At 31.2% G+C, this 144179-nt stretch overlaps 8 protein-coding genes across 12 annotated transcripts; 6 read left to right on the forward strand and 2 right to left on the reverse strand.

Annotated features, from left to right (window-relative positions):
- Nucleotides 1-3668: 3668 nt before the first annotated feature.
- On the reverse strand, nt 3669-10885 carry LOC126744069 (cuticle protein 19-like). Its single transcript, XM_050451417.1, has 4 exons — nt 10719-10885; nt 10474-10590; nt 4772-4959; nt 3669-4720 (listed from the first exon to the last, which is right to left on the reverse strand). The coding sequence occupies exons 1-4, from the start codon at nt 10746-10748 to the stop codon at nt 4639-4641; spliced, it is 417 nt and encodes a 138-aa protein (XP_050307374.1). The 5' UTR covers nt 10749-10885; the 3' UTR covers nt 3669-4638.
- Nucleotides 10886-11215: 330 nt separating this feature from the next.
- On the forward strand, nt 11216-12109 carry LOC126744147 (cuticle protein 18.6-like). The gene is made up of 3 exons (XM_050451504.1): nt 11216-11309; nt 11506-11661; nt 11897-12109. Exons 1-3 carry the CDS (start codon nt 11280-11282, stop codon nt 12107-12109), a joined length of 399 nt encoding a protein of 132 aa, XP_050307461.1. The 5' UTR covers nt 11216-11279.
- Nucleotides 12110-12831: 722 nt separating this feature from the next.
- On the forward strand, nt 12832-54690 carry LOC126744269 (bifunctional heparan sulfate N-deacetylase/N-sulfotransferase). Of its 3 annotated transcripts, none has more exons than XR_007663096.1 (14): nt 12832-13038; nt 13262-13706; nt 18746-18940; nt 19001-19419; nt 25243-25504; nt 29273-29499; nt 29618-29762; nt 29833-29995; nt 35239-35421; nt 35497-35717; nt 41923-42201; nt 47001-47177; nt 48634-51847; nt 52783-54690. XR_007663096.1 is itself a non-coding variant. In XM_050451642.1 (14 exons), the coding sequence occupies exons 3-14, from the start codon at nt 13492-13494 to the stop codon at nt 48869-48871; spliced, it is 2724 nt and encodes a 907-aa protein (XP_050307599.1). In that variant the 5' UTR covers nt 12845-12923; nt 12979-13038; nt 13262-13491; the 3' UTR covers nt 48872-54690. The 3 variants fall into 3 exon arrangements, 2 of the variants coding, with proteins under 2 accessions (XP_050307598.1, XP_050307599.1); XM_050451642.1 differs by having other exon boundaries at nt 12845-12923; nt 12979-13038; nt 48634-54690; XM_050451641.1 differs by having other exon boundaries at nt 48634-54690.
- LOC126744155 (putative nuclease HARBI1) lies at nt 52877-53620 on the forward strand. Its single transcript, XM_050451515.1, has one exon. It carries the CDS (start codon nt 52877-52879, stop codon nt 53618-53620), a length of 744 nt encoding a protein of 247 aa, XP_050307472.1.
- Nucleotides 54691-55285: 595 nt separating the features above from the next.
- LOC126744271 (uncharacterized) lies at nt 55286-64745 on the reverse strand. 2 transcript variants are annotated; one of them, XM_050451645.1, is made up of 8 exons: nt 64578-64745; nt 64176-64226; nt 62836-62931; nt 62603-62781; nt 56233-56457; nt 55991-56173; nt 55622-55933; nt 55286-55562 (listed from the first exon to the last, which is right to left on the reverse strand). In XM_050451645.1, the coding sequence occupies exons 1-8, from the start codon at nt 64612-64614 to the stop codon at nt 55386-55388; spliced, it is 1260 nt and encodes a 419-aa protein (XP_050307602.1). In that variant the 5' UTR covers nt 64615-64745; the 3' UTR covers nt 55286-55385. The 2 variants fall into 2 exon arrangements, with proteins under 2 accessions (XP_050307602.1, XP_050307603.1); XM_050451646.1 differs by having other exon boundaries at nt 55418-55562; nt 55626-55933.
- A 582-nt stretch (nt 64746-65327) lies between these two features.
- On the forward strand, nt 65328-93055 carry LOC126744270 (palmitoyltransferase app). 2 transcript variants are annotated; one of them, XM_050451644.1, is made up of 11 exons: nt 65328-65629; nt 65760-65950; nt 66009-66169; nt 66229-66413; nt 66505-66616; nt 72583-72746; nt 72806-72927; nt 72979-73075; nt 78051-78159; nt 84459-84855; nt 88295-93055. In XM_050451644.1, the coding sequence occupies exons 2-11, from the start codon at nt 65790-65792 to the stop codon at nt 88407-88409; spliced, it is 1623 nt and encodes a 540-aa protein (XP_050307601.1). In that variant the 5' UTR covers nt 65328-65629; nt 65760-65789; the 3' UTR covers nt 88410-93055. The 2 variants fall into 2 exon arrangements, with proteins under 2 accessions (XP_050307601.1, XP_050307600.1); XM_050451643.1 differs by having other exon boundaries at nt 65782-65950.
- A 40297-nt stretch (nt 93056-133352) lies between these two features.
- On the forward strand, nt 133353-133818 carry LOC126743913 (uncharacterized). Its single transcript, XM_050451189.1, has one exon. It carries the CDS (start codon nt 133428-133430, stop codon nt 133755-133757), a length of 330 nt encoding a protein of 109 aa, XP_050307146.1. The 5' UTR covers nt 133353-133427; the 3' UTR covers nt 133758-133818.
- Nucleotides 133819-141936: 8118 nt separating this feature from the next.
- Nucleotides 141937-142653, forward strand: LOC126744156 (uncharacterized). Its single transcript, XM_050451516.1, has one exon. It carries the CDS (start codon nt 141937-141939, stop codon nt 142651-142653), a length of 717 nt encoding a protein of 238 aa, XP_050307473.1.
- Nucleotides 142654-144179: the final 1526 nt, after the last annotated feature.

The following is a 144179-nucleotide window of genomic DNA, read 5'->3' on the forward strand; positions in this document are numbered from 1 at the left end:
AGCAATTTTTCAATTTTTTTGATCCCTTGAAGTACAAAAACATCTGGTACAATTTGTGTTAGCTTACTTTGCCATTCGGCTAACGAATTCAGCACTTGCTCACACTTACGAAAAAAGCTCGATTTTTTAAAAATGAAGGCTCAACAAGCTTTAAAATGTAAACAACAATATTGAAACATATCTTTTGGAATATCATGCGTTTTAATTGAGGAGAATATGCCAATTCTTCCTTGATGAGAAAGTATGGGTTCAGACCTTTAATTATGATTATAAAATATATTAGTGGAAATAGGTCGCATCTTTTTTAGTGCAATAAAATATCGCAAATACATTTTCTGAAGCGAATTGTCTAAACTTAAATTTACATACACTCAAATATATTTTGAAGGTCAAAGAAATGATTTGTCATTTTGTTCTCTTAATTGAAAAAAAGATCCCTTTTTCGATCCTCCTCTAACGATCATCGACATCATTTAAATATCTCTTTTCTTACAATTGTAGGCTACCACATGCCCTCTTGCTCCTACTCAGCAAGAATCAAACCCTAAACATTTATAAGCTGAAAATAATGGAGTGTGGTGCAGCAATTGTGCCAGAAAATCTTCTCACGTTACACCAACAAACCAACAACTGTACCCATTTAAAAACTTTATCAAATTTTGATTTTAAGATGACGTTCTTTGGATGCCCTTTGAAAGTGCTTTGGAGCCATTACCCTCCCTTTATTTACCCTCCGAATAACCCTTACGGCTGGAAGGGTATTTTTATTGATTTCTTAGAACCCTTGCCTGGTATCAGTGGTAGATATTTGACCTTTAGCACGGACGATTCCGATTATTTTGATGAAATCGCCACAGGGTTCACGTTTGATGCAGTAATGCAAGACATGCAAAATGAATCTCAGCTGTTCGTAGGACCAACCGAAATAAGAACTCACGCGATTTTTCACTTAAGCCCCGTTATAATTGACGATGATTTCTTGCTGATTGCCCCCAGACCCTTAAGGGATTATTTGGGGGATTTGTTATCGATTAAACATTTGCACTATTTGATTGGTGGCTTGGTCATATTTGGAGTGTTTGGAGTTTTACTTGCGGGGTTGTATAATGTGGGAAGTTTTAGTAAGAGTGAAGAAAAAGAGATTGCTGAGATATGGTTTATGATGTTTGGATATCTTTTGGGTAGTAGCGGGTTCGGGCGTGTTAGGCCCAAAGGGCTCTTAAGGATTTGTTTAGGTGAGATTGTTTCGGTATGTCCTGTAGTCTCTGAGAGAATAATTAATGGTGATGTTTTAGGTATGTTGCTCTTCACATGTTTAGTCCTGAACATTTACTTTCAAGGCATGTTGCTGCGCACCTTCTCAGGTTCGCTTTACGGAGCTCCTTACTCCACTATTGAATCGCTGATCGAGTCGAAACTTCCAGTTAAAATGCCTGCGCTTGCAGGCAATTATTTGCAGGCAATGTCGGAAAGTCAGGAGGATATGAGTCAGTTGTTGGAAAATTTCGAGCCGATTGACGACAGTTTGAGTTTGCTTACTAACATCGATAAGCTGATCGAGGATAGGAACTTTGCCACTTGTGCTGTTAAAGGTATCTATTTCCTTCTTGCCTGATAGTTGACGATATAAAATACTGGTGAGTGTTTTGTTTGTTTTAGCAATTCTACTAATGAAACCAAACTACGAAAAGCTCTTTGGCACTTTCACTTACTTCAAAATCAATCTGGCTCTGGCTATGAAGAAAAACGACTACTCGGCACCGCCCCTGTACAAATGGATCAGTCGAATGCTGGAAAGTGGAATTTTTGAAAAATACGAAAAAATCCACTTTGCCCAACTCGCTTGGAAGTTTAGCCTCGACGCACCTGAGAATAATTATGTTTTAACGTTGAGGAAACTGAAGCCTGTTTTGAATGCCTATTTTGCGAGTTGTTTGGGATGTTTTGGGGTTTTTTTATTGGAGATTTTGTATTTTAATTTGTGTAGGGTCGTTTATCGCGAAAAACTTTTATCAAAAATAAGAACACAAAAATTCGAATAAAAAATATATTAATTTAGTACAGTTGCAGTATAATTGAAAACTAATATTTTAATGAATAGTGGAAAAAATTGAATTGAATTTGGTTGAATCACTGGTACAATTAGGCTAACGGAACTTATATCTTAAATAGATGATTAATGAGTTGATTAATGATTAATGAGTTAAATAGGCGATAATGAACTTAATGATTTTTCATTAGACACCTTAGACATTAATAAATATTTATATTCTACGTAAAATTTCAAAAAATTTGATTTTACATGCTATACTTTTATCGAAATATAAACGATTGACTTTTAAAGATGCACCTTGCAAAAACTACTTGACGAAAGTCATACCATATGGATGTAAATTATTAGTAAAATGTCAAATCTGATTTTGAATATAAAAAAAATTATTAATTTTTAACTCCATTTATCCCGTTAAGTTTTTAATTAAGTTTACAAGATGTTCTTATCCTCTAATGGATGTCCAGTATTGGTCCAAACTAAGTCAAAATGTCCATGGTTTAGTAATGGATATCCTATGGATAATAATTTTGAGTAGTTTATTGAATTTCAGATAATATTTTCATAACTTTAAGGCGACTGAAAGATATTAAAAAATTATGCTAAAATTAAACAAAAAATAATTAATAAAAATTCAAGAAATATTATTTGTAAAATATTATTTTTCTCTTTTGTCCAAAATTAAACACGTCGTATATGATCACGTTTTAAAGTTTTGCAAAAACTTTGTCATCAAATACATACGAGTTGGAATAAATAAAACATGTTTGATCGAATGTTCACTTTTTTTTAATTTTTTACCCTTGAAAGTAACCATATGAGTTTACGTCTTTTAATGTAATTTTAGGCAGTTGAATTTAAGTTTATTCCAGATACCGAAAATTATTATTCCAGGCATTTGATGGAGTTTTTTGTATCTTCCAGACAGTGAAAATCATTTTTTAAAAGTTAATCCAAAAGTCAGACATCAAAAATAATTTACAAAAAAATTGACCTAATATGTTTAGAATAAAATAAAAAGTATCTTTCATCTAGATTTTTTAACAAATTTGAAATTTTATTTCAGGCGTTTGGAATATTTTTTCCAGTTCTTTAAACATCTTTTAATTCTTTCAGTCATTTAAAGTCATTTAAAATGCCTGGAAGGTATCAAAATTGGCTCCAGAAAATTATTAAAAAAACTTAAAAAGTCAAAAACCTGAAATAAAATAAAACCAATTATAATCTTCAGCAAGGAAATATAATTAATACAAAACAAATTTTTACAGAAAGGTTTTAATTTGTGTAGTATTGTTTATCATAGAAAAATGTTATCGGCTTTAAAGGTAAACTAAAAGAATAACACAAAAATGTAGGTAAAAAAATTATTAATTTAGTACACTTATAAAACAATTAAAAACTAATATTTTAACCTTTTGTGGAAAAAATTAAAATAAATTTTGATTAGGCGAATGGCACTTAGGCTTACCTTAAATAGATGAAACTTTCTTATTTTACAAGGAACATACTATGTATTAATATATATTTAGATTCTACATAAAATTTCAATAAATTTGATGTCATACTTTAACCAAACAGTTTTTCAAATATGGACAATTAAACGATTGACTTTTGAAGATGCACATAATATAGGCAGTGCTTCTTGACGAAAATCAGAGAATAGATGTAAATAATTACTAAAAATGTCAAATTTAATTTTAAAATTAATATACAACTCTCCGTTTATCTCGGTAATTTTTTGTCTAAAGTGCAACGTATCATCAACTTATTTGAAAATTGGCACAGGATTTAAATATATGATTATCTACAGCGTATTTTAGTGAAATGAACTAAAATTTTCCTAATTATTCAATGGAGTTTTAATATTTATTCAATTAGTTTTGAACCTGATTGTCAGTGAGTTTAACTGTAAAATTAATTAATTAATTTTACAAGGAATTTCATACACTGATTTTAGAAATTATGGATGAGTCTTTACTCATCTTCGTTATTTTTATTATGACATCCCTGTATATTAATATGTCTGACTCTACATAAACTCTCATCAGATTCAAATACTATATTGAAACCTCAAGATATAAACAAAGTGTAAATCAAGAATTCTTCTAAAAATGGTGGTCCAGTGTAAAAAATATTTGAAAATGTGCCATTGGATGGAGCTCGAAAAGTTTAAGTAGAAAAGTGACATAATGGTTTCTTTGCTGGTTAACTAGCTTTAGCTTGAAACCAAATTTTTGACCTCATATATCTCAAAAACTACTTATTTGAATTATATCATAGGACTCATCAAAATTCTATAAATTTCCTATAGAATCCTAATATGCAACAACATCTATTGATAATAGCAAAGTTGCAATTTATTTCCTGTATAACCAGAAGCGCATCTAACCTATAGACGTACGCGATGAAATGTTTTATCTGTAATTTTGTATGGAAGTACATCCTGGATACATAAAGACTTAATACATTTTCTAAAAAATAAATAAATAATTACACCATGTAAGCGTTTTCCTTTTAACTGCAATAAGGAAGAACAGTAAGGTAATTTGTATGCGAAAATTATACGTCGTCGATACGAAATTCATTGATTATCGTCGACGATAAGCCGATGATTGTCGGGACTCTTCCGGAATTTTTAATTTTGTGGGTGGATGAACTGCTTCACCAGATCTAGAAATCAAATTAATGAAAAATTATATTATTCTATAGATAAACCATTACTTGGTAACAATAGCATTAAATCCGGATACTCCGTCATCATGGTACTGAACTGTTCGTATGGTACCATCTGGTTCTACCATCGAATACTCGCCTCTAACCGTGTCTCCGTCTCTCATTTCGGATTGTTCCTTAATATCTCCGGAATCGGGGTCTTTTACTCCATATTCAAAATGGTACCTTGGGTAATTCTTAAAAAAAAAATACCGATTTATCATAAAACTATCACCAGGTTATTTACGGTAAGTTATAATGTAATTTTTGAGCAAAATACAGATTTTTTAAATCTCAGATGATTTAGCTGCAAATATAATTTATGTTTCAAAATTGTATTTATTTTTTCAATTTTCTTGTAACAATAAATTAAAAATAACTCCAGAATTTTTAAAAGTAATGTTCTTTAAATATGTCTTAAATATTTATATATATGTATCCAGAAAAGGAAATTTAAGATTCTGTCCAGGCAAATGAAATTTTTCTTCCAGGCACTGCTTTTCCTCTTGTTATTTAGAGATTTAGAGTTAAAAGTCTGAAATAAAATGGAAAATTACCTAAAATGTGAAAAATCATTTCCAATGCCTGAAAGTCGGAAGAAATCAACCTCGAATACCTGGAAAATTAAAAATCCAAATGCATAAAAATTATGGAAAAATTATATTTAAATTCCCCGGAAGACTTATGCAAATGACCAAAAAACATGAAAAATTGTTACAAATGCCTTGAATAAAATTAAAAATACTACATATATATGTCTGGAACTCATAGGGAACTATTTTCAAATCCCAGAAAATCATAAATAATAAGGTTAAAATCCCGAAATAAATTAAAAATCCCTAAAAAATCACATGAAAAGCCTGGAATAAAATAAAAAATCACGTCGAATTAATTGAAAAAATTAGGAAGTTAAATTCTAGATATGAGATAAAAAAAATTTATCGAAAGGAATTATTATTGAACATCCTTTTGAATATATTGCGAAACACCCGAAAAACTAAAGAATATACTCGTGAAATATCCAGTCCTTGAAATAGAAATCATTTGTTTTTCCAGACAGTAGAAGAAAAATTACAGAATTCGTTTTTATGTGTTGTCATGAAAGATTTGCATCAATTCTTTTAAAGAAGTTTGTTATTTTCTTCATTATACTTTTCACACTTGCTAAGGGTCCTAAGGAGTATCTAAACTCAATCTAAGAACAATCGTAGTTTTCACCCAGGCAACTGCAATTTGTCTTCAAGGCACTGCTTCCTCTCTTGTTATTCCTAGAATCCTGTTTATGCCTGGGATAAAATGCAAAATCACGTCAAATGCCTGGAAAATTAGCTGTACGTCTTACGTGGCCAAAGTTCTGGTGATTATCCAGACTCGAAAGAAAATTTTAGTTTTCGTCCAGTCAACTGGAGTTATTTATAGAATATTTATAAATTATTGATATATTTTAATACTATTTGAGAGACTATGCAAATATTCTATGAATTTTTAAAATAAGTATTACTGTTTCGATATGTATTAAATATTATATACATATTTAAATACGAATAGTTGGATCGAATTATTAATTACTGTTAAACAATAAATAGCTACAAATACTTTAACACTACGTAATTTTATAGTTATTTTTCAGTTCTTTTAAAATATTTTTTAATAGTTCTTTAATATAACACTTTATTTTATAACAATAGGTAAAACAATTTTTTGCCATTAAGTTTTCTAAGAGTTGTCCTATACTATTTTACTCGCAACTTGCTATATTACGAACATTGCATTTACAGGATATTTTCCAACAAAATAGACATTTTTAAATTTTAGGTAATCTAGTTGCAAATATAATTTCTGTTTCAAAATTGTTTTTTTTTTATTTTCTTTGAATTCAAAATAACCTCAGAATATTTAAAAGCAAAGTTCTTTAAATATCTCCCAAATTATTTATTATATATCCAAATTAAATATTTACTAAATCTGACAAAAAGCGAGATATATTATTTGTCAAACATTCGATTTTTAATATTTATTTAATATTTTGATGCTACTAGGGCTATTGTCTGTCATCATTCTTATTTTAATATTAAACAATTAGAGTTTTGAGGAATTATGTTAATATAGTAAGTGTAAATTGAAATTTTATGACTGTTAATATATCAAGTGTAAATTAAAATTTTATGACTGTCATGATGTCAATGCGATTGTGTCTAAATTGATAACAGTCTGTATTATATTACTGGAATTTATACACCTATTGCCCGTTACAAAACCTTAAATTTCCTACATGGATGTTGCATGATTTGAAGGATATGAAGGAAGAAGCACAAAAAACTTTAAGCGATTATCATCTTACATTCTATTTTCTGATTTAAAAAGGCATAGTAGAAAGATGACATATTTGTCACATAGATATTTTCGCATAGATTTATTTTGGAGGTAGGTCAATTCAAAACGGGGTAGTGCTGGATATCCTCATACTATTATTTATACCTATATTGAGTAAAGTGATCCAATGGGTATTCTGAACTTTTTTAACCAATAAAATAATAAAAACCCACATAATAGGGGAGACCGAGGATACATGGGACGAATTTAATTAAATGATCTCTAACTTTTTTTCGAAGAAATCTCTATCCATAAGGTTTTATTAATGTAATAAACAAACTTTTGTCATAATATATTACTACATAGCATTATCCAAATAAATTTAAAAATATTTTTAAACCGTGATCAAAAATTTTTTCATTTGTCCAATGTATCCCCTGCTCTGGGGTAATAATGGACATGATATGGGGATATTTTGGACATTCATTTACTAATAAAGACAAAAAGTCTTAGAGTAAATGTTTATTTAGGAAGCAACAAATTTTCAACTTTTATTTAAGTTAAACTAAATTCTGTCAAATCTGCGTTGAAATAAATCGAATCTTTGAAACGAGGACGCCTGTCTTCAATACGTTTTGGAAGCACAGCTATTACTTCTCCAAATGTTACAAAAGAAGATTCTTCTTCTGTAATTTTGAAGCGATTTGATGGAATCATTCTTTTAAAAAATCGAACCTGAAATCCGTTGAAAAGTTTTCGTTCTACCCGAGCAACATAATTTCTTCCAGAAAATGGTGTTTTTCCCGGAACTTTGACAACAATGAAACCGCCTTTTTCTACGTCGTGGGTATCCTGAACTGTCTCTTCTTCTTCCTCTCACTATGAGGAGGAATCTTTTGTTAGTTCTTCATTTATCTCTTCATCACTAGAGTCACTTTCTACTAGAACTTTTCTCTTAATCTCCTTAACCTTTTTTGGAGGAGGCTTCTTTCTTGCCAATAATTCTTCTTTTTCTGGAGTGTCAGTAACTATCATACATTTTCCTTGTTTTCTTCCTTTTCTCATAGGTTTTCGGGGTTCCGCCTTTTGATAAAGACTTATTTTGTCTGGTGTAATAAAGTTAGATATATTTAAAGGACTTTTAGCAGTCCCAGTAACGCTAGTGCTAGGAATTGAGGTTTCATCGGCAGCGCGATTTCCGTCAGTGGCTGGAATTAGGTTTTCATCTAGGTTTCCTGTTTCGGCGAAAATACAGCTTCCACCAGATTGATTGGTAATGACATCTGGAGCAGGTCGATCTGAAACTGACGAACACAAAAACTCGTGTTCTTAAAGTATGTCCCGATCAAAAGGAAAAATTCCACTTTTACGAAAGCCAGACTTTATATTTTCTGGTGTAGCAGCACGATCCCAGGCCTTTGAGCATAGCTCCGCAAGTAAGTAAATAGAAAGAGTTTCATTTGGATGAGTCATCATCCAAGAATTGGCAGCTTCGGAAAAATATCTCTTGAAAGGTCCAAAAACAGATTGGTCAAGAGGTTGTAATTTATTTGATGTATGCGGAGGTAAGGTCAAAACTTCAATACCATTTTCTTTGCAAAATGTTATGCCATCATCACTTAAATGGGATTCATGGTTATCCAATATCTGTAACACGGGGTTATTTTTACTACATCTGATATTTCGTTGGAAAAACTGAAGAACTTTAATAAAATTATCTGTTGTCATCCAGCCAGATTTATTCACAAGACCCATAGATCCTTGCATAGCTCCAGACATCATGCGGTGCTCGTCACAACGTATTCTGGGAAAAATCCATACTGGTGGTAATGCATTTCCATTTGCACAAATTATTCCAACTTGGGTTACTAGCTCACCGCGTTCTCTAGATGTTACTTGTCCTATTTGCTTTTCTCCCTTTTTTCCTACAATTTTTTCAACAGGCGGTACTGTAGTAACCCCTGTTTCGTCTAAATTAAAAATTTGGCTTGCCTCATAGTTATGCCGGCTGTAAACAGTTTTGAGCTTGCCAAAGAATTCCCCAACAACTGTTTTGTTAAACGCCGTCATACGAGCAAGAGATGTTGCTTCCGGTTTTCGAATTGAGAGTTCTGGATTTCTCCTCAAAAAACCGGCCAACCACTCCTCGCCAGCCATTGCTTGTGTTGCCCAAGAATCCGGGATTAAAAGCTTATTTCGAGACGCAAACTGAAATGCTAGTTGTCTAGTTTTTTTTGGAGTTAATCCATAGAACATAGATGAACATTTGAGTAAATATTCAGCTAATGCTTGTTCCATTTCTGGAGAAAAAATTTGACGATGTTTAAAATTTGGTTTTAAAGATATATTTTCTATCCCCTGTTCTCTAGCCCTTTTCACATAAATAGCTAAACGAGACTTAGTACCATTATACCTCTCCAAAACTTTTCGCAAGCTACCAATATTATTTAAGACATCCTCTACAGTTCTTCTTAGATCTCCTTCAGGGAATTCCCTGTCGGTTTTCTTTTTATACTCTCTCACCATCTGAAATAAAAAAAATAAATAAAAAAATAAAAACATTCTGGGGATACAATGCACAATAGGGGATACAATGGACGGATGTCCATGGTATCATTGTCATTGATCATATCATTGTCCATTGACCCTATAGTAAAATTATTCTTTTTCCTAGAAAACTAAACAAGCAATTTCAATTATTTGTTTCTTATAACCATATGCTATAATGCACATCACCACTAAAATAATTAGATATTAAAAAGTGTTGCATAGAAAATAATAAATGGTTACATTACTTACCGTAAAAGTTACAAACAGACTGGTTGAAACAGGAAAATATCGATAAAAATAACCACACTCAATGCTCGCTACCATATGAGGGCGCTTCAAATACATATTAAGCGGGAGTTTTAAACATATCCATTGTATCCTCGGTCTCCCCTACTTGTGAAAAGTCTTAGTAGTCCAAGTATCTGTTACTGATGTCTTTAAAACGTTAACTGAGTTAAAGCCTGACCCAGATTCCATTCTTGTAGTTTTTTTTGACTTTTCCATCTCTATTTACTAAATTATAGATTTTAAATAATAAGGATGAGATGGTCATTTCGTACTTTTTGCTGAGCACAGTAAAATTGAAAAATTAGACTCAAAAAGTGAAAATTGTCTTGGCTCTATGGGATCTAAGAGAACAAAAGTGAGTATCTTTAATTAATTAGATCTCGAGAGCGGTTGTATTAAAATATATTTCTTAGATTTTCACGTAGATTCGAAAAATGCATTAAAAATATCGAAATTCACCCGCTCAAAAAAAAATTTAGACGGAAAGTTACCACCATAAAAAGTAATAAGAAATTAGACCTATATATAGATGAAAAATAATAAATATTTAATATGCTTACTGTAGGTTCATTATTATGCTGTTGATCCTGCGGTAAGTCATTTTTGTAATACTGCTGAATTCCGAAATCTAAGGCCTGGCAATATTCTAGGTGGAATACCATTGGTAGAAACATCAGCTGGAAAATAATTATTTTTTTTGTGAATGATCAAAGTGCACCCCAAAGTCAACTATTCTATTAAAGTAAATCATGCGGCCCATCATATTTGTTGTAAATGTTAGGTACAATTTAATAAAGACTCTTACCTTATATATATTTAACACCGACACGGCCATAATTACCGCAACTTTAAGACGCGATTAAGAGAACTTAAGTGACAAGTGAAATTCTCATCTCTTTTATAAGGAATCAAGAGATTTCCCACTATGTATAACCATTGAAAAAAGAAATTTTACGATTATTTTTGGCCATAAACAAACAAGAGTTTTCTTATTTTCTTAAAGGAGCGGTATAAGGATCGTCTATATTTAAAAACTATAAAATATAGTGTGATTTATTATGTTAATCTGACATCGAAATAGCTGAACCGAAAAATCAAATTTCCACACGCTTTTCTTGCACAAAAAAAAAATAAAACCAAAACCAACACCCACGTAGTAGTCCGTGGAACCACAAATTGGAATCTTAGATAATTGAGTGTCAGCTATAAAATCATCATCTGCAAACGACTGATGAATGTTGCTCAACAATCGATATAACCGCAATAAAATTGTGTTTTATGCAACGATTTTGTACCTATAAAGTTACAAACCGGGAGACGACCCGAGGCAGTTCTAGTTAGTACAGTGTTAGCGTTTGCTTAAAAAATGTTTTTTAAATTCGATGTACTATGTTTGGTAAGTTTTTTTAACACTCCCTCTTTGACTTTTGACCCACGAATGTTTTTTCAATATAACCTAGCTTTTGTTATTAAAATAGAAGCCATTTTGTTTTTCAAAATGTTGGCAATTGGAACGTAAAAAGTTTACTTGTCAGAAGTTAGTGATGGTAGGGTGGTTATTTTATGTCCTCAGGCTATATAACTTATTTTAGTGCTTTTTGACATTTTTTGGAGCGGTAGACCTCTTTAATAATGGAGATGACATAAAAAGTGTGTCATTCTTTCGATTTACTGGACCAGTAAGCGGTAGAGCCGAACAAATTAACGTTTATAACCCCCAGTCTGGCACATCTAAAGTCGATTATATTGTAAGTATTTTTATAAAATCGGCACGTTATATTCCTTTCTCGTTTTTCGAATTCTATACTCGAAAAGAATTTTGAAGACGGCGCCATTTTGTTTTCAATAACATTATATTTTTTCCAAGATGGCGCCTATCCGGCAAATTTAAATGAGTTAAAATAAGCTAAAATGGATAGAGGGGAAAGGGTTGATTATTATACGACTTCACCATATTATTCCCATATAAATTAACATTTATAGGCAAAACCGGACTATTCTTATCACTATGGGGTTCAAGACTCGAAAACTGGAAATTTCCAAGGACACCAGGAGAACCGAAATGGCGATTCTGTTAATGGAGAGTATCGAGTGATGGAAGCCAACGGTTTGGTCAGGATAGTTCGATATACTGCTGATCCGGAGTATGGGTTTAAGGCTTTTATCGAATATGTCAAGTTAAAAAATGCCGAATAGAAAAAATAAAAATAATATATAAATTTTGTTTCTTTTTTCACCTAATATTAGTTTTTTGGATTTTTGGTAAATGTGACAAAACTGTTCAATGTTAAATCTTTTGCTAAAATTTAATGCTATTAACTGGCTGGATTTTTTAAAAATAAAATCACTTTAATTAATAAATAAAAAATCAATAAATTATCAAATCATAATAAATGAAAATGAAAATTAAAACTCTCATTCCCTGAGTTCCAACCCTGTGTTTTCATGATGTTTTATTTCGACACGGGGAGAAGTACCCGAGAAATTAAAATTCATAAATTATGCATTTTTTAATTAATTAATTAATTGCACAAATTTGGCGTGTCGCAGGCGCGTCGCGTGCGCGTTTCATTCAATCTATACCCGCCTTAAGGTGCTGCCATAAGCAATTCTTACAGGGTTGTCAGGTCAGCAACATTTTCTGATATTAATCAACGATATTTAAATTTTTATCGTTTTATTTCGTGCCTTAGTGATTTACATTCTATTACTCTCTATATGATAGTTTTTCCTAAAAAAAGTAAATATGAAAAAATAAAGAATTTCTGTTCCAAAAAACTTATAAAACTTTATCTCTAGACTGAAATAAATACAATTTAAGTACGATTATTAATGAAAGTTCTTCTAGATTTCTAATCGATCTGGCAACTGCGCCACTGGGGTGTCAGACTGTCAGTTGCCACTCGCTCTGTCAATGTCATTCTAACGTTTGGATTTGTTTTGAGTTCTGCCCTATTTTCTTAAAGAAGTCCAAAATTCTCAATGAAAATTGCATAAATCACCTCCAAATGTAACGCTAATTTAAATAAAAAACCTTCTAAGTGAGTAATCTGTGATTTTCCTAGGGTGACTGAGCAAAAACTCCCCGAATTTGAAGGTTACATTTAGGGATCCCATGAATTAAGGTATGCCAAAAATAAATAAACAAATTTATCCTGCATATCACGTATTGTTTACGTTAGATTTATTAAATCTCCGTCGTGAATATCAGATAGTTAACGTATCATGAATATATTTATAAGATTTTATATTCATTTAACACTTCTTGCCTGTCTTTAACCCTAAACACTGCAAACACTCTAGAGAAACAAATTATAGCCAATTTTCTTATTACGACCGCCTTTTTAGCTAATATACTAGTAAAGCTCTAATCCAAGGCATGTCTTTAACATGTCCCCATGCAAGACAACCTCAGAATGACCTCGACAAGGGTGCCCCACAAAAAAATGCCCAAAGAAACTAACTTCGACATTTGGAAACACAGTAAATGGAGAACAGTGGATAGACCTAGATAGTTTCACTTGAAAGAACATTCCATGTGCCATAGTTTTAAGCCATAGTAATTATAGTTTGCCATAATGGCCGAGGATGACAGGCCCCTGCTCGGCAGCAGCTCCTCAGCACATTTTAACTCGGTGTCAATTAGGCAAAGGGTAAAGCGAGGAGTGAAGAAAAGTTCTGTATATATTTTTGGCCCTTCAACATTGAAGAAGTGTGTTGTTGCCGTTGTATTGTTTACTGTGGTGCTTATAATTATTTATTCAAGGCAGACAAGATCTCCATATCTTTCTAGGTAAGTGTTTTCAAGTACTTAGACCATATTTTCATATGGTAATTGAGCTATTAAATTAATTTATTTTTGCCAGATTTTTTACAGACTTGATAGTGTAAATAAAGCAGGGTTTCAGATAAAGTTGTTGCAATGTAGGTCACAACAAATATTATCTCAGTATATCAGTGCTGTAATGGGTACATAATTGAATAAATTCTAGATGTTTATTTAGATTTATTCAAACATATGCTAAAATGGGGATATTTTGCTTGATATTTAATAAGTGTGTTGGTTATTACTCACATATTTTTTTCACTAATGGAATGTTTTTATTTAGTAGTTAATAAATAGTGAAAGGATTTCAATGATGAATTTTTGTCCATTAATTTTTTCATTCAATTCAGCAATCAGTGTTCCAAGTTAAAACCATATACTGCTTTTGATTCCTGAGAAACAAATATTTCAATGTCAAGGAATTATTATGTTTTTTATGTTATTTAAAAATCAACATTTATTTATTAAACTTTAGCTGATACCCATCATATGTGGTCATCTAAAATTAACCTATTTTAAGGGGAAGAAAGAAATTCAAGAAATAATTTTTTTTTGTTGCTTAAATATAATAATGAAAATAAATGGAAGAATACTAAGAAGTCCAGAGACCAGTACAGGTATATTTTCTTTATAAAATACTTACTAAATCTAGAAAGAAATTTAAGTGCCTTAATAGAATGGTAAAATAAAAATGAAATCTAGCCTTAAGTCTACTTACGATTATTGATTTTTAAAAATTATATAATCGTGTTAAGACAGTTATTTATTTATATTAAGCAATCAACAGGCTTTCTCCCAATAACAGATTACAATTACTAATAAATGTACATAATAACAAAAATGAATGAATAAGGCACAGAGCAAATAAGCTGTATAAAATTATGTATTTAATAAAATATACTAAATTTGCTGACACTTACAAAATATAGAACAAAAATTTAAAATATTATTAGTAATTACAACTTACTTAAGGCTTTAGAGCTACATTTTTTAAAACCCATTTCAAATAAATCTATTTCTGTTAACTTAAACAATCAACGAACACATTTTACCTGATTACCAAGATAGGGATAATCTATTTGGTGCCAAATTAATTTATACAAAAAACAACCTTTGCCATTTTTCTTCTATTTTCATTTAAGTTAAACTCAATAAAAATAATGTATGGGATATCAGAATAGTATACAGTATGTTTTTTTTGTAATAAAGGTACCTCAAAAACTTTTTTTGTATTTTTTCAATGCTAGTTTTATACATTGCATAAAAGGGACTCCATATAATAGAACAATATTCTAAATTACCTCTGATATATGCATTATAAAAAATTGTTAAAGTTTTTTCATTTTGAAAACCATGACAGTTTTAAACCACAAACCTCAGCATACAAATTTCTACATACACAATTATTAAAACCGCCAATACATTTTACCAATCATAATTCATATTATACATTAGATCCATATGCACACAAACTTGTGTCATTGGTTACTTACACTTTTGAATAATTTACTAGAAGTATCTTAAAAGGACTTTTAGAAGTACTAATGCATTTAATTCCACTATAATAAAAACGTCAACTGTGCTCTTAATCAAGATCAACTTTCTTAAATATTTTTTAAATTTATTGACTTAATTCTTCATAAATTTGATCACTCGGATGTCCTTGGTTGTGTAAAAATAATGTTTAAGAATAATTTTTTTGTGGTTATAAATAAGCTCTCCATAGCAATTAAGTCCATATTGAGCCAATGTCTGAAAAAAGTAAATTAGGTGAGGTATACCTAAATTTTTTTTTATTTTTATATATACAGTATTGTGCAAAAAGATAGCATCATTGAACTTTCCTGTTATATATCTTATAGTATCTATTTTATAAGTAAGGTTTATATATTATTTACAAGAATAGTTAGAGCCTGTTTATATTTCCATATTATCATATTTTTTGTATCATAATAAATAAAACACCAAATTGTTTTATGCAAATTTATTATAAATATAGCAACAAAAAATAGTTTTGATTCTAAAAAAAATATAACCCAACTAAATTAAAATCAATTCAATATTCCGTGCAGTACCCCTTTTCCTTTATAACATCTGCACATCGTCTTGGCATGGACTCAATTAATTTCATAATATAGTCATTGTTCACTTCTTTCCAAGCCTTTTCCACTATTTCAAAGAGAATATTTGTATTAGAGCATGTTAGGTGCCTGATTTTGGTGTGAATGTAATGCCATAAATTCTCTATAGGGTTTAGGTCTGGCGATTGAGATGTCCAGACCATTACATTTATTTTTTCATCAGATAGCCACCTCTTAACAAGTTGAGAAGCATGTTTTGGATCGTTGTCATGCTAAAATATGGCTGTTACTGGCATGGCTTCATCCATATATGGCACTAAATGTGTTTGCAGAATGTCTTTGTGCATGAAACAATCCATTTTGCCCACTATCCTTACTATGGCTATCACTCCATCAGTCCTGAATAAATTATATTTAGATTCATCACTAAATACGACTTTCTTGTGGACATGAGATTGGGCAAAGTGAAAACGAGCCTTGACGTTCTTCTTTGAGAGTAACGGTTTTTTGGCGGGGCGACGAGCAGGTAAGTTGGCATCAAGTAATCTTCTCCTTACGGTACTGGAACTGAGGTTTACTCCTCCACCCTCTTTTAATTTTGGCAAAATTTGGGAAGAAGACAAAAAAGGATTTTCTTTGGAAATTCGTAGCAGCTGCCTATCCATCCTCAAATTTGTTTTTCTGGGTCTACCATGGGCGCCAGTGCAGTTGTTCCAGTAAGGCGAAATTTTTTGCAAACTCTGGATACGATTGACCTGTGAAGCCGTAACACTCTGCCTAACACCATTTTCGTAATGCTCCACAATAATTTTTCTTACATCACCAGAGACGGTTTTTGAGCGACCCATTTTAAGTTAATTCTGAGATTCAAAAATAACAACTTTACAGCAGGTAAATCGATATTTAACTGATAAAATAAATGCGAAACAGGAATGTTGCTATATTTATGCACATTGTCTAAATAAACAAACATGAAGTTCCTTACTCTGCATTGGCATTCTTATGATATCTCGGTATATTTATAAATAATACAGAGGCGTGTAATTAAAAGTAAAGAAATAATATGGAATAAATTAAGGAGCAAATAATATTTTTGAAAACATCGCTTGTTGCTATATTTATGCACAATACTGTATATATATAAATATATATAAAACTTCTCAATTTTTTTACTACATTGTCATATCTCATTCTAAATTTCTGTCAATTACTAATCTCAAATGTCTTATGCTGTCCATCGATTCCAAAGCATTATCTGTTGTATACTTTGGTGATTCAAAAAGTATAGAATTATAAGTAAATTGCGGAATGATTGTGAAAGAACTTGTGCTGAACATTGATGAGCGTTTTTCTTGAAAGTCACTTTTTTAAATGTCTGGTCATATCTTCCACAATTTTTCACTGATTTGCATAATTTCATAAAATGGTCCTTTAAAAGCCATTGTAGGATTTTTTGAAAATATAAATGAAGCATTTTTTTTTAAAGTCTACAATTCAAAAGAAAATCAATGTTTCATCAAACAAATGTAGTGCCTTCATTTCTGCATTTATTCACATACAAAAAAAATTCAATTTCTTTTTTTTAATTTAATTATTTACCATACAAGGTCCAAACAGTGGTTCTCTCAAGTAATACAATAAAATAAAAGTAATACTTAAAAGTTGACCTAAAGTTAAAGTTTCACACTTAAAATACACAAAATGCAATATAATAAAATAACCCTAATTATACTAAAATTTATAAGATACCTTTTAGGTCCATTTTATATCTAAATAATACACTACTACATGTAAATAAATCTAAATTATCAGGAATATAAGTATTAAGTAAAGACATAGTTCTCTTTTCAACAGCATGTTTCCCTATACTTCTCCTACCTGCATTTATATAACACCTCCTGGTTTGTCTGTTGGTATCCATAGGGGCATGAAAGTTTAGTAAACCTCACAGCTAAACCTCATAGAAATGTGATCACACTGCAGCAGTATTTCAAGTGACTCCTAACCAAGGAAAAATATAAATTTTCAATTCATGTATCACCAATAAAATACCAGAATACAATTTCTTTTACGGTCTAAAAGATGGCATAACCCCCATGAAAATTACAGGAAACAGTTTAAAATTCCAAATATAATCAACAAAAATACATATACAATTTGGTCATTTACATATTTATGTAGGTTTTTTCTTTATCGCTAGAGATCTAGCTAAAAGTCTGGATGGCAGAGCAACAAAAGAAAGAGTTTAATAAATAAGTGAATCAAGTAGAGTTAATAACATGAATAATAAAGTGTGATGATAAAAGTTGTTTTACATCAAACCCGCTTAATTAACTTCACACTACACGACAGCGTCTTATTATATTTACGTCTATCGATTTATTTTAAAAATCCGTCTTAGTTACGTCTTTAAAATACTCAAAATTATAAAACCGGGAGCCGTCTTCTCCCGTTATAATTATAAAGCTCTTGCACCAAAACCGTCTTTTTTGGTGATCCCGCGACTTTACGTCTTAAACCGGCAGATTAGATCGACTTTTACTCTTCAAAGACTTCGACTGACTGCCTGTTTTTCATGTCCTCATTTTTTAATACGTATTAAGTACCGAGTCAGCTTTTTTATTATTCCCCTTTAATCGCCGTCGTACCGTTAACAGAAATCAAACGGGTTTTTGAGTCAGCAGTTTCCACAGATTCGGTTTGATAGTATCAATTTTCTGAGAACCTTAAATATTGTTTTAACGAGCGCAAATTATATATCACATCATCATTTTGAAAGAAAAAATACTTTTAGAATATAAAAATAAAGAAAAGCTTACACTAACTGATTATGTTATTTTAATTATAAAAAAATACTATCCTACATTTCATTTTATAGGAACAACCTGTATTTCAATTTTAAACCCCTTTTTTATGCATTTTTAGGTTTATAAAGACAAATACTCGTCCAGAACCTAATATAAGATGTGGAGTAATGAACGGCCCTCGAATTTTACAAAATCACGATCATCAGACTGACGCCCGACTTAGGAGTTACCCAAAAGTGTTGATATTTGTAGAAACTATATACTCGAAATTGGGAAGGGATATTGCTGAACTACTTGTCCATACTAGAATTAAGTATGAACATCTATGGCATATTAAACTTATCAAAACCTAATTATTTCATTTATTTCAAAGATATAAAGTGGAAGTGACAGGAAAAAGCTTGCCAGTCCTAACCAACCTAGACAAAGGCCGCTATGGCGTTATTGTCTTTGAAAATTACAATAAATACTTGCAGATGGACAACTGGAACCGGGAACTTTTAGACAAATATTGCCGGGAATATTCGGTGGGGATTATCGGGTTTATACCATCCGAGGAAGATACTTATGTGGGGTCCCAGCTGAAAGGGTTTCCCTTGTTTATTCATACAAACCTGAAGCTGAGGGACGCAGCACTCAATCCGGCTTCGCAAGTCTTAAGGCTGACACGAGCTGGGGAAACTGTGTGGGGTGAGCTGCCTGGGAACGATTGGACCGTTTTTCAAGCCAACCATTCTACTTATGAACCGCTGGAGTGGGCTCATAGAAATGACTTTTTTCAGTATAATGATAGTAAGTGTTGAACTTAAATAAATTTAAATTCAGTCAGTTAAACATAGCTAATCATGTACCCAAGAAACAAAACAGAGATAGGTAATGTTGATGGTTTGGTGCAAAAAGGTCATATCAACCAAAACATGATTTTACAGGATTTAGTAAAAAATTTTTAAAAATTGCCTTAAAACTCTTACATATCGTTTATGATCAAAAACAAATTTTACTAGGTATATGTTTTAGATAGTACTATTTATCTGACGAATTTTGTCAAAACAAGACCTAAAATTGTGAATTTTTGAATTGTGAAGCTTATTCAAAAAAATCGAAACACTAACATTGTTTTCTGAGTGAAACTAAGTTGTAACAGCAACTACAAAAATACTCATTGCTTGCAAACTAATCTCATCTTTGCCTTCTGTATTGATGTTTCCACTTTCATCTTTAATGACAGGAAGGGTTTTATGGAAATCTCTGTTATATCTAATTTTATAATAATCCCTCTAAAATTCTCTGTAAGCTTTTGGAGGTTGTAAAATAATGCCGCTTCTTATTAAATTATGCGTGTTTGTCGCAATAATTTTGTAGTTTTTACAGGATTTTAACGTCACTTTTAATATCTCCCCAATCCTAATTGTGGCGTAATTATTGAAGTCTTGTTTTTCATTTTATTCTAAGTCCAGGCATTTGAAGCAATTTTTGGATGTCTTCAAGGATTCAAATTCAATTCAATGAAATCAATTGAATGGAATTTCTTATTATTCTAAATGTATTGAAATGTATTCCAGAACTTTGTGATTCTTCTCATATTTTCAAGTATAATTGAATTTGAAATAAATTTATGACTTTCAGGATTTCCACGTCGCATTCATTTTTTGTATTTTCCTGGTATTTCAAAGATATTTTGATCATTTTAAATAATTTTTTCTTTTAATCTCATTTATTACAATATCTTTCACAAATCTGCCTCATTTTACATTTTTTAGACGTTTGGAGGCATCGTTGATGCCTTCCTGGAGTTTTAAATGATTTATTTTGTGTTTTCCAGAAATTTAAAATAAATTTGGTATTTATGGATTTTAACCTCGCATTTAGTGTTTTCCTGACTTTTAAATTTTTTCGTGGAAAATATGATATGAGTTTTGAAACATTTTCTTCTACATTTTTAGAATATCTAAAACTTTCTAAATCGTTTGGTACCACTGGAGAAGTGGTACGTCTTATAGTTTCTAAGCAATGAGTTTTCAAAGTCTCTTATTAAATTATTCATATTTGTCCTACAGTCCGAAAATGGTTAACTTTGAAATTTTCTCCTGGGAAAAGTGAATATTTTCAAACACTTTCTTCAACGTTTTTGGAATATCTGGAAGTTTCTAAAACGTTTGGTACCACTGGAAAAGTCGTACGTTTTATAGTTTCTAAGCTATGAATTTTCAAAATTTTCTATTCAATTATGCATGTTTGTCTTACAGTCAGAAAATTGTCAACTTTTTTTTTTTTCCTGAAAGAAATATTAACTTTAAAATATTTTCTACAACGTTTTTGGAATATTTGGAACCTCCTGAATCGTTTGGTACTACTGGAAAAGTCGTAGGTCTAATAGTTTCGAAGCTATGAGTTTTCAAAGCTTCCTGTTAAATTATACATATTTGTCTTAGAGTTTGAAAATTGTCAATTTTTTCATAAAAAAACAAATAATTGTCAACGTTTTTGGAACCTTTGGAACCTTCTGAGCCGTTTGATACCACTGAAAAAGTCGTACGTTTTATAGTTTCCAAGTTACGGCCTTTTAAAGTTCTTTAATTAAATTATTCATATTTGTCGTACAGCCTGAAAAAGGTCAACTTCGAAATTTTCTCCTGGGAAAATGATAATTTTCAAACATTTTCTCCAATATTTTTAGAATATCTGGAACTTTCTAAATCGTTTGGTATCACTGGAGAAGTGGTACGTCTTATAGTTTATAAGCAATGAGTTTTCAAAGTTTCTTATTAGATTATGCATATTTGTCTTACAGTCCGAAACTTGTCAATTTTATACATTTTTTCCTAAAAAAAACTAAGATTTATTTAACATTTTCGTCAACGTTTTTGGAATCGTTTGGTACCTCTGGAAAACTTAGCCTTATGTCTTATAATTTCCAAGCTATTTCAAAGTTTTTTATTAATTTATGCATATTTATCGTACGATGAACGTCTCCCTCCCCATAAGTTGCTGTGGATTTCCTTATAATAATCCCAATATTCGTATACATATACATTCGTAACATTTTTCAATTTAAAATCGTTGAATTAAACTTTATGAACATTATGCAATCAAAGCCATTTTTTAATGTAATTTTAAGTATATTAATCATTAATTATTTCATGTATTTTTTAATTTTTTCTCGGCATTTGAAATCATATTTTTATTTTATTCCAAGCCTTCGAAGCTATATTTTAATTTTGTTTAAATTACTCTAAGCGTTTCAGGACATTTTTTGGTTTAATTCCAGATATTCGATCTTAATTGATTTTATTTTTCCAGACAGTTGAAGCCATTTTATGACTGTCAAAAATTACTTTAATTCTTCAGCTGTATTTCAGGCCGTTGACTGTTGACTTTATTTATCATTTCAAACATTTAAAGCCTTATCTTTATATTACTTTAAGTAGTTGATGTAATTTTTCATTTCAAGCATTTAAGGCTACATTTCATGTGATTTTTTTCAATTTATTCAAAGTATTTGAAGCCTTAGAATTCTATTCCAACAATTTCACGTAATTTTTTTTTAATTCCAGGCATTTGAGGCCCATTTTCATTTTATTCCAAGCAATTAAAGTCGTTTTTTATTTTTGTCTCAATTAATGTGATTTTTTATTTTAATTTTGTCTTAAAAATTTGAAGCCGTTCGTTAAATTTTATTCCGAGAAAAAAAAATTCATTTTCAATACCATTCAATATTCGCAATATCTTATTTCAGGCATTTGAAGCCATATTTCAATGATCCAAATATTTTAAGCTATTTTTGTTCTCTTTTAGATATAATTTGATATAATTCATGAAAATTAATTTGAATTGTTTCCAATCGTGCTTCGAAAGGGAATATTGCAATCTACTATAGTCCATTTCTTAATCCGTAGGAGCACACGAAAGGGTCGATAGCCATAAAACGGTCGTAAACCATTGGCGTCCCACTTTTCAAGTACATTAAGACCTGAATGTTTTCATTTCTTGGGTTTATTTAATTTTGCAAGAAATAGGCCAATTTTAGCTATAAATTCTTTGAATTACTTAAGTACCTAATGAACAAGTTCTTTTTCACCCTTATAAGTAGATATTGTCTAGGTAGGTAAATATGGAGGTATAAGTATTATAGGTACCTAAATTGTGCTTCTTCTTAAATGCAAACAGGTATATATAATGTAGATATATCCTAAAAACTTAATTTATTTTTCCGTATTGTTGTAAGAATGTCAAAGTTTAGCCCCGTAGTGTGTAAAGGTGTTTTAGATTTTAAAGCAAGGACTATAGTACTAAACGTACATGATGCACTTGTGCATCAAATGCCTCTAAGTACTGTTAGAAATCTAGTTTCTACATGTGCCAATATGACAGGCATAAGTAAAGCAACAATTTACAGACTTCTTAGTGACAGAAAAAGTGAAAACCGTGAGATCTTGCCTAAGAAGAGTGTAAAGAAAACTACTGGTAGGAAGCCGATAGCAGTTGATGAGACAGCAAAGCATATCATCAGGAGGACAGTACATTCATTTTATTTTAAGAATGAAATCTCAACTATCGACAAAATTTTGACACTTATAAAAGAAGACGAAAATGAACCAGAAATGGGAAGACAAAAATCATGAAAAATTTTACACGAATTACATTTTTCTTGGCAAAAGCAAAATAGAAAATCTATTTTAATAGATAAAGAAGAAATAGTCTGTTGGAGAAGAAAGTATTTAAGGCAAATTAAGGAGTATCGAAAGGAAGGAAGAAACATTTATTATTTGGATGAAACCTGGCTTAACGGAGGACACACCGTGAGCAAGTGCTGGCAGGATAAAAATGTTTATCGACTGGCTTGAAGTCTCCTTCTGGTAAGGGCCACAGATTAATAATTACACATATTGGGAGCTATAAAGGATTTTTAAATGGCGGTCTGTTTGAATTCGAATCGAAGTCAATTAAGGATTACCACTAAGAAATGAACGCTGATGTTTTTGAAGATTATTTTTCCGAAATGATTTTAAATTCCCGAAAATTCAATTATTGTTATGGACAATGCCAGCTACCATTCAAGATTAATAGAAAAATTACCATCATCCTGCTGGCGAAAAGGGGAAATAAAGAACAGGCTTACCGAAAAAGAAATACCTTTTGGAGATGACGCGGTAAAAGCAGACCTGCTGACAATAGTTACAGAAAATAAATCAAAATATAAAAGACAAGTTGTTGACAAAATGGCAAAACAATACAATATAACTGTACTTCGTTTGCCACCTTACCATTGTGAATTAAATCCTATAGAGTTAATTTGGGCTCAAGTAAAAGGATTTGTGGCTAGAAATAATAAAACCTTTAAATTGAAAGATGTGAGAGAACTTCTGAAAGCAGCAGTGGATAACGTTACCCAAGAAAACTGGAGCAATGCTGTGAATTATGCTATAAAAGAAAGAAGAAAAGATGTGGACCCTCGATAATCTTCTAGAAGAAACTGTCGAACCCTTAGTTATAATAGTGAGAATGTCTGATTCGGATGAAAGCGATGAAAGTAATGAAATGTGTGAAATGGTTGGTATTAAAAAAATGAAATTTTACAACAATTTTTTAAACATTTAAAAAACAATCAAATTGCGGTATTAATCAAATTTTTATATTTCATTTTATTTGCCATAGTTTTATAATGAGGCTTTTCCGCTTTTAAGAAATGTTTCTTGTTAATTTAATAAATATAGGTTATACCTACCAACCATACGTTTTCTAAAAATCTTTATCTAATAGATAAAAGCCAACATTATTTAAAAAAAAAATCATAACAGATAATTATTTAACTTAAAAATTAAAATCAATATCCATAGTCGGGATGACACTGGCAACCCGATTGTCTTAAAAATGAACTCGAAACCATTGTTCCGAATTTTACGACCTATTGTATTTGAGATCATACAGGACTTGTCCACTTAAAATTGGTAAAAACAGACTGGTTGTCATTTTGTTACATGTAGAAAAATGGAAGACTCACCTTATATTTATGCTACTTCTGCATAAATAATGAGGCACTGTGCTCTCACCAAAAAGGAAATAAAGTATAGCAATTATCGTTTGGTTTTTCGAATCGTCTATCTCCATGTATTAAGATTTTTTTCTTTTTTTTCTGTGGCTTTTAATTGGTTTATCATTGTTGTTCTCTTCTTCATTTTCTAAATATTCGTTTTCTTTAGTGTCTGTATTATTCATAGGGTCATCTAGATCTTCTGCTTCTTCAGTCTGTTCATTATCAAGTTCAACGTTCCTCAATAGGGTTACCTAAACCCTCTAATTTGATCTAAGGTATAATCAGGATAACAATTTTTCGACGTATTTGGACAAAGCGAGTTAAAATCATTCGACTCCAGTCTGATTAATACTTTTGGCATGACAACAAACTTTTGACTTATAAACCGAAAATCGTATATTGTGTATTTTGTAATTTATGGATACGCCTGGCACAAAACCTTCGACGTATTCGTTCATTTAATTGTATATATCAGATTTTCATTATAGTTAGAGAAATCTATTATATCATTTATTGTTAAGAAGTCCAAGAAAATGCACCACCATTAAACGAACCACGAATTACTAAGAATTCTTTTTCAGGTGGTATTAAAACCCCGTTGCCCACAGTGATCCAGGACCATGGCATTTACGATAACATTCAAAGGATAATTTTCGGTTCTGGTTTGAGATTTTGGTTGCACCGGTTGCTGTTCTTGGACAGTTTGAGTTACTTGAGCCACGGACAGTTAAGTTTGTCCCTGGACCGGTCGATTTTGGTCGATATCGACGATATTTTTGTGGGAGAAATGGGAACTAGGATGAAACCTGACGACGTAGAGGCGCTCATTGGGGCACAAGAACGGTAAGTTTGTTACGAAAAAAAAAATTGCTTTTTAGTAAAATTAATTGTGTACTTGATAGAAAAAATTGCATGAAAAATTCTACTCAACAAAATAAGATCGTTTTACATATTTGCTATATAAATAACAATCTTAGGCCTTTTGAAATATTAAAAAAATCGTCCATAATTCTCAAGAAGGCTTAATTTAAATTTAAACAACCAAAGTTTTAGTCCTAAGTTCCTTTCGTTTTCCTCCATTAAATTAATTAATTAATTTATTTATAATGCATCAATAGCCAAAAGGCCAATAACAGATACAATTCTAATAACTATTATTACAACACTAATAGTACTAACAATTTAAATAGAAGTAAATTCTGTTGAAAACGCGTCATGTGGACGAAAAATTGCTTTTTCCAAATTTTCAAAGTGCTCTCATTCCTTTAGTTCTACTCGAATCCGGTGGTTTCATAATGTAGGTGATGGGAACAAGCCGCTTATATGGTCAGTTCGAATTCGAAAAAAATCAATTTTTGGTAAAAAAATTCGATACAGGGTTATCCAGTACATTCTACTGCTTAGCATTTGGTTTTACAAGTGACACTATGTTAAACTGTTCGATATTAACTGTAATGGTCAATGATTTAATCAAACCCATTACTGTGTGATCCCCTAGTACAAGAATCTTCTGCTTATTTACTTTTCAGGTACAGCTTTCAGAGAAAAGGGAAGATGGTATTGGAGAATTCCCGTCAAAGACAGTTTTAATATTGTAAGGTTTAAGGAAGTTATTCTTACTGTGTTATAATAATAATAATAATAATAATAAATCATTTTATTGTTCCATAACATTTACATAGTTTATAATATTTACATACATATAATGCTGGAACTAAAGGCTTTTTATTCAGCATCCCTCCCAAGGAAGGGGCTGTTAAAGCCCATGCATTGCTATACACTTTTCATTATAGCACTCAAATAACCTTCACAATAATTCCTCAATTTTTGCCAGTAACCCAATTATATATAAAGTAGGCAAAAAGACCTACATTAAACCAAACTAACAATGTGGACGAATAATAATATTATTATCTACATCTACCCTAGATCTGCTAAACTCAATGATAAAAATCTAAATTTGCTAAAGGAGTTGCTGCCTGATTTTATTTTTTAAATACACAACAGAAAAATTAAATGTATTAATTTTGAATTTATTAAGGGTGGAGGCTATGTTATATGAAAATCCCTTTTTGAAAGACTCTTTATTGTGTCTTGGTATTGTAAAAATATGTTTTCTTCGTATATTAAGATTATGGATATCCGTACGGTATACTATTTTCTTATTAAGATAAATAGGACATTTATATTTAACAATGTTATAAAAAAGCAAGCCGAGTGCAATATTCTTCTATTGTACATAGAAAGCCAATTAAGTTCCCTGAGCTTATGTGATACACGCTGCCTTCGTTTAATGCCGCATATAAATCGTATACAAGAGTTTTGTACTTTCTGCACTCTTTTAGCCTGAGTTGTGTCCAAATAGGTCCCATAAACGCTATCAGCAAAATTAAAATGTGACAACACAAGTGCTTCACACAATTCTATTGTGAAACTTTAATTGGGATAATTTTCTGAACACATACACCACCTTCTGCAATTTAATGTTTTTCTCGGCATATACCACTTATTCCTTTTCAAGAATATTTATTGTGTTAACTAGATTTTCATTTAAAATAGGCATTTCATTAATTTTCTTATTAGTATTACACCTATTTAATTTCGTTAAAATCTTCTGTTCTCTGGTTTCTTTAGTTTATCACTTAAGAAATAATTTTGTTTGTTTTAAGTAAGTTTTCAATATGCAAGGAGAACTTCTTGTTCGACTCTAAAACGTCGTTTGCAAATACCTGACTATTTCATTTTAGTCTTTCGGTAAATCTATCCTTTCCATTAATGTCCTTGATTAAGTCCTCAATGTGTTGTCTGAACATAATACTTTTGTATCTGTGCAGTCCTACTAGATCTGACAGCCTTTCCATGCAACTGGGATGAAAAACCGAGTTACAAAAAAAAATGCAGAAAAGTTTGAAAAATCCTTATTTTTACAACACACGATAATTAAATAAACGTTTATTTTTGGTTTAGACTAGATGTACATTTTTGGTTGAACTTCAGCTATAAATATCGGAGCAAATATCCGGTTGATAAATATACCAATAGTTTTAATTTAAAAACTGTATTTTTAAACCTAGATGATGAAAAGTTGTCCAAAAGAACAAAAAAAAAACACAGATTTTAATGACTTATCTTAAAATAACTGAATTTCCACTTATTAGCGATAAAAAATGGCACATTTACTACAATTTTCATAGCGATACGCCTTGCTTTCGAGAAATAAAATAGGATTTTTTTCACGTTTTACTCGAAAATCCTAAGGTTATGTGAGAAAAGTATAGATTCAAAAACTGTAGATTTTTTTATCACCTATAATTTCCTTATAAACCATTTTTTTCTCAGGCAATTATTTTTTGGAAAAAACCGTTTTTCATTAACTACCCTTACCCACCCCACACATCTTACCAGTAAGAAATTGTTTTCAGAAATCATTGTTTTACAAAATAATACGCAATAACAGCTGGTTTCGTCGTTAATATCTAATCTAATAACACAGATTGTTCATTTAAATTTGATATAATTTTATATATAAATATTTAGCATAAAAACAGCGTTATTAGATAGGATAATATAGACGAAAAACAGTGATTTTTTAAAAGAATTTCATCAAATATTTGAGGTGTAGTAGCTTAAAAACTAGATATGCAAATCCCGTGTCAACTTTTTTATATGCCGAAATTTTGTCCCTTTTGTAAACAGAATCGTATATGATATACGTATATTCTACACTTTAATAAATATACCTTGACCATATACCGTTAATAAATATACGTACCAAACTCTAAAATTTACTAAAAAATCGGGAATAAATATATATTTAACGATAATAATTTTTTTCTTTCTTTTTTGGCACTGTTTAAACCAACTGGCTTCTTTCTTCATGATGAAGTAGAAAAATAAACAAATAAACAAAAAAAATCAGTTCAAATTTAAAACAAATAATATTTTAAGTCCACCGAGATCAAACCAAATTGAACTGAAAACACGTAAACACTTTATAAAGTTAAATATGTTATTCTGTCTTTATTCCACCACAATGTTTTTTTTCTTTTTTCTAGTTTTGCTTTTTCCATATTTTTTTTAAATCAGTTAATTTTTTTTGTTTGAAGTTTTTTTTTTTAAATTATTTGTAATTTTTTTGATTTAACGATAATAATATATGATGTGTTGCATGGAATGTAATTGAGAACGTAGCTGCAAGATAAAAATGTTCACGCAAGTTGTTGTTGTTCGCGGCAAAAAATCTCGTGGAATCTATCACACTCTTCTCCTTACATACAGTTTTTAAACAAAAACTAAGAAAGGCATATGTTTCAAAATTCATTTTTCTTTATATATAGAAAATACACGATGATTAGTGGGGCTTTATTCAACACATATCTATCAGACTGCTTTCGCGATGAACTTGCATCGTTATTCTATTATAGACTAAGGAACACAAAAATACATTATAGAATAACGTCTTAAATTTCTGTCCCGGTTTTGTGAGTGGTAGTTTTTGATATTTTAAATAGGTCTGAGGATCCCGTGTAAGACGGCGAAATACGTGTCACTCTATTGAATATATTTTAGATGCGACACTTATGACTAAAAGTTTTGTTTTTTGTAATTTAGGCTTGCCGCAATGGTGCCGGGCTTCAAATTTAATCTCGGTTTCTCCGGGAAATATTTTCATCATGGCAACAGCGAGGAAGATAAAGGGGACGACCTGATTTTGGAGCACGTCGACAAATTCATGTGGTTCTCGCATATGTGGAACCATCAACAGCCGCACTTGTACGACAATCTCACTTTGCTCACCGAGGATATGGCTCTTAATAGGAACTTTGCTAAACAGAATGGTAAATGAAGGGTCAAACTACATCACCTCCTTAACTATTGTGGCTATTCAATACTCTCTTTTAGTTAGATATACTTGTATGTTCTCTTAAAATTAATATAATAAATTACATTTCCAAGGTATCCCGGTTGATTCCGGATATTCCATATCGCCTCATCACTCCGGAGTCTATCCCGTTCACGATTTACTATATATCGCCTGGAAAAAGGTCTGGAACATTCGGGTGACTTCTACCGAAGAATATCCGCATCTCCGACCAGCTAGGTACAGTTTTACCATTTCTAACCTCTATTTTATCAACTTTATTAACCGGATTTTACTATGGCGATTTTAGGCTTAGAAGGGGATTCATACACAGAAATATTATGGTGTTGCCGCGTCAAACGTGCGGCTTATTTACCCATACGATGTATATAGACAGATACCCGGGCGGTAGGGCTAAACTGGACGAGAGTATACAGGGCGGAGAGCTTTTTCAGACATTAGTTTATAATCCGGTAAGTTTACAACAAATATAAGTATTGAATTTTAAGGTTTATGAAATTATAAATCATTCTTGGGGTATTACCAATAAGAATTTTTGAGAAGGAATTGTCTTGTGAGAAAGGTAACATGTATAAGTATGTTTATCCATATGTTCTGTAAATATTGTTCCTGGTAGCTTAAATTGAATTTCAACTTCCTGGAAGTAATTTCTGTTTTGTTCTAGGCAGTTGAACGCGTTTATCATTTTTTTGTCCAGATCTCTAAAGCAATTTTCTCCCATTTTCAGGTAACGAAAATTGAGTTTTTAAATGCCTGGAAGTAATTTCTTATTGTTTCAGGCAATTCAAGGCGTTTCTAATTTTTTCCAGACAGTTCAAATTAATTTTCTCTTACATCTAGGCAGCTGAAATTGAATTCCAACTTCCTGGAAGTAATCTCTCTTTTCTTCCAGGCATTCTTTAAATGCCTTTCTCATTTTTTCCAGACAGTTAAAATTAATTTTCTCTTATATTCAGGTAGCTGAAATTGAATTCCAACTTCCTGGAAGTAATTTGTCTTTTCTTCCAGGCAGTTTATCATTTTTTTTGCAGATCTCAAGCAGTTTTTAAATGCCTGGAAGTCATGTTTTATTATTTCAGTCAATTCAAGGCGATTCTCATTTTTTCCAGGCGCTTCAAATTAATTTTCTTTTACATTCGGGTAGCTGAAATTGAATTCCAACTTCGTGGAAGTAATATGTCTTCTTCCAGGCAGTTGATGCGTTTATCGTTTTTTTTTGCAGATCTCTAAAGCAACTTTCTCCCATTTCCAGGTAATGAAAATTGAGTTTTTAAATGCCTGGAAGTAATTTCTTATTGTTTCGGGCAATTCAAGGCGTTTCTCATTTTATCCAGGCGCTTGAAATTAATTTTCTCTTACATTCAGGTAGCTGAAATTAAATTCCAACTTCCTGGAAGTAATTTGTCTTTTATTCCAGGCAGTTGAACGCGTTTCAAATTTTTTCCAGGCGCTTCAAATTAATTTCCTCTTACATTCAGGGAGCTGAAATTGAATTCCAACTTCCTGGAAGTAATTTCTCTTTTCTTCCAGGCAGTTGAACGCGTTTATCATTTTCTTGTCCAGATCTCTAAAGCAATTTTCTCCCATTTTCAGGTAATGAAAATTGAGTTTTTAAATGCCTGGAAGTAATTTTTTATTATTTCAGGCAATTTAAAGCATTTCTCATTTTTTCCAGGCGCTTCCTGCAAGTATATTTTTTTTTTTTCAGTCTATTAAAGGTGTTTCGCATTTTTTAGGCTTCTTAAGTTATTTTCCTTCATTTCCACAAACTTTATGATGACTTTATTAGAGGTCGAAATGTTGCATTTGAACAAAATAGCTTTTGTTGTTTAGACCCTGACCCTGCAAGAAAACTTATAGGTGTTTAATGAAATAATTCAGAGAATATGTATGCAAATTTTCAAAATTGTATTTGGTCTAGTTTTTGAGTTATGGGCATTTTGTGGAACTTTTCGAAAAAAAAAATATTTTTTTTTAAATATTATTTTTATTCTCAACCCTATGTCCATTTTTCAAAAAACGCTGAAATAGGTGTCTAATGAAATAATTCAAAGAATATGTATGCAAATTTTCAAAATTGTATTTCGTCTAGTTTTTGAGTTATGGGCATTTTGTGGAATTTTTAGAAAAAAAAAATTTTTTTTTAAACATTATTTTTTTTCTCAACCCCATGTCCATTTTTCAAAAAACGCTGAAATAGGTGTCTAATGAAATAATTCAAAGAATATGTATGCAAATTTTCAAAATTGTATTTCGTCTAGTTTTTGAGTTATGGGCATTTTGTGGAATTTTTAGAAAAAAAAAAATTTTTTTTTAAACATTATTTTTTTTCTCAACCCCATGTCCATTTTTCAAAAAACGCTGAAATAGGTGTCTAATGAAATAATTCAAAGAATATGTATGCAAATTTTCAAAATTGTATTTCGTCTAGTTTTTGAGTTATGGGCATTTTGTGGAATTTTTAGAAAAAAAAAAATTTTTTTTTAAACATTATTTTTTTTCTCAACCCCATGTCCATTTTTCAAAAAACGCTGAAATAGGTGTCTAATGAAATAATTCAAAGAATATGTATGCAAATTTTCAAAATTGTATTTCGTCTAGTTTTTGAGTTATGGGCATTTTGTGGAAGTTTTTGAAAAAAAAAATATTTTTTTTTAAATATTATTTTTTTTCTCAACCCCATGTCCATTTTTCAAAAAACGCTGTAATAGGTGTCTAATGAAATAATTCAAAGAGTATGTATGCAAATTTTCAAAATTGTATTTGGTCTAGTTTTTGAGTTATCGGCATTTTGTGGAAGTTTTTGAAAAAAAAAATATTTTTTTTTTAAACATTATTTTTTTTCTCAACCCCATGTATATTTTTTAAAAAACGCTAAAACAGGTGTCTAATGAAATAATTCAAAGAATATGTATGCAAATTTTCAAAATTGTATTTGGTCTAGTTTTTGAGTTATGGGCATTTTGTGAAACTTTTTGAAAAAAAAAAAAATATTTTTTTAAATATAATTTTTTTTCTCAACGCCATGTCCATTTTTAAAAAAACGCTGAAATAGGTGTCTAATGAAATAATTCAAAGAATATGTATGCAAACTTTCAAAATTGTATTTTGTCTAGTTTTTGAGTTATGGGATTTTTGTGGAACTTTTTGAAAAAAAAATTTTTTTTTTTTTTAAATATTATTTTTTTTCTCAACCCCATGTCCATTTTTCAAAAAACGCTGAAATAGGTGTCTAATGAAATAATTCAAAGAATATGTATGCAAATTTTCAAAATTGTATTTGGTCTAGTTTTTGAGTTATCGGCATTTTGTGGAAGTTTTTGAAAAAAAAAATATTTTTTTTTTAAATATTATTTTTTTTCCCAACGCCATGTCCATTTTTCAAAAAACGCTGAAATAGATGTCTAATGAAATAATTCAAAGAATATGTATGCACATTTTCAAAATTGTATTTGGTCTAGTTTTTGAGTTATGGGCATTTTGTGGAACTTTTTGAAAAAAAAATATTTTTTTTTTAAATATTATTTTTTTTCTCAACGCCATGTTCATTTTTCAAAAAACGCTGAAATAGGTGTCTAATAAAATAATTCAAAGAATATGTATGCAAATTTTCAAAATTGTATTTGGTCTAGTTTTTGAGCTATGGGCATTCTGTGGAACTTTTTGAAAAAAAAAATATTTTTTTTCTAAATATTATTTTTTTTTCTCAACCCCATGTCCATTTTTCAAAAAACGCTGAAATAGGTGTCTAATGAAATAATTCAAAGAATATGTATGCAAATTTTCAAAATTGTATTTGGTCTAGTTTTTAAGCTATGGGCATTCTGTGGAACTTTTTGAAAAAAAAAATATTTTTTTTTAAATATTATTTTTTTTTCTCAACCCCATGTCCATTTTTTAAAAAACGCTGAAATAGGTGTCTAATGAAATAATTCAAAGAATATTTATGCAAATTTTCAAAATTGTATTTGGTCTAGTTTTTGAGTTATGGGCATTTTGTGGAACTTTTTGAAAAAAAAAATATTTTTTTTTAAATATTATTTTTTTTCTCAACCCCATGTCCATTTTTCAGAAAACGCTGAAATAGGTGTCTAATGAAATAATTCAAAGAATATGTATGCAAATTTTCAAAATTGTATTTGGTCTAGTTTTTGAGTTATGGGCATTTTGTGGAACTTTTTGAAAAAAAAAAATATTTTTTTTTAAATATTATTTTTTTTCTCAACGCCATGTCCATTTTTCAAAAAACGCTGAAATAGGTGTCTAATGGAATAATTCAAAGAATATGTATGCAAATTTTCAAAATTGTATTTGGTCTAGTTTTTAAGTTATAGGCATTTTGTGGAACTTTTTGAAAAAAAAAATTTTTTTTTAAATATTATTTTTTTTCTCAACGCCATGTCTATTTTTCAAAAAACGCTGAAATAGGTGTCTAATGAAATAATTCAAAGAATTTGTATGCAAATTTTCAAAATTGTATTTGGTCTAGTTTTTGAGTTATGGGCATTTTGTGGAACTTTTTGAAAAAAAAATATTTTTTTTTAAATATTATTTTTTTTCTCAACGCCATGTCCATTTTTCAAAAAACGCTGAAATAGGTGTCTAATGAAATAATTCAAAGAATATGTATGCAAATTTTCAAAATTGTATTTGGTCTAGTTTTTGAGTTATGGGCATTTTGTGGAACTTTTTGAAAAAAAAAATATTTTTTTTTAAACATTATTTTTTTTCTCAACCCCATGTATATTTTTCAAAAAACGCTGAAACAGGTGTCTAATGAAATAATTCAAAGAATATGTGTGCAAATTTTCAAAGTTGTATTTGGTCTAGTTTTTGAGTTATGGGCATTTTGTGGAACTTTTTGAAAAAAAAAATATTTTTTTTTAAATATTATTTTTTTTCTCAACGCCATGTCCATTTTTCAAAAAACGCTGAAATAGGTGTCTAATGAAATAATTCAAAGAATATGTATGCAAATTTTCAAAATTGTATTTGGTCTAGTTTTTGAGTTATGGGCATTTTGTGGAACTTTTTGAAAAAAAAAATATTTTCTTTTAAACATTATTTTTTTTCTCAAGCCCATGTATATTTTTCAAAAAACGCTGAAACAGGTGTCTAATGAAATAATTCAAAGAATATGTGTGCAAATTTTCAAAATTGTATTTGGTCTAGTTTTTGAGTTATGGGCATTTTGTGGAACTTTTTGAAAAAAAAAATATTTTTTTTTTAAATATTATTTTTTTTCTCAACCCCATGTCCATATTTCAAAAAACGCTGAAATAGGTGTCTAATAAAATAATTCAAAGAATATGTATGCAAATTTTCAAAATTGTATTTGGTCTAGTTTTTGTAAGTACAAAAATTAATTTAAAACTATTGGAAGACATCAAAAATGAGGGCAAAAATCCGCAAGTCATAATAAATTCATCCAAAACGCTTTGAATAAGTTTGTTGCAAACATGAAAAATAGCAAATCTCTAGAATAAAATGACAATTTGATTAAAATGACTGAAATATAGTTATTAACCCCTTAATTTTTTTGCGTTACAGGGTATTAAAATCTTAAGAAAAAAATCGTTTCTTCTAATACAATAGCGTTCCAAGGTATCTAAAAGAAATCCTGATGACCTCCTTTCCCAGATAAAAATCCTTATAGACCAAATTATATAGATTTTTTTTTTTAATTTTACTCTAGATCAACATATTTATGACCCACATGTCAAATTATGGCAACGACAGACTGGGTCTGTACACCTTCGAATCCGTAATAAAGTTTCTACAGTGTTGGACGAATATAAGACTGACATCGGCGCCCCCTTTGCAGTTGGCCGAGAATTATTTTAAGTTGTACCCCGGAGAGGCGGATCCTATTTGGGGGGTAAATATACATTTTATTTAAATTTGCTAAAAAGGTATTTTAACATTTGAAATTATATAACACTTTTAATTTAAGAACCCTTGTGACGACGTACGACATCAGAAAATCTGGTCGAGGCACAAATCCTGCGATTCGCTGCCGAAATTCTTGGTGATCGGCCCGCAAAAAACCGGAACTACGGCCCTGTACACTTTTCTCTCGCTACATCCCGCTATAGCGAGTAATTTGCCCAGTCCGACCACTTTTGAGGAAATCCAGTTTTTTAACGCGCACAATTATTTGAGAGGGCTGGACTGGTGAGTGAGTTTTTTTCAAATCTAATGCTCATTTTAAATCCTTTAAAAGTTCTTGTAACTAAGACTGAAATAATTAAACAACTGTCTTTTTTAATAAACGTATGCTTTCAAAATGGCTAGCTTTCCGACTATGAAGATAGTATAATTAAATTGGAAAAATTAATTAAACTTTTATGTAAATCGGGGGAGAAAAACCTTAACCATAAAAATTTAGACCGGCATCTTTGCTTTCCCCGTTTTCAAAACTATTTGAGAAAGTGTTAAAAGGAAGAGTTGTTCAATAAATTTGATGCTCTTTCTGAGAAGCAGTATGATTTTAGGTGGGAAAGTCAACTCAAGATGCAATAATTAACTTTACTTATGCATCTCGACCTTTCTAAGGCCTTTGATAAGCATACGTTAAAATACAAATATGCCCAGCCAATGAGAGCGCTTCGGCATCCGCGAGGGCGTGGTATGCGAACCGCCAAATTCAAAATAGGAAATTTTCAATGTATGTAGAGTTTGTCTATTCATATTTATTTTTAATTAGGTTTTTATGATGCGTATATATTTTAGATGAAGAAAAGTGCGATATGCATTAAAAACATTTAATAAGAAGATAATTTAGCTATTATTAGTAAATGGATTATTTATTTTTTTTTAAATATTTACAACGTGTGATCAATTATTATTTTAAAAATATTTTATAAATACTTGCCAAATTTGGTTTTTATAGCAATTTATCTCTTTTATTGACGAAATTCGTTAATCATTTGGTTTAGCGGTACGTGTAAGCGCAATGTATGAATTATTTAATTATTATTGTTAGTTAAATATTAAAAATGGGGTGATACGAAATTGAATTGGTGTGTAAAGCTGATAAATTAATTGGTTAATAGGTGGATGAGCAGATAAATAAAAAAGTTAGAAAATAAAAATAAATGGCAATTAAATTTTTCAACAATATACAGTGAACATTTTAAAGTTCGCATTTTTACATATCTCTATGTCATAATTCTAATGTGCTTCTTAGTAATATAATAATTGTCAATAGTTATTTGAAAGTATAATATTATTTTAAATTGCCCACTACCACTATACATATTCTATACATTATACTTTAGTGGTTGATATAAAGTATATATATGGTTGGAAAAAAAAGCTGGAGAAAGGGTAAATATGACTAAAAAGTCAAAGTATAAGAACAGAAAACAAAAAAAAAACGTAGAAATTATATTTTAACTTTGTTTATTTCAAATAATAAAAATCTATACATTTATTTGTTATTTAAATATAATAATTTATGGTATTTTTAATATCAACAACCTCAAAATTAAATGCAAAGAGGCTAAATGTATTAATCTGGAATATAGTATGTAGACTAGCACTTCTTTAGCTTATTTGTCATCTCTGCTGGTCATGTATTCACAGCCCAAACCATTCAATAGTTTTTTTGTAGTAACATGAAAAAAATATTACTGCTCTGTATACATTTTAATTAATAAATATATACTCACAGAGGACCTTCCCCCTCGTTCCATGTCAATTTCAAGTTAATCCAATTAGCTTTTCTGCACCCTAAAAAATATTAAAAACATAGCAAAGAAAATGTAATAGAATATTATTAGTTGAATATTAACATACAAAATAAGCTAACATTTTAGTCTTAAAATAAAAGATATAAAAATAGTTATACAGAAACCAACACCTATGACGTCTTAAAATTTGTTTTTACAATTTGAAACCTACACCAAATTAAGCCTTACAAAAACTATACCTAGTTATGTATATGACCTCTTACATAAAATTTGTATTTACAATTTGAGACCTGCACCAAAACCTTACAAAAAATATACTTAGTTATATTATACTGATTATACAACACAAAATACCATATAAAATACCACATTCTATTTTTGTTAACTTCACAGCTATACAAACAAAAAAATAGCTACAATTCAAATACTATCTAGCCATTAAATACACAAAGAAATCTAGCTTATTTTTTATTTGGATAGTACATTTGTTTTTCAATTTTTCTTTTCTTTTCAATGCCCTGAGAATTTTCTTCCTCCACCTCTTTATTTTTAAATTTGTTGATTACAGCCATAAATCTGGAAAATGCATTTTTATCTAAACTTCTACCACAGCTACAAATTTCTTGCATCCTCCTGATAATTGATTTGGCTAGTTGTGGGTTGATCAACAAATAAAACATTATTCTTTTCCTCTTCACTCACAGTTGGGGAACCTACAACAAACTCGCTCCTCTGCTCAAAAATGGCTACAGCATGTATATGCTTACAAAGTACTGTTTTGACAGAATTTTCTGGACACTCACATCTGTATTTATGAAAACATATTTTACAGTTTGTCAATATTATACTTCCTTATCAAGTATGCAAGGTCTCCTCTTGTTAGTAGGTTTAGTCTTTGTATTGTGTTGTTCTGAATTTTCCTGGCATCTTGAATTATCCTTTCGTTTGTCACTCCTGCAGTCAATTGCCCAACTACAATATTTTCTTCAGCCTTGGACAACCGTCTTGTTCTTAACTCATCCGCATGTCCTACACGAGTTTCCACAAATTTCACAGCAACTGATCCTATAGGTATTAAAATTATGAATGAATGTAACTACCTATATAAAAAATAATAAAAGATTACTACCGCTTGTTAAAACTTTTACTAAAATCCTTGAGGGACATGTTCTTGGAATGCGAAAGCTTCCCCCAGACTTCTCACTTTTCACTTTGCATGCGCTATTAAATCCTAAAAGTAAACACAACAAAACATACTTATGTATGTTTGATAATGATAACTAAGACTTTGTACAACCTCTGATATCGCTTCTGTTGCAATTGAAAAAAATATGTGTTCTTCCCCATTCTTAAACTTGTTTCGGATCTGACAAGCATAATCTACTTCCCTATTATCTTGTGCCCTCCAAGATGTGAATTCTTCAAAATTCCTAAAATTTAAAATTGATTCTTTGACAGTTATATGGTGAATATCAAGCAAATGTTTGTTTAAACAGTTAAAATATGAAAATGTCTGGATATCATTAGTACACATTGGACATATAATGTGTTTTATTTGTTCCTTCCCAACAAATTCAGGGTGAAACTGTTTCCAATGTCTGTTTCTGGTAGATGTGCTTGAAAAATCCTTATCACAAACTTCACAGATTGCATTTTGTTGACTGCAAAATAAATAATTATTCAAATTAGAACTAAAAAAATTATATGTATCTTACCTTAGTGATGCCATAATTGTCTAACAGACAGCAACAGATAAGTGCAAATATTGGTTTAAGTGGAAGGAAATTATGCACTAAGAAACACTGGCAAGTTTATTGAAAGGTAATGAAACTCAAAACTGTTTGTTTTTGAGCCCAAAACCAGCACATATATGGATTGTTGTATAGATAATGGAGTAAACACTCAACACTATACACTATGAATTTTCACTCAAATAGTCGCAAAGTTGATATAATTGTTGATAATTAAATCAATTGTTAAGAAGCAAGCAAAGCAAATAAAATCTGCAATCTAGGTTAAGTTAAACAAAACCAATCCGTTGATTTTCAATTTCCTTAGCTAATCGGCAACGAAATTTGACGTACGAACTTTCACAAAAGGATCAGCAGTGCTGCTCCACTCTCAATTTCTCTGATTGGCTGGGCATATTTGTATTTTAACGTATGCTACTTAAGGTGATACGGCGTCCCACTACTTTCTTTTAGGCAAACTGGAATAGGCAAAGTCCTTAAGAAATGTTACTTGGCAAATAGAATGTAATTTGCGAAAATTGACTGTGTTTACTACAAACACCAAAAGTACCTAGTGCTTCAAGCCACAAATTTTTTAATTTAAACTGGCTACATCTAACACAAAAATATTTAATTTAATCCTCACCTTTCGACACCTAGTTAGGATTTTACTATTGGATAGGGCTTATAGTATGGAAGAATTCTACGAGGATGCACTTTAAAATTTGACTTTATGTTGCTTTTATTGTGATATTTGTTAATGTAAGATTAATTCTTTTATTTAATTTTTGTGGTTTTGTACTTAATGGTTTCTATTTATTTGTATACCAATCTTACTTCGTCAACCCAATTTTTAATTGTTCTACTAAGAAAGCACTTGAATTTTATATGTGAATTTCAATAAACAAAATACTAAATAAATATATATGTATATAAAAAATCTACACTAAGGAATCAGAAATTACCTGTAGATGATAATAGCTAATGTCTAGATAATGTGTATGATAATAGCATAATTTAAAAAGATTTACTATACAACCTGCTGACAAGAGTAATTGTAAACTAAATAACAAACTGGATGAACATAAATTAAAAGACTAAGGGGCATTCCACAAGAGCTTGAAAATGAAGATTTATAAAAAATCGGTCTTAAAATGGATTTAAATGATCACATTAATAAAACAGACATAGGAAATGTTAAAGAATACAGATTAGACAAATAGGAAACAAAATATCGAGATAGAATTAAGAATACTAAGGTGACAACAGAATTTTTTGAAATATTAAGTTGACTTAAACCGAAATATTTTATGAAAATAAGAAATTAAACTGCAGGTATAAGAATAATATACCTAAATATTAATTTATCAATTATTAAAATTAAATATTTTGGGAAAAATAGCAGGTTTTGCTGTTGACACTGCTGTTTCTACAGGCCAAATACATGGATTAACTTGAAAAACTTAGTGGAAAATGACTTTCAAAAATTAGAATCTTAATTTCAAATCAATAAACTTACATTGAATTTTAAATTATATAAAAACCAACTACATACCTAACTTCGGTTCATTGAAGATTCATAGTAGCGAAGAAATCCATGCAAGGATTTTATTGATTTTAATTTTGTACGAAAGTCGATAAACGAAACACAACAGTTTTCGAGTAGTATTTTAAAAGATTGAAAAAATCCTGATACTGTCAAAGGCTTTACAAAAATCTAAATATCATGAAATATCGTAGGGACCATTTGAAAAATGGTCTCTACAAGTTTTTTTGTAAATAAAACAGTATTCGAAATATTAAGTGATTTTTCAATGTATTAAAAAAATCCTGGGGCTTTACAAGAATCTAAATATCTTGAAAACTCTTGCAAGCATTTAGTTGAGTTTATTTTTATATAAGAGCTAATTAGTTTCTTTATCAAAAAGGTTCATAAAAGTTTCCTTGTAAATTCAACAGTTTTCGAGTTAATGAGTAGTTTTTCAAAGGATTGAAAAAAATCGTGATACGGTCAAAGGCGTTACAAAAATCTAAATATTTTGGAAAATCATGTAAGGATTTTATTGATTTTATTTTCATATGAAAGCTGATGAGTTTCTTTAGTACAGACATTATCATATAATATTCAGATGTAGGTAATATTAGGGCCGATAATATTGTATTTAGTAAAATTAGTATTATTTAAATTTTAAATATTGTTATTACCTGACAAAGATCGTTTCAGGCTTTTCGTGAATATGAGTTTTGATTTCTTCCTTTTCAAGGGAACCTAAAGGTTTGTCTGTTATAAACAACGTATCCCTCAAATATTCTTTTTCTGGAGACGCATGTTTTGGGTAATATACAATTATATTGTTTTAAAATATCCAGAAATATTTATTAAACCAAAATTAAAGTTTCGATGAAAATAAAAAATATATAAAACAAGAAATAATTTAAATGATCAAACGGATTTTATATGTAAAACATCAACGTGACGCTCTCTAATGTATTTTGCTCCAAGGATATTTAATTGTTTAGCCCATACATTTAAGGGAAATTCAAAGTTTCTTTCTATTTAAAAGAAAGCTGTATTAATTTATTTTGGATAAAAGATGTTTGTGTAATAATCTAATCAATTTAAACTATGTAAGATAATTTTGATACTCTTGAAAATAATGAGTTTAATTTTTTGATTCTTTTTATTTACAGCTAAAACAAGTGATGAAACTAATAAAAAATTTGAACCTTGATTTTAAAGTCAACAAAGAGCAATGTTTTGTATTTAATTTTAAAATTTGGAAGATAATTATTGTAGTTTCAAGTTTCAGATAAACGTATTTTTATTACTTTTATCATCTTTATTTGCTTCTTAATTACAGGGACAGTAAAAAAAAAAGATTTTAATTAATATTTGAAAAAAATGCTCCTCGACGTTTTATCATACAATTAACCATGTTTTAAATATATATATAGGTACATGAACTTCTTTCCGTCAGAGGCGAACTCCTCCACCCGCTACTATTTCGAAAAAAGCGCGACGTACTTCGACGGCGAATTAGTACCGAAAAGGGTGCACGCCCTGTTGCCGCACGCTAAACTTATTACCATATTGATATCGCCGGCTAAAAGGGCGTATTCGTGGTACCAACAGACTAAAGCGCACGGCGATATTATTACCAATAATTATAATTTCCATCAAGTGATCACCGCTAGCGATACGGCTCCGAAACCCCTGAGAGATTTAAGAAATAGGTAAGCATGTTTATTTTTTTCAGTTTTTTCGGAAGTTTTCTTTTTAATAGTTTTTGTACTTTTGTCTTTTTCAGTAGCTTATTAGTTTAGGTTTTCTTCTTATATTTGCGCTTTATTTACTAGTTTTATGTCCTGGATTACCCCGTTTATTTGGGCTGACTTCTGACAAAATAATAGTAATAATAATTCAGCATCTTCAGACCAAAAACTTATTTCATGTTATGCTTTTAATAATAATCTACAGGGCTTTGATTTAATAAAGCATAAATTCAAAAAGAAGAGGGATTTCAACAATTTTTTTTAAATTCTCGGACGCGTCGATTGCTGGGCATATTCTGAAATTAAATGTACCTGTGATGTTAACAGCTCTACAATACCCCAGGCAATCGATAAACTCTAGCCGAACATACAGTTTCAATTGTGTCTAGAGAAATATTCCTAATAACAAGATTTGTACGCGTTATTTTTGACATAAACCTAAATTAATCTAATGGATTAGGGTCGGGTGACCTAGGTGGACACTCTATTGATTAATCCACGTTTGCCTATTCACCGGTTTGGGTAAACATTATCTAGGATTCTTTTAAAATGGCACCATAGTAGGGAGATGTCTTATCCTGTTTGAAACCATTGACATCTCTAGGGAATTTTCAGCAGTGTCAACATTGCTGGAATCTGTTCTGATCTAATTATTATCAGTTCTTTTGGTCATGATCTGGCAAAACTTGTTTCTGTATTCTGGATCATTTTCTAGTAACTCTTGAAATAATTTTATAAGGATACCACTTTCCTTCTTTAATAATTTTGTTGCTGTCCAAAGCAAGCTGAATACGTACGAGGATTTTCGTGTAACGAAACCAAAATATCCAGTTTTTCATCATTAGATCAACGTCATGATCTGCCAAGATCCTTAACAGTTTCAGTCTCTCTCCACTTACAGGTTCTCTGGTCGGATATTTAGGGTTGAAAATTATTCGAACTTCATTGTATGTTCTAGTTTTCTCACCACAGTCGAGCATAATTAATATTACGATTCTCTGGGTCTCAGTTAACCCATTAGTGCATGAACTTTAATAATTGTTTTTTATGTATTTTTTTTTATGAATTAGTTAAATGACTTAAATAAGATATAAAAAAAAATACAAAAATCAACTATTAGTTTTTATTAGTATGTTATGATCCGTCCCTGAAAAGGGACTCATGCATAAAATACATAAAATTAATATTATTTAGTTCATATAGTAATTTTCGAAATAATTTTTTGGATGAAGTCCACAGTCACATTTTATACATATAAAGTTACTTTTCTTCTTGCATACTTGGCACCTTCGATCAGATTCATTATACCGAATTAAATGTCCTATATTATCAAATCTAGAGGCTTTATGAACTGGAAGCGTAGTTTTTCCTCTACTTGGTTCTTTACCATAGGACTGTAAAAAACTTAGGGCAATATACCTCCGAAATTCTAGTAAGGAGGCACAATTTGCATCATTTGGTCTTAGCTTTTTCATAAGTACCCAGCCATTTGAGATGCTTGCATCTAATAAATATGAAACTATTGGCCAATACCATTTTCGCTGTCGCATTCTTGTCCTATACAAAGCAATCAGCCCATTCATTTTATCAACTCCTCCCATGTGTTTATTTATTGTATCCAGCTATAATTTTTGGTTGTGGAATTTGTTTTTTAGTTTTAGTTTCCTTACACCATCTAGATGTGTTAACAATGTCATTACTTTCGAAGTTGGTACTCAATGTCACAACCTTCTTGTCCTTTCATTGTACAAAAGTAACGTTATCACAAGAAACAAAACTGTGGCTTTCCCTTGGTTTTGATTTCCATAAAGTACTTTCAGGAAATGGACACTTTTCCGTTCGAATCTCTCTTACCGTTTTGCCGTTGCACAAATTTTATTTTCCGAGAGATGGTTCAGTAAACTTAGGCTTGTAAAATAATTATCAAAAAAATTTGGATATCCCTGGTTAGAAGGCACTTCCGATTTATGTGGTAAGGACATAACCACGTCTCGACCAAGACCAAAAACTTTTTCTGCATCTGATTTGCCAGTGTAAATCTCAAAAGAAATCATGTATCCATTACTACTGCATAGAGCCCAGTTTTTGAAGCCGAATCTTATCGGCTTGCCCTTGATGTACTGTTTGGCATAGTATTTGCCATAGTAGGGTATCATGCTTTCATCAATTGAAAGATATTCATCCAAACCTCCGTGTTTTTTGAAATTCTCATTCAGTGAGTTCAGTATAGGGCGAATTTTGTAAAGCCGGTCACTGCGATCAATATTAGCATTATCGTTGAAATGGATCTGGCGAAGTAACACTTCAAATCTATTTAGTCGCATGCTATTTTTTAAAATGTTTGGTACATCTTTTGTTGGCTTCCAAAACATCCTCTTGTTCGGATATTTTGCATAACCTGAAAGAAGCATTCCTCCAAGTAGTACATATAAGTTAGTACTACATATATTTTTTTGTTGGCCGTATTTATTGGTTTCCTCAACAATTTTCGATGTGAGATCTTCATCTAAAAACAGTTTTTTAAAAAATCTAACGGATTTTGGGCTTCTTTTGCTTCTTGAGATTGCTCTCGTGGGACACAGTTTGTATTCATAGAAAAAATGGGGGATCTGCGTTCCATTCGTATAGCTTTCTACGTTTAGGGGTTGAAAAATTGCCTTGAGTTATACTTGACCCAGGTTTAGAAAGCAGATCTGTTAAAGGTATTAGATATTCTTCATCAAAATCATCTTGTTCATTAGGTGAGGCTTCATAGGTTTGACAAAATAAGCCCTTAGACTTTGGAAATAGTTGGGCTAGAGGAACTAGATCTTCTTCGTCAAACTCATTTTGTTTTCTGACTCTTACTTCACAATTCTGCTGAGGTATTCCACACACTAAACATCAAGATTTTGTTGAACTTTACCGTCATTTTCTTCAAATAATGTCTGCAATTCATGCAGAGATAATCTGCAAAATACGAATTACGAATTATACTGAGGTTTGTCTATTTTGCATAGAGTCCCTTATAAGGACCAGAACAAATATTTATGTCTAAAAAAACAATAACACATTTTTGTTTTGCAGACGAAATTGTATGATGATTCTAACCTCAAACACAACATATTTACTGAATTTCTTTACCCTGGTTTCAAAACCTATTGATATAAAAAATTAAAACTTACCCTCCATTTCGAGTAGATTAAAGTTCCGGATCCATGGTCACATAAAAATACAAAATCAAAACGCTATCTCCGATTTCTGCACATAAACTGATTTTACAACGAATAGCGAACGTCTAGATAAATGCACGAGGTTATGAAAACATTAGAAGTTCGCAATTTCTTGAAACCAGTGGCGTCCCTTTTAAGGGACTCTACGCACTAATGGGTTAAAGGCATTCAATTAACACTTTTAATAATTCAATTCAATTAACACTAACACATAAATAATTGACTCTTATTTGACGGTTTTGTCAAATATTCACTAATTGACATGAATGGTTTGAAATACTGTTAATAGCGACCACATTTGATATCCAGAAATCCTTAGAGGTATATCTTGAGAAAATAATTTTATGATATTAACATGTCAAGAAATTGCACCTATAATTTTAATTATTAATTTTTGATTTTCAACAATTTTTGTCTCAACAATTACAGGAAGAATTCAAGGATTTAATCAAATTTTTCTACAAAAATCATAGACTATTCATCAATTAACCATATTGGTTGAATACTGGCAGCATTTCTTTCATCTCATACTATTCGAGTAATTTATTTTTTAATGTACAGCCTTATTAACACAAATACCATCGTAATTATTAATGGAATTTTTTTATTTATTTTATAAATAAAATTACCCTTGTTTTTAGGATCCACTCCTAAATGACCTATTATCAATTTTTTCATTCTAAATAATTTTGATACTTTAAAAATATTATTAATTTCTTTTATCCTTTTAGCAATATACATATACTTTCAAATAACTCTCTCTACATCTTCCTTATTTTATTAAAATAAATCATATCAACCTATATAAAATATAACTACTTACATTTTTTACCTTAATTTTATTAGACTTATAGCGAAATAATTCAAATTATATATTTTAATTTTATTTAAAAATTTAAGGTAACAAAACTATTGACCTTCAAGGTCAAAAATAGAATTCTTATTCTAATTTTTAAATTACTAAAAAATAAGAATTTATCTTTAACTAGGCAGTTTTGGTAAAAAAAAATCTTCTCGTTGGTAAATTTTCGAAATGAAATTGATAGAATAAATTTTAAGAATGTAGAATGCAATGCAATGCAATGTTATAATTATTATTTAAACGTAATTATTTCATGAACAGTTAAAGATAGGTATAGGACGTAACATTGAAGATAGGTATACGAATTTCTTAAATTCATCCGATTTTAAATCACATCTTGGTATGTAGCTACTCTTTTACTAAACAAAAATCATTATATAAATGATTAATTAAGAATATAATTTCTATGCTTGCAATATCTATGTATAACAGACGTAAATATCATATATTTTCATCTATACATACATATATTGAACTTTAAGTACTGGAAAGCAACCTTACTTAAGCACAGTCTTTGCTTCCTGGTCAACATTCCCATTTGACTAGAAATAGAGATAAATTTGGAGACATCTGAGGTATATATTAAAAATGTCGATTTCTGAATATTTGGATTCAGTTTTAATGTAAAATTATCGGATTTGCATAAATTCATTACGAACGATACAATTTCTTTTCATTATATTTAGATGCCTAAATCCGGGAAAATACGCGCAACATTTGGAGCGTTGGATGTCCTACTTTTCCCCCCAGTCCATACATATAATCGATGGGGAGGAACTCAAGTCCAACCCGGTAGAGGTCATGAACGAGCTGCAGAAGTTCTTAAAAATTAGCCCGTTTTTCAATTATATGGAGCATTTAAGGTACATATTTGAAGTACTTAATTTGAGTCTCGTAAGACATTCAATATACAGTGGTGGCCAAAAGTATAGAAACTTTTTTAATTTGTATTTTTTTTTTAAGAAACCAGGAACTATAATAAAGTTACTCATATTGTGATAAAGTATATATAATATATTACCTAACTTAATATATTAATTTGATATTAAACGTATTATAAAAAGAAAATGAAATAAAATTTTTATTTTCTTGGCCAAAAGTTTGGAAACTGAAGAAAGTTATTTATATAAATTACATCTAAATCAAAATCGGCTAATATTTTGTGGCATATCCCTCCGAATTTATTACTTCTCTACATCTTCGTGGCATAGAATCGACAAGTCTTGCACAGTCTTCACTGGAAATGGCAGCCCACTCAGTTTGCAGTACTTCCCACAGTTGAGCCTTGTTTGAAATCAAATGGTTTCAAATCTTCTTGTCCAAATGATCCCATAGATTCTCTATGGGATTCAGATCTGTGGACTGTGAAGGCCAATCCATTAAAGCAATGTTCTGTTAATTTAACCAGTTTTTCACAAACTGGGACTTGTGTTTAGGGTCGTTGTCTTGCTGAAACAACCATCTCAGTGGCATTTCCTCCTCAGCATAAGGCAACATGTTGTTCTCCAATATGTCTTTGTATAGAAAACGGTCCATTATTCCATCAATTTTAACCAGGAGGCCAACACCTGATCGGGAGAAACAAGCCCACACCATTACGCTTCCACCACCATGTTTTACCGTAGGCATTTGGTATTTGTGGCTGTACCTTGTACCTTTTGGTCGCCGGACATAACGTCTCCCGTCACTCCCAAATAATTGAAACTTACTTTCGTCACTAAACAATACAGTATTCCAATTTTGGTGAGACCAGGTAAGATGATCTCTGCAAATTTCAAGCGATCCTTTCTATTTTTCTTTGATATTAGTGGTTTCTTACTTTATTAGTGGTAGTTGCTTTTACAGCAACTGTTCCAAAAAGCCGGACTTCATTTAGCCTTTTTCTCACCGTGCGAGCAGACACAGAAATCCCCATTTCACTCATTTCTCCAGACATATCTATAGAAGTTTTCTTTGGGTCGTTCATCAATATTCTTTTCATTACCTTCATAGCCCTTTTGTACAACTTTCTTGATCTTCCTTGCTTGTGGGCTACCGAAACATTTCCTCTCTCTTTAAATTTTTAATTATTTTTGATATAGTGCCTTTTAAAATGTTTAAATTTTTACTTATTTCAATTTGTTTATAACCCTTCTGGTATAGTTCAACTATTTTACTTTTTAAATCACTAGATAAGTATTTACACTTAGGAGTTACACTTCGCATTGCGATATTTTCTGCATTTTTTGAAAAAGTTTAAAGTTTCCATACTTTTGGCCACCACTGTACCTATTTGATTTGATTTTTCAAAATCACATTCTATCAAAAATGCTATTCTAGGTTCGACAAGAAAAAAGGTTTCTACTGTCAAGTGGTAAAACGTAACAGTACGAAATGCCTCGGCCGTAGCAAAGGCCGCAACTATCCTCCGATGGAGGAAAAATCGTTAAAATACCTGCAGAGGTACTACCTAAGCCATAACACTGCCTTAGTGAAACTGTTCAAGAAAAACGGCATCAGGAACATTCCCAATTGGCTAAAAGAGGATTTGAGCGATCGAAACGATACGGACAGTTAGTTTTAATTAGCGCAGCTACTATTTATTTCCTTATTTGTGCCACCCGTGAGTTTTATTTGTACATAATAATATTTTTTTTTAATGAGCCGACATATCATCGAGAAGCAATAGCCCCCCTTCGATTTTTTTTCTTATATAGGCATAGTGCAATAAACGTCCAATAATTAGAGCTTATTAAACTTACTAAAAAAAAATATATATATATAATATAACCCGTCGTCGTTGTTGAATGTTGATAGTTAGAACAGCAGTTACGTTTTTTTGTCATGTAGGCAGGACTTACAGTAAAAAAAAAACGGTTTTAGTCCAGGTCATTTAGGATATAGGGCCAAAGATTTCAAGTATATTATTCTGCTTTTTATGCTCAAGTCTTTGATGGTGAATTTAACTGCACAGTTTGTATCGTTATGAACTTTGGCAAGGCAAATTTTCTCTTGCTTTTTATTTAAAGCAGCTATAAAACAGTTATATTATGAGTTTCAAAGGAAATCGTTTAAATGCCTTTTAAATCATTACTTTAGCTCAGTTTTCTTGGATATTAGGCAAAAAATGATGAAGGTTCAAGGACATTTTTAATTTGCGATAAAGATATTAACATAGATATCAAGCGCTTATAATTTTACACTTCATTTTTAACATAAAACATATATTATGTAATTCTTTAACGCGTTATAGAATAACACTAAAAATTTAACTTGATGTGTTATCTTAGGCAGCATAGATTATGGGAATATAAATATATCTCAAACAATTAGTTATTATGTTATATCTTGTACGATTTTGACTGCGTTATAAGATACCTATAGAATCTTTCTAAATAATTGTATACATGCTCATAAAATACACTTAAACCACATCAGCACTGTTTGTTTGCAAATGCATCACATTTTGTTTGAAATTTAACGTGAAATACAATTTTGGCACAAAGTAACACCCATGCTCTATTTATATACAAAAAATATATAATATTAAAATTTTAAATAAGGATATTTGATAGATAAAAACACATAAATAATTACAAAATAACTTTTATTTTACATGTCTAAATGCTTTTATGCAAAATATTAACAAAATGTTAAATTAATATGTAGGTAACTTTAAACAAAAGAAAACTAAGTAATAAAACTGGTGGTAAATAATATATGACACACCTGTGATTACACAACAAAATCACTTAACTCTGGAATGTCAAATTTCCTCATTTCTATAAAATATCTCGTCTTTCTTTTGAGGCCACTTCCACTGCTTTCCAACACGTTCCATCACATTTACTGTCGCTCCTATGTTGTATACGGTCGTAACTTGACCTGGAAAATACTTTCCTTCAAATTTAACAACGACGTACTTTCCCTCTGACTTTTCCGCTTTTTGGGCCACAGTTCTTTCTTCAAGTACCGGTTCATCTTCATCACTGGAAAAATGTTCATCCCATGGACTGTCATCACTTTCCATGTATTTAATTTGGTCCTGATTTTCACTGGAACTATCTGATGTTGATCCATTATCTCGACCGCTTTTTAGGCGTTTCTTTTGTTGGATGCCGGAGGGTCCAGGTTGTTGGTCATCGTTGTTTTGCGTATTCTCAGCAGAAATTGGAGCAGATGGGATGTTAAAATAGCTACTACTTATGCTTTTACCTGGTGGAAGGTTTAGGCGCTTTCTTCTTTCGATCTGCCTCCCTTACAGACCGTCAGTCCTTACATTGGTAAGGTGTTGAATAAAACTATTACCCACAACCTCAGCTATTTTGGTATCTGCTGTTACAATACGAGTGCATAAACGGTCCGTGACCTCGTTTTGATCTAAAGGATAAATGCCTGTCTTTCTAAAACCAGATCTTAAGCTATCAGGTCCTCTTTCTTCTAACTGACTCATCAGCTTTTTTAAAAGGCTTGGAAATTCATCCTTTGGTATGGAAGAGACTCTGCTGCCGTAGTTGCTTGCCTTCCACTCGTTTAAAATTTTGCGCCATTTTTCCTTCATTGAGCGGAAAAAGGCCACGTCAAGTGGTTGGAGTAGATGCGTTGTATTAGGAGGTAAAGGTATAAAGCGAATATTATTAGCTTCACATGCTTGAATGACCTGCTGATTTAAATGCGAGCTAAGATTATCTCCTATAAGGGCCTTTCACCCCTCTTGCCGTTTTAATATTGGCAGCATAAGATTTAACAACCATTTCTCAAAAACTTGGTAGTCAAACCATCCCGAAGCCGTTCTATTATATCGTGCGTTTGCGGGTCCATTTTCAATCCATGTATTCCATAATTTTTGAGATTTATAATTAATATAAAGTGGAGCCAATTGACCCTCGGCATTTCCGCATACCATTAGAGAAGCACAGGCTTTGGAAGAGTTCCTGATTCGCTCAGGGTACTTTGTTCCTCTTTTGGTTATTATTTTTGTCTGGCCTGGGTCGTCAACAAGGTTTGTTTCGTCATAATTCCAAATATTTTCTGCAGGAATTCCTTCTCTCAGTTCTTCAACTCAGCCTCCAAATTATCAAAGAAATTTTTTACAGTTTCTTCATCAGTGGCAGTCGTAGCATGTGTAAGGCCCAGCGCCCACAGAAGTGGTATTGGCTTATGGCGTGGCAGTGGTGTGGCACCGACGTGGCAGCGGCCTGGCGTTTTGACGCCTACTAAAGTGGCACAGAAGCAGCACACAAAATGCAAATTTAGTCATTACTACAATGTCGTCTTCAGAGGACGAAGATGTTCTTGCTTTAGTGCATTTAAATAATATTCAAAGAAGACGATATTGGGTACATCCTTTATGGAAAAAGAAAAACAAAAAATATGGCAGCTTTAATGTATTTAAAGAGCTAAATCAGTATCCAGAACGGTTTCAGTCTTTTTATCGAATGTCTAAAGACTGTTTTACTCGGCTACTAAACATAATAAAACCAAAAATAACTAAAAAGAATACAAACTGGAGAAATTGTGTTAGTGCAGAAGAGCGATTATTAATAACTCTTAGGTAAGTAATTAAATAATAACTGTAGAATACACTAAAAAAACATTATAAAATTCATGAATAAATTTTATTATGAAATTTATGAATATGAACACATAAAGACAAACATAAAAACTAGTCATATGAATACCCTTGAGGCTGCTGATTCGAAAAACTAGTAGTATATTCAAAATCGGTTCCATGTAATGTTTGTAGTGTATGGTATGTTCGACTTCTATTTTCGTTTGCTGGTTGATTTGACGTTGTGATATTAACCGGAGAATAAACTTGTATATTGGAAGGGTTTGAGGAAGATTCGCTAAGCGGTGAAATCATTTGCTGAACATTAGAATTTGATGTCTGATTTTCTTCTAAAATTTCTCCAGCCAAGTTCAAAATGCCAATTTTAAATTTTCTTTTTTGAAAATCAGTCATTTTTTTCATGTCCGGTAGCATACTTATCAGGAATGCCCTATCCGGATCCTCAGTTTTTTCAGGACAGTCTTGTAATTTAGTTTGTTTCTTTTGAAAATATTCAAAAGCACTTGAATTGACTTCTTGCAAAGTAGGGTATTTTTTTGTTTCTTTCTTCTTTTTTGGTACGTGCACAGCTTCTGAACTACTTTTTTCCCCATATTCATTGGTGTCACTTAAAGGCGCCTCTAATTCACTGTCAGACTTGCTCGAATCAATTTCATTTGCGATACTTTCTTCTTGAATCATTTTAGTATTCCCCAATGATTTTCTTAATTTTGTGAATGGTTGTAAAAAATGTAAATTTTCAGCTAAATAGTAGGGTTTGATTTTTTTTGCTGAGGATCCCGACGGAATATTTTTATTTAAATATTTTGTAAAACTTCCCCGGATATTTTTCCATCTATCCTTGTAATCATTTACTAAAACAAAAAAAAAGTTTTTTTTTTCTTTTTTTTTCCAGTTTTTCCTTTGTGTCGTTTCAGATACTTTGCCACGGGCTCATCTTTCAAGTCCTTACAATTTTATTTTTTAAGGGGACATACAACAATACGAAAAATTGTTTATCACACAGCTAAGATGTTATGGTTGGATATCGCTGAACGCTTTTATAGTCTATGGAATTTACCTAATTGTATTGGGAGCATTGACGGCAAACACATTAGGATAAAAGCACCCCCAAATTCAGGATCTGCATTCCACAACTATAAAGGTTTTTTTTCTATAGTGCTGTTAGCTGTTGTCGGCGCAGATGGCTTAATTATTTCTGTAGATGTGGGTGAATATGGCCGCAACAGCGATGGGCGTGCGTTAAAAGAAAGTAAATTTGGAAAGTGTCTGGTTCGAGGAGAACTTAATATACCAGATCCAACTCCTCTACCTGGTGAAGATGTAAATATTGGTTTTCCCTACTACTTTGTAGGTGACGAAGCATTTCCGCTCAGAAGCGATCTTATGAAACCATTTGCCCGCAATCAACTTACCAATGAAAGAAGAATGTATAATTACAGAATTTCTCGGGGACGCAAATCAGTGGAATGCTGCTTTGGTATGTTAAGTACTAAATTTGGAATATTGCAAACGCCCATCTGTATGAAAACGCAAAGGATTGATATAATAATCCTAGCAATATGTGCTTTACATAATTTTATTCGTATTTACGATGGAATTTTTTCCACACCTAAACAACCAAACAATATTCAGCACATACCTGTTCAGGATTTGCAAATACAAAGAAACACTCCACAAAATTTAAGAAATCGGCTTTGTAACTACTTTTGTAACATTTCTCCCATTCCAAACCAAGGATATTACAATTTTTAATAACTATTTTTTATTAGGTATTACAATACCATGTTACCTCTACTACATTTTTTGAGTTGTAAGTATAACCTTACTTATTATAATAAATTATTGGATTAAAAATTACCTGTTTCCTTATTTGTTTTCGAGATTTCATTCCAGGCAGCATCTTGTGCAGTTCTGTTGCAATAATCAGGTCGATTATAATCATATAAACATGGTTTTGATTCAACTAATTCGACAAAGCGAACATTAAATTCAAAATCATCCCGCATTTTCATGTCAAAACTATGAAAACATTCAAAACAACGAACGAGATCGGACTGGCATGCCGCTTTCCATGCACCACTAGTGGTTACAATATGGCATGTCATTTCTGCACCGCTACCACGCCATCTCAGTGTGCGTTGCTTAATTCATTTACATTATCTTTCTATTGCCACTCGCCAGAACCACGCCGCTGCCAGACTTCCGCCACTTCTGTGGGCGCTGGGCCTAATATTCTGCGCGATTCTCTGTGAAAGTTGCCGTTGTCGCTTCAAAAAGGACTTGACCCAATCAGGTCCTGGCATATTGTTTTTAAAAGGCTTAACTTTTTTGCCTTGACGTTCTAGATACGATTTAACTATATATCTTAGATCAAATGTACTTACGGGAAAACCAAAAGTTGACACAGTGATAATATGGGCGGCAAAGGCATCTTCTTCTTGGTCGGTGGTCAATACTTCTTGTTGTCCAGGCCTGTTTTTGTGCCGTTCTTTAATTTTCAGCCATAAAGTATTTCGATGTATACCATATTTACACAAAGTCGCTCCTCGTTTTGTACTTTTTTCGTAAAAATAGAAAAAAACAAATTAAAAAAAAACTCGAAAGTTTACAATCTTTACAGTAAAGCAAGCAAACATATTATACTTTAATATAAACTTACCTTAGTTAACAAATCTTTCACGGTTTTTTGCGCTCAATAGAAAGTTTACACACAATTCAAAAAAACACCTGTTTGCCTAATTTCCAACTCTGCACTGGTATGAGGAGCGATGTTTTGCTACCTGCTTTTGTCATATTGTTCTATCGTTTTTAGCGACTTTTTAGCGGTAAAAAAATTAATTTTAGTTAAAAGTGGCAATGGCACAAAGTAGCCCTACTTTAAGTTTTAAATTAAAGTTAAACTCACCATCAAACGCACCCCATAAGAGACAAATGAGCACAAAAAAAGGATTTTCCTAAATGCACTGGACTACATATTAGGTCCTTAGCATCTGAATGTCTATAATCACGTGTGTATATTCATCATTATTTAAAAACAAAGAACATATCCCTGTATGTAAATGAAAATCTATTGTTAAGTATATTTTGTTACTTATGAATGTATAGTTTAGTTATTAAGTTTAAAGTACCTGCTTTTTTTAACTGATTTTATTTATAAACTTTGTACAAATTCGTCACAAGGGCGCATCACCTTTATTTAGTTGTTGTCAATTTAAAACATTGATAATATACTTTTTTTTTAAATAATGTTCTTCAGTTTGCATCGACAATGTTTAAAATTGACTTAAAAAAAGACAAAAATTACTGACAATAAACTGTATTTGTCGATTTCCTTTAATAAATCTTCTATATGTGGTCGGATTTGTGTTTCTTTTTTATACCAAAGAGGAAATTTGTTTTCAGGAGTAAACAAAAGCATTAATAAAATAATCAGTATATTAAAGAAAGCAATTATAAACTAAACATGTATAAAAATCAAAATAAATTAAATACAGTCAAAAATTCTAATAAAAGTCTCTCACTTTTTGTGAACCGGGGTGTCTTGCAACAACAAACACTGCTGTTGCACCTTCAACGATAAATTCTTTTTAAAGTGGGAACTGGGAGAGGGTTCCGTAAATTCTCCCCTGAGCAGTTTCGGGGTGAGAAGTATATTGCTCACGCTTTTTACGGAGTTGTATAAATCTACTGCTTTCTAAAACCAGAAAAGGCAACCTTTCATTAACCGGAATTTATTAATAAGTGCGTTTTTACCTGCATTCTAGGGCTGTTAATTTGATACTTTTCGCAATTTTTGACCAAACTTTTTGTCAAGGCGCTTTTTCTTAAATCTCCTGGTTTTAAAATGACTGGCGAGCCAGTTATCGAGTCAGACTTCGTAGGAGGTTGCGGACTTTTCACTTTTGGACTTTTATTTCTTAGTCGTAAAGATCGTCTTTTAATTGAAGAGGTTTCTTTATTATTTTCGGATTTTTTTGCGGGAATATTTTGCTGATTTTGAAGTTTATCTATTAAGGACAGAATGGTTTTGAAGTTTTCTTGGTGTTTTAGCTGCTGTTCCTGAACCTAAGATGAATTTGGTAGTAACCAAATGAGTCTAAATGTATTGAAATTATAAAGTACCTCTTTAATTTTCTTCATTGTATCCTCACAAAGTTCCTGATCCCTTCTAGCCACCCTCTTAATTTCTGCAAAAATATCCATGCTTGATTCAAAATTGATGTCGGATTCTTCTTTTTCCCCATCGATAAGCATTTTATTCTCGAATAAATTACAAACAGTTGAAACCGGGCTCTCGACTGTAAGCTACAATTATTATGATTAATAATTAAATTATTTTAACGCTAATCTAAAGTGCTACTTACTTTAGGGGTTTTAAGCAGCTCCTCAATCTTAAGAAACTCAATAACTCCAGGTGTTTTCGTGACATTTTCAATGTCACGTTCTTTTATACCCAAGTCTTTGGGGGTACTTGGCTCTGGCAATTTAGGAGACAATCCGGCTTTTTTTCCATTTTCTCTACTTGGCAAACTCAACATTGATCCCACTTCTGTTATTGTTGGCAAACCTTTTTTCGGTTGAGTCGTTTTCTGCTTAAAAACAATTTTAATTAAGACTTACTATATAAACCTTAGATATTCGATTAAGCAACTTGTAAATAACCGAGCAGTTCGATATAAAAAAGCGTGTAAGATAAGGCTGTGTTTTTATCACCGATGTTGTTCAATCTCTACTCATGAAGAGTTTTTTAATTTTAAAGTATTAAAGTGAACGGGATATTAACAATATTAGATTATTGAATCAGGTATATGAAAAAAGCACAAGTTAGGCCTGAAAATTAAGGTTACTAGTTTATAAGGTCTGATGATGCTTTATGTAACCTTCGGGACGTATATAAAGGGCGTTTTGAGACCGAGACTTAGGGCTTTTATTTTTTCTCTACTTACGTAGGTCTCTTTGAGATAATGGACGAGTTCTTTCAATCTGAAAATTAAGTCTATGGTCGTGAATGAGACTGATATTCCACAAATCAGAATTCAGGTAAATAAAAAGAATATTGAGCAAGTGACTCATTTTAAGTATCTGAGATGTATGTTGAACCAAAATTGGGACCCAGAACAAGAGATAGGGGTAGAATAGAACAATCAGGCATAACCTTTCTTAAACTTGAAAAATTACTCAAATAAAAATCTAAAGTTCAAACTAAAAGTCAGAACTGTAAAATGTTACGTTTGGTCAGTTACTTTGTACGGTGTACTTTGTGAGGCCTGGACATTAAAAACCAGTACATACTTCTCGGCCCTATAAAAAGATAATATACATGAACTAAATTGAAAATAAAACATTTATTGCTCTAAATCTATCAAATAATGATCACGAAGAAGCCTATTATATCCTCAAAAGCCCTTAAAAAATAATAAATTCATGGTTTTCAATTTTTAAATTTGCTCTTAAAATACTCATATATAGATTGTGATTATTTCATGTAGGGTAATCATGGACATTGTTATTAAAATAAGGCGGTGTTAAATTACTTACTATTTTATATATTAATAGCATAGACCAAAAAAACGCCTTTTTTTGACCCACAACCAATTGAGTGAGTTTAGCATAAAAGAGATTAATGTAAAGCGATGTGCCCTCAATGTTACTCTTATTCGCCGCATCTGAAGCTTTTAAAGTCAAGTAGTTTGGCTTTTAAGTTTAGTAAACATAAAACTGAGGCACAGAAGTCAAAATGAGGCTGAACAGTTGTATTATAAACCATCAACTTAGATTCGTAAGAAAACAATGATCCTGAAATGAAAGCAAATTATCAGGCTGCACCCTAAATATTTAATTCACGTTACAAACTCAATATTCTCATTGTCGATCAATTAAGGATTGTCGATAACACCTCTCTACTGCCTCTGACAATACCTTATTCATTTTATTAATCGCTTTACTGAGGCATCACTACATGTCAGAAAACAAGTACCATCAGCAAAAAGATTTATGAACTCACAGCGCACAGATCAATATCGTTCAGGTACAATATAAGCAACAAGGGACCCACTGTACTTCCCACGTTATTGTTTAATTATGATTTAATACTTCTCACTTTTTGTCTCATATTGCTAAAGTAATTTATAAACCACTCATGCACATTGCCAACTGTACCAACGTTTTTCAATTTCAGCTATAAAATCCCTAGTCTGAAATGTTCTCTTTAAGTCCAAGAACACACCCATCACAAACTCTTAGTTATCAAGATCATAATTTTACAAAGAGATAGCTAGATAGCATAGAATCAAAATATTTTGTAGGAGTTGGATTTTCTTCAAGAAAATTATAAATAACATCACCCATGCACAGCACATATTTGAGCTATGTGACATTGCAACTGTCAGAAACCTTTCCAACAACGCCAAACACTAAAGACAAACCATTTTATGATATTTTTACAAATAATTTTTCGACATCATAGACTGAATCTATTATTTCATATGAAAAATAGTTTTTAATATAAATTACCACTCCTGCTGCCACGTTTGCCCTCGCGCATATCCTGACGAGAGAATACCCATCAATATTTAATTGAAGTAATATGAATTTTGATATTACGCCAGGTTTCATATATTTCCAGAATATCAAATTGTTTGACAGTATATTCAAGTGATCAAATATGGCAGCAGAACAACTAATCAGTATACATCATTAGGATACTATTTACTGTAATATGTGCCAGAACTTGATTATACACTGCTATTTCAATACTTATTCAACAGGAGGTAGTGTGTTTAAAGGGCTGTATCGAAGCCACCGTAATATAGAAAGCCAGAAACATCATCCCACTCTCCAGCAGCTACGTCTCGTCGAACGTCTATTGCCCGAACGACTTGACTTCCTTGACCGGCCCGGCATTAGGTATGCGCTCGGTAGGAAGGCATTAGGAAGTATTAATAATAACTTTTAACATTTTTAAATCTCTAATATCGGACAGATATGAAGAAAATTATTTAAAACGCTCATCTCAAGAGAGCCGTCCTCACCAAGCTTGCTGTTGGAATTATTTTCGACAATTCAGATATCAATCCTGAAATAATATGTGACTGTGAAATTCTTATGTCAGATCTTGTAAAAAATGCGGTATTTAAGTTTTCAAACATTTTATTAAATAATTACCGAAAAGTCCAAAATAATACAATCCATGCCGCCAAACTAAAAAAAATTATAGAGAGAAAAGAAAAACAAAATGTGTCTAAACCAAAAAAAAAAAACAAAAACCAGAACCAAACACCACAAAATATAAAAAACTTTCCAGTTCATAAAATTAATTTATAAAATTTTTTATTCTGTTTTTATCGAGTTTTTTTATCTAGCTATTTGAGTTTTATTTCTGTGTTTTATTAAATTTGTGTTAAACCAACTTTCATATTTTTTAAGAGTTTTGTATTTATGTTTTAATTTATTATAAATATATATTTCGGGAGGTATTAAAAGCTTGTATGGGTTATTTGCCTTATATTTATACCTTGTTAAAGAATGTTATATTTTTTTATGATATTTTTGTTTTAATAAAAAAATATGATGTTATGTATTTTGTACTACTACCAACTATCTATCCATTTTATTAAATAATTATTTAGTATTTTATTAAATTTGTTTTAAACCATCTTACAGTTACATATTTATTATTTTTTTAAGAGTTTTGTATTTGTTTTAATTAATATTTATAAATATATATATGTTTCAGTCGTTTGTACTTCTTTCTAGTAACACACTATTAATTTTATTAAACAATAATATCATTTAAACGAAACACAATGATAATATTATGATTTTAACAGCGGTAGTATTGAATAAATACGGCTATAACATACGAACGACACGGGATACTCAGACGTTCGACGTGACGTCACGACTCGAGGGTTCTGGCTTTCTATATTACGGTGGCTTCGGCTGTATTCACTGGCATTTACAGTCTTATTAAGTTTTGGTATAGCACTACATTTAAGTTTATCTGACATTGTACCAGACATATTCAATAAATTCAAAACAATATGACCGATGACCTCAAATAAAAACTTTAGCATTTTTGCGTTCACCAATCTATGAAGAGAACACTTATTATCTAGTGTGTTTATTATTTTTTGAGCATCAGTTATTTAACAATTTAAAATTCAAAATGTGTATGCCATAATCAATTTTATCCAGAAATTCCTTTCTAGAAAATATGAACTAAAGCTTGATGATTGATACAATTACTGAAAGTTTTTTCTCAGAAGTTAGGAACATAATGATCACTCATGCAAATTGTCTACATTTGGAGGGTTTGTCCTGAATATATATTATAAACCTTTTCATAGTAAAATATTTCATTTGTTAACCCTCAAACACTGTTTTTTTCAGACTTTGCCACTTAATTTGTTTTTCAAAGTAACTGGCACTTTTGAAGGCTTTATATGCCTTGTCCCGATTTCTAATTTTGTCAAAAATTTCATTGCCAGACCAAGGTGAATTATATTTATACTAAGAAATCTCATTAGGAACAATGGAATAATTCCATTAAAATTTTACTTTTTTTCAGTTATATTTAATTTACATCAGTTGTATTTAAATTCCAATTACATAACAATATATTTGATTTAATAGTGTTCATGTTTTTCTCACTAATATTTCTTTACTTTTTAATCCGACCATCCATACATGATACAGCATACATATTAACAGAAATCACCAAGTGATATAAAAATAATTATTCAAAAGTACACATCTCCTATACTTGAAAAATATAATATCACAAATTTCTGCCAAACTTGATGGAGAATAATACATGCAGCCCAGAACCCAAGGGGCACTTTCTAAATAAACCCTAACAAATTTACAACAAAAATTCTCCTAAAGTGGGCAATTTTTAATGCTTGAATATTTTGAAGTATTGTTAATATGAATCAATCACCACCAATGTGAGTAGTGTTAGAATCATATCTAACATATAGTGGCTCACAATTTTCAACATAGCAGCAGGCACGAATAGGTAATGCAAGATCAAACTATATTAATGTCACTTCAGGTGTTCCACAAGGTGGGCACTGTTCACCTTTGCTCTTTAATATTTTTGTGAATGATATTGGTACCTGTTTTGAGAACAGTGACTTCCTTTTATTTGCTGATGATTTGAAGTTTTTCAGAGAGATTTTATCAATACTTGATCAGATTTTGTTGCAAAGTGATTTGGATAGATTGAATGAGTGGTGTGTTAACAACAATTTGTTTTTGAATGTAAGCAAATGCAATTATATAAGTTTTCTCAAGCGAACTAAAAAGGTTGTCACTTCATATAACATTCAAGGAAGTACACTTCAATATTGCAGCATAGTTAAAGATCTTGGTATCTCGTTTGATGTTCATTTAAACTTTAATGCACACATAAACAATATTGTTCTCAAATCCTCTAAGAATCTGGGTTTTGTACTAAGGAACTGTAAGGAATTTTCTATAGAGACCTGTAAGAGGTTATACATGTCATTGGTTGTTTCATTGCTGGAATATGGCTCAGTGATATGGTCGCCCTTTTACATGAATAATTGCTTGTCCTTGGAAAGAGTTCAGAACAAATTTATTAGGTTTTGTCTCTATAAACTTCGATAATAAGAATTCCGGATGATCATGTTTATGATATTGTTTTAGAAATGCTTGATATGAAGACATTGAGACAAAGACGGATATATGCAGATTTAATTTTTTTGTATAAATTATTGAATGGTCAGATAATTTGTCCAGAACTTCTAATGACAATACTCTAAGAATTGTCAATACTAGGGAGGTTGAAATTTTGGGCATTTCCTTATCTAGATTTAAGAATCAAATAAGAGAAATTGTTTTTTTTTTTTTTTTAGTGCAATACTGAATATTATACTTTAGTATTTTTAGAATTCTGTTATATTGATTTAAGTTATAAAACTATTTTCGGTATTTTACATTTATAAGTAGGCTTTATTACTGCTTAATAGTTGGTATTTTACTGTTAAGTATGGTTAGGTTCAATTGATTTTGTATTTAATTTACTGTTGTAATGGGGTTGATCCCGTAAAATAAATAAAAAATAAAAAAATAAAAAAAACATCATTCTGTGGTAGTTCATGTTTCACTAAGGAGGATAATTTTTGGATTATTTAAACAAATGTCTTCTATTCTTCTATAAAAGTAATGATTGTCATTACCCCTTATACCTGGAATGCTTAAATTCTTACGAGTTTTTAATATATTAATAGCCTAAGTTTCTGTTTCCAAAATAACTTTACTTGGCCAAATGTAACTTTCAGAAAAGTTTTTGTAAACCGATGATTGGTCCCATTCTCATGTATCTTAATTCGTTTTAACTTTTTAACCTTGTCTGAGGCACTAGATCTATAAGATGTATTGACGGAACCCCTTAATTTGTTATCCCTCATGATGGACATGAGGTATGTCCGAAAAATGTCAGATTAATATTTTTTAAATAAATTTAGTGGAGGATGACTGAAGTATCTCTAACTCCTATTAACTCCACTGCAAGAATAGACTACTTCTTCAACTTCAATTAATACAATGAAGAAATATTTTAATTTTAGTCTGTAAGCAAGCTAATGCAAATGGTATTTAGCTTTAAGTTTGTTACATAAAATGTTCCTTCCTATGTAACTTTAAAATCATGTTACATATCTAAGAACTTGATGATTTTCTTTAATATTATCCACAATCTGTTCTTACCTTTGAAATAAAACTGGGTTTACTAGACCCAGCCAAGTTTCTTGATATACTTGACCGTCTGGCCCCAAAAGAAGCCCTAATATCTCTTTTTTCATTTTCAGAGGGAGGCTGCTTAAATAGTTCCTTTCTGACACCATGTTCGAGCTTTTTATATTTGTGCGGATGCTGATTTTCCAAATCTAAAAATAGTCTTTATAAGAACATTGGGAAATATTTAGGTTTTATTTTTATACTATTGTTTTTGGCCCCGAATTTTTTCCCATTGCTCCAAGGTGAAATGTATTGTTGCGGTTGGTTACAGTTGGGTTCATAATCATCTCCAAGTAGGGCTATAAAACAGAAATAATAAATAAATATTTATTTAGCACTTGGCTACCTATACTAACTAATGCAAAGAAAATCCAACTCAGTATATATTAATATTTACTAAACATCTTCATTAAATTTGCAATTTTTACCCAGGCAGATAATGAATTATAAGCGCAGATCCCATTATAAAATCATGACTTTTGCAATGCTGTTGTCCTCATTAATGGGATGTTAAAGTGTTGATTTGTTCATAAATTTTGACCATGAAAGTTTTCCTGATATACAAGATATGATTTGAAATAAATTGGCTGTAAATTATTCACAATCTTATAACTTAGGATACAGTTTACTCTCTCAATACACTGATTTGCATCAAGCCAGTTCAACTATTCTTGTATAGCAGTATATCTGTTACAATTGAGAAGAATATACATTTCCTTATTCTGTCATATTTGAAGTTTATAAATATCTTCCTTTGTGCAAAAATTAACATTGGAGAAGCATATGAAAACTGGGGAAAGATTATGCTATTATACACTAACATTCATGGTCATGTAAGTTTATCAGATAAGGTATCAACTGCCTGATCTATGAAGATACTTGCCATGTAATTTTGGATTATCTAAACCCAGAGGCATTTATCCGTAATTCTAATTTAATTATAGCCAATGAAAGTGAGATTAATTTTTCAGGTAAAGGTCTAGTTTAGCAACTTTTCTGAAAATCGCACCTAAAATTATGGGCAAAGGCTGAAATGTAAGTAATTATTTATTTATTTGTTAACAGGTCAAGCCGAAAACAAAATTATGTACCTAATTAATTAAATACAAGCCCAAGTAACGAAAGTCAAAATTAAACAACAAAAAAAGGATATAAAGATTCATTGACAATCAACTTAGTTTAGAAATGAAGGCCAGAAAAGACTTCAAAAGTTGAAAGAGATCAAGGAATAGTTTCAATATTCAAGGAATGAATGAATGTGTGGCTTAATTTGTCCTAATCCTAAAAAATACAAGGAAAGTTTGGATGGAATGTGTACATTTAAATGGTACATGTAAAGTTATTTGTGGAGTGAGATAAGCACAATCTCTGGTTGAATGGACTAACTTATAGAGACATTTTAAATCTTTCTGCTTTCTAGTAGCTGATAAGGTTTCAAGATAAGTATTGAGTGTCTTGTTAAAAATTAATGTTGCCTGCTCGCAAATGTAATCAATGGGTTGAATGAGGTATTTTAGTACTGTAAGTAAACTGTAGTACCTACCTCGTAAATCTAAAGGGGCCAAGACATACTTCCCAGTAGTTGGATCCAATTCTGGAATAAATAGTATAATATAATAAAAAATAAATATACCTATTAAAAGGAAAATTAAAACATGTTTGAATGATCTTTTATATAGATCTTAAACCTATTTACAGTTTAAAAATATAATAAACCCCCTAGTGAGTAAAATCCGCTGATTGGGTAGAGACCCATATTGAAATGCTCTATAATATTGGGATCAAATGATTCTACACCCACAGAGTGTGGTTTAAGGTGAAACTGAGTAAATTTTTTTCAAAATTAGAGCACAAAAAATTAATTTTCAGCCCTATATGTTGTCCTGTAAACTCCTGTATAAACTAATGAATATATTAGGGATTAGACATATATTATGATACTTACTAAAGCCGGGCGGATCGTTTTTTCTCTTCACCGACATCCTTTAATTTATTAATAAAAGAAGAATTAGTTGCACAAATTTGAATGATTTGAATTTTTCTGTAAAAATTGCAATAATTGAAAATAACGAACTTATAGATGTATTGACACATAACAGCTGACCCATGACATTGACAGAAGCGCTAAATTGACCAATTAATGCAGTGTTGCCATTCTCACAGATTTTGAATCACAGGCAAATTGTGAGGTTAGGACTCTCTCTGTTTTTTGTTATTTATTTTATGTTTTAATTATTTAAATAGAGTGATTTCTTGTCAATAATAATATTTTGTGAGTTTGATAACAGCCAGAAGTAAAAATAACAGTGTTGCTTTATATGTACGTAAATCAGGTCAAGGAAACGTCATAACCTAGGTCATGTTATTGACAATGTTGACATTTGACCAGATTGGTTGATCCTTACAAGCGGAAGAGAGACACAGATAGTGTGTTGACATTTTAATTAATTTAATATTCCGGTGTTGCCAAGGCCCACGTGTTTTCTTTCAATTCAGGCAACAATGATTAATTATTAACCAATAATCTAAATAATTTAGAAAACGATGACCTGAAATTAAACTTTCTTATTAATGCTTCTTAAATGTTTCATTATTTAATAAAAATATTCATCGAAGAACACAAGAGGTTAATTAAAAATTCCTTTAAGGAAATTCGTTCGGTCGATATGACAACCACGCAACCATTGTAAAAAATGTCCGAATGTTTTCTTGAAGAATGTCAGTCAACAATAATCTATTTTGATTAGAATAAGACGATTATTACGTTTCGAGCGCTAATTAAAGTGTTAATTATGAAGCGAAATGTGCAATAAGTGTTCCCGTACGATGTGCGAACCGATCGGATGGTCTAGTGCAAAAAACTACACGTGAAAATGATGAGTTAAAAGGCTCCTGTTTGGTCCTTCTAGTTTGTAGGTTTTAGAATCCTTTTTTTTATAGTTTTTACCAGTTATATGACGGTGAAACCTTCCGATTTATGCTCGAGTGAGAATTGCAGTAAGTTCTTAGTATAATTTTTTCATATATTTGATTGGAGGACTTTGTCTTATGGGGACTAAGGTCGACCAACCAAACTGGGTTACTTTATGAGTAATATTGTCAATATTATATTAATATTTCATTACAGTATTTAAAGTCATCCTTGATAGGTTTGAGTATGACAATGTCCCAGGAACCAGTAACGAGAAAGTATGAAATCTTTCAAGGCAGAAATAGATTTTATTGCAGAGGAAGATTCATGACGGCCCCTAATGCGAGCTGGTTTTTAATCACTGTTTTCCTCATCACTGGGACATCTACATTGTTTTTTGCTTTTGAGTGAGTCTTTTCACATTTGCAAGAAAAATTAGTAAATACTCTGACTGATCACTTTTAGTTGTAAATATTTAGCAGAAAATGTAACCATTGCCATACCAATTATTGGGGCATGCCTCTTTATTTTCACCATGTCTTCCTTATTAAGAACAAGTCTGACCGACCCAGGAATCATCCCTAGGGCCACATCTGAAGAGGCTGCTTATGTAGAAAAACAAATAGGTATTATTATTCTACATTATCAACCAATTTTTTGCTAATAAATCTCTTGTTTTATGTAGAAGTTACTAATTCAGCCAATAGTCCCACATATAGACCTCCCCCTCGAACAAAAGAGGTGTTGGTTAAGGGACAAACGGTGAAATTAAAATATTGTTTCACTTGCAAACTATTTAGACCCCCTAGGGCATCCCATTGTAGTATTTGTGATAATTGTGTCGATCGGTTCGACCACCATTGCCCTTGGGTAAGTAAATTAAATTTAATCATAATTATTTTTTCAAATAATAATTGATGGATTGATATTCATTAATTTTTAATAATGATGTTTTTTTTAGGTGGGTAACTGTGTGGGACGGAGAAACTATAGGTTCTTTTACATGTTTATAGTATCATTAGCGTTTTTGGCAGTATTTATTTTTGCCTGTGCCCTTGCACACCTTATTTTAAGTAAGTACATTAACCATTAATCATTCTCAGAAACTTGTTTGTTTGGTAAAACCATAAGCACCTTATTATCTGTATCTTATCTTGAGTACTTTAATACAGTTTTCTGGAAAATTGATAAGATATTTTCAGAACTGTTCAAACATCTTAGTATCAGAGCACTGCTAATATATGGAAGAAATTTATTTAAAGGTTTTGATTAGAACACTTTTTTAAAAAAAGAAATTTAACATCAAAAATAGTTTTTTTTTAATAAGACAGTGTCAAATTATATTGCAAAAAATCAAACTGTTTAATTAAGAATATTATTTATTAGGTGTTCACAATGTCAACAATAGACTTGACAATATGTTAATTTATTTAAAAACTGCTAATGCATCACCTGTTTTCTTAAATGCACTTCTTATTTTAATTGTTAAGAAAAGGAAAAATGCAAGAAGTGTAGATCTGGGGATCTTTCTGGCTCTTTCAGACATCTCCATCTAACAATCATGCTTCTGGGAAACCCTGAGAAAAAATTATCAATAAAATATGAAATTTGGACTTATTTTATGTAGACCCTTCAATAAACTTCTAAAATATATTTTAATATAAATATTTTATGAGTTTTTTTGCTTTGAAAATGGGAAATTTTAGATCAAAGTTCCTTTTTTAAAATCCAATTGTAGAATCTGTGTCAATTTCTATGAAAAAAAAAACAATTTGTTTAATGCTACAATTCAACAATGCCAACAATTTTTTCTCTAATAAACTTTTTATTTTAATTATCTCAAGAAAAGCAAAAATCCAAAAGTGAAAGGTCTGGGGATCCTCCTGGCTCTTCCAGCCATTTCCATCTGACAATCAACTTTCTGGGAAAACCTAAAAAGAACAGTTTGACAATAAAACAAGAAATTTAGATATTATAATTTATTGGAATATAATAATTTAATATACTTCTTTATGCACTTAATTTTTTGGCATTAAAAATGGGATATATAACGTCAAAGTTAATTTTTGAAAATACAATTTTGAAGTCTGTATCAATTTGTAGGCATAAAAAACTTTCAACAACATCAACTTTCTGGGAAAAACCTGAAAAAAATTAACAGTAAAATATGAAATTTGGTCTTATTTTATGTGAATCTTTCAACAAACATATAATTTAATATACTCATATTAAACAATCTACATTTCTTAATTCAAAACTGTTTTTTACTATAAAACTATATTCCATTGATTTAATTATTAAATGTTTTAAAAGCTCTGAATCAAAAGTTATCCCTAAATTCCTAATTATTTGTATTTAAGACAGATTTTTACATATCCTATAACTACTGATTCACTAATATTAAAGTACAGCTTATTACCCTGAGAATATTTATCTAAGTTGTTAACATCAGATTGTAGAGTCTAACCATCTCACAATCCTCTCTTTTTACACTTGTATATACTTTTAGGTCATCTGTAAAAAGTAAAACAGAACATTTTTTTACAAACTTACATACACTATTTATATAAAATAATTTGATCTATATCTTTGCCTTTAAATATCTGCTTATTGTTATTCAAATACGCTTTAAACATCAGTAATAAATGGAATGAAGCTTTATCAAATGCCTTTCCACTTTTTCCATGTTTAATCAACTATTTGAATTTATAGACGACAGAATTGTAATATGGAGTTTTATTGTAATATTGTTGTTAAATAATGGGTCTACCAATAGTGATAGAAGTTTAGTGGGGCAAAATGGCATGTGTCAAAACGCGGATCAAGCGTCAGTTGTGTTAATTATACTTTGACATTTCATCATGAATCGTTTAAGTCAAGAGCAACGTATAGCTATCGTGAAAAGGTATTACGAAAATGCGCAATCGGTTAGAGCCTGCTCTTAGAGAAGATTTTGGCCATCGTGGACGGCCTTCTGAGCTTGCAATAAGGCGCACAATTAATAAGTTTGAACGGGAGTACACTCTTCTGGATAATAAGCCACCAACGCGACAAAAAAGTGCAAGGACCGCTGAAAATATCGCCGCTGCAAGAGAAAGTGTTGACGCGAATAACAATGAGTCTGTTTTGCACCGTTTTCAGCAATTAGGCATTTCACCAATGTCTCTGTGGCGCATTTTGAAGAAAGACTTAGGCCTACATCCATATAAGATGGTTCTAACTCAAGAATTGAAGCCTGCTGACCATGGTTTGCGAAGAACGTTTACCGATTGGGCCCTGTTGCAGTTGGAACAAAATGCCGATTTTGGGAAACAAATCATCTTTTCAGACGAAGCCTATTTTTGTCGTAGTGGCGTTGTCAATACGCAAAATTGGCGCTTCTGGTGTCAGAACAAGACAGAAATTAGTACAGGTGCCATTATTGTGGTTTGCTTGTCGGTGGAATTATCGGTCCATACTTTTTTGAGGATGCAGGGGGGCGTACTGTGACAGTCAACGGAGAGCGCTACCGCGACATGATAACAAACTTTCTTTGGCCTGCAATTGATGGTGGAGACTTCGAACAGAACAATTGGTTTCAACAGGACGGAGCAACATCACACACCGCCTGAGCCACAATAAATTTATTAAGAGAGCGTTTTGAAGATCGAATGATTTCGCGACATGGCGATATCAACTGGCCACCAAGGTCCTGTGATCTTACTCCCCTAGACTTTTTTCTTTGGGGATATGTGAAGTCGAAGGTGTATTCTAACAATCCTCAAACCATCAATGAGTTGAAAGTTAACATAACTAGGGTTATTCGCGAAATTCGGCCCAACTTGTTAGAAAAAGTGATTGAAAAGTCTCACAAAGTAGAACAATAATAGATCATGTGATTTGTACTACTAACAAAAAAAATGAATGTGATATTAGTGTAGAAGATACTTCTTTATCTGATCATAGAAAAATTTGTTTAGAAATAAGCACAAATATAAGGAAATTCAAGCCTGGAATATTTGTTCAACGTCCCGTACTAAATATACAAAAATTTAAACAAAAACTCCAAGATAAGCTAATAGAAGAAAATATAGATTCATTTCAAAATTTAATTAACGTAATTAGCAATTGTAAAATAAAATCAACAATTAATAAAAAAATTAAATGTCGACAAAACAATGATTGGATAACACCAGACCATTAATTTTAATTAAAGAAAAAGAATTGGCGTATAAGAAATATAAAAAAGCTCCAGAAAATAATAACTTCAAATTAAATTTTACAAGGTTAAAAAATTCACTAAATAATAAAATAAAAGCATTAAAAAATGCGTACTTTAAAAACAAATGGGCCCAAGCAGCACAAAATACAAGAAAACAGTGGGATACAATAAATCTGTTTTTAAATAATAATTCTACTAAAAGCAATATAAACCAAATCGAAATTAATGGTCTATTAGAAAATGATGATAAAAAAATTGCAGACAGTTTGAACAAATATTTTACGGAGGTAGGTGCGACCATAATCGAGGACATGCGGACTGATACAAAAAATATATTAAAACAAGATTTTAAGGAGATTAAATGTGATAATAGCATATTTTTTGAGCCGACAGACAGTAATGAAATAAGCAACATAATATTAAGCCTAAAACGAAATGCGGCTCCGGGCCATGATAAAATTACAATACTTGATCTAACTAATATAAAAGAGTACATATTAAATATACTAGTCATACTTATAAATAATGCATTCAGCATAGGCGAATTTCCTCCTGACCTCAAAATATCTAAAGTATGTCCAATTCATAAATCTGGTCCTAAAACCCAATTAAATAACTACAGGCCTATATCTATAACAAGTGTCTTTTCAAAAATTATCGAAACAGTGATTAAGAGGCGGATGATGTCATTTATAGAAAAATATATCTCATACGATTTATACCAATATGGGTTTCTTAAAAACAGCAGCACTTTAAGTGCTACTATAGATCTCCTTAACTATGTGTCAGCTAATTTAGATCAAGGCAAAATTGTCATAGCAGTTTTTGTCGATTTAAGAAAGGCATTTGACGTAGTTAATCATGACATATTATTAAACAAGCTGGAAGAAATGGGTTTTCGGGGATCTGCACTGTCCTTGATTGGGTCATACTTACTTAATAGAAGACAATATGTACATGTAAATAATAAAGAAAGTAATATCTTAACATTTAACTGTGGTGTCCCTCAGGGGTCAGTGTTGGGACCATTACTGTACTCACTGTATGTTCTGAGTTTACGGGTAGCAGGGTTAGACGCCCAATATTATACATTTGCTGACGATACTGTATTATTGTATTCGGATAATGATTGTGATGGATTGGTTAATAGGGTAAATGATGATCTAACTAAATATAGTCAATGGTTACTACAAAATAATCTTAAAATAAATTTGGACAAAACCAAATATATCCTATTTAAACAGAAAAATAAGACAATAAATCAAGTTTGAATATGTCTAAATGGTGCGACTTTAGAAAATGTAAATAATATAAAATATTTGGGACTTACGCTGGATGAGAATCTTAATTGGAACGCTCATATTGACTACTTAAAAAGTAAGATAATTCCCTTTACAGGAGCATTTTATAAATGTAAGCACTTCTTAAGTAACGCAGCTAAATATAAAATATATAATGCTTACTTTCTTTCAAACTTGCGGTACCTAATTCCAGTGTGGGGAACCTGTTGTAAGTACAATTTTCAAAGAGTTGAAATTTTGCAGAGTAAAGTACTCAAGATTTTATTTAATCTTGATTATTTTATGCATGCGGGGGACATATTTGAAATATTGAAAATCCACTCAATTAGTCACATACTTAAAATAGAACAAGCAAAATTAATATTTAAAATAATTAATAAGCTACAAAAATCAAATTACACTATTGTTTATTCTAGTAAAATACATGCACATAATCTAAGAAACAACAATATTCGACTAAGTAGTGCTAGAACAAACATTGCCCTTAGAAACCCAATCAACGCAGCGACACAAACCTATAATGATCTGTCTTATGAAATAAAACAAGAAGTTTCTTATTATAAATTTATTAGAATGGTTAAGCAATCCTTACACTATTAACAAAGTTACTAATATGTAATTCTATGGCCACATTGTTACAATAACATATTTCTTTTAAATGTAACTTCGGTACCAATGCTAATATAAGCATTGCTTAGAAGTTTATTCATATATTGGACTTGTGTGTTTATTAAGTTTATGAAATAGGCAATATTATAAATATGTATTAAGAAAAAAAATGTAAAAAAAATCAATTTTGTAACCAGATAATTGCTTTAATATATGAAGTGTTTTTCAAAAAAAAAAAAAAAAATTGGGTTCATCGTCTAAACGTCTGCCGCCGTAGCCGAGGTGGACATCTTAATGATATTTTGTTTAAAACATAATGTTACATAACAAACTACAACATGAAACCTCAATCATAGAAATTAATCAATTCGTTTTTATTTTTTAGCAATTTAAACTTATATCATTCTTATTGGTAGACCCTATATATAGCATGCCTTTGATAGGTTTTATTTGTTGAATATGAAGCATATTTTTACATTTTTTATACATAAGAATTTCTTTCATCGGCTTAAAGAAAATAATGATTTCCTTAATACTTCTACTCTTTATTATACTAAAATGTACATAGGTCAGGTCTAATCAAATTAAGGTACAGTTACAAGAACAAAAAATATATTGCAAGTTAGACATCAATTATGAAAACAGATATATAATATGTTTTGAGTTGGAAAACAGGCAATGATAGACAAATTAAAATATATATTATATATTTCCCCTTTAAATGATAAAGAGATTTTCTGTAATGTGAAGAATAAAATATTTCTGTTTATATATTTAAATGTAAAGAAAAACACTACATGAAGGTCAATAGATGTACCATCCTCCTAAATCTGCATCTATTGCTGACGAAACTTGAGTTTTTAAACGACTTTACATTTTTACTAATTTATGCTACAAAACCCTTCTATAAATCCTTCAAAAATTTTAGTTGGAAGAGAAGGAGAAGAAGACAAAATGTTCTATGACGCAGTTAAGGAGTCTCCCGCGAGCGCCATAGTGGCATTAATATGCTTTTTTAGTGTGTGGAGTATATTGGGTTTGGCCGGATTTCACACCTATTTAACCACTAGCAACCAAACGACAAATGAAGATGTAGGTGCTTTATCTCTTGTTTGACTGTCATAAAAAACAACGGTTTTTTCCTTTTTTAGATTAAAGGCTCTTTTACTACTAAAAGGGCCCCGGAGAGCTTTAACCCGTACTCCCAAGGGAACGTTTGCTTAAACTGCTTTCACATTTTGTGCGGACCATTGACACCTTCACTGATAGACAGGTATAAAGTGCAATATTAACCATATAATTTATCTTTATAAATTTTTTTTAGGAGAGGTATTGTTACTCCGAGTTATAGATCAGAAATTGGAAATCCAATTACGCTGGAACCCACTATCGGACTCGCTAATTATGGTTTAAAACCGCAGGTAACGTTCGTTTTAAATTTTAGACTTTTTAATTTTAACATTACTGTTTAAAGATTTGTGAGATACTGCATTGAGGCCCTTGCATTTTTAACTGGAATTCCTGAAATTTGCCTATTTACTTTATTTATTTAAAAAATTCAACTATTTACATGTTTTCGGTTCCTATTGTTGCATCCACATTTTTTAGTTAAGGCCTCACTTTGGAGATAGGGTGTTATTTAACAACAGTAAGCAAATGTTACCTTCAACCAAAAATAACAGGTATACAAATAACAGAGTCTGATATACACACACCGGTAGTAAAATATGCTACTGACAGAACTACAAAATAAATAATAGATATAACGAGTCTTAATTTAACAGGACAACATATTCCTTGAATTATAATTTATAAATTATCGTTTTGATTAATAAACAAAATATTTCTTACTTTTAATTGCTTATTAGTTTTAGAAAACTTTCTTTTTGTTGTAGGTTTGCAGCTTTTTTGTGAAAATAATTCCATATAGAATATTGCGTTTTTTTTTTGTGAAAACTTGTTTTCCCTTTGAGGCTGCAGTATTTTGTGTCCCTTATGTTTAATTAATGCTCCAACTAAATATAACCAATGAACTTGTAAATTAAAGTACTCAGTAAACGGGTTGAATTACATTGAAAGCTCTTAAATTGCATATCAAGTCCTCTGAAGTAAAGAAGATTTCTTTGGAGTTTTTTGTTACCATTTTATTATTGATAAAATTCTAATTTAAGCATTATTCAAAATATTAAATAATGTTTGAAATATTGGCAATAAAAGGATCAATAAGTTCTAAAACATCCTGAACAATTGGATTTAGTATATGAGCTAGACCACATAAGTGTTTCCATTTTAGTTCGTTATCAAATAAAGCTTATAAAATTCTATTTTCCATTTCCCACTCTTCTACTATTCTTTTGATATTGTCAAATTTACACTTGTGTGACTCTCATTACATAGTTATATTGATTGCACTAAAATTTACATTAATAAAATAGAGCGTCACTGCTACTTTATTGACAGAGCTTCAACAATCAGTCGTAAATATTCTTAACAATTTCTATTGTTTCTTTTGCTTGTAATATAATTTCTTTATATTTAGCCCTAAAGAAGTATGCTCGATAAAGTATTCCTTCTCGCTGTCTTATGTTTTTCCTCCCTTTTGGAAGCAATATGTTAATATTTCAGGCTTTTAAAATAATGTTTAACCTTCAGTTTATTTAAATTATAAATGCCTGGAATATTGAAAAAAATTATTCCAAGAGTGTGGAATAAAATAAAAAATTAGTTGACAACTGTGGAATATTAAAATAATCATGGATTAATATGAAATATTTTTTTATTTTATTCCACGCATTTCGAGGCATTTTTTAAATATTCCAGGCACTAAAAATAATTTTTATTCTTCAGTTTATTTAAATTTCACATGCCTGGAATATTGAAAAAAATTATTTGACATCTGTGGAATATTAAAATAATCATGAATTAATATCAAATAGTCATTGATATTATTCCACGCTTTTGGAGGCATTTTATAAATACTCCAGGCACTTGAAATTATTTTTAATCTTCAGTTTATTTAAATTTCACATGCCTGGAATATTTAAAAAATGACTCAAAAAGCGTGGAATAAAATCATCAATTATTTGAAATTTCTGAAATATTAAAATATTCGCTGATTAATATGAATTAATTTTTTATTTTATACCGCGCTTTTGGAGGCATTTTTTAAATATTTCACGCACTTGGAATAATTTTTATTCTTCAGTTTATTCAAATTTCACATGCCTGGAATATTTAAAAAATGACTCCAAAAGTGTGCAATAAAATCGACAATTATTTGAAATGTCTGAAATATTAAAATAGTCATTGATTAATATGAAATAATTTTTTATTTTATTCCACGCTTTTGGAGGCATTTTTCAAACATTCCAGGCACTTGAAATAATTTTTATTCTTTAGTTTATTAAAATTTCACATGCCTGGAATATTGAAAAATTATTCCAAAAGCGTGGAATAAAATAAAAAATTATTTGACATCTGTGGAATGTTAAAATAATCAAGGATCAATATGAAATAATTTTTGATTTTATTCCACACTTTTGGAGGAATTTTTCTTAAATTCCAGGCACTTGAAATAATTTTTATTTTTCAGTTTATTCAAATTTCACATGCCTGGAATATATAAAAATGACTCCAAAAGTGTGCAATAAAATCGACAATTATTTGAAATGTCTGAAATATTAAAATAGTCATTGATTAATATGAATTAATTTTTTATTTTATTCCACGCGTTTAAAGGCATTTTTCAAATATTCCAGGCACTTGAAATAATTTTTATTCTTCAGTTTATTCAAATTTCACAGGCCTGGAATATTTTAAAAATGACTCCAAAAGTGTGCAATAAAATCGACAATTATTTGGAATTTCTGGAATATTAAAATAATCATTGATTAATGTGAAATAATTATTGATTTTATTCCTCACTTTGGAGGCATTTTTCAAATATTCCAGGCACTTGAAATAATTTTTATTCTTCAGTTTATTCAAATTTCACATGCCTGGAATATTTAAAAAATGACTCCAAAAGCGTGGAATAAACTCAACAATTATTTTAAACTTCTTGAATAATAAAATAATCATTGATTAATATGAAATAACTTTTGGATTTGATTCCACGCTTTTGGAGGCTTTTTCTTACTATTCCAGGTATTTGAAATTATTTTTATTTTTCAGTTTATTCAAATTTCACATGCCTGGAATATTTAAAAAATGACTCCAAAAGTGTGTAATAAAATCGACAATTATTTGGAATTCCTAGAATATTGAAATAATCATTGATTAATATGAAATAATTTTTGATTTTATTTCACACTTTTGGAGGAATTTTTTAAATATTCCAGGCACTTAAAATAATTTGTATTCTTTAGTTTATTCAAATTTGACATGCCTGGAATATTTAAAAAATGACTCCAAAAGCGTGGCATAAAATCGACAATTATTTTAAATTTCTGGAATATTAAAATAATCATTGATTAATATGGAATAATTTTTATTTCAATTTTTTTGTACATAGTTCTAATATATAGTATAAAACTAAAACAATTATAATTGAAATAACTTGTCCCGCCAATACATTATTGGTTTTCTAAATGTTCAAATTAATATAATTATAGGAATAGGCAAACTATATTAACACCGACTTTAAAAATATTTATTTAAATATACGTATGATTAGAAAGGCACCTGTGTTGCACAGAAATCAAAGAATTATCACCAATATATTAAAATTGAAATATTGCAATATTATCCCAATGGGAGCATCGTCAAAATGTATTAGACACTTCTAATCTTTTAAGTTAATAGCGATATAGTTAAAGAAAAACTAGATAAAGGCAAAATATACTGAATCTAATGGGACAGTGTTTAGTTAGCTATCCAACTAATTGGAGGTTTACCTAATTATACAAGTGCTTGAAAATGTTCGCTAATTTTGCCTAAAAGCGTATTTTTCTAAAAACAATAGGAGTCCATTTCCATATTTTGGCGTAATAGTGGCCTTCCTCCGTCGGAGTCTTTTTCGAGTCGAGGAATTTTACAATTATCTTAACATTTTTAGGCACGAGTGTAATTTAGGGAGAAAATTGCTCAAATAACGATTAAAACAAATCTCTTTTATATATTCTGTTTTAAAGCGCGACATATTTCTTTCTTAAAAATTATAATCATCGAAATAATGACATTGTCAAACTGACATAATATTCAACTAAAGGGCTTTATTATATAGAGGTTACTAACTGCATGGCAAATAAGATTTATTTTTTAAACGTGAATTGAAGAGAATTTGTATTGTTTTTGTCAATCTGGTGGTTTTCCATGGGGTTCTTTTCGATAGCTGGAGGGGTTGTTTTCACTGTAATCAAGTAAAAATGGATGAGTATGGAAAAGTATGAAAATGTAGCTAGATGGATGAGTGTAATTTTCGACAATATTTGTCACTTGCCGTCTTTACCTCCTTAAAACATAATTTTTCTTATCGCTCCAAAAAAAAAAACATAAATAGTTGGCCAGAAAAAATATAGTTTTTGGTTGATATCTTATATCCGACTTATGGTGAACCTACGCGATAAAGCACTACAAAAATTAAAAATAAACGAATAGTCCAACTCAATAGGAGTTTTATAAAACATTACAAATTTTATTGGTTCTGCCATAAAACATGAAAAAAGCGCATATTTTGAATTTATAATAACAGACCGCTTATCTAATAAATATATTTTTCGTGAATCAAAATATCTTGATACTGGCTCAAAACAGTCGAATTACTTACCAGATAGTTGGTGCAACCCTGATTTAATTAACAATTAATTTGTAGTATCAGCGAAACTATTCATTCAGCCATATAACAACTTAATACATTATTTCTTATTTAAAAAAAATGACCGGAGTCGATTCTTTTGAATTCATTCTAATAGAAATCAATTTTAGCTTTTTCGCCTTATGCTAGTGGAGATATATTAAGCATTAAAATAATTTTGATGTACTGTCCACTGGTCATAACTTACTTGACACACATTATCAATACATCTTTAGACCAGAACATATTAACGAAATTTGTTGAAAATTAATTGAAAACTGGTGATTTCAAGAACTTGCACCCCTTTGGCATGTTGCCAACTTGTTCTTTGAGAAGATGATTTGTAGTCATATGAATGTATATTTGGATAACTATAATATTCTACCCGTAAATTAATTCGGATTTAGAGCACTTCATGGCTGCTCAATAGCTTTGCTATCAGTCACGCAGGACATAATCTCTGTTAGTGAAGGGGGAAATATGACATTATTGGTTCTTTTTTTATTGTCTCTCTTTTATTTTTACCTATCTCTGGTGGTGTGAATTAATTATATCACACAATCTTATCGCTTTTAGTTAACATCGAAACTTGTACATTCCAGAACGGTTCCACCCTTCTTCACCCCACTACCAACGCCACCAACAACCACACGACCAACGGTACCGTGTCAGAACTGCCGGGCATCTATCGGCAAACCGCCGAAATAACAGGTACGTACAGTCCGTTAAAGCGCCATCTACAGTTCGCGCAGCAAATGATCCCGACGAAAAACTGCGCGAACCAACCGAAGATTATTCCGTCACAACGTCCCCTCGTGCCCCCCTATAATTTATATCAACGTCCGATGACCATTTACGGGGGTGGTGAAGTGAAAAACAGCCGTAGTATGCCGCAACTGAAACGAATCGATCACAATAATGGGGCGGAAGAGTATTTCGAGGGGCGGTTTGTCGTTTACGAGGGGCGGCATCGAGAGCCGCCGCTCCCCCATACGCCCGACGACTTTACAAGACCGTACACGCCGCCCGAGAAACGGTACAACGGCGCCACCTTCGGGCAAAAAAAAAAACAGCAACGGCCGCGGAGCAGTTGCATTTACGAGAATACCCACGTGATGCTCGAGGATCTGGCCAATCATAATCACGTGAAACACGTGAGGTTTGACCGGTCGCACGATAGGTTTGACAGGAATGTCATGATCAGCGGTTATCCCAGGGCGGAGTTTAGTCAGAGTTATGTTCAGACAGAGTTGGATTAAAGGGATGTTATGTACACGATCGGTTTTATGTTATATAGAGTTATTTGGGACTAAGAAGTATACATATAGAGTACTCCACAAAAGTTTGGAAACATCCATCAAGAAAACTAATAAAATCTATAGTAATTTTCAATGCAATAACTTATATGAGAAAAAAACTTATTTATCAAGATAGTAGTGTATTAGTTAATATCGTAAATAAGAAAAAAAACTTACACAATTTTAATATTCATAACATAGTTATGTAGGCCATAGAAAAGAAGGATCTCAGAGATTAAAGGAATAAACCTCAGCTCCTTGGTATATAAAAAATCTGTTATACTTCAAGTAAATTATTATATTTAAAACTTATTGAACTTAAATTAAGTATATCGAACGGTAGCATTATAGATTTGAGTTCATATTTCTTTTAAATACGTGAATAAGTCTATTTTCTTCTTCTGTTTAATTTTTGAGCATGTGAGATTGTGAGAGAGCGTGTTTTTCCTATGTAAATAAGTAACTCATAATTCGATTTTTCACAATACCTGCACATACATTATTTTTTTGAGGGTGCTGTGTGTGGTATTCTTGGGTTCAATGGGGATTTTTGAGGTTTTTATAAAGCTTATTGTTTCTGTTTCTTTTTACAGTGGATCTGATGATGGATCTCCTAGTATGGGTGAAACACGTGTAATTCTTTCTCTTTAATTTAAGAAATTTGAGATCTCTGACTTTTATTTTATTAGAGAGTTTATTTCATTACTATTTCTCTACTTTCATTCTTGAGAAGACATGGACCATTTCTTTGAAGAGCTATTCTGATATTCTTCATTTATTTATTTTAGTCTTTAGGTCATCTTGGATCATTATTTCCGGCATCCTCTTGATATATTTAAAAAGATTTGCAGAACGCAACATTACACCGTAACTGTTGTGAACCTACTTATAAATAAAGAATTGGTTCATGTGAACAAAATATAAATATGTATTGATAAATGCTTTCAAACTTGTGAGAGTAAATGCTAATTTTATTCAATATTTCCAAACTCTTGTGGAATACTGTACATGCGGAGAATGGTAAATCTTATTAATTTGTCATTTTACAGAGTGTTGCCAATAAGTTTTTTAATTAAACATTTTGAAGTGATCAGATTTGGCTATCCATCACATAACGCCTTATTGGCACCATAAAAATAGATAATTCTAGGTTTTAGTAAAGATGCATGTATTGGGATTTTGTGAAATTACGTTCGGTATACGAATCTTACTTTATAAATCCGATGATGTTTCCTTCTAATTTTTTCCAGTGATCCATAAAAAAGACCATAACTTTTCGTCTTGCATTGATAAAACTAATCCTAACTCTCGAGCTTTTTGAGCCACAGTACACGTTCATATATGAAATTAACTGAGTGAAAACCTCATTAAACTGCCTGGCTTAGTTAAATGATTATGACTGAAAGTTGTATTTTTATATAAAAATTTATGTTAAAACAAAAATGCTGTAATTCATTGATTTTTCATATAAAAACTGACTGTAAATTATTTCTTAGAAAAACTCTCTGGAACAGTTTTTTAATGCCAATAGATGCATCCGCTATTCATTAAATTTAATACATTACGTATTTAGCACAATCTTACCTATGTCTGCATACGTCGTGCTGTGCCCTAGTGATCTTTTAAACTCGGTAATATGTCCCTATAAAATAACATTTGTAGAAGCAATAATAGCGTTTAGATATGAATAACTTATACCCGAATGTTCGCCTTATAAATGTACCTTATTACCGAAGCATTTATTGATTGATAACATATTATACAAATATTATCAAAACGTTAGAATTTATTAGATTTTTTATGAGCTTCTCGTGATATATAAGTAGGTATTTAAGTATTGTCGTCAAAGTGGAAAGCTTGATTTTTTTCTTTCTGGCTCTATATTATATTGTTTTGTTGCGAGACAAGCTACACCAAAAAAAAAATGATCATGATCCAGACACAAAATCCAGCTTTTTAAACCAAAGAGGAAACTTTAGTTTTTTTAACACTTTTTCTGCTTTCGTTTTCCCGCCTTGGACTTTGGTTCGGTTGGTTACGGTCGATATGGTGTTTTGGGCACTTTTATGTGGTGTTTGCTGGTAAGTTTTTAGTTTCGGCATGGTATGTTCGCTTTGGCAACACATTTTTTTATTTTTAGTCTTTTTTTGGGATTGTCAAATAAGGCCCTATTAGTGGACAAACATTTAGAAATAGAGAAATTGACCTTCAAAGTGACAAAATTATTTTAGGGAATTAAATGTTTATATCTCAAGAACCAAAAGAGTTAGAGGTTTGAAATTTGGTTTGTATACACAAAATGTATACAGGGTCTTCCAAATTCGACCCTCAATATGGAGACCTCGGAATCTATACGAGATACGAGGATGGTTAAATTAGGGCTAATAAGTTCGGAATTTTTGAGCCGTTTAAAAAAATTAAAAATTCCGAGTGGTTCCCAAGATATTCGAGAAAATACGAAATTTTGAAAAATCGAATTTATTTTTTTATGATCTTATTAGATTTGAAAATAATTTGCACTTTTGCATTGCCACTTTTTTCGTGCATGATGGTGTTTTTAGATTTTTAATACAACGTTTCGTCTTCGCCAACCATCATTAACTTTGTTTTTCTTATAGGTAATATTTCTTGTTTTTAAAAACCTGAATTTTTAGGAAAAAATAAATTTGCCGCAATACAAGATAGACAGAAATACTAGCAATGCCATACCATAGTAGTGCACATATGACTTCAGGGTTACACCCTTATTATTTTTGAGACAACTGTAAATATTTCAAAAGAGACTAAATTAATTTATTTACTCGAAAAAAAACCAGGGAAACTTAAAAAAAAATTATTTCATATAACGAGCTTTAGTAAATAAATAAATATTTAAAAAAACAACCAAAAAACATTTATTTTAAAATAAAATTATATTAAGTGGTCAAATTGTTGTCCCCGTGTACTAAGACACAATAATTGCACTCTCATACGAATATTGAGCACCGCACGATTTATTTCTTATCTACTTAATCTATTAAACTCCCTACTAAATCAATCCTACTAACAATTAACCTCAATATTCTAAAATTTCGCCCTCTCATAGACTTGATCCTTTAGTGTTCCCCATAAAAATGTATCTAAAACATTTAAATCAGGAGATCTTGCCGGACATCTTAGAGGACCATTATTTCCAGTCTATTACTACTATTATGTGGAGGATTTTAAATAATTTTTTAATTGCGTCAACAAATACATTTCTGTCGTTCTAAGGACATTTCTATCGTATTTATAATAAATTTTAATCATATCTCGCTTTTCTTCATTCATAAAAACCATACTTGCTTAAATTATTAATTACCACTCACTTTGTACTACAATACTAATAAAACATGCCTATACATATTTAAAACATATGATATTTATGACAGTTTAAATATTGTCTTGTCATTTTATCGCAGCCTACTTCGATAAATTTAGTTTTTTTTCCAAAAATTCGGACTTTTAGAAAAAAAATAATTACCAGTAAGAATCTAATATGGTACCTGAAAAACAGAGTAGACGATGGTTGGCAAAAGACGAAACGTCGTATTAAAAATCTAAAAACACAATCAGTTAGGATGAAAAAAGTGGCAATGCGAAAGTGCAAATTATTTTAAAATCGGATAAGAAATAAGCTATAAAAAATAAAATCGATTTTTAAAAATGTCGTATTTTTTTGAACATATTTCTAAGCTCAAAAATTCTCAACTTACTGCCCTAATTTAACCATCTTCGTATCTGTTATAGATTCCGAGATCTTTATGTTGAGGGTCGAATTTGAAACACCCTGTATACATATACAAGGTGTCCTATTTGCCATGTGTAACTATTGCTATTTCCGAAACTATAGGAGATACGAGGGCGGTTAAATTAGAAAAAGTTGCCAATTGTGCTGCTTATTCTAAATCCTTTTATAGCGTTGTAAAATCTTTAATATGATGTGAGTTACATGATTTTTTCTAAATTCTAAATTAATTACTTATTAATACAGTGAAAAGTTTATCTTTTTGGTTGTTATTCAAAAATATGTATAAACGCTAAAATAATATAAAAGTGGTAATATCAATAATAATTCCATGTTAAACACAAAATGACTTGGTTTTTTAAATAAACTTTAAGGACTGTACAATTTGTTAGGATGTCATTAATTTTTTATTCAATAATCATCTGCTGAATAACATTATTGCTTACAACGATAATCTGACTAACTTAATAAATAATATAATCATGAACAAAAATAAATCCAGAAGTTATTTAAGATAAATAAAGGCTATTAAATAATATGTATATAATTATGAAATAAATTGTTATTAATCTAAATGTTTGAAATGACCATCATTATTTTGTATGCATTTGCGCGCATTTGTTACAATTTTGAATGTTGTTGAATGAATTGAAATTTTATTGCACGCTTCTCTTATTTTTAAACTTAGGTCCTCGAAATTTTGAGGCGTAGTTTGATAAACTTGGTTCTTAATAAGACCCCATATGGAAAAATCCATGGGTATTATGTCAGGCGATCTTGCGGGCCAATTTAAAGTACCCTTATTACCAATCAAATATTAATATGAATAAAAGCTGGCGCGAAAGCTTGATGAGTTCTGTCAAAAATATTATTTTTGTTTGGTAACCATGACAAGGCAGACTTTAATAACTACTGTGACAGCCAACTAAATTGAATGGATTATATCAATAAGTATCATAATTTAAAAATACATTTTTTAACATTTAGATTAGGGTTCATCGGGTTTACCACAAATAACCACTAGTTTAATAAGCCTAAGGTTTTAATTAATTAACTTTTAAATCATCAGGAAAAGAATAAACATTTAAAAGTATTTAAGTTTTTAGCTATTGAAAAAGTCAGATCGCACTAAGGAAAAATTCCTGATGATGGTTATTAATACGTTGAAACGTTGGGAAACATATGAATGAGGTTCATCATTTTAAAGGGAATAAAAAATGCTTTCAAAATAAGTTATAAAAAATGCAGGTCCGTATTAAAAAAAAAGAAGTTGATAGCCGTTGCCAAGATACCAAATATCATAAGAAAAACTAAAGGTGACGTTTTGTAGAGCACAAAAAATATAAAACTTTGTAATTAAAAGTAAGTTTCTAAAATTAATAGATTTGGTGTTTTTTATAAATCACCCTGTAATTCACAAACTAATAAACATTTTGCAACGCTGTAAAAGGATTTATAATAAGCATCAACATTGGTAACTTTTTTCTAATTTAACTGCTCTCGGATCTCCTATAGTTTCGAAAATAGCAATAGTCACACATAGCAAGGTCTGTCCTGAAACAATACCTTATTGTTATATAATGTCAGGTCAAACCCACAGGGCCATAAAACTTAATATAATAAATTAATAGAATATTCTTTATAAAGAAGTTTAAAATGCAGAGTGCGAGTATTTTTTGGCATACCCACAAATTTTTCCATATATTTCATGCATTTCGGAGACATCTACAATGGTGTACCCTCTATTCACTTTTTTATCACTTATACCACCAGAGGTCGTCTCTTATTTCACAATCCTAATATTTCTGAATGAGCAGCTTTATTTCCGCAGTGTTCTTTATTTTATTGATTTATTGGCTGATAAAACTAAGGTATCATTGGCATTAAGACTTTTTATAATTGTCTTAGTCTAAACAAAACCCTTAACCATTAACCTCGAATTTCAGAGAGTAACTCCGGCAGCGTTACCCATTTGGTATCGAACGAACATCCATTGGCAACAGCGCCCGCAACGTTGCAACGTCTAGAGGATTCCTCCACCTCGTCCTCCTCGGTCAATCACTACAAAAGTCAACCGGCATTAAACAACGAATCGCCGGTCTACAACAATCTGCTGTTGACCAATCATCATCAGTTGAGCAAATCGCACAGTTATGCGGAGAACATCAATCAGCAGGAATCCTCAACTGCGACCATCAACAATATGGGGGAAGATTTGTGTTTGGACGCGGTGGTTTTGAGGGAAACCCGTTTGTTGAACGGGGGTGAGAAGATTAAGTTTGACGCGATGCATAACGATTTGACCGTGCCGGAGAAGGAGAATAGTTTGATGAGCGCTAGTAGGTAAGTTGTATAAGTAGTGCCACTCCACTTTTTTACCCTTATTCATACTGAGGAATAATATAGTATTTTATAAGATAAGTTAAACACTGGGAATAGAAAAATAAAATAGGGCATACAAGTGAGTTTGACGGTTAGTACCAATACCCCCTTTCATCATCATACGTAGGCCTAACAAAGTGGATCACATAGTACAGTCGGCTACAGGTTGTTTATCATCCCGCCTTTACTGTCGGTTCCGTTGTTTTTTCATTTTTACACATTAAAATCTGTAATAAACTAATCTGACTATGCTGTATAAGTGTTGTGCACCTGGATGTCGGGGAAATTACTCTAAAAACGGACCTTGGAAGTTCATGTGTTTAGTTTTCCAAAAGAGACTGTTTTTGCCTGGTAAATACTTATTTATTTATTTATGCAATACACAGACACAAAACCCATTAAATGATTACAATTGGTCCTTAATGACTAATAAGCACAGTAAGTAAGCACTTAATTTTAATGAAAAATTTTATTGCTAGTAGATAAGTGCCCGGCTCATCCGGAAATTAAACTCCATTGTGTCAAGTTAGTTTTTTTACCACCTAATGTAACATCAGTACTACAGCCCATGGACCAGGGTGTCATTTGGAGTTTGAAACAAGTTTATAGGAAACAAATGCTGATGAAAATAATGGAGACTGTGGAAAATACTACCAATATTCACAAAAGCATTACGATTTTGGAAGCTGTGCATTTGTTAAGTCCTGCATGGAATGAGCTTTCTACGCAAACGATCCATAATTGTTTTCGTCATGCCGGGATAGTAAAAGCAAAAACTACTACTACTATGGAATCCGATCTTGAAGATGACCTTCCACTGGCCGAGCTGATAAGAATAAACAAAATAATGGTTTTAGAGGATTTTGAAGATTTCGTTAATTTCCATAAGAACGTTACTGTAAGAGAAGAATTATCTGATGCAGATTTGGTAAATCAAACACTTCAGAAGAAGAAGTTGAAGATATTGAAGATGATACAGCAGAAGAAACCGAGGTAACCACAGAAACATTACGTTATTTTCTACAGGAAGAGAACAGCACTGAAGTGTTTTCAAAATTAAATAAACTTAAACTTATTTTGCAAAACAATTATATAAAAAAGCACTCAATTCAAAGTAAAATATTATGTAGTATGCATAATTTTTAATTAAATTGTGCATACATAATTTGTTTCATCTTATAAGATGGACACTCAGGTATGTAACTATATCTCTTGGTCCCCTCAAGTCCATTATATGCAGATTACACTGTATTTGAGAAAAAAAAAACGAGTACTCATTGTAAGAAAAATTCAACAATTACAATAAGAGGTTTTTGCTTTGAAATTTTGTTTTATCAAAAAAAAATGGAATGGGGTGCGACTAAGGGTTTAGTTCACGTCCTGGCAGCCCTGTTTAAACCAGAAATCCTTAAATATCATTCAGAAAATTCACATACTACGCTCATTTTACGTTTAAACTTCTGATGATTTATACATATACACTGTTAAATGCCTAGGCCTACATATGATGACGTCACGCGTTAAGTGCTCGGGCCTTATTATAGAAGGTATTGTTAGAACCCGAAATTGGATAAACCTAGTTTTATCCGGATAACTCTAGAATCTAGATCTGTCCAGTGACCTTTGGATAAAACGGTACAATTCAAATGTAGGTACAAAAACACTATAATTATTACCTGTGCTTTAATTTTGACATAAAATCCAATTCACACTCATCCCATTACATATTTATTTATTAGGCATCATACTGTGACTGCATAAACTTATTTTTTATATATTTCTTTTACTTATAAAAAGAATAATCTTTAACAAAATGAGGCAACTTGTTCCACAAATGAACTGCAACGTAACTAAATGATTTTTGAAAAGCTGCTGTTATATGTTGAGGAACCCTAAAAATATTAAACCGTCTGGTATTATGGTCATGCGTATTGAAAAGTTTTCTTAGATATGGTGGGTTTCCCGACTTTAAAATTCTATATATGAAAGAGTACATGTGATATTTGGGTCTATTTGACATTGAAAGAATAAAATGATTAATAAGATATGTGGTAATATGACTTTTGTAGCAAATATTAAAGGAAAAATATAGCAGCGAAACTGAAAATGTAATTGCGTTATTGTAGATTACATCACCATAATCAAACAATGATAATATAAAGAGTTGCACAAAAAATACTTGGTTTCACTTGGTAAGTGACGCTTTAGAGTATTTTAAGCGCATATAAGCAGGGGCAATTTTTTGTTTATGTGGGTTGAAAAAGATAAAGTATTATCAAAAATAATACCCAAATTATTTGCTTCATTAACCACCGGTACTACTGTATTATCTATTTTAACCACAAAGTCTTGAGAAACATGTTCTATGTTATATCTATTGGATCCTAGAGATAAGAGATATGATTTTGGAGGGTTGAGTTTCAAATTATGAGCCTTAGCACATATATGTCAATTTTAATAAAAGGAATTTAAAGATGAAAATTTAAAGGACACTGATTTAGGAAAAATTTGAATAGGTTTAAGAGTAGAGTCTTTCGATGACATATTTTGTACTAAGAATCTGTCAAATTCGCATTTAGTAAAGAGATATGTCATAAATTAATAAGTTACAGCTACTGACCACTATTGACATTAAAACATTTCTAAATTCACCTCTTCCTCTACCAACATCGGGAATTTTTAATCGGACAGTATCCTCTATATTGCATGGAGGGAATTTAACACTCGATATTTGCTTCATTTTCTTAGCTTGGTTTTTTAAGTTGCTTTTAGTTTCATCTCTAATTAAAAGAATCTGTGGTTTTCTGTTACAAAATTTGCAAATTCCGTTAAGCAAGGAACTCTTTTCACTGCAAACCGAGCAAGTATTATCTTCAGTATGGGGATCTGTTGAAATTTGGACAGTTTCGTTTTCCATACTGGTTTCCTTCCATGACGAATTTCCTTCCGACTTCTTCTTCTGTTTCGAGACTCTCTATAACCTGTTTAAATAAACCATGATAGTATGAAACATAATCATGCCCTTAACATTCAAAAATGTTAATTACACGTAGTTTTTTTATTAATTTTATAAAAAATCGTACAAAAAGTGAATGGATAGATATATTAATGACTTTCCTCAGAACCTTAACTGCGTCACAAAAATATTCTGTTTGTCAGGATTCTAATTTGAATACCGTCTACAATGAAGTATATAACCATACCACCCTAACTGTTTCTTCTTGTGGCAATCGTCTTTAACTGAAATGTATCCAATATTGATCGCTTCTATTTTTTTTTAATCATATCTGACTGAAAATTCCATTTTTTTTTCCATACCATTAAGTAAATTTTGTGCATCTGTTGTGTATTTTTTTACGATATAAAATTGTATTATTCTAATGTAATACATTAATTTCAGATTAAGGTTACTACAAGACACCACAATGATCGAGAGTGCTTTAGACCTAGACTCGCTAGAGGACTCTAGTGTCGGAACGAGTAGCCAGGCGGCGCTAATGAAAGTGGTAGTTTAATGCCTCGGCAACGCTGTAATAGTGAACCAGTGTTGCCGAGTTTGTTTCAAATTTGTATATAGGTTGTAGGACCAGATTAATTTCGTTCCAATTTTATTTCTTCGCGTACGTAAATCTATTTACTATATATACATATTATATATACATATATAAGATAATATTTATTTTTGTATAGTATTCAATCAAGGTATTTTCTAAGATGATCGCCGATTTTTGCCGTTTGCGCCTTTAGGTTAAGTTTAAAAACTGTTTTCGCTCCCCTCCCCTCCAACTCCTTAATTATTGTAAATGTGTTAAATTTCAGATATGTATTGAAAGTTGACTGAACTTTTTTTTTTTGTTATGCAACTGTGTATATAATGTTTTTTAATCAAAATTACAAAAAATGACTATACAGGGTGTTCCAGAATAGGTGTGTGCGTGTGTGTGTGTGCAGGGAAATTTTTATAAATTGTTTTAGTTTTGACCCCTTTACTAAGAGTCCTTAAGGGCGCCACTGGAAATAGTTTTCGTTTTAAAATATTACAACCTAAAATGAGAACTTAGTGATCAGTTTGTTATAGAGGAATATTATTGACTTAAAAAAATATTTAAACACACTAGAGACTGGTCAATTTATGTTTAGAGCATTTAATATTATTTGTATCCTTTAGAAGATTATTTGGGATCTGTTTGTAGTAGAAAATGCTTCAAAGTTTGGTTTGTTCTTTCTTTCTTTTAATTCTTCTCCTATTTCCTCTTCTGTTGCTGTTTCGTTTTTTAAATATTTTCATTTTTCTTTATCTCTTTGTTTGAATTATTGGTGCTTAAGCACCCTTGGACTTATTGAATATTTTTCTCTTTCTTAGATTCTTTTTTTTTCTTATTCTTATCTTGTTTTCAACTAGAGAATATCTTTATTGGCTCTAACAAGCCTTTGCGGTTTCGTCCAGGCTTATCTCCTTAAATTCTTTCTCACCCTTAGATGTTAGTATCTTTTTTGTTTCATATTTCAATACTTAAAGGCTTTTCATCCTTCTTTTCTTGTCTTTTTTTCTTCTTCTCTTCTTTGATGGTATTTTGGCGTTTTTTCTGCCTTCTGGAATTGCCTGGAAATGGATTCTTAATTCATCCAGGCAATTGAAGTAATTTCTGATTTTCCAACTATAGTTACTAGGCTAAACTATATACGAACAGGCACTGGATAGATCAGTCATGTCTTCGCCAAATCGTCTTATTACTTTATATTTTAAAATGAAAGGAATTTTTAGCTGTTCCTTAATTTGAAGCCATATAACTTGGATGCTTTTATCTCGATCCCTTTATATCTTAAATGAAATCTATATACCATTATTTTCTTAGTATATTGCAATTTATTTGATATTTCTTGATTAAATAGTTTCTTAGATATTTGAAGTTTATTGAGAGCAGGTTTGCTAAAGACCAATCTGGACTTAAAGGCCTCGACAAAATTCATGGGGCACAATTTATTTAATAAAACGCAACTTACACCATAGCTTTTTTATGGTCATTAATTTTGCAATTCAATGGTGAATCGGTCCAATTATTCAATATAGTAACCATTTTGCCCTTTTTAGATAGTCGATACGTATCAACCCTCCTATCAGTCCAGATCCCGGAAAGCGATGGCCATCACCTGTCTTTTCTGTCTTTGGTTCATGTTCGCTGTGTCAAATAAAAATTCGACTGTTCCTTGGTGTCTGATGTACACTAGTGGATCCAAGTAATAGGTTCTGCTTGTCCGAAGTGTGTAAATATTACACTTATTATGCCGAATCATTGATGTATTTCAAAGTTGTTACAGAAGACCCATTTTCAAATAAAAAATACCTTATTTGATATCGGGAAGGTTCTGTTCTTTGCTACGATATACGGAAATTGAACAGACCTTTTTATAGGTGAGGGAGGAGGACCACTAAGTCTTACTCTAAAGTTTTTTTTGTGCTGAACGTGTCATACCTTTAAAATTATTTTGTTTTGTACAGGTACTCTTAGAATAAAAATTCCAATATCTTGACCTTTACTTAATGGAATTTAGTAATTTCTTCAAAAAAGCCTAGAAAAGTCCTCAGAGCAGCCGATAAAATAATATTTGCAAAATATTGACTACTAGAAGCCAAAATGTTGGCGTGCCAATAAGAGATAAATTATTTTGTTTCTTATCGGCACTCGTGGAATAAAAATTTCAATATCTTGACTTTTAGTGAATATATTTCAGTCATTTCTTGAAAAAAGATTAGAAAAGCCTTTAAAGCAATCTATAAAATAATATTTGCAAAATTTTGACTACTAGAACCCAAAATATTATCGTGCCAATAAGAAACAAATTATTTTGTCTTTTACAGGCACTCCTGGAAAAAAATTCAATTTTTTCTTGATTTTTAGTGAATGAATTTTACTTATTTCTTTAAAAACGCTTTCAACGGCTTTCAAAGTAATCCTTAAATTAATAATGTTTAAATTTTAATTACTAGAATTCAAGATCTTGATTAGCCAATTGGAGATAAGTTATTTTGTTTCCTATTGGCACTCCTAGAATAAAAATTCCATTTTCTTGATTTTTTGTGAAGGGACTTTAGTAATTTCTTTAAAGAAGACTAGAAAAACCTTCAGAGCAATCGATAAATTAAAATTTGCAAAATTTTGACTACTAGAAGCCAAAATATTGGGGTATAAGATATATAGTCATATATAGTCATTTTTTTACAAAACGACTAAAAAGGCCTTTAAAGTAATTCCTAAATTAATAATTTTTAAATTTTAGCTTCTAGAATCCAAGAACTTGATGATCCAATTAGATATGAATTATTTTATTTCTCAGTGGCACGCCTGGAATAAAAATTCCAATATCTTGACTTTTGGTTAATGGATTTTAGTCATTTCTTCAAAAAAGACTAGAAAAACCTTCATAGCAGTCGATAAATTAATATTTGCAAAATTTTGACTACTAGAACTCAAAATATTGGCGTGCCAAAAAGAGACCAGTTATTTTATATGGTTTGCGATATTCGAAGAATATATTTACATCTTCAGGGCGCGTAAAAAATACTATCTTCAAAACCGGGTACACTATGGACATAGGAAATTAAAGGTATCTAAATACAACGGGATTTATGATAGACATGCAGGATTTATATGCGCCCTGAAGAGGCAAATGTGTTTTGCGAAACGTCGGCTAGTTTAAATAGGATTCGATTTTTATTTTATTCATCCGTAATCAAACAATATCAGAAATCATATAAATATTTATAAATTATTTTGTCATTTCAAGGCACTCTTCGAATATACATTTCAATATCTTGTTTTTTAGTGAGTGGATTTTAGTCATTTCTACAGAAAAGACTAAAAGAGTCTTCAGAGGAGTCCATATACCAAGAATTTCTAAGTTTTGACTACTAGAACCTAAGACATTCAATAGTCAATAAGGGACAAGTTATTTTGATTCTTACAGGCACTCATTGAAAATAAAAATCCTCATTTCTTAATTTATTGAACGGATTTTTGTCAACATAGACTCTCGTATGACTTCTCACTCATTGGTTCCCTTATAGATCCTAACTAAGTAAACGAATAACCCAAAATGGGTTTCCACAGCAAATATTTCAAATTCAAACTGATTTTCAGTGGTGTCATTTAATGGGACGCAAATTTATTTAATTATGAGTTATTACTTAAAATGTCTGCACGCTTTACCATAAATTAAACTTTATACAAAGATTTACTAAAAAAATTTACAAAGCTTTACTAAATGCATAGACTGGTTCAAAATATGGTAAATCAATTTAAGTAAACTGGCCTTAATTTAAAAGTTAATGATACGGAGCATTTTTTAACCCTCTGCACCCTTAGAACGAATAGTTGCCATAACAATTGCCTTTAATTTAATTTTAAAATGTTATTTTAATTTTGATTAAAAAAAACTGTTACTAGCAATTAAGGTGATAAATTCCAATAAACTATTACATTTTCCTTGAAAACGCAGCCGGATACTCTTCAAAGAGTTCTCTACATCTTGGCCATTACCAACATTTGGACTCGGGCAAATTTATTTTTAATCACTTATTTACAAACAACAATACAATTTATAAGTTCTTATTCTGGACCACCCAAGTATAAAAAAATGTTGACTGCCCCTCAATGAATTGTTATTGACTATAATTATAATACTTCTTGACATCATTACAGTAGAGGCTACTTTAGACTTTTTGGGATGCCAAAGATCTCAAACATCACGCCATATTATTAACCGAATAATATTACTGCTTAAAATTCAATAAAATAATTATTTGATATTTTAAGATATTATTCAATAAATATGCAATTTACAGGGCGACACTCTCCGACCGTAATAAAAAGAAAAATCAAACGTTTTGATTGTTTCTCTTTATTTACTGTTGCGTTAGTTGTTGTTCCCTGCCGTAGTAGAAATCTTTTCTTATAATATTGATTTTTTTTTGTATATTTTGTACTTGTTAATTTATTTATTTATTACTAATTTGTTAACGAAATAAAATATGCAAAAGTGACAATACAATTATTTCACATACTATATTATTTGGCTTTCGTACATTTTGTTAATTGCTATTGTGCGATAATAATTGTTTTCAATTCTTTTTTTGTTCTATATAAAGTTTAGTTTTTCTTTAGGCTTGTGTTTTATTATTACCCCTTTAATCTCCTTATTACTCCGATTGATTTTTCTAGGTTTTTATTCCTCTCTTTCTTAATTAAACAACAAATAGTCTAGAAACAAGCACGGCTTTATTTACTGCAAGATATGAGTGGAAACAAAATTAGTGGAAATATTTATAATTTGCGTAAATCGGGGTAATGTCTAATCACAATGCGATTCTCGGCAATCTTAATATAATTTGCAGAATTAGGCCAAAGAATTTTACAGTGAGGGAAATTTTTAATAAGCTAAGTAACTACAGTAAGTTTTACTAATGATTGATTCATTCCTGGAATAATGTTTTCTTGTCAAATGATCCAATTGAAGATTTTCATACAATTATAGTAAAATTATATAATAAGGCCTTCACACCAAGAGAATCATGGTTCATTAAAGGGCTTAAAGAATCATCAAAAATTTACGATCTTTTCATTACATAAGAGAAATTACAAATAGTATAGTATATTATTACTTGAATAAATACAAATCATTATATAGGGTGTCAATTTGAAAACTTAATGCAAATATCTCTGAAACTAAAAAAATTAAAAAAGCGCAATTTGCTACAAATGGTATACAGGTAGGGGAAACTACAACCCTACGACCATATTTTGGTTTTAGGATGTCGCACGATGCCAAAATTTTAAATAACACCACCCATTTTGTAATACCTTAAATTAAAGGTCTTTTGGAGTAGTACAGTAGAATCTCGATAACGTGAACAGCCTAATTGGTATTCAGCCCATTCTAAAACATGAACGCCAAAAATATCTTGCCTCTATAACGTGAACAAAAAAATATTTATATCGTTTTATCGTTTTACCCGTAGGCATCAAGCGGCATTTCCTATGTTCCCTTTGTCGGCAACTTTAGTGCTTTTGCATATCGCCGCCAAATTGTATATCTTGTTTGTACATGTTTGGAAGAGATATGAAATTTGCGTCTTATTCAGTGTTTGTTCGCCGATCAATATGAAACAAGCACGATGTCTACTAAGAAAGTAAATTATTTAACTCTGGAAAAAAAATCTCTTAGACCTTCTGAATATCCATTAATGGAAAAAGCTTTGTATAAGTGGTTTTTGCGACAACGAGAGAGGAATGCACCAAATAAGTGGTTTAATTTTAAAAGAGAAAACCAAATATTTTCAGGAAAAACTGTACGACAAAAATTCCACTTTTTCTGCGAGCTCGGGGTGGTTGCAAAAGTTCAAGAAAAGATTTGGCATACGCTTCCTAACAATAACTGAAAAAATATCTTCTCAGCCCGAGCTGGTTTCACCATTCTTACGTAAACTTGAAGAAAAAATCAAGGACCTAAACTTGGACTATAGATGAAACCGGCTTGTACCGAAAGCTTTTACCCGGAAAGACTTACGTATCCAGTGAAGAAAAAACTGCCCCTGGAAGAAAAACAGCCAAAGAAAGAATAACGTTTCAAGCATGTACAAATGCGACTGGACTACGTAAATTGACTCCTTTGGTAATAGGGAAAGCTAAAAAACCACGAAGTTAAAAATTCTTACATTCCTGTACACTACAAAAACTCACAATCTGCATGGATGACAGCCGGAATTTTTAAGAAATGGTTTAAAGAAATTTTTGTTCCTGAGGTAAATTTCCTGCCATAGCTATACATTTCAAAATTAAAAGTTTGTTTTAATTTTAGGTGGGAAAGTTTCTTAAGAAACAAGGTCTTCCAGAAAAAGCACTTTTTTTATTGGATGTTGCCCCCAGTCATCCTCCAGTAGAGGAACTTTTATCTGATGATAGACTAATTCAAGTTATGTATATGCCTCCCAATGTGACACCCTTAATTCAACATATTATGGACCAAAACACATAAACAGTCTAAGGACATGAATGTCATTATTAAACAATACAACCTCAGAGATGCTATTTTAAACTTGTCACGAGCATGGAATAAATTAGAACCAGCAACCATCAAAAAGTGTTGGAAAGATATTTTCGAAAGCCAAAGCATTGATGATCGTGAAGACACAATACCCTTGGACGAAGAGTTACGTCAAGAATTGCTAACCCTGAATAGCATTGTAGAGACTAACCTCAATTTATTAAAAGAAATTGATCTAGGGCAAGACTTCGAACGTGGAGATATCGAAGAATAGAATAAAGATGACTTCGTTGAACATGATGAGAATTGTACTGCAGTGTCTAATGATTCAGAAACCAAACAGGATCAAGATCCAGAGGTTTCTCAGGCTATGGATAAAGTCACTCACGTTGAGGCAGTTCGTATATTTAACAGAGGTCTAGAATGGGCGGAGCAAAACAATGCCGACTTCGAGGATATTCAGTCTTTACACAAATTACGTGAATGTGCAACTATTCTTTCAAACAAACAACGTATCCATCAAACAAAGTTAGATAACTTTTTTCTAAAAACAACGGATTAAATATAAATAATGTACATTGTACTTACTTACATACATATACTTACCTATATAATAAAAAAAATTTTCTTTATACCATGTATAAACATATACATTTTCAACAATGTATTACTAACTGTATAAAATGTTTTTGTTTTATTTTCCAATAAAATATATATTCAAAGTACATATACGTGTTAGTTTATCATGGGATTAACTTGATCCAGTAACATGAACTCACGTTATCGAGACTCTACTGTATTCACCTGCATAAAGTATAAGTTCAATAAAATAAACTCCGACTTATAAAGTGATATTTTATTAAATTAGATACTCAAAATACTTTCCATTTTGCGCTTAACAAAAGTATAATATATTTTCAAACTCATTTCTCACATTTTAAAACACTTCTCTTGGAATAGATGCACATTCTGTAATAATCCGTTGTCGAAGATCATCGAGTGAAGCTGGTTGCGTTTTAAACAAAATAGTTTTTAATAATTGACCCTAGAGAAAAAAGTTGAGGGGTGTTAGATCTGGTGATCTCGCCGGCCGTTTCATTGGACCTCTTTTCTCGATCTACTAATCTGGAAAGGCATCATGTAAAAATTGCCTCACATTAAGAACGTAAACATGGTGAGACAAGAACATTAATCAATGGATTAGCGCTAGACTTATTTAATAAATTACTGCTTTATGATACAAGGCCTCTTTAATACAAGAGTATCAATCCTTTTGCAAATTTAAAAAGCAACACATTTGTTTTGCACATGTCATGTATTCAAAATAAAAAGAGTTCTGGGGATGATCCTCTAGCATTAATTTTTTTTTTAAACTACCTGATGCAGTTCTTAAAATCTTACTCTTAGTATTTGCCATAAATTGCTCTTGTGAATCAAGCTGATTGTCTGAAGCTAACAAAGACACTTCATAAAGGTGGTGATCTTATCTAAGGTCAATTTCACCATTATTCCATCTTTCTAAAATTATGGAAAAACTGATAAAAAAAACCAACTTGTTCCTTCTTGGATAGACACAAAATGTTATGCACTCAACATTTTGGATTACAATCAAACTACAACATAGCAAGTTTTGAGGAGGTTCTATTTGGGTATTAATAAAAGAGAGAATGCTGCAGCAGCTTTTTGTGATCGATCAAAGGTATTCGATTGTGTAAATCATGAAATCCTGCGTTGAAAGCTTTTTCATTATAATTTTAAGAGAGTAGCTTGGAATGACTAAAATCATATTTATCAAGTCGGAGACAAAAGGTTTGTATTAATTCCACTTAGACTTATTGGTCTCCTTGGACATCACAGGTCATTTTACATTGTTTGCCGATGATATCGGAATCCTGAGGCGTTGCAAAGATTATCACAATCACAGCTTGCAGGCGATAGTTCTGTCAATGCGAATCACTTTGCCAATTAACTTTGCCAAAACTAATAATATTGTAACCTTTAGATCAGACTGGCCTTTTGATCTTTCTTTCAACAATATTACTAGTATGAATAGACTTGCATAGAAGTTTTTAGATTTAACTGTTGACCGTGGGCTAAGTTTTGAGGCACATATTATTGAACTTGGAAAAAAAAATTCTTCTAGTGCTATGCAGTCAGAGTTTTGTGTTTTATGTCCTTATGGAATCTAGGATGAGATAGTATTGGATTTGCCTCTGGTAACTTTTTAGCCACTATCTTTTGAGCTTCCCTATCTTATATTATTCCCTTCTCCGTAATTAAAATATGTGCTATTAGATATTTATGTAGTGTTAGTAATAGAGAGTCGATCTCTATTGGAACAGGAGAAAATTTGATAACCCTATGTCTTATTTGTTTATTGTAGAAACACCATTAGTTATTCACAAAAATCGTAAAAAAACTAAAGACTATGAATATTTTCCATACAAGACAAATACATAATTTACCTCTTAAAATTCCCCACTTATCCTCAATTAAAAGATCTATAATCTATGAAGGTATAAGGGTATACAATCGCATTTCAAATGACGCTACTAATTAGTAAGGCTTATTATACACTTCAAGCATACACAGCAAGTTTTACAGTGATATATTTTAATTTCTTGACTTTGCATCTCTGTGTAGTGAACTATATATTTAATATGTTCCTACATTAATTACTGGAATTTTTCTTAATCGACGAGATGTATATCTTATTTTGATAGTAAAGCCTTTTTTGACTTTGACTCGAGAATTCGAGAAATTCAAATCGCAAAAAAAGAATTTTAATATTACTTTATGGTATGTATCCTTAACTCGAACTGGTGCTAATGAATGTTAGAGTATTATGTTAAATACTAATGCAAATTATCCTAGAAAGCATATTGGGACATGTTTATAATTATAGTAGTGAAAACCGTACACATTTTATCTATGATAGATGTAACACTAATCAAATGATTAATTCTTTGCAAAGGATGAATTAAATTTAGTAGATTGCCAGCTAATAATACTGGATTCTGATAATTTGAACCGGTTAAAATTAAAGGAGTATTGAAAAAAATGGTTTTATCGCATCTGTGATTATCTAAATTTATTTTTATTCTTAAGGCTTGATTTACACTTTTATAATTACAATTTTACACTTTGATTTCATTTAATTTTAAGTTTTATTTTAACATGTCCTTTATTTTAATCAGATTTATTTTTTATATCTGAGATTTAATATTTCGTTTTTATTTTATTTTTAATTTTTGATGATAAGTGTGGGTATTGTTTTGTTTTTTATTATTCTAAATAACTTTAACTGTAAATGACTCTAAATAGCTCGATGCACCCACTTACTTTTTGCCCTTTTAAATGTTCCCTTAATATATAGTTTATGGGTCTTTATTTACATTAGGTTAATTTTGGTCTTTCTTATGTAATTAATTATTATAAAGTACATTATTATTATCATAGGATTTTTAGTCCAGGGGCTTATGTTGAAAACGTAAATTTACCTTAAGTAAATAAACCCGTTTTAATGGGTAATTAAATTAATTAATTAATGAACCTATTTGACAAGTGGTTGGAATTTTTAATAACACTTATAGATAGGGATAGTGAAAAATTTCATTACTTAAAGAATGTTTTCCTTTAGCGTTTATTTTGCATTAGCTGACCTGTTCTGCAATTATGGTTTCCTGCCCCAAAAATCTGCATTATCAAACTTGGTTGATAAGTTGATGTTGCATTCACAGACTTCAAAAAAGCTTTTGATAAAGTTAAACACATCATAATTAATGACCTTGAACGAATGAATGTAGCACTTCCTCTTATTATATTCTTGATGTTCTACTTGTCAGAGAGGCAAAATATTGTACAGATCAGTAGTTTTAGGTCGAATCCTTATCTTAGTGATTTAGATGTTCCTTAAGGATCAAATTTGAGACTTTTAGTCATATATTTGTTTGCTGATGAGTTCAAAGTGTTTTTCGAAATTGATGGACATTGCAACAAGTGCGATCTCTTATAGGATGATCTTAATAGAATCGTTAAATGGTCTGCGGAAAATAATTATCCTCTCAATACACAGAAGTGCACTTCCATGAGTTTTATATTGAATAAGCATGTTCATAGATAAGTATACAAGACTGGTGGCTCACCTCTAGCCAGAAAGACCTGGGAAGTGAGTGAATGGAGTGAATAAAGTCTAAAGGGGTATGTTAAGTCTCGTTTTATGAAAACTAAAATATAACTCTTTTTATATGGTTTTCGGAATCTGATACTTGAATTAACTGTATTAGACGTATCCAAATAAAATTTCTTAATTCTATTTTGGTTTAAACTACCCAGAAAGAGTAAATTGGACTTTGCTTCATACGTTTAAGTGTTTAGGTATATATGAACAACAGATGGATCATTTTTAAAATTATTAGAAAATGAGGTAGATTGTCCCAGGGTTCAATCTGATATTGACTTTTCCTTTAAAGGTTTAAATACTAGATCAAGAACTAGTTTCTACCTGGATTTCTTTCACAATAATAGCTTTAAGGCTTCACCTATTTATAAAATCTGTTTTTTGTTCAATATATATGGGTATACATAAATAACAATAATCGTGTTTTTTGTATAATTAACTTAATAGCTTTTTAGTTGTGTATTATTTCTAGGTGTATACAATGTATCTTCTTACTGTATTTTTATATCGTTTTTAATATACTTTTATATTTCTTGGTATCTGTAATTGGCAATCATAGCTACTGATACTGCAACAAATAAAAAAATTCAAAAACACCACAAAGGAGTGTAATATTAAAGAAAAAAATTAATTTTAAAATAGAGCGATCAACCCAATACGTGTTCCCCATAAATTAATTTCGCATAAAATTATAAACAATTTAATTATACCGTGCATAATGGGCACAATATGAAAAGAATGTTTTTTTTTTGGAGAGTGATCTTGATAACGCTAATGCATCCTCCGGCATGTAGGTTTTAGTTTTTTTTTATCGATTAATAAAATAAAATGATTTTTTTTACGATCTACTGGCACGCTATTATCGTATAAACTAATTAAAGCAACATTGTCTTATCGCACCACCCCATATTATAATTGCGATATCGGGTTGCTTTGTTACGCCCTTTGGTATGACTTATATGCATAAAAGTGCCATTAGGCCAAGCGGCCTTTTAATAGCAATATTTTTCCGTATATGTTATATAAGGATATTACATCAGTGTCTTATTGTGAGGAAGAATTTAATTGTCTTTACTGGTATATTAGAGATATTTAACAATAATTTGTAAATATAATGAAAGCCATTTTTTCAATATTATTCTTCATTTGTACAACAGTTGAAGCATTTAAAAAAAAATTCTTGGCACTGAGTCAGCGTATAATTGCGTCATTGTAAATAATTGTTTATTCTTTCTAGGTACTTAATGTCATTTCTAAGTTTTTCACAGTATTTTTAATATCACGTGCTCTACTTGGAATTTAATACTTGATTAATTGAACCATTCATTTTAGTAGAATCAATTTTTATGGCATCAATAAGGCTAAATTTCTTCCCTTTTTCTCTTCTAAAATTGATTGACTATCAAATCGATCTAAGACTAATCTGTTAATATTTATTCACAAGAAGAAGTATATGCAGCGTTAATGTATTAACATTTATTCATGCCGGATCGAGAACCAGTTAAAGATAAGTTAGTTAACCGGGGAGTTAATTAGGGACGTATCAAAACCCGACTAAATAACGATCTTCTGCTGACACTTTAATTAAAAACGCGACCAAGGATCGATAGGGAGAATTATTTTTCTTTTTTAATAAATATTTGAGCGGAATATTGAATAATTTATATAACTGGATCTTTTCGATCTGATTTATTGTCTAACCAACATTTACAATTTAAATCCGATTTTAAAATTAATCGTATCACGGATTTTAAACGGTTCAATCGAGCGAGTAAACAGTTCTCGATTGTGGTTTACGGTTTCTGCTTCACATATCTTCAAAAATACACAACAATAGAAAGGAATTTTGGTTAAGTAACGAAATGACAAAGGGGAAAAAAGAAGAGAAGCACGGGTTCCATTATATTGGGGTCTTTGAATTTGCTTTTTTACTCGGATAAATAAATTAGCTTTTCTTTGGACCGATCTTTAACGCTAAGATGATTTTTATTTTTTTTTAAAGGTTTTATAGATACAAGCAAAAAGAAATTAAGAACACTATGCCTAATATAACTGTTTGCTATACGTGTCGCTTCCTCAATTAAGTAAAAGTATTAATAACTTAAAGGAATTTGTAATTACTTTAAAGTGCCGATCAAAATTAAATTCCTTAGATGTAAAATATCCATAAAAATATCAACCACATAAAATAAAGTCTTATGCAACTGTTTTGAAAAACGTACAAGTGTACAAAGTTCATTACACGAGTTCAATAGATTAAAATTAATACAAAATTTAATGACTTTAATATCGCTTAAATGAATTAAATAAATATTTTGAAAGTTAAAGAACTTAGAAAAGGTTGTTGGTACATATAAGTAAGTTTGCTTGTTGTCATGAATAAAGGGATAATCAACTACTAAATAATTGAAGACCTACGACCTAATAAGCATTCTTTTAGCACTTTCTTAGTTATTTAAAAAGACTTTTAGATAAGCAACTTTTTGACTACGCCAATCATAGTTAGTCATAGTACTACAACAGTTCTGACTATTCTGGTACATGATGCTACTAGAAATAATTTTTGGACTTTTCAAAGGCGTTCGACAACAAGTCATGATTTATTACTGTCTAAACTAAATTATTACGGTTTGTCAAATGATTTTGTGGCAATTTTATCGTCATGTGTTAAAGGTCGTCGTCAAAAATAAGTTCGTCGTAGTCATAATTAAAGATGAATTTTTTTTTCTGACTGTCGCAATTCTAGGTGCCTCTAGTTATTTTATTTCTAGATCAACTTTGTTTCTTTCTTTGTTATTATTACTATTATTATTATTATTACTATTATATGTGGCGAACAATGTGAAGTCTTTACTAGTTTGTTGGTTTTTTTTATGCCCGAAAATTTACGTGCTCCTAGTTATTTTCGTGTTTAAATTTGCATACTTAACTTTGAATTTTTTTTTTATTATCACAATTTTAGGTGTCTTTAGTTTATTCTTTATTTTTAGATTTTCATTCTTTCATTGACATTATACGTGACGACCGATGAATAACGTGTGTTTTGCTTGATTTGGTTGCCTTTGGTGCCGATTTTAAATAGGATTTTCCTTAAATCTGATATGGCCAGTCGATGTATCGGACCGAATGTAATAAGGCTCAATGGTAAACTCGTTTTAGCCAAAAAATGGATTTATCGGTTTTTGCTCCTCTAATTGTCTACTCCACTAGCAGTAGACCCCTTTTTTACGCCTGAACAGTTACGTGCTCCTAGTTATTTTCGTGTTTAAATTTGCATATTTAACTTTGAAATTTCTTTTTCTTTATCTCTCTTAATTCTACGTGCTTTTAGTTACTTTCCATTTTACTGCTAGATAAACTTGGTTTCTTTTTTATTATATGTAGCTTGGCTTATTCGCTTTTTTTTAATGACCTGACCTAACATTACGTGCTCCTAGTTTTTAATTATAAGACTTCCTTACTTGAGTCTATATTGCATTTTTTGAGATGTTTTTTGAGGCTGACATATGTACACTGCATCAATTGTAACATGTAATATTCACTACAATTTAGCTGATGACACCTTGGTAATATTCTGTGATTTTTTTGCAACTAATGTCTTAACAGCAGCAGTAAATTTAAATGCCGACCTACAGATAATACAGACTCATTACACAGCTTCTTTAGCATTACTAAATACTGAATTCAAAAGAGTCTTTGAAAATGATTGCATAATTGAAAAGCATCAAAATCTGAAGTTTCCTGAACATAAATAAAATATTACCTAGAGCTTATTTGGCTTTAAGTTGCTCTATTCCTCTAGGGATAAGCTTGATATTAGGATAAAGACAATGGTTTGTGATTCTCTCATTATTTAGTTACGGAACTGAAGTATACGTAAATTATTTGGGATTTTCAGATAAAAGAGACACAGAAGACAAGGCCATACAAAAGGTATACAAAGTATACAAAACTCTTGTTATAGATTTATATATGGATTAAGGAAGTACGATCATATTCTCTACCTATATCTTTCAGTTTAATTAGCTTTGTATGGAAGAGCGTCGCATATCGTTGTTTTTAAATTTCATACATTAATAAACTTTCATTTAGATCAACATCCAATAAGGTACTTGTACACAGCCTTCTTTCACAAATCTTTTTCATATCAAGCAGCTAACCAATATATTATAATTAAAACTTAATATCAGTTTTAATAATAAGTCCCTTTGTTCAACTTTATTTACGGTAAGCGTAAAAATACTTCAGTAGATGCATAATAAATATACCTGTTTTTAAACTTTTTGTTGTGTTTTTCTATTATCCTTATATCTTTTTGTACTATTTTACTCTTTTTTTATTACATGTTAATAGTTTTGATAATTTATATTAGGTAAGTAATTCAGTGATTATTACGGAGTGTATGTGATAATAATTATTGTTTCAATCTACAATTTCTAAAGGCCGACTTTTATATATGCAAACATTAAAGTGTACCTACAATAAAAGTATATTAAGGTACGAATTTAAATAACCGATTGTCAAAAATAGTCAACTGATTTATTTGTACACTTACAATACTAAACATGAGAACTTACAACTATCAGGCATATTTATTTAATACTGTTTATGTCCGATTTAAATATCGCGCCAATATTCCGAACTGAACTGTCAACTGGCCTCCTAGCGGCAACTCGACAGACCACGGTCCAGAAACTTCGCGAAGCTTCCTTGTGGGGCGAACTTTTAAATTTTCTTTTATTATTGTAAGATTCTTTGAAATATTCCCGCTATTCCTGGCACGCCCGTGCTAAAATAACAATAAAAAATAAAATAAAACGGGGGATAGGTTCCGACACCGAAGAAACGACCTCCGAGTCCGTGACATATCAATTAGTTCTGCGTAATGCGCAATTGTGGTTCAATAATGGGACGTAATTCGGGACCGATGTTTTGTCAACTAAGCAGTGGGGTGTGTCACAACAGCTCAGCGGAGCCCCCACATAAATCTAAAGGGCCCCTTTTGAACGGCGGCAAGGCAGAAGGTCGCACTAAGATTGAAATTGTGTTATTTTTTCGATGTTGGGATATTTAACGCCGATGTTATAAAACGAGGGTGCGACAAGCTTGATGTTGACCTTTATTTGGAATTAATGGCACAATATCTTATGTTAGTTAGTTTTAGTGGTTAAAACGTTGTAATTATTGATTTTTTGGAGACTCTAAGAATACTTCAAACAACAGTTGATAAAATCGATGCAATGAAAATCAAGATATTATAATTTTTTTCACTGGAAGCAATAAAATAATTTGTATCTTATTCGCAAATTAATATCTTATTTTCTAGCGCAAAATGGTATAATTGTTATTTTTTTAGGATAATTTAATGGCTTTTTTAGCACTTTTTTAAAAAAATTACTAAGATCCATACACTAAAAATCAAGATATTGACATTTTTCTCACAGGAGTGTGTGGAAGAAATAAAATAATTTGTATCTTATTGGCAACTGAATATCTTGATTTCAAGTGGCTTAATATGACTTAAAGGTATTGATTTACGGGATACTCTTTTAAGCTTTAATATACTGTAAATAGGCATTCAAATGAATAGCCAATATATACAGATAAATATTGATTGCTTCATAAAAACAAGGGAAAATTCGAAGCAAGGAACTTTTTCAAACATTTTTTTTTAGAAAAAGAAATTGATTACCATTTACCAAAAATTGGAATTTCAATAGACAATATAATTTGTAAATTGGAACGTGTTTCGGGGTTTTATTTTAAAGCATTTTAAATCAGAAAAAATCGTCTTCTAAGAGATAAGTTTAAAGCGATATTTTAAAATATTTCACCCATTCCTTGTACTTGGACGTACTGGATAATAATTGGGCTAATTTTGCATGTCTATTGGACAAACGGTGCTATCTGAATCCAAGCAAATTCTCATATCTTCCAAATCGCTGAATCTTTTTTTAGTTAAATCCAGGAATTTACTTATTCATTACGCAAGTATTTTCATATTTCTTAAAAAGATTTAAATTAATTTTTTATTTTATTCCAGATGTCTCTGGTTATATCAACGCATTTATTAATTCATTATTTCTCTTTGACCCTTAAAATATGTTCTAATGTCCTCCAAGAAGTTAAGGTCACTTTTGTTTTACTATAGGCATTTCAAACCTGGTCCAGGCATTTAAAATGCTTCCCTATATTTTCCAGGTACTTGAATTATTTTTTTTTTAATTCCAAGAGCACCTGGACTTATTCAGATATTTATTTTATAAGTCATTATTTCTCTTAGGCACTTAAAACGTTTCCTAATTTCCTCCAGCAAATTGCAGTAATTTTTATTTTACTGCAAGGATCTCTGCTTTTAACGTATAAGTAAATCATCGGTTAGTCTATCCAGATACTTAAAATGTTTCCTTAGTTCTTTCAGCACTTTAAGGAATTATTTATTTTATTCTAAGCATTTATGACTTTGTCCAGGCATTTCAAATACTTCCCTATATCTTCCAGGCATTTAAATTATTTTTTTTTATTCCAGGGGCTCCTGGACTTATTCAGGCATTTATTCATTTAAATTTCACTTTGTTCAGTCACCTAAAATTTTTCCTAATTTTTTTAAGGCAGTTTAAAACAAACCTTAATATTTCTCTTAGGCACTTAAAATGTTTCCTAATTTCTCCATGAAATTACAGTGATTTTTATTTTATTGCAAGGATCTCTGGTTTTAACGTTTAAGGATATCATTAGTTACTCTATCCAGATACTTAAAATTCTCCTTTAGTTATTTCAGTATTTATAGCAATTTCTTATATTATTCTAGCCATTTATTTTTTTTATTACAGGAGCTCCTGAACTTATTCAGGCATTTATTTATTACTTACCTGACTCAGACATTAGCAGTTTAACTAACTTTTATTCTATTACAGGAATATCTGGTTTTATTTTGACATTCAGGCATTACTTAAATATACAAACTAATGGAAAACCAATAAAACTCAAATAAAAGATTTTCTATTAATTAGAAAACCTGGCCACAGTTTGCAATTCCCTCAATTATAATAACAGGGAACAATACACACATGAAAAAAAATTTAAATTAATTAATTCCTGGATAATAAGACTATACTTATTCGATATGGATTCAATAAAAAAAATTCTTGAAGTATTTAATCAAAGCAAATTTTCTATTTCCCTTTTGGATAGTTTGCATGATGTAAATAGTCATTTGTTTAATCGTATCTACGTGTACCGTCGAAGTAAAGTAAACCCAATTTTGTTCTTTAAACCAATATCGGAGCGTGTATCAGATCCGCTCTGACACCTCGCCTGACATGAGAACACGCGAACTTTAAAAGAAAATTAAAGGGATAGTTGGTTTTATGGGCAGTAGCGGTGCGACGAATTAAATATTAATCGAAAATTGAATTTTGAGAGACATACGTAGTCAGCATATTACCATAATTACTTAGTTAATTTCGTTTTATTTTTATGTAGCCTATAATTTAATTGCTATAATAGCAATAGTTAATTGTTATAATATGCTTTAATAATATAATTTATACCTACTTATATAGAAGTTTGACTTAAACCCGTAATATCTTAATTTCAACGAATTGTCCATTTGCTTAGATAAGGTATATCTTTATCAATTTTCCTATGCAAATATTGACTATTTTGGGAAGTATTCCCATAAAATAATTAGCATATTCTAAGAGGAAGTCTAGCCAAATAAAGAATTTTTTTTCTGTTTGAATTCCTTGCTAAGAACGTTTTTTATACCTCGACAACTCACTAAGTTACAGCCATTTTTGTCCACCAACTTTTGATACTATCAAGATTTTTGTTTATTAACCAACATATTTGAGCATAACTCATGAACCACTTAAGATATTTACAACAATAAAGCGGCTTGAGGCTGAGGATGGACTTAAGGATAAAAACTTCTATCTTGGTTTAATATTGATATAGATAAGCTATTTTTGGCTGAGGCGTTATTTTGGCTAATTCTCTTACTACATTTTTATCATTTTTAGAAATTTTCTAACGAAATATTTGTAAAAAATTGTTTCTACACAATTATTTCATATATGAACGTTTTTTATACCTCAGTAACTCACTGAACTAGAGCTATTTTTATCCACAAAGTTCCAAATCCGACCAAATTTGAATATTTTTCTTTTTCTTTCTTTTTTACTTTTTTTTTCAAACAAAATCGATTATTAAAATTTTGTTTTTTAATATCTTATCTTAGTTTACAATTTCATATGCCTGTTATTTAAACAATAAAAAATGGAATAATATATAAACATTCACGTGGAACTTTTGAATTGTAAATATTCTATGAATGTTCCAATATATCTGTGAACATTTCAACATAGGAAGGAATAATTCGAAATAAACATTGTATTGGGACATTCACAGAATGTCAATTTTGACATCTATCTTAAGAATAAAATATCTTCAAAAAACTCTCTTTATTGACGAACCTCCTTGTATACAATAACATTTCCTTCGTATCCTTTTAAAGAATTACACGGTCACTAAAGTTTCTCGTTATCTCATTAACAAATAAAAGGATCCCAAATCGTAAAAGTTGGAAGGAGAGGCTTCCGAAGTGAAATTGGAGAACTGTTTAATCACTTTTCTTTGCGTAAGAGCTAATTATTTTTTTCAACATCTCTTTTTTTTGTGCGAAAATCAATTGGGAATAAACTTTCAAGTTAACGACTGTGCGAAAAAGGTCCGTTTGCCGTACTGATAACATCGCCGTGCTTAGACTCCGTATAAAAAGTTAATTAGTTGCAGTGGGGTTTTCGGTTTTTCGTTCAGAATCTACACTATTTTCCATAGTTAAACGTGGACTTATGGAAGGAAAATGTGATTGAAAAAAACTATACTATGTTTTGAGGTTACCTTGCTTCAAAAACCATAATGGTTCCCTATTTTCTTCCGCCACTGACTCATCGTTTAACGATCGGAAATTTTATGGAAAAACGATCGATTAAAATAACATCTTTTTAATGAAAAAAAAAATTATTTAATTCCAAACCGTATTATACAATATAAACGCGGATCGAATCGATGAAAAGATGCTGCGCTGTCCATTGACTCTCGATAAACCTTCCAACATCCACCATTCGGATCATTTACTTTTTCTGCGGTTTATATAAAAACCGATCAACAAATAATTGTATTTCGTGGCAACGGCGAATATAGTCCAAGGCTATAAGTAACAAAATGAAAGAAATCTTTATCAAATGACTCAAAATGCAATTTGCAATTCCCTCTATATATTTGCAGTCTATTAGTTTTAAAATTAAGCAAGTGTCATCTCTCATATCATTCACTGAGTCAAATACCTTTAGGAGATTCAGAAACACCATTGTGCCACTGGTCTCCTGAAAACCATATTTATTTATTAAATCATAATTTCTTAACAAAACAGAGTATTATGAGTTTATTTTTTTAATATTACTTACTCTAGAATCACAACCACTGATTTGTGCAGTGCTTAAATAGTTAAGTGTATTTCTTGTTAATCAACAAAAATCTCTATTTATCTTTTCGAAACATAATTGGCTTGATCAAAGTTAAGCTGTACATCTAATATCAAATTTATTGCTGCAATCTCAGTGTTACTGACCTCCCAAAAACCATATTTATTTATTATGTCATAATTCTTTAATAAAACAGAATACTCTGGGTTCATTTTTTCAATTTCACTTAATATAATGTCAGCACCCCTAACTTGTTCACTAGTTCAATAATTTATTTCTTGTTAGTCAATAAAACTGAGGCTTTTGACCTTACACTATTTATTTGCTAACTATTAGTTCTGAAGCATGTATCATTCATTGAGTCAAATGCCTTTCGCAGATCTAGAAACATCTAGGAACCTGTCATCTAATATCAAATTTATCACTGCAATTCCAGTATCACTGACCCTCGAAAACCATATTTATTTATTCTGTCATAATGATCCATTTTTCAACAAAACGTACTTCAGGAACCTTAACTCATTTATGTTCTTGTAAGTAATTTTCACTTGGTGTCAACCTGTAAGAATTATAGATTTAATACCTTTTCACATTGCACCAATGACAAAACTTCTCCAGATCTTACTAAAGATTTTATGCACTGCATCAGCCTAATGTCGTCTGCAAACATTTTATTGGCTACTCTAATCTGTTGATTTTAAAATATTTCATTCGTAAAAAAAATTAAATGTATCTATCCCCGGACTAAGTAATCGTCATCCAAATTGATTCCGCCTCGACCGAACGGCCGCTAATTGAAAAAAGACCCATCACGGACCCATCAAGAGCAGTTTCAAGGAAGAAGCTTTTTTAAATTTCAATTTTCTGGCGCATTTAAACTAACAAAGTGTTTAAGAGGCCTTTTCCTTTTTTTTCTCTCTTCTATGTTCTCCGCTTCTCGCTACAAACCAAATAACTGCGCCGGTATGGCAGTAATAAGCAAGTCACCCTAAAGCCGTTTAGCCCAGGTGGGTATATTTGAATATTTAGTGTTTAAACGAGACGTAAATTTAAATTAATTAGTAATGAAATTTTGTGGAAAAAGGTTTTTATAATAACTGTCTTAACCAAGGGTACAAAACTTTGGCAGTATTTCTAGATCTATTAAAGGCATTCAACACTACGGACCATCGCACTCTTTTTTAAAAATTTTGAGAATTTGGGTAGTAGAGGTACTTGGTTTAATTTGTCAAATTAAACCCGAAAAATATCACTTCATTGCCATACTTTTTCAATTTCCAAACTGAGATAGGGATATACAAGGTGGTTCAATTTAAACGTCATTAATTTTAATACGTGATAGAGAATTTAAAAAAAAATAGAAATGTTTAATAACAAAGATACAGGGTGTTAAAGTTAAGAAAAATTATTTGTTTATTTATCATAACTTTTAAATTACCGGCTCAATTTTAATTAAACTTCGCATGCAGATTATTGTAATGAATTATCAATTACTGATAAAGCCAATTTAAAAAAAAAATTACCAGTGACGTAACATACGGAGGGACTTGGTCCTTTTTTGCCTCAAATCTGCGAGGTGCTAAAATATTTTTTCATAAGAAGTCAACTGCTAGATTCTCTATTTAATTTAGAAAAAAAAGTTGTGTACAATTAAACTAAGTTATTTTCAAAACAGTGCCTTAAATAATAACTTTGCAGGAGTAACTTTTTTTCCAAAGTAAATGGAGAATCTAACAGTTGACCTTTTATAAAAATATTTCATCACCTCGTACATTTGAGGCAAAAAAGGATCAAGTCCCTCCGTATGTTACGCCACTGGCATTTTTTTTTAAATTGGCTTCATCAGTAATTGAAAATTCACTACAATAACCTCCATGCGAAATTTAATTAAAATCGAGCTGGTAATTTAAAAGTTATGATAAATAAACAAATAATTATTCTTAACTTTTACATTCTGTATCTCTGTTATTAAATATTTCTGAGAAAAAATGTATAATGAAAGTCTTTTTTTTTTCTAGATTCTCTATCACGTATTAAAATGCATGACGTTTAAACTGAACCACCCTGTATAAATGAGAAATCGACTTTTCCGCCTTTTTATATATCATCATTTCATTTTCTTAATAGGGTTTATATCGCCTTCAAATAGTGTTTTTCTGGTTTAATTTGTCAAATTAAACCCGAAAAATATCACTTCATTACCATACTTTTTCAATTTCGAATTTTCGAAATAAAATGATAACTGTGCTTCTTAAAATAAGATGAAAGGAGCCTATGGGGAGCCCTGCTGAAGTGATTCGATATGGATCATATGAGCGTTTAAATAGGGATTGGAAATTGTTTTATGGAACTGTGTATGTGCTTAAAAAAGGGAATATTTACTGTTAAAATATTGTATTTTGTAGGTTATTTAAATGATACATTAAACATTATTTCATTTAATAAAGTACTTTGTATTTAAATTCTTCTCATTTCTTAATTATTTTTGAAATATGCTCTTCCAGGTGAATGAATTTTTTTTCATCATTCAATCATTTTTTCTAGATAATTGGGTATCATTGCATATTTTTTATTTTTTGGTTTCTTGTAGGCATTCAAAATAATGAGTTATTTTCTTCAGGTGTTTTATGCAATTTCTTCCAACTAACTATAATTTTCAGGTTTTTATTAATTTATTACTTTACTCAGGCAATCAAAGGGTTCCCCCAATTAATTCTAGGTCTTAAAATCATTTAAAGATATCGTCTGTTTTGTCCAGGTAGTTTTGTTATTTCTTCCATTCAGCATTCATTCGATGCAAATTGCAAATTGTTTTCTTTACTTACTTGCTTGTATATTAGTTGTAGAATTAGAAGAATTTTAATAACAATGCAATGCAAATTGCAAATGCAAACAAATTTAAAGAATGCCATAATCAAAATTGTCTTATTTAAAGTTAGTTCAATTCAATTTCATTGTTATTTAAACTATTAAACTAATTGGAAAATAAAAATGGATAATAAAAAAAAACAAAAAAAAACGAGCACGACAGTGAAAACAATATATCACATTATTTAACACATTTATTAATTTGTCAAATTACTATATTTACCATACTTTTTCAATTTTGAATTTTCGAAATAAAATGATAACTGTGCTTCTTAAATTGAAATATTAATCAGATGTTAACATTAAGGTGATCAATGATGACTAATTTCTTGTTGATTGACAGGATTGCCTAGTTAATTTAAGTGAAAATAGGTACAAGTATCTTCACAAAATAACCTCAGCTTTAACCAGAAGCAAAAATCTGAAACTGTCGATATATAAACTAAATCAGCCCAGGTCCCATTAGCGAGTCATAAAGTTCGTTCTACTTGATGTGCCTCGAGGGCCCAGGGGTGGTGATTTTCTAAACAAGAGCCTTTGGCTTCCCATTAGAGGTTTATGGGCAGCAACGAGGCTGCCCGATCGTAAAACTTTATGTTTTTATCGGAAAATTGCTCTTTTAAGATGTATGCATGCGTTTGACCCAAGGCACTACGACGGTTGTGCCTTCACTTAATATGATTTAGAAATTTAAGGACGTCGGTATTATGGGACAGATTATCATTTTACATAAATGGTAAAAAAAAATCAAATTATTGTTTGGTAGGCTTAGAGAATATGAGTTTGAAATCATGGAAAATACGCAAGTCGACTCTCAGAAATTTAAAAGTGACACTACAATGTAGTTTGTATAAAAAACTAAGAAACACTAGAACTAAAGATCCACTGAAGATCTGGAGTTTAAGATGTTGAAAGCCTTGAACATAATATTAAGGATCTTACCGATTTTTTGAATGAAAAGTATAAAAAGGAAAACAGAGGAAAAAATTAAAAAAATCGTTCAAAGGTTTTTGTCTGACATTGTTAACGAAGTTTTACCTAAGAATAATATTCTTAAAAAGAAGATAGAAGATTTGAAGTCTTTGGTTAACATTCAAGTGGAGCAACAACAAAAATAATATATTTAAAACTGGATTCATAAGGGGCGGGGAAGGCTATTTAATACCCAGGACAATGAAAGTAGTCCGTTTAGCAATATGTTCCAGTGTTAAGATACAGTTACATTTTATTAAAACCATTTAATATTTGATAGTTCATTTATTGATTCCGGTGTCGTCTCTTTAGTCAAGCCTAGGGGTGAGATCAAAATACATTGAAAATGATTAAGCTTTATTCTACAATTATCATTCCTATTATAACTCATATATTTAATGTAGTGATTAATGGATGTAAATTTCCTAGTCTGCGGAAATCCGACATGATTTTACCATTAGTAAAAATAAAGGAAGACTAAATTTCTACATAACACGATTAAACTGCTTAATGTTTATCTAACACAAAGATCTCAGCTCAGCTCAGTGTTATTATCGATCGAAAGTTTTCAAAAATTAAAACCTACTCTAAAGGGAATTCCTCAAGGATTAATTTTGGGATACTTGATGTTTGTCATTTATACATTGGATATGCACAGGTGAAGTTATTTTATAGAGTGTAAGGTACATCAATTTGCTTATGATAGTTAATTATTATATTTTTTCTAATGAAAATAGAAACGTTTGTGTTAAAATGTGGAATAAAAAGATTGACAGTGGTCTGCCGAATATACAATACAGAGCCGCGTCGCCGCTAGGGGGCCAGTTGACAGTTCAGTTCGGAATATTGGCGCGATATTTAAATCGTGTGATATATTGTTTTCACTGTCGTGCTCGTTTTTTTTTTTTGTTTTTTCTTTATTTTCCATTTTTATTTTCCAAATAGTTTAATAGTTTAAATAACAATGAAATTGGATTGAATTAACTTTAAATAAGACAATTTTGATTATGGCATTCGTTAAATTTGTTTGCATTTGCAATTGGCATCGAATGAATGCTGAATGGAAGAAATAACAAAACAGACGATATCTTTACATGATTTTAAGACCTAGAATTAATTGGGGGAATCCTTTGATTGCCTGAGTAAAGTAATAAATTAATAAAACCTGAAAATTATAGTTAGTTGGAAGAAATTGCATAAAACACCTGAAGAAAATAACTCATTATTTTGAATGCCTACAAGAAACCAAAAAATAAAAAATATGCAATGATACCCAATTATCTAGAAAAAATGCTTCATTCACGTGGAAGAGCATATTTCAAAAATAATTAAGAAATTAGAAGAATTTAAATACAAAGTACTTTATTAAATAAAATAATGTTTAATGTATCACTTAAATAACCTACAAAATACAATATTTTAACAGTAAATATTTCCTTTTTTAAGCACATACACAGTTCCATAAAACAATTTCCAATCCCTATTTAAACGCTCATATGATCCATATCGAATCACTTCAGCAGGGCTCCCCATAGGCTCCTTTCATCCCTACAGAAACGATATTTAACTTTCTATTAATTGTGTGTCCCGTTCCGCACATCTTACGTAATACGTTTTATTGATGTTTTGTCACCCCCCTTCATGTATTTATTTCACGGACGTTAACTTCCTTTGGAAATGGGACTAATGCATAGTGTCAACCCGAAGATACGCTTCCCTAAACCGCAATACTTATGATACAAAAAAAATAAATCTCGGGGATGTCATGAGAAAAAGTTGGGTATTTGTGATTAGTTTTTATTTTATAAGAAATTAAGAAATTGGTAGTATAGTTGTGGATATTAAAGAGTCATTAAATATTTACTTTGATTGCCTCTAAAGTCTAATTTTTCTAAAAATATATTTGTTTTATTACACAACTCAATTTATTGTATTATTTATTACACTATAAATTTTTAAATATTTTTTACAGGCAGTTGAAGTCTTTGTTGATCATAATGTAATTATTGTAAATATTTTTAATTTACTTTTAGCCAATTGATGTTATGCCTATTTTCTATACATATAGTTAAACTCATTTATCACAATAAGAAAAGTATTAAAAAACTACTTAAACTGCATGAAATTTAAAGTTGAAGGCTTTATATACATAAATTCTTTTGAAGAGTTATGCTGCTTATAAAGTCAGAGCTTTATTTTTTTTTTGAGTTATTAAACTTCTTCCAATTCTACAACTAATATACAAGCAAGTATGTAAAGAAAATAATTTGAAGTTAGTCTGATTAATTTTTCCCTAATACCACTTAAGTTTACTTACTATTTAGGCAATTTAGGAGGAAATTATTTAATTTTTTTCTTGTTTTATTTGAGAAAAAAGTGTATAGCTTACAATAGTAAAGGCCGTCATTTTATAACTAGTCTTGGCATTTAGTAACAATAAATTAAGATTTTATAACAACATTTTTGTAAAAATTTTATTTTAGAGAATTTTGTCAGAATATTACTGCAAAAAAAATCAAAATTCCTTATATTAATTTTTTGACTATTTGATTATTTGCTGCAAAAAATGTCCAAATTAATAAAAATAATTTATTAAAAATAAAACGCATGCAGGATGAAGATCTCTAAGGGTAGTAAACTCTAAGTAAGAATCAATCGTTAAAATTCATAGAAACAATTGAGGCGCCAATTCCAAAACTCTAATTTAATTAAATATTAATAGATTATAGCAAGTTATTAAAACATAAATTCTAACACCATCATCTTTCTCCATATAGGTACTCAATATCTTCTACTTCATTACTTGAACCAATGACACTGTCAATACATTTTAAAACAAAGATAAATCTACACCCATTATATATCTACAATCAAGACCAAAATATTTCGGTAGCAATATTTCTACTAGCAGATCTTTTAATTCCGCTAGTTTAATAACGCATTGCTTTGGGATAGGTTTCAAATTTAAATAAGAAAAAGTATTTCCTTTATTTAAAACAGCCTTGTACACATCGATGTCAGTTTTATAGTTTACTTTTCCCTTTACAAATTTTGCAGCTGATCCTTTTGAATTTTTTAATCAATTTTTTTTAATATTATGATTCTTTTTATTGATGCAAATCGGCCATTATCCAGGAGGCTTTATAATTGATTCAATAGTATTTTTCCAGTGAAAAACTTCTTCTAAATTAAGAACAGTTAAATGAACTCATCAGGATAAATGATTTCTGCATTAGCTTATTTATTGCATCCTGAATTCGTTGACATAGTTCTTCTTCATTATTCACTGTTATTTTGTATACCATGGACTTAAATGTCATTAGAAAAAAAATCCAGAAGGGTCAAGTCTGGAAAAAGTGGAGGCCAATTTACGAAGGCATCATTACCTCTAACTATTCACTTATTTAGATAGCGACTATTCAAATAATTTCTGTTGAAAATCGTTTTTAGGAAATTAACTAAGAAAAAGTTATGGAAATTTTAAACCATTAGAAGTGTAGTATGATGGACCCAGTGAAAGCGTATGCATATTCGAGTTTTATATCCCAAAAAAGCCCTGGATACAAATTAGAAGTGGGAAGTCGTCTTTAGTATATTTGGTTTGTGGTAAAATTGTTTTATGATTTAAGGGTCACACCAAAGGTTCAAATCGTACGCCTCAATTATAAAAATACATAAGGCATTTAGTGTACAGGCTTGGGCAACGATGATCTTGTGTTGCGGTTCAATTATCAATGTTTAACTTACAAAACCAAATAACAAGTAAAAAAGTCACAAGTTAATACGAGTTCGATAACATTACTCCCACTTCCTCTCTTGGAGCATAGAGCTGACCAAGACTTAGGCAAGTGCAAGTCAGTAATCAACAAGTGGTATGTTCATACAACTACATTTTTACAAATTTATTTTTCAGCCTCATTATTCTTATGTCAAGATACTGATGATGCTTTTAATGTTTTTTATAGTAAAATGTAAACATTCAATAACTGTTCTATTCTAAAAGCCAAAGACCAGCACCTATATACCTAGATTTCCAAACCGGTTTCTGTCAAGATTTGGTTCATAAAGGAAAATAGCTTTCATCGTTTATGTTTTTAAAAAAAGTACCAGGGAGTCCAGAGTGTAGTGAATATCGGCCTTTAAGAGCTGATATTAAAAATCCAAGCCAAATATGAGTATAACTTGCACAAAGTCTCACCTGAAAACTATCTACTTGCTGATCTAAACAAATTCTGAACTTTCTTTAAATCAGAGTATAAGTGTAGAATTCCCACGGAAATGTCTCTAAAGAACACTAAAATTGATACACCTGTTGATATTGCAAGTTCCTTTGCTAAATATTTTGCTTCTTTCTTCTGACTTTAAATACATAACAGAATTGGATGTTCTAAATGGTATTAAAAAATTTAGATACAAAAAAATCTACAGGTTTAAATAAAGTAGCATCTATACATACCATAATACCACTATATATATACAGGGTGGCCATTTGAAAACGAAACAGAGCCTATTTTGGGTCCCTCAGATCATTTGCGAAAAAATCCTCGGATCCGTCAATTTTTGATTCTAGGGGGAAATTTTTTTTTGATAGTTTCGCCCCCCTGAGGCCAAAGCCCTAGCGGGGGTGACAAGGGCCTCCAAAATTTTAAAAAATGGGGGGTCGAGTGATACTTATTTTGAAGGTATTTTTATATGGATTATAACCCTAAAGTTTTAAATCGTTACTGTTTGCCTAGTCAATACAGGGGCTAATAAAAGTTACAAAAAAATTTTAAAAAGTATAATTTTAAATAAAGGGCTTAAAGATAAAATCAATCAAGTAAATATTCAAAATGTTGGCCTTCGACTTCCATACAATAATACAGGTTTTGTTCAAACCTTTCCCGTACATTTTGCAAAATTTCTGGGGTGATTTGACGACATTCATCAATTATTCTTTGTCGCAAATGGTCTAGCGATGTTGGCTGACTAGCATAAATTTTAGATTTTAAATGGCCCCATAGGAAAAATTTAACGGGCTTAAGTCCGGGGAACGAGGAGGCCATTCAATAGCTCCTCTTCTTCCAATCCATTGTCCTGGAAACGTTTGGTCCAAATATTGACGACCCTTGCAGCATAGTGGGGTGGCGCACCATCTTGCTGAAATACTAGACGATCTTCCAAGTACTCGTTGTTATTTTCTAGTATCTCCACTAATGCTGGACAAATTGTATTTTCTAATAACTACAGGTACATCTCTCTTGTTAAAAGGTAAAAAAAGGGGCCTATGATATGTTTACCAAAAATGCCAGCCCAAACATTTAATTTTTCAGGATGTTGTGTATGCACCTCATGAAATATTCTTGGATTTGAATTAGCCCAATAGCGACAGTTGTGACGATTTACAGTACCGTTTAGGAAAAAGGAGCATCCGTCAGAAAAACATACATTAAATAGAAAGTGTAGATCATTGGCGGCTTGTTCAGATATAGTTTCACAAAATTGTACTCGCCTATCAAAATCGTCTTCGTTTAGTTCTTGTACGAGATTCATTTTGTACAGTTAAAACTTGTTTTTTTTAATATCTTCTGAACGCGGCTTCTCTTAATACCAGACACGGTTGATAACTTTCTTGTGCTCAGTGTTAGGATCTTGCACAATATGGCCTAAAATAGCTACTTCTGAAGCTTCATTGACCACTGGATTATCCATTTCGCGCTTTTTATTAGCCACAGACCCAGTTTCCCTAAATTTTTGAACCAATTCCAAAATGTACTTGCGATCGAGCTGTCGATTAGGGTGTTGTAGTGTGTTAAAGAGCTGGGCAGTTCTATTAGCATTTTCATTGCTCGCAAAGAAAAGAGAAATTATTTCAACTCTTTCAGCAAGTGAATAAACCATTATCACACTCAATGTTGTAACTAACTAACTTTAAAGAGCTATTTGTTTGACACACTATGATCTGACAGCAGTAATTGATAACCACTATTAAACTTCAAAATGTTGCTATAATAACAGTCTCAACAATAACCAAGAGTTCCCTTGCAGAATTGGCATAGATACCTACGGGTATTAAAAAAAAAACAACAGAAAGTACGGTTCACAATGTAGGAGAACAAATTTTTTTGTATTTATTTAACTGCTAAATTTACAAGCATTTTTTTTCATAAAAAAATTTGGCATGTTTTTGTAACTTTTATTAGCCCTTGTATCGACCAGGCAAATAGTAACGATTTAAAATTTTAGGGTTATAATCCACATAAAAATACCTTCAAAATAAGGTATCACTCGACCCCCCGTTTCATTTAAAATTTTGGGGGCCCTTAAGGGCGAAACTAGCAAAAAAATGGTTCCCTCTTGAATAAAAAATTGACGGGTCCGAGGATTCTTTCGCAAATGTTCTGAGGGACCCAAAATAGGCTCTGTTTAGTTTTCAAATGGCCACCCTGCATAAAGGACTGGCAGTATTATTGACTAAACCACCTGTGGCATTTCTATTTAATGTGTCAATTAAACAACAAGCTTTTCCAGATTTTTATTATTTCTCCCATATAAAAAAATTATATTTTAAACTATAGGCCAATCAGTCTTTTAAATAGTATTGCTAAGATGATTTTTAAAAGCGTTCTTTATAATGATATATATATAATCATGTCAAATTAGCAAACTTTAGCACGGTTTTGTGAGAGATAAATCAAGAGTAACAAAAAGTGAGCATTTGGACCTCTTGTATACTGATTTCGAAAAGACATTTGATAAGGTCAATCACTGTTCTTTTAAATAAACTGGTGCACTTTGATTTTTCAAAAAAAGATAATAATTTATTGAAATCTCATTTATCAGACAGAAAGAATAAAATGAAAGTAGGCAACTGGGGTAACAAAGGGAGTTACCAGACTGTATTGAATTTTGTAAGAGCTTAATATATGCTCGCGGTTTTAAAGTTTTTAAAATAATTTCGAAGATGATCCGAGGTCAGTTGTTCAATATTTCGAAGATGAGTTAAAAAGTATGCAGTAGTATCATATACCCGAAAACTTGATACTTTTATTGATGATTATTATATTGATTGTGATCGAGTTGAGGGAGGGAGTGTTATTAAGGATCTTGGAGTCATGTTAATATTAAATAACTAATGTAAAATAACTTACATAGCACTAACTTCAGAATAAGCACAATTATTAAACCCTATAATGCCCTGGTGAGACCACATATAGAATATGCTTGGAACATCTGGTCTCCTATTGCATGTTCAAATTTAGAAATAATTAAGAAGGTTCAAAAACTATTTTTAAGATTTCTTTTTGTGAGAAAAGATAAGGAATATCCATATGTGGTCTCATACAAGGTAATCTTAAATTCATTTTAATTGCAGACTCCTGCCACTAGAACGGACAGTCAGGCATTATTAATAATATTAGGTACATAAATTGCGATTTAATTGAGTTCATTTACTAAAGTACCTAAGCGTAGGTTAAGGATAACCAAGTGAAATTTATTTTTTACGAATCCTTGTTTGAACATTTCACTCGTGAACAATATGATAACCATTTCTAATGGAGGTTTTAATAGACTCTGGCCCATGTAAATATGTTTAATATAAGGGACAGTAAACTTAAGAAATTGCTTTTTCATCAGTACTAGTTTTAAGGGGGTAACTAACTAAAAAACATACATATAGTATTAGGTATGTGTTAGTTTAGCTCTTCTTTATTCATGTTATGTATTTACTATTAGTTTATAGTGTATTTCTAAATAAAATAAAAAATCAGTGAAGCATTTTCATTCTCTCTTTACCATAACCCTTTTCCTTTAAATGTTCCTTACATACATACATGGTTGTTTCAGCGGATCAAAAAAGAAATTTACCAAACGTGTATATTAATACTTCTTTTTCCCATCAAATAAATTATAAAAATCTCCATCTGCTAGGTATCATCTCTAAATTGACAAAACTAAAAAAAAAAAGACTTATACCCCAAATTACACGCGTCAGTTGTCAATCCCACCGGATCAACCCCCTAATTTCGGAGCGACCAACGGGGTTGTCCGGCCCTAAAAACGGCCTTTAGTGTGAACCTGCGACCCTTGTTTCTTATCCATTTAATTATAAAAAAATAAACGTCCTTTCAGCTGCCCTGGCCCTTAAGTGTGAAATAATGACGGGTTTCAGTTTCTTCGATTGGGTTGCGTATAACGACCCTTTTTGCACTCGGATCGACAGCCAGATTACATAACGAGGTGGTGGTTTTTGACACCGGGGCTCTTTAATTACGGTCGGAATTTGATGTCTATCGGTTTAAATGAGTTTCGGGGGCTAATTTATACTCGTTTAAAAGCATTTGGCAAGGGTAGGTTTTACACAAAAGCATTTACTTCCTAAACAAGTTTATTTTTATTTCCAATGAAACATCCGCATTATATTAAGTTAATCCGCCACTGATTAAACACTCACCCTCTTCCTATTTTCTGATTATACAGGGTCCCTTGCATACAAGGGATTCTGGGGGCTGATATGAAGCGTATGCATATGTTTACGCCATCCCATTTAAGTGGGAACGGTACAGGGGTACACGTCATTTTTAACAGTTCATGGTTTCTTAGCCATTATACGCATCAGACAATAGAGATCAGATTAGCACATAAACTTTTCGCGCACCATTAATGCAATGATCTTCTCGATCAGATCTACATCTACCACCAAAGAACGTATCTATCTATTTTAAATATCAAACTGCATAGAAAATGTTTTATTCTCCCATATAAAATTATGTCTCATGCCCATTTAAGTTATGCATAAAAAAATGTTTACATCACGAGAGATATTGCAGATTACACAGTTCTTTTTCAGAAACGGTTCACGGTAGGGAACCCGTTTGACGTAAATAGAGGGCAGGTAGAGCGAGAGAAGGTTCACCTGTAAAACGGGCCGAATAAATCGCCTCTAACCACAGAAGGAGCATTAAAAAGGTGTTAGATGCCCCACGATAATGATACGTTTTCGGCTTTTATTCGCCGACACCGCCGAACCGCCGAAATGTTTCATAAATATTTGGTTGCTTAAACAACGGCGAGATCGCCCCGAGGGATCTGAACAACTGAAGGTTTTGGAATTGGCCACTGACGATTGGAGAAGAATATATCTAGAAGATCTAGAAGAGGTGAGACTTGAGAAGGAAAATGTACATTAATAAATAATTATTTTTATGAAATTAACTAACACTATTAAAATATTTTTGTAAAAGGTAAAAACTGCAGCATCACAGAAAAGCAACGAAATTTGGCGTAAGGTGAAAATGCAAGCATTGTTGAATAAACCATATCTTCAGTAGGTAATTCTTCCTTGAGATAAGGTTTTTCTGGTAGAGGCGGATAAGTGAAGCTTGATTAGCATTATTTAACTTGAAAAATTCATGCATTATCCCAAAGATGCTGGTCATACACTTTTATAAAAGGAAAAAACATAATAGAAAAATTTTGTGATGCTGTAGATTTTGTGTTTTTACCTTTTATAAAAGTGTATGACCAGCATCTTTGAGATAATGGATGAATTTTTCGAGTTACTATTAAAATATGACTATGGACTTTTTCTTAAGGGAATTTTCTCTTTTCTGTCCCCTGGAAATTTCAAAGAGGACTAAGGAAAGTCTATTCCAAAAACAGTTTGTTCCGGTTTCAGCAGTTTTGTACTAAATGTAGCCCCAAACTTAATGGACAATCAAGAGAAGATGTTACATACCTCTCTGCTTTAAATCTTTTTTCTCAAAATCAGTAACACCACACAATAATAATATATAAATTAGACTAAGTTTATTAAGCATAAAATACAATTCAAATTAAATATAAGTACAAAGTTCACTAAAAATTCACAATAATTGTAAAAAACGTCTAAAAGTTTACTGTCGAATAACCAAAAGGCATTTTATTTCTTGTAAGACCCTCATTCACTTCAACATAAGTCTCTGTGAACAGGGTGGCTCATCGAAAACGGTCCAGCAAGGTTTGGAGCCCTTTTTTAACAATTTTAAAAAATGCTCGGATCCATTGATTTTTGATTTTCGGGGGGTTAATTTTTTTAAATACTTTCAACCCCTTGGCGGGGGTTGCAACCACCCTCAAAATCCTAAATGGGAGTCAAGTGATTTTAAAGGTATTTTTATTCTAGTTACAACTGCCAAGTTTGAAATTGCTTTGAATTTGAAAGTTTGAAAACTTGAGTTTTCGCAGTTTGACAGCTTGTCAAAGATTTTGAAACAATACCACTGTTTAATACTTTTAGCGCTAGTTTTTAAGGGTTTTTGATTTACAAAACAAAAACGCTCGCCCCCCTCGATTTTTGATTTAATAAAAATGATTTTTTGTCTAAATTTTAACCCCACAACTACAACCAATTAGAGGGGTAGTACTTACGCATTATCTTATTAAATATTGAAAATGTCCGTCGTTTATCTCCATACCAGAGTACAGTAACTGTTCAAAGTGTTTCCAGACATTGTGAAGAATATTGGGTAGTATTTGTTGGCATTTATGAATGATGCGGTTCCGTAAATCTTCTAAAGATTCAGGTTGGGTGGCATACATTTTTATGGATCTCAGTTTTAGATGTCCCCACAAAAAGAAATCAAGAGGAAATAAATCGGGTGATCTCGCGGGCCATTTGATTGTCCCCTTAAAATAAAAAATCGACGGGTCCTAGCATTTATTTAATTTTTTTAAAAAAGAGCCTCAAACCTTGCTGGGCTGTCTTTAATGGGCCACGCTGTATATAATTTAGTATTTACTTTTTTCTCGATTCACAAAATTTCTCAATTCTTCATGCGAATATACCTTTATTTACCACTGTGACACTTTCTTCTTAAAACTAGCAAACCTTTTACAACATTTAGTATCATTTGGAATTTTAGTATATTATACCTGGGTAATATATATAATATATATTACCCGCATATTTTTTTACATTTTGAAACTATTACTTCAAATTATAGTTTATTTTGCTAAAAACAAAACGTTCTTCAGGTTACCTAAAAAAACTTAAAACCGATGCACAAAAAATACTTATGTTAAATATGACGTTAAGTACCCATTTTTGAATTTTTTCTAGACATGTGAGTTTAGCACCATAGATCAAATATGTCTGCACTAGCGAAAAATATAAAATTCTTAATCGATTCGTTGACAAGAAGTCTTAAATATTTAAATTTTGGCTTGATACATCTAACCTTTTGAACAATATATTTTATGTGATGGTCCCAACAGAGTATAATAATTCCTAAGTACTTTATAGTTTTTGTAGCAGGTATTACTTGATTATCCACTAATATGTTTTGACAATTTAAACCAAATAGAAGTAATCCCAGAACAGTCCCCTAGCTGATCCAGCTTCACTCATTACTCCACCGATCTCGTATTCTGTTATTTAAGTAGTGTGCAGATCTATTGAAACTGCGACCTATGACTCGAAGAAATTTTGGGGATGGAAAGACTTCTATGGGAATATTCTTAGACCTGTCCAAAGCATTCGACAGCATAAATCCTGCGCTTCTTCTATAAAATTTGGAGAGGTATGAGATCCTTTAAGGTGGCCCAGATCTTACATATCAAAAAAGCGACAAAAAGTGATTACTATAAACAAAGGGAACGATTTTTATTCTGATGGGGAGTAAGGGAAGTGTACTTAGTCTCATTTTATTTGTTCAAAATTTAGACAATAAAATACTTAATGACTGATAAACTCCGCTGATTATTCAAATCTTCTTGTGGTGACTTTAACAATTTCAGAGCTCCTCCGTGTCTCTTCTAATGTTGTATGCTTTTCAGCTAAACAAAAAAAAAAAAATAATTCCAGAGTATTCCAGAAAAAGAGTATTCCAGAAAAAGTATTGTTAACTAATTAAACTGTAAATAGCACCAGCTTCTTGGGGTTCATGTCGATCAGAATCTTGATTGGACGGAGCATTTGGTGGCTTTATGCAGAAAGATCAACATTGCCTATTATTCCTTAAGAGTTATGGCAGGATATTTAAATTTAGAACATCTTAAAGTTGTCTATTTTGCTAATGTTTAGTAAGGTCATTAAGAGTCACTCACGCATATTTAGACAATTGGGTTTAGTTACATCGACTGGTCTGTATATGTGTGGGTGCTTAGTATTTTTTGTTCCGAAACAGGGAAAAGTTGCAGTAATTTAAGCTATTTCGCAATGTTTTAACAAGATAACAATGCCCTAATTTTTTCATTCAATAGCTATAGAAAGAGGGTCCAATAATTCTTATTTTAAATTCTTATTTAATAATTATTTATATTTAATATCAGGGCGGTTAATTGGATTAGAACCATACATAGTTCGAGAGATTTTGGACTTCATATTTAAATTTATTTTAGTGCCGAATTCTTTGTCCTCAATAGATTTTAGGTGTGTTTTAATTTTAGAGTTTTTCTTTTTTAAATTGCAAAGTGTGGTTTTGTAGAAAATAATAAATATATTTTTCAATAAGCGTCATTTATTGCTCAATTGTGATTTTTTTCTATGTAAAATATGTACACAATTTTATTAATAAATGATTTTGTGACTTTAAAAGAAGAACTGCATCAACTGCCTGAAATTAGTCAATAATATTTTGTTCGCACTTTTTTCTTTTCGGTCCTCTTGAAATTTCAAAGAGTCGCACAGATTTTCTTGTGATAGACTCAATTGTTATGTTTCTGGTCAGGAATCTCTTACGATTAGTCAATCAGATATCACAATAATATGGGTTTCATCATCAGGGATGGTACTGGTTATCAATGTTCTACCATTCAGATGTAACCATAAGTTGAGTCAGCATTTTTCAAGCTTCGACTAAGGAGTTTCTAAGTTTCCATTTTTTCTAAAAGCTCTTTAGAGGCCATAGAAGTTATAAGCGAAAAATAATTACACGAATGCATGTTGCTTTTTGAAAGAACTGATAACCATAGGATTTCTAATATATGAAAAATAGAGCTTCTCTTTAAAATGTACAAATTACTGTTAAGTTTGTCTGCCAGTTTGAGATTCAAATGACGTTGCTTTATCTGACGCTGGCTGCAAAGCATTTTTCATGGAGTTAAATTAATTTCTTATAATTTCCAGACTTTTGACAAAATTTTCACTCTAAACCCAATAACTAAGTTATCTGGAGTTTCTTCTAAGTAATAAAAATATTTTTTTTTTGTTTTCCAGGCATTCTATTTTATTTTAAAGACTGGATCCTAATATTTTTAAGGCCTATCAATTTTTTGTATTTCAGATATTTGTAATATCGTTAAGATGATATTAATAATACAAATAATAATAATAATAGTAAATTATCTTTTATTCAGCATTTCATTGCTCTAACTTTTACAAATGCATAAATTCTTAATATAAAAAAATAAAATAATTAAAATATGGCCTAATAACAAATATATACCAGAGAAAAAGATAGACAACAATGCCTCTATATTGTTAATTGAGCAGCCCTTGTATAGGAAATCCATGTATAATCTAACAGCAATATCTGAGTCTTTAGAGCTTGCAGTTTTAAACTTGTAGTGAGGTAAAGAAAAACGATGAAGATTGTGATGTGATTTTTCAGTTTCTTATTTAGATATTAAGTTCACATTGAAAATAATTTATTATTTACTACTTTAAAAAAATTCTAATAGTAACGTAATTAAAAAAAAACTCAGTTCTCAGGATCAAGTAATCCATGCGGGTATATACGCTCGGGTTTCGTCCTAATATAACTTTTCCGTGTGAGGACTCTAGGCTTGCGACAAACCGCACGATTGTAAAATTTCCTATAAACTTATATTTACGATTTTCAAAGTTCTTAAGTTAAAAACAGTAAGCATATCATAAACACAACCTAATTAAACGATCCCCATAAATAACACGTTTTATATGAAACTTGCTTCAACATCTATAGTGCACCTATCTATAGCTACCGCATGCAAACGATGCCTGATTATAGCATGTAGTATATAGACTTTTTCGCCTTTTTTTTTCTAAATAGACTTATTTCCACATTATTTCTCGGTTAAACTCCAGTTAGTCACACGATAAATTGGTCCGTGAACCGCACATTAGTCGACAATAACCGGACATTACCGACCATTTGTTAACCGAGTGCAATGCGGCTAAATATGCACAAAACATCTATCGAGACAGACTGCATAATCGCCCGGTAATTTCACAGGAGCTCAGAAGTTTATTGTTTATGGCATATGGTTTTTAGACGGGAAACCGTTTTTCCAGACTATTTTTCTTTTTTTTCCAATTTAAAAGTACACGAAAGAACTTTTAGTTAACTCAATCAGAAGTTACAAGTGTTAATTGCTCTAAGCATTAGAGCAAAGAGCTCAAGTCGCTATAACTCTTTGGTCTTTATTTTACTACAGAATAGTGGCATCATCGGCGAACCGAACCATGTCAGTGCATTAGTAAAGAGCCTAGGTCAATGATATTTAAGAGTATATAAATAGGATCTAACACAGATCCTTTAAGATAAGCAATTTCTGAAAAAGAAACGCCTTCTAGGAGCCAAAACACCCCTATAAATCCGTAACAATGTACTTCATGATACACGCAATCAGAAGCTTTTGATAGATCACAGAAGAGCACTGCTACTCTCCTAGATCCTGAAAATGGTACCCTGAGTATGTTTGGATAACTGAGATCCATATTGGGTTAAAAAAGGGAGAACTATTTTTTTTTCTTTAAGAATCTTAGAGAGAAAAGACAAAATACCTATAAGTTGAAGGGTTGGTTCATGTTACCCCCCTTATAAAAAGAAATACGAATAAAATATTAAGGTTTTTAGGACTATGGAGTGCAAGGGTGCTTTTCTAAAGAATTAATATTTACTATTTTGGAACTGGGTTCAAAGCTTGGCAGCGAAATATTTTTTTATTATTGAAAGAATGAATATTTTCTTGTTCTCTCAAATTTGAGTGAAATTGCACTGCCCAAAATTGCCGTATCGTCTGCATATTAAATATAGTTAAATGGAGTTGCGTTTAATTAATTCTAGGGTACTTGTAAAAAAAGTGAAATTTTTAAATTTTAGTACGTTATAGTAAAATGAATGGCGTATTTGCTGGAATGGTTTTGATTCATCTAGGACTTACAGGTTACCCACAATTAATTTCCAAAGTGAAAAAATGTTTAAAAATTGATAACTCAAAAACGGTTTTAACTAGAAGTACGATTGAAATTGGAAAATATTCTCCTTAATACAGGCTACAAATCATCCTTAAACTATTTTGCCTAGCGCCACTAAAGAGTTATTAAAAGTAGAATAAAAAAGTTTGAAAAAGGGTATTTTTAACAGAACATTACTCACCCTGTGTAAATGGTAGCGTTAAGTTTTATACATCGTTTTATTCATTGAGAATGCAATTTTTTATATGAATGAAATGTTTTTAAATTTATTACCATAAAAACTTACACACAAAAAAACTAAAAATATGTATTTTTTTTAGTTTTTTTTTATTTTTCTCAAAAAAAAATATTTTTTTTAGATAAAGTTTTAATAAGAATTCTAGATCTCGATGAGACACCACACATCTTCTGTAGATCATTGTTTTCCCAAAGATACCCTTAAACTGTCGGAGGGGCTAGAAAATCACAAAGTTTTGAAACTTTGGAAGTTAAAAAAATTACTTTCGGTACCCTGACAATAACCAAAAACTATACAGCTCATCTACAGGTAAGGTCTAATCGATCGGTTAAATTTCATAAAATTCAAAGAAACGTTGCGACCTGTATCAAAGCACGCAGAAAAATCGAACAAAAATTTTTTTTCACTTCTAAAGCTTCTCCCTCCTAAACAAAAAAAAACAAATAAAAAAATTAAGATAATCAGGTGATACTTTTATATATCTAGATTATGAAAAGGTAAAAATTATTTTTCTACCCTAATTAGAAAAAATGTTATAAGCGCTTTTGTCCATCGGATCCCGATTTTCGGCGAATCGTCTCGAAAAGTAGGCCCCTCCATAAGAGCTTTGCTCTTATAATAATCTTAACTAAGTCTTGGCTGGATCCCTCTATTAATGATGCTGAACTTCTAGATTACGCTCTCATTACGCCCTATATATAAGGGAATCCTACCCTTTGGAGAAGGAGTACTCATTGTTGTAAATATCAACCCTTTTGGGACTTAGTAACTCCACTGTAGAAGAAATATGGTCCATGAAAATTGGAAATTGTACATTATTGATTTTGTTTATATTGACTTTCTTATGGATACGGCTTATAGAGCCTACATGCTGACTGACGTATACGAGTCATTTGAGAATATCAGTGCTATAAATAACTATAACTTTCCAAACAATTCCCCTTGATGAAGTCAAATAGTGTCTTTTCGCTCTTTTCTTCATATTTTAAGTATATCTGATTCGAAGAAGCTTTTTTAGAGAGTGACTCATGAGACTATAGTCACAACAAGTTGTTTACCTAAATCGTATATTGGGTGGAACAGATATGTGAGAACTTTTGAGTCAAATATTTTAAGAACGTCTACATTCATATTGTCATGTTTGGTTTTCGGTATAGTTCTCTTTTGTTGCAAATTCGGCAAGGATTTAAGAAATATTTTTTACTTAAAAAAAAATCAGTACATACCACTTATATTAGCAATATAATATTCTTTAGTAACAGGCACGATTTCCTTTCTTTATAGAGGAATTAAAAACCGATAACACTGGAACTTAATATTTCCAACTTTTGAGAAGCGTAGCCAGAGCAAGTTGATAATAAATTCTTTAATAAATTACTTAATTCCTCATTATCGGACATTTATAAAGCAATGGTTCGTAGCCGATCGATAGTTCTAGCCTGGACACTTATCCCCGCTTCCATCGATACCTCACAACAAAAGCCGAAATCATGCGAGGCGACGACCGCATCGCGATGGTAAAAATTCCGCGCTGGGGCACATATTTTGCGTTCATTCGAAATAATATTTTACTGCAGTTATTATTGTAGTTTATAGTAAGATTACGCATTTAAAATTTTAAACTACCAAACTAAACTCACTGGACAAAATTATCACACCACTAATTATTTTGTCAAGAAAATTTAAATAAAAATAAATATCAGTTAAAACAGTTATAATATCTTTTCTCGTATAAAAAGCAGAACTGGACAAAAACTATGTTTATGCTTTATCATGGAACATGCTGCTCGTGAAGAGTGAGAATACATCCGCAGGAGAGTTTTCATAATTTGATACGAGGAATGCTGCGAAGACTTCAAGCAGTCATTGCAGCTAGAGGTGGCAATACACGTTATTAAGAATTCATTATGGGTCTATTGTTTTATTTTTGTATCAAAATTGAAGTTAGTGAAAATCGATGCTTTTCCTTATATTGAATTTAGTTACTTAAATCTCGTTTTGTTAAATAGAATATAATTGTTTTTGTTAATTAATAATGCATAGTTAACAATGCTTATAAGTTTGCTTATTTTTTTATCTTTATTAAAAAAAATCTCTAAAAATCAAGTGGTGCGATAATTTTGTCCAGGAGTATATTTTGATACTCGCTTTGAGTTTTAAAAAGAATAAAAATTCGGTATTTAAATTAGGTGGGTAAATTAACAATTTTATTTTTAACTTACATTTTACAATCTTAAATTTATTTAGAATAATGCCTACCTCTTGCTGTTTAAGCTCAGAAGAAATTAAAATGGATTAAAATTTTTTTTTTGTTTTTTTATTATCTTCGGTATTATTCAAATTTTCGATTTTTTAAATAAGCAACAAAAATTTGGCGTAGGTACCTACCTAATTTTGTTTTCGGCATTAACATTTTTACGAAAAAGTAATACAGCAATTACTTTTTCGTAAAAACAACTTTCCCAATAGCAACCAAGATAACCCACAAAAGTGTCAAGAATAAGTTTTTGAAAATTTGTTTTTTTTTTCAATAATATTCAAAACCACATAAAATATTATATATGTACAGTTGTGGTCACATAAATAGCACACTTAGCCTTTTCATATATTACTTACAAAAAACAAATTCCTGACTGATAAGAAAATATTTAAGCAGTTAATCTCCTCCTAATATGCAAGACTTTATGTTTATTTTAAAAATATATGCACATACAGAATTTCATTCCAATATTAACGTTTTAAGGCTGGACACATAAATAGCACACCTTTTATTCTTATTAAATATATCGAGTGTTGATTAGTATTATTTTAACTTTTAAATTTTTGAATATTGTCAAGAGTAGTTTTGTTTTTAGTGGGTAGAAAGAAACATTGTGGACCAGAGAGGAGAGCTCTTATTATAGAAAAGAAAAATCAAGGCTTTTCTATTTCTGCTATAGCAAAAGATTTAAATTGCTCTAGGAAAATGGTTTATAATGCTCTGGCTCTCTATGAGACTACTCAAAGCACAATGAACAAGAAAAGATTAACAAGGCCTCGAAAAACCAAGTATAACATGGATAAAATTATTATTAGAATAAGCAAGGGTAATCCATTTTTAAGTTCCGCCCAAATAAAACGTGAAATAGCAGACCAATATGGCGTCAATATTTCTGCAAGAACAATAAGAAGAAGATTATGTGAAAAAGATCTCAAAGGTTGTGTAGCTAGGAAAAAACCACTTGTTTCAAAAAGAAATGTTAAAAAAAGATTGGCATTTGCTAAACAACATATAAATAAGGACATTAATTTTTGGAAAACCATATTATGGAGCGATGAAACCAAGATTAATAGATCTGGAAATGATGGAAAATGCTATGTTAGACGTCCTCCCAATCGTGCCTTAAACCCTAGGTACACAATTAAAACTGTTAAGCATGGAGGAGGATCAATTATGATATGGGGAGCAATGTCATGGCATGGTGTTGGATCTATTCATCGTATAGAGGGAATAATGGACCAATACAAGTATAGGGAGATTTTGCAGAATATTATGGAACCATACATGGAGCATTTTATGCCAATTACATGTAAGTTCATGCACGATAATGATCCAAAACATTCTGCAAAATCAATAAAACGATGGTTTACTAAAAATGTGGTAGATGTTTTGGAATGGCCGCCACAAAGCCCAGACCTGAACCCTCTGGAAAATTTGTGGGATCACGTTAAAACTATTTCACGTCAAAATTAAGGTATTAAATCCCTCAAATCTGGATGAACTATGGCAAAACTTCCAAGAGGCTTGGAACAGTATTCCGGCAAGCGTGTGTGCAAAATTGGTGGAGTCAATACCCAAGCGAATAAGTGAAGTTATAAAAAATAAAGGATACCCAACAAAATATTAAATTGGTTTTGGTGAAAGTAAATATTTTTTAAGTGTGCTATTTAAATGGCCAGCATTTCTTTAGTTTTTTTGTTATGTTTCTTATATATTTAAAATACTCTTTTAATTTTAATTAAATACAACTCTTTGTAGAACATCTAAGCTAAATATATTATAAAAAAAATAGAAAATGGTATTTAATATTTTTTATCGTAATTTAGAAAAGTGTGCTATTTATATGACCATAACTGTATATATATTTTTTTATATGGCATATTCTTTTAGAAGTAAATAATGTGCAACTTTGGGGTAAATTATCCATTTTCGTATTTTGAGGGTAGACGAATTTGAAACACCGTTTATGTATATTTTTCCAATAAAATAAATAATAAAAAATATTTAAAACATTTATCATATACCTAAAAATACGTAATAATAAAAGAAATATATTATCTTGTAAAATGTAAAATATTAGGTCCTGCGGTATCTCCACTTAGTCGTTCCACTGTACGGCGTGCGCCACCAAATCTCGGCTTCAATTTTGACGCCACGAAACCAGTGTCACGGCTAGAACTCTCGATCAGCTACGAATGGTTGCATTTACTTACATGAGGATTCTAGATGTCATTACATGAAAAGGATAGGTTTGAGGTGTTACCGACTATTGGATTGCCAATAAATTGTAGAAACAAAATAATGAATATGCGATATATGAATCTTTGACAATCCTACCAACTGCGCCAATTAAAAATCAATAAGAGTAGAATCATATTTATTAAAATATAAAATTCGTAAAATACATATAATTTTTAAGTCAGAGCAAAGGAATAACGCTATTTGTTTTTGTTCACTATATAACTTTTAGAAGTTATATATTCACTATATAAGAAGACAAATTAATTAAAATTTTAAAATGTCATCTCAGTAATAGGAAATCTGAAATTTTCGCACTGTTTTTAAATTTATGTCGAGATAACATTTTAAATTTTCGATTAATTGTACTACATCCGGAGAATCTTATATGGAATTTAATGACATACGAAAAAACATTTAATGTAAAAATCTTTTCACGTTTGAGTACAAATATGGCCTTCCATAATACGTGTCTCATTATAAAAATAATTATAAAAGGCCCACAAGCATAAAAGCAATACAATACTAGAAGTTACTCAATAAATCATATAATTATGTAAATATCAAACTATAATTTGCAATTGCAATTACCGTTGCCTTTTGCCTTTAAACAATGACACATAAACAATACAAATGTTTGCACTTACTACCGTTTTTATATTGTTTTAGTTAATAATGATCCGTTTTTTCTTTAATAATTTTAAGTGTATGTTGAGTGAGACATGAGATTTATTATTATTGGTTGTATTGTTCTTTTATGCTACTTTGTTTTGTTTTATTGTTAATATTTAAAAAATGCAAATAGATTAAGTGATGTCTCCTATATGGTGAAAGAGCCAGTTTTTGGTAAATATTTAAATTTTTCTTATCTTCATTAAATTCAAAAAATCAATTGACAATAAGAACGTGATAGTTTAAAATCAAATCTGCAGGCATCATATCTGCAATCAATCAATCAATCAATCTACACTTTCATGGGTTTTTATACAAATACCGAACGCAATCTAAACGATTTCATATAAATAAAAGACGTATGTCATACCGCGCTCATTTCAGACAAATTTCAAAAAAATAATAAAATTGTCAGTGCAAAATTTTGAAGAAAAAAAATGTCCGAAAAATTCAGAACGAAACCCAAAGAACGACTTTCGAAATCGATCGCGCCCACTCATTTATCCGAGCATATCGCTCGTTTAGCAGTACCAAAGATGAGCCGTTCCATCCCGGAAGAAGAGGTGGTTAAAGTGAAAAAGTCCGCAATGAAGTACAAGGCCACCAAGAGGATTCAAAATTTGGCAAAACCCAAGCGAGTTAATCCGAAAAAGACCGAAGCAAGCAGAGTTGACCCTTTAACTCAGTCTATTACTAGCGTTAGTCCAAGTGCTTTGAACTATAAACCTACCAGGAGGATACTGGAGTTGGCTCAGCCTAAGGAGTAAAAGATTTGATTTTCTGGATTCTTAAATAAAATGTATTAAATACTTTATAACATAAGGCACAGCCATTTTGTTTTTTTTTTGTTTTAACATGGCACCCAACTGCCATTTTGAAAGTTTCAACTTGTTGGGAATTTTTTCAGATATCACAATGCAACTATAACTAACCTGATAAAATCACTTTAAATAATAATTAATTCAAAATTAAGCTCCGCTCAGTTTGGATGTATAAACGCCCGTTGTTGTGACATCACGTATGCTCGTAAATTTATCTTTTCGAATCGGTTTCTTTGAGTACAGGCCCCGAGGAAAGCCGACACTCTAGAGCTATTTAAAAGATTCGGTTTTGTTCAGGACCGGTTTTAATGTTTCAAGGTAGAGTGAGGGGTAAAATTCCAAAAAAAAGATATAAGAAAAAAATTTCATTGCTATAAGTTAAAAGTTTTAAACTTAAATTAAGAATGACATTTAAACAACGAATTGCCATTAGGATTGAATCACATTTACATATTAAAACGATACAATTTAATAGAAAAAGAAATATATATAACCTATGAAAGTTACTAAAAATGTTGTCACGGTTCCGAGTCAGTTACTCAAGTAAATCACTGCAGACTAAAAAATGAGACACAATCTTTTTATAACTTAGGCAAGACAATTGTTAAATACCTTTACAATACTGCTCTCAGTCAGTTAAATGTAATTCAGAATAACCTATTAAGGATTATGTACAAAAAAGATTATCTATATCCAACAAATCAACTATACAATAAAAGCATTTTAAATGTTAAAGGTCTATACTTTTTAAGCAATTATATTTATTGTTTTAGAAATAAAAATAATGAGATTTTTATCAAAAATTTATTTTTTTCGAAATCAAACTAAGTATACCAGCGTCTTATTTGGATCACCTAGATTACGAAAACACCGGGTTATAACAGGATCGGAGCAGAACTAAGGGAATGAGAGCACTTTGAAAATCCTAAAAAAGTCGTTTTCGACGTCCGTTTTTGAGGCCAAAAATGGGCATCAAAAATGCTAAATCTCGGCTATCGTAAAAGCTACGATTCTGCGGATGGTCTCGTTGGATTCAGAACGACGAAACTAAGACAAAACCGTTGGAATTTTATTAATAGCACCCATAGAAGCCGAGATATCGACCTTCAAACTTTGGAATTTTTCATTTTTCGGGTATACCCCCCCGTATCGAATTTTTTCACCAAAAATTGATTTTTTTCGAAATCAAACTAAGTATACCAGCGTCTTATTTGGGTCACCTAGATTACGAAAACACCGGGTTATAACAAGATCCGAGCAGAACTAAGGGAATAAGAGCAATTTGAAAATCCTGAAAAAGTCGTTTTCGACGTCCGTTTTTGAGGCCAAAAATGGGCATCAAAAATGCCAAATCTTGGCTATCGTAAAAGCTACGACTTTGCGGATGGTCTCGCTGGATTCAGAACGACGAAACTAAGACAAAACCGTTGGAATTTTCTTAATAGCTCCCATAGAAGCCGAGATATCGACCTTCAAACTTTGGAATTTTTCATTTTTCGGGTATACCCCCCCGTATCGAATTTTCTCACCAAAAATTGATTTTTTCGAAATCAAACTAAGTATACCAGCGTCTTATTTGGGTCACCTAGATTACGAAAACGCCGGGTTATAACAGGATCCGAGCAGAACTAGGGGAATGAGAGCACTTTGAAAATCTTGAAAAAGTCGTTTTCGACGTCCGTTTTTGAGGCGAAAAATGGGCATCAAAAATACCAAATCTCGGCTATCCTAAAAGCTACGACTTTGCGGATGATCTCGTTGGATTCAGAACGACGAAACTAAGACAAAACCGTTGGAATTTTCCCGATAGCTCCCATAGAAGCCGAGATATCGACCTTCAAAGTTTGGAATTTTTCATTTTTCGGGTATACCCCCCCGTATCGAATTTTTTCACCAAAAATTGATTTTTTTCGAAATCAAACTAAGTATACCAGCGTCTTATTTGGGTCACCTAGATTACGAAAACACCGGGTTATAACAGGATCCGAGCAGAACTAAGGGAATGAGAGCACTTTGAAAATCCTGAAAAAGTCGTTTTCGACGTCCGTTTTTGAGGCCAAAAATGGGCATCAAAAATGCCAAATCTTGGCTATCGTAAAAGCTATGACTTTGCGGATGGTCTCGTTGGATTCAGAACGACGAATATAAGACAAAACCGTTGGAATTTTCCCGATAGCTCCCATAGAAGCCGAGATATTGACCTTCAAAGTTTGGAATTTTTCATTTTTCGGGTATACCCCCCCGTATCGAATTTTTTCACCAAAAATTGATTTTTTTCGAAATCAAACTAAGTATACCAGCGTCTTATTTGGGTCACCTAGATTACGAAAACACAGGGTTATAACAGGATCCGAGCAGAACTAAGGGAATGAGAGCACTTTGAAAATCCTGAAAAAGTCGTTTTCGACGTCCGTTTTTGAGGCCAAAAATGGGCATCAAAAATGCCAAATCTTGGCTATCGTAAAAGCTACGACTTTGCGGATGGTCTCGTTGGATTCAAAACGACGAAACTAAGACAAAACCGTTGGAATTTTCTTAATAGCTCCCATAGAAGCCGAGATGTCGACCTTCAAAGTTTGGAATTTTTCATTTTTCGGGTATACCCCCCCGTATCGAATTTTTTCACCAAAAATTGATTTTTTTCGAAATCAAACTAAGTATACCAGCGTCTTATTTGGGTCACCTAGATTACGAAAACACCGGGTTATAACAGGATCCGAGCAGAACTAAGGGAATGAGAGCACTTTGAAAATCCTGAAAAAGTCGTTTTCGACGTCCGTTTTTGAGGCCAAAAATGGGCATCAAAAATGCCAAATCTTGGCTATCGTAAAAGCTACGACTTTGCGGATGGTCTCGTTGGATTCAGAACGACGAAACTAAGACAAAACCGTTGGAATTTTCTTAATAGCTCCCATAGAAGCCGAGATGTCGACCTTCAAAATTTGGAATTTTTCATTTTTCGGGTATACCCCCCCGTATCGAATTTTTTCACCAAAAATTGATTTTTTTCGAAATCAAACTAAGTATACCAGCGTCTTATTTGGGTCACCTAGATTACGAAAACACCGGGTTATAACAGGATCCGAGCAGAACTAAGGGAATGAGAGCACTTTGAAAATCCTGAAAAAGTCGTTTTCGACGTCCGTTTTTGAGGCCAAAAATGGGCATCAAAAATGCCAAATCTTGGCTATCGTAAAAGCTACGACTTTGCGGATGGTCTCGTTGGGTTCAGAAGGACGAAACTAAGAGAAAGCCGTTGGAATTTTCTTAATAGCTCCCATAGAAGCCGAGATATCGACCTTCAAAGTCTGGAATTTTTCATTTTTTGGGTATACCCCCGTATCGAATTTTTTTACCAAAAATTGATTTTTTCGAAATCAAACTAAGTATACCAGCGTCTTATTTGGGTCACCTAGATTACGAAAACACCGGGTTATAACAGGATCCGAGCAGAACTAAGGGAATGAGAGCACTTTGAAAATCCTGAAAAAGTCGTTTTCGACGTCCGTTTTTGAGGCCAAAAATGGGCATCAAAAATGCCAAATCTCGGCTATCGTAAAAGCTACGACTTTGCGGATGGTCTCGTTGGATTCAGAACGACGAAACTAAGACAAAACCGTTGGAATTTTCTTAATAGCTCCCATAGAAGCCGAGATATCGACCTTCAAAGTTTGGAATTTTTCATTTTTCGGGTATACCCCCCCGTATCGAATTTTTTCACCAAAAATTGATTTTTTTCGAAATCAAACTAAGTATACCAGCGTCTTATTTGGGTCACCTAGATTACGAAAACACCGGGTTATAACAGGATCCGAGCAGAACTAAGGGAATGAGAGCACTTTGAAAATCCTGAAAAAGTCGTTTTCGACGTCCGTTTTTGAGGCCAAAAATGGGCATCAAAAATGCCAAATCTTGGCTATCGTAAAAGCTACGACTTTGCGGATGGTCTCGTTGGGTTCAGAAGGACGAAACTAAGAGAAAGCCGTTGGAATTTTCTTAATAGCTCCCATAGAAGCCGAGATATCGACCTTCAAAGTCTGGAATTTTTCATTTTTTGGGTATACCCCCGTATCGAATTTTTTTACCAAAAATTGATTTTTTCGAAATCAAACTAAGTATACCAGCGTCTTATTTGGGTCACCTAGATTACGAAAACACCGGGTTATAACAGGATCCGAGCAGAACTAAGGGAATGAGAGCACTTTGAAAATCCTGAAAAAGTCGTTTTCGACGTCCGTTTTTGAGGCCAAAAATGAGCATCAAAAATGCCAAATCTCGGCTATCGTAAAAGCTACGACTTTGCGGATGGTCTCGTTGGATTCAGAACGACGAAACTAAGACAAAACCGTTGGAATTTTCTTAATAGCTCCCATAGAAGCCGAGATATCGACCTTCAAAGTTTGGAATTTTTCATTTTTCGGGTATACCCCCCCGTATCGAATTTTTTCACCAAAAATTGATTTTTTTTCGAAATCAAACTAAGTATACCAGCGTCTTATTTGGGTCACCTAGATTACGAAAACACCGGGTTATAACAGGATCCGAGCAGAACTAAGGGAATGAGAGCACTTTGAAAATCCTGAAAAAGTCGTTTTCGACGTCCGTTTTTGTTGCCAAAAAATGCGCATCAAAAATGCCAAATCTCGGCTTTCGTAAAAGCTACGACTTTGCGGATGGTCTCGTTGGATTCAGAAGGACGAAACTAAGACAAAACCGTTGGAATTTTCCCGATAGCTCACATAGAAGCCGATATATCGACCTTCAAAGTTTGGAATTTTTCATTTTTCGGGTATACCCCCCCGTATCGAATTTTTTCACCAAAAATTGATTTTTTTGAAATCAAACCAAGTATACCAGCGTCTTATTTGGATCACATAGATTACGAAAACACTGGGTTATAACAGGATCCGAGCAGAACTAAGGGAATGAGAGCACTTTGAAAATCCTGAAAAAGTCGTTTTCGACGTCCGTTTTTGAGGCCAAAAATGGGCATCAAAAATGCCGAATCTCGGCTATCATGAAAGCTACGACTTTGCGGATGGTCCCGTTGGATTCAGAAGGACGAAACTAAGACAAAACCGTTGGAAATTTCCCAATAGCTCCCATAGAAGCCGATATATCGACCTTCAAAGTTTGGAATTTTTCATTTTTCGGGTATACCCCCCCGTATCGAATTTTTTCACCAAAAATTGATTTTTTTCGAAATCAAACTAAGTATACCAGCGTCTTATTTGGGTCACCTAGATTACGAAAACACCGGGTTATAACAGGATCCGAGCAGAACTAAGAGAATGAGAGCACTTTGAAAATCCTGAAAAAGTCGTTTTCGACGTCCGTTTTTGAGGCCAAAAATGGGCATCAAAAATGCCATATCTCGGTTATCGTAAAAGCTACGACTTTGCGAATGGTCTCGTTGGATTCAGAACGACGAAACTAAGACAAAACCGTTGGAATTTTCTTAATAGCTCCCATAGAAGCCGAGATATCGACCTTCAAAGTTTGGAATTTTTCATTTATCGGGTATACCCCCCCGTATCGAATTTTTTCACCAAAAATTGATTTTTTTTGAAATCAAACTAAGTATACCAGCGTCTTATTTGGGTCACCTAGATTACGAAAACACCGGGTTATAACAAGATCCGAGCAGAACTAAGGGAATAAGAGCAATTTGAAAATCCTGAAAAAGTCGTTTTCGACGTCCGGTTTTGAGGCCAAAAATGGGCATCAAAAATGCCAAATCTCGGCGATCGTGAAAGCTACGACTTTGCGGATTGTCTCGTTGGATTCAAAAGGACGAAACTAAGACAAAACCGTTGGAATTTTCCCGATAGCTCCCATAGAAGCCGAGATATCGACCTTCAAAGTTTGGAATTTTTCATTTTTAGGGTATACCCCCGTATCGAATTTTTTCACCAAAAATTGATTTTTTCGAAATCAAACTAAGTATACCAGCGTCTTATTTGGGTCACCTAGATTACGAAAACACCGGGTTATAACAGGATCCGAGCAGAACTAAGGGAATGAGAGCACTTTGAAAATCCTGAAAAAGTCGTTTTCGACGTCCGTTTTTGAGGCCAAAAATGGGCATCAAAAATGCCAAATCTCGGCTATCGTAAAAGCTACGACTTTGCGGATGGTTTCATTGGATTCAGAACGATGAAACTAAGACAAAACCGTTGGAATCCCTTTTCTTGCTGTTTCTTAGATTTGAAATTTTGACCCTAACTTTATTCAAAATAGTTCAAAAATGGTATTTGTGTGTGAATTTAAAAGGTAGTTATCAAGATTCTTTAGTGGCTGGGATATATTTGACAATTTCTTCAGAAATATGAATAAAAAAGTTACCAAATATCTGTGTATTGAGTCTGTCATTATTGGCTTTTGGATATTCACCATTTTTTTATAAATGGGCATGGATATTTTACGAATGATTAAAAACATACCAAAAAAATACTACGACGTAAACATATTTAAAAATTAGAAGCTTTTCTAGTTAATAATAATACGTACGATTCTTACAACAAAATGAATTATATTTACAAAACCTAAGATTATTATAATAAGTGTTTTGTCCAATGGTCCCTACCGCCAAGTATTTTGGATGCCATCTTCATCATTTTTTTACTCCTGCACTAAACCGCCATTTTGTAACTAGAAACTGTCATTTTTATGTCAAAATTGTGACAGCAGAGGAAACAAAGCAAGTGACTTTTTAGGCATGGCATACGTAGAGTTAAACTCAAGCATGCGCACAAATATTTTAAATGTTTCATATATTATTCATTTAGATTATTATTAGTTTTAATTTGCAATTAAAAACTTAGTAAATTAGATTTTTGATGTCCCATTAAAGCAGTTCAAAATAACAAATTGGTTTTTTGTTCACACAAAATAGATAAGTAGAATAAAATAATGATTAAATCTATTTTTTTCTTGCTGGTTATTATTTTGAAGGCGATAGTGATGATCAAATCAATATGCATCCAATTGCTTAACTATTTTCCAGATTAAAAATGTATTAAAAAGTTAAAAGAGTGTTGAAGTACACTCTTAATAATTGTGACTCTGCAGATCCAATTAAAAAATTAAAAACATAAAAATCCGATCCTGTATTTAAAAATGGCATCAAATCGCCCTCGGGGTCCGCACAGGTGTGAAAGGTCTCTCTTCTTATTCTCGCCTTCTTCTTCTTCTTTTACTGCGTCGATCGGTCTCATCAAACCGAATTACAGGGCATCATACCTTATCAAAAGATTAAATTGGGAACACAATGATGCATTTTTATTGGCTGTAAACAATTTCTGAAGCGCTTATAAAAAGTGGTTTACGAGGAGTTCGCCTCCTAAGTTGGCAGTTTTCCGTAAATAAAGGGCCCCATTATGCCCCGATTCAAAGTATGTACAGTTTGGCAAATCGAGTTGCTCGCATGATAAATTTAATGCGATAAACTCGGCGGGAAAAGTGGAAACAGACGTAACCGCAAATAAAGCAAATCTAAGCGGGTCATTTAACACCCTCTAGCTCCCACACACGGGGGCTGACTTTTATTTTGGGTATGCCGCGTTTCGTTTTGGAAATGGCCAATAAATCTGGGAAATTGGACGATTTTTTTTTTGCTAGCGTAGAGGTAATGATTTGTAACCGTATTTAAATTCGAAATTATTACGTAACTTTTTAGAATATTTATACGAAAATTGCCAGTCTCTAGAATATCTTTGCACTTATTGTTTTCTTCTTAGAAGTTTTTTTTTAAATTATTTCTTTATGAATGCCAAAATACATTCTTAAATCTCATATTTCCTTCTTTTTTTTTTTGGGTTTAAAAAATATAAACATTTTGCCTCTATGAACTTTTGATTTTTGCAATTCAATTTCCTTAAGAAAAAATCGCTGGACCATTGATTTTGGAAAAAAAACCTAAGAAAAACGTCAAATAAAACTTGAATTTAAAATGGAATCAAGACTTTAATGACATGCCTGGAAAACAAAAAAAATATTTGAAATTTTAAAAATGAAATTAGAAAATAACTAATAAAGTATAGAACAAAAGAAATATGACTTTAAATACCTGGAAGAAATTTGGTCATGTCGACATAATAATAATAATATTACAGAAGTGGTTGATATGCTGATTGGGGCTGGATTTTTTTGGAAACTCGTGCGAGATGGGCAAATATCGTTGGGCAATGGTATGGCATGCCTCCAAAATACATGTTTGGGTTGGATTATTTCTGGAGACTTCCAAAATAATATATCTGGTGGGAAAAATTCTAAAACTATTTGTAATTTTGCAATGGATTTGGATGTGCAACATCAGTTGCAAAAGTTTTGGCAATGGGAGGAACCAGGATTGACAAAAAATGAGAATTTGTCTTCTGAGGAGGTAATGTGTGAACATTTGTTTGTTTCTACAACTTCTCGTGGTGAGCATGGTCGATTTGTGGTGACTATTCCTTTGAAAGATTCTATAGATAAACTTGGATATTCAAAACAGATGGCTTTGCAAAGATTATTTTCCTTAGAAAGAAGGTTTCAAAAAAGTGAGTCGTTGCGTAAGCAATATGGCGAATATATGGCCGAATATGAAAGAGTGGGCCACATGACTAAGACTAGTGATTTTCAGGAGGATGAGGTGTCTTTCTTCCTTCCACATCATGGAGTGATTAAAGAGGACAGTTCTACCACAAAATTAAAAGTTGTGTATGATGGGTCGGCACAGTCAAGCAGTGGCGTCTCCATTAATGACTTACAATACGTTAGACCTAAAATTCAGGATAATTTGTTGTCGATTCTGTTACGATTTGGGCAAAACAAGGTGGCAAGGTGGCAAAACAACATCTAGCCCTTTTTTAGCCGTCAGGTGTCTAAAGCAGGTTGCAATGGACTGCCAGGCGAGTCATCCGAATGCTTCTAGAATGATTAATGCTGATTTTTACGTGTACGATATCATTTCTGGTTCGTCATCTCTAGAGGAGGCAATAGAGGTGTGCAAAGAGTTTTGCTCCAATAACAAGGTTTTTTTGAGTCAGATGGGTCCAGATAATCCAGATATAGAAGGGCATAATGTTTTGTTGGATCTAGGTGAAGGTGGAAAAACCAAAACAGTAGGAATATTTTGGAACTATTCTTTCGACATTGTTACGTATAAAATTGGGTCTTCGTTGAATTTTGTTTGAAAGTAAAAGAAAAATACTCTCTGACGTCGCTCAGATATTTGACCCGTTGGGTTTGCTAAGTGCCAGTATCACAATTCCTAAAATCATCTTACAGAAACTGTGGTTGCTTAAATTGTCGTGGGATGATGAAATTCCAATAGAGTTAAGGAATGAGTGGTTAAGGTTTAAAAGTGAAATGTTGGAATTTAATAGTCTTTTAATTCCCAGATTTGTGTCATGTGAAAATCCAAAAAGGATGGAATTGCATGGGTACTCTGATGCAAGTCAAAATGCATTTGGGGCTTGCGTCTATATCAGAATCGTTGACAGTTTAGGTTGTTTGCAGGTTAAATTGCTATGTGCTTAAAGTAGAGTGGCACCAATAAAGGCTGTAACTATACCAAAATTGGAACTGTCAGTTGCATTATTACTCTCAAAACTGGTTCAAGAAGTTTTAGAATCAAAGGTGCTACATTTTCATAAAATGATTTTATGGTGTGATTCAACTGTGGTGTTAAGTTGGATTAGGTCGGCGGCAAATCAGTTTAATCAGTTCGGATCAAATCGAGTGGCTCAGATACACACTTTGGTAGATTGTGACAAATGGCGATATGTAAAATCTGAAGATAACCCAGCTGATCTGGTGTTCAGGGGTACTGGTGTCCTGGTGTCCAATAATATATATAATAAATATATAATAAAAAATACCTTCAAATAGTAGAAAAAAATTAAAAGGAGTTAAAATGCTTGAATAAAATTAAAAATTATTCTAAATGTCTTGTTTAAACTCTTTCCCAAAATTAAAAGAGGTCGTCCATATTCTCAAAGAGACCTTGTTACAAATGCATCAAAAGGCAACAACACGAAGGCTCGATTTCAAAAATTTTATTTCATTAGTCAAAGTGGTGACACATGTTTCGCTCCTCAGCATCATCAGACCTTAAAAATAATGTAAACAAAACGAAATAAAATTACAAAAAGACCTTAAAGTAAAGCGTAAAATAAACTTTAAAAAGGTTAAAACACGACCGACTGGGTAAATTATACAGACACATACACTGAACGGTAAACTAATTTAAAAAAAAATTGACGCCACAAATATATAAAAAAAATAACATAGAACTTGAATACAAGAAAAATAATAAAATTTCTTTAGATTCCGTTTTACTTTTTTATTATTTTTCTTGTATTTGAGTTCTATGTTGTTTTTTTA

Source organism: Anthonomus grandis, chromosome 13 (assembly GCF_022605725.1).
Source record: "Anthonomus grandis grandis chromosome 13, icAntGran1.3, whole genome shotgun sequence".
Classification (NCBI taxonomy): domain Eukaryota; kingdom Metazoa; phylum Arthropoda; class Insecta; order Coleoptera; family Curculionidae; genus Anthonomus; species Anthonomus grandis.

Excerpts from the sequence above, each read along its gene's own strand:
- LOC126744069 (XM_050451417.1), bottom strand. The coding sequence starts at position 10,748 with ATGGCCGTGTCGGTGTTAAATATATATAAG. Across the intron at positions 10,591-10,718 it reads CGGTGTTAAATATATATAAG|CTGATGTTTCTACCAATGGT; the intron begins GTAAGAGTCTTT and ends ATTATTTTCCAG. Across the intron at positions 4,721-4,771 it reads TTTAATGCTATTGTTACCAA|ATCTGGTGAAGCAGTTCATC; the intron begins GTAATGGTTTAT and ends TTTGATTTCTAG.
- LOC126744147 (XM_050451504.1), top strand. The coding sequence starts at position 11,280 with ATGTTTTTTAAATTCGATGTACTATGTTTG. Across the intron at positions 11,310-11,505 it reads AATTCGATGTACTATGTTTG|TGCTTTTTGACATTTTTTGG; the intron begins GTAAGTTTTTTT and ends AACTTATTTTAG. Across the intron at positions 11,662-11,896 it reads CATCTAAAGTCGATTATATT|GCAAAACCGGACTATTCTTA; the intron begins GTAAGTATTTTT and ends TAACATTTATAG.
- LOC126744269 (XM_050451641.1), top strand. The coding sequence starts at position 13,492 with ATGGCCGAGGATGACAGGCCCCTGCTCGGCAGCAGCTCCTCAGCACAT. Across the intron at positions 19,420-25,242 it reads CTTTTTTCAGTATAATGATA|GTGGTATTAAAACCCCGTTG; the intron begins GTAAGTGTTGAA and ends ATTCTTTTTCAG. Across the intron at positions 35,718-41,922 it reads TATTTGAGAGGGCTGGACTG|GTACATGAACTTCTTTCCGT; the intron begins GTGAGTGAGTTT and ends ATATATATATAG.
- LOC126744155 (XM_050451515.1), top strand. The coding sequence starts at position 52,877 with ATGTTATGGTTGGATATCGCTGAACGCTTTTATAGTCTATGGAATTTA.
- LOC126744271 (XM_050451645.1), bottom strand. The coding sequence starts at position 64,614 with ATGTCGGTGAAGAGAAAAAACGATCCGCCCGGCTTTA. Across the intron at positions 64,227-64,577 it reads AAACGATCCGCCCGGCTTTA|AATTGGATCCAACTACTGGG; the intron begins GTAAGTATCATA and ends TATTTATTCCAG. Across the intron at positions 56,174-56,232 it reads AGCTGCTTAAAACCCCTAAA|CTTACAGTCGAGAGCCCGGT; the intron begins GTAAGTAGCACT and ends TAATAATTGTAG.
- LOC126744270 (XM_050451643.1), top strand. The coding sequence starts at position 65,587 with ATGACGGTGAAACCTTCCGATTTATGCTCGAGTGAGAATTGCA. Across the intron at positions 72,747-72,805 it reads ACCAAACGACAAATGAAGAT|ATTAAAGGCTCTTTTACTAC; the intron begins GTAGGTGCTTTA and ends TTCCTTTTTTAG. Across the intron at positions 72,928-72,978 it reads ACACCTTCACTGATAGACAG|GAGAGGTATTGTTACTCCGA; the intron begins GTATAAAGTGCA and ends AATTTTTTTTAG.
- LOC126743913 (XM_050451189.1), top strand. The coding sequence starts at position 133,428 with ATGTCCGAAAAATTCAGAACGAAACCCAAAGAACGACTTTCGAAATCG.
- LOC126744156 (XM_050451516.1), top strand. The coding sequence starts at position 141,937 with ATGCTGATTGGGGCTGGATTTTTTTGGAAACTCGTGCGAGATGGGCAA.